At 37.4% G+C, this 144,179-nt stretch overlaps 5 pseudogenes; all 5 read right to left on the reverse strand.

Annotated features, from left to right (window-relative positions):
* Positions 1 to 11,329: 11,329 nt before the first annotated feature.
* On the reverse strand, positions 11,330 to 42,346 carry LOC140227731 (uncharacterized; annotated as a pseudogene).
* A 16,481-nt stretch (positions 42,347 to 58,827) lies between these two features.
* LOC140227732 (uncharacterized) lies at positions 58,828 to 60,918 on the reverse strand (annotated as a pseudogene).
* A 2,046-nt stretch (positions 60,919 to 62,964) lies between these two features.
* On the reverse strand, positions 62,965 to 99,361 carry LOC140227733 (uncharacterized; annotated as a pseudogene).
* A 9,850-nt stretch (positions 99,362 to 109,211) lies between these two features.
* On the reverse strand, positions 109,212 to 114,530 carry LOC140227734 (uncharacterized; annotated as a pseudogene).
* Positions 114,531 to 114,881: 351 nt separating this feature from the next.
* LOC140227735 (uncharacterized) lies at positions 114,882 to 121,176 on the reverse strand (annotated as a pseudogene).
* Between the last annotated feature and the right edge of the window lie 23,003 nt (positions 121,177 to 144,179).

The raw sequence follows: 144,179 nt of genomic DNA on the forward strand, positions 1-144,179 counted from the left end.
CTGCTACAGCTATGTAGTAAATGCATCCAAGTTATAGGACAAGTTCACCTTTATAAGCATGTGTGTTTTGTGAATACAGCAATATTAGTAGAACACATCAGTGAAAGTTTGAGGAAAATCGGACAATCCGTCCAAAAGTTATGGATTGTTGAAGTTTCTGCTCAGTCATGGCTGGATGAGAAGACTACTATAGCGTGTGATGTCACATGTGTACAACGATGATAGCACGAATAAAGAAAACGCAACACATTTTCACTTTTGTCGCAAAACAAAAGCACACTCTACTTTTCTTTTTCAAAAATAATGGGGAATAATATTACCCTTGACATACGTCAGTAACAAGTCGAAGAAATGTGCACTTTATTCAAAAAGTAGTTTTGTGAAGTAATCGTTTTATTTTCCTTATATCGTTGTACGCATATGCCACCATACACTGTGGTAGTCTTACTGCACTGATACTTGAAAAAAAAATACTAACTTTTGGACGCATTGTCCGATTTCCCCCAAACTTTCGCTGATTTGTTTTACTTATATTGTTGCCTTCACTCAATTCACGTGTATATGAAGGTGAACTTGAACTTAAATGTTTCATCGGGATGCCTGCAAAGATGAGTCGGTCCATTTCTATCTTTCTTCACTTTTTTTTTAAGCATTCTTATATGCATGGGAGCCTATCAACATCCTGCGTCAGGTACTGGTACATCGGCCTGATACGAATGTATCTATGATCAAACGTTACTGCCATCTTCAAAAAGGGTGAGCAGTTGTATATATGAACCTGTCCTGTGTCTCTAAAATGTGTGTTGCAAGGTGTTAGAGCACATCTTAACTAGTACAATAATGAATCACATTGATAATTACTTAATTTCTCCAGTTTGTGATCCACCATCTCCTTTAAATTTGATTTTAACTTAACTTACATAATCACCAGTAGATAAGCTTCGGGCGATGGCTAGAGCAGGTAGAGGGTAGAGTTTGAGAATTATGCATGACACGAAACTCTCGCAGAAGCTATGAAACTATTACGGCATAAGTTTGACAATGAAAGAGCAGTCAAGCCTCTGAAAGCTCGAATATTTTACACTCCTTTAGTAATTCTTGTACAAGACTAAAATCGGGGTTTTATAGGTGATATTGTCAGTGACTTGTACCAATTTAACGTCACGGGTCACATATGTGAACGTGTTTCATAAAACCAACATCCACCATTTGATTTTACGTGAGCACTCGAAAAAGGCAAACAGGTCAACAGAGTCAAATTTGCGTGTTCATGTTTTCACACCATTTTGAAGTTTGAAGTTAAAAAAGAAAAGAGTGTAATCAGCAGTTTTTCTACAACCCCTTTTCTTTTGGAAAAGTATGATTACGTATGTCTTAAAGGCCCCTCTTCATTTTTAAACGAAAAAAAAAAAATCTTTTTTTGCACTGTTTACTTTGTACTTTTATAACTTTAGAAAAGCTGATGCAACTGCTTTAATTGTCATTATTAATGGACAGAATGCGTTAATAGAGCATGCCAAATTTCAGCTTGATCTAATAATCCCTTCGTTATTGTTGCTGTAGTGGTTTACATCCCGTTTTTGTCCCATTCATTAATGGCTAGCACGGGTAGGTAAAGAAAGGGCATTAATTTATCATTTCCAGATGAAACAAAACGCCAGCATTAGTACTTTAGTTCTAAAATGTGAGTTTATTGGGGATAGAAACAGCAATGTACAAATGTTAATCAGTATCATCAATGTCTAAATATTGTTAAATGTATAAAATATGAAAAACAATTGTAAAAAAAAAAATGTTGTCGTTATGGTTTATTTAGTAATAATGATGTCTCCTTGCATTTTAGGATTTGTCGCATTTATATATATGTATATATATATATATATATATGTAGCAGGACCAAAATTAATCCATCTATTACTCCTTTTTCCCCAACTTAGAAAAGTTATCGGGCTTCTATATTTGAAGTGTGAATGTTCCCATGTTTTATAGTGCACCCAAATTACATAGGCTAGAGGTTATTATGATGGATGCAGCAAAAGTTATAGTGTGTGAACAGGCTTAGCTGATTTTATCCGGCCCTGACAAGGAGTCACTTGTCCTAGCCAACCCATGCTTACAGTAGACCCATACGCCCGGTATGTTGTTTTCAGGTTGTTCCCCTTCCTTGAGCGGTAGGGTAGTCCCTTGTTGTTGCTTCACGTGTTGGGGAATGGACTTATTTACGACTATTAAGTTCCGGACGTGGACAATGCTGAGCTGTTAGAATCAATGCATATTGAAAGACGGTTTTGTGCAAGCTTTATTCTTCTTTATAAAACAATGGGAATACAAAGAAAATGTTGTGTAAGCTCAATTTTTGAAGAGTCAGGACTTTTTGGACAAAGGATGCGTGACATGACATGTCCATCATGATAAATTAACCAATGGAGATTTAATATTCAAATTTAGCACTCTAGGACCATTCCCCCAAAAGAATATTTAGGAGAAGGGAACCAGTAATAAGTCAGGATTAGTTAGTTCATTTGCATATACCCAGTTAAGGCGGAGTAATTATGACTGCATAATGAAGTATAAATCCCCCATGTTTTCCCCTTCCGACTCACTCTCGGCTACCATTCCCACTCTCGGCATCCCTCATCCCCCTCTCGGCCGCCCCATCTCCTGTCCTCTACACCTACTTCATCGCCAGTAATATGTACTAACCCCTTAGCGAGGAATACTTCAAAGTTTTGGACTCCAACTGAAATAAAGTAAGCCCTGCGAAAGCAGAAAGTTTTGGAACTGATCTTCGCCGATTGAGTCACCAATATTTAGGAGAAAGGGACTTTTCCCGCCGATCGAGTCACCAATAAAATAGAGGGAACTTTTCACGTCTCGCCGAGCCGAGGAAACGGGACTTGAATTTGCACAAGTGCAATTCTAAATGTACGTCACCGTCCTGCAAGTAATGAGTTCCAGAAATTAATTTGATCCCGATTTGTTCCCGATTTGCTCCCGATGGGTTCCTGAATTGTTCCTGGAGGAGCCAGAATCGCGAATCGACCCAACTGAATTAAGTGCAACCAAGTTCAAGACTGCAGCGCATCTCGCAAAGTATTTCATTTATTTCTTTCCACGTGGACTTTCGCGTTGCATGTGAGTACTCAATCCACCCCTTTTAACCCATTTTAATTGTACTAATTGCCCTCCCATTCCCTATCCTGCCCTTCCCCTTTATAATAATTACCAGTGCTGACAAATTGTAATTTCTCTACATGTACAACTAGTCAATTATTGACACAAGTAATTTGCTATGTATGAGTGTTGAACATGAGAATTCAAATGTGATTGTTGGACATGTTTTAACGTTTTGGTTATATTCCATTGTTTGGAATATAATAAATAAAGTGACACATACCTCATAAAGCAAGTTTCCAAGTCCTTTATTTTGCTATCTAAACAATTCTTCCTTTAATTTGGTGGTTCATGTAAACTTTCTAACCCCGGAGAGTGGTGATGTATTAACGGACCCATTGCCCATCCCGGGACGCGATTTCCTCCTCTCCTTAGGGAAGGATAATCGGCGTTGTGTTAGACGGAACTCACGACCCTCGCGTCGATCAGCACGATGCTCTAATTACCCTTTTATTTAGAATTTTGGTTATAGTCAATTGAACATTAAGAGAAAAAAAGAAGAACCTTTAAACGGCAGGTTTGGAGTTTCCCTGCATACACGAGAACTTGGAAACTTTGGTACTTGTATAGGATTACTTTTCCCCTCTTTTGATTTGTTTGAATTGTTTTTGATATTTGAACATTTTAATTTTTGTGTGATTGATTTTATTCATTATTTTTGTTTAAAGATTTTGCGTTTGATGGTCATTATCTATGAGTTGATTATGATCTCAGTCATCTTCATATTACATTTGCATTGGTCATCGAATTAGTATAGGCCTACTTGGGTCTAAATTTGATCTCACTGTGCGTGAAGGTGATGCCCAGTTTATTTCAGTATGATTACATATTCGTGTGCGATGTTTTTTTTTTCTGAAGGCTAAGTAGGTATATTTTCCAAATTTGTCGATGAATTTGTCGATTTAATTCATGCACTGGAAAAAGATGACAGCAGAGTGTGTTGATGAGTGCTAATGAGTTGAATTCATAACTGCAGTTCTGTTTGTTTTGCTTTGCTATCTTTTTTTTGTATGCTTTATTGCGTCCTCTACTCAAGATCTACATAGATTTTGTGTAAATTTAGTTGTTTGCTGTCCTCAGCCCATTGTCTTTTTTTTTCCTTCGTTTGCCATCAATTTTTCGGCCCGTACAGCCGTAATTCATTTTATTGAAATGGCAACTTTGCAGGGGGACCGCATAGTTTTGGTACGTAAAATAGATTCGGGTGCAGCCCACACACCCTGGGTAGGCTTGTCCGCCGATCCCTGCGGGGTGAAGCAGGGCAACTAGTACTAAATATGGGAGTGGATGCCACCGTGGATGATGTAGTTAATAAGTTAGAGGGATTCTACGGTACAGTGGAGTCGGGGGCGGTGTTGCTCCAACAACTATACTCAGAAAAGCAAAAGGTAGATGAGACGATCACAACATATAGTGCCCGCTTACAGCTCTCCATCGATCGCGCTGAACAGCGAAACGGCATTTCGCCATCAGCAAAGGATGAGACCCTGCGCGTAGTTTTTTGGAAAGGATTGTCGAACGAAACCCTAAAACAGTCGATAAGACACAAATATGAGTCTGTCCAGAACTTCGATGAACTTGTGCGCATAGCCAGACAGGTTGAACAGGAGTCCGAGGATTTCCACAAATTTCACTCCCCGTCCCCGCGCCCCCGCCCCAGTCGTGTAGGCATGCACGTCTCCCAGGTCGAACGGCCTAAATCAGCCCTAGAGAAAGAGGTGAAGGAGCTACGCGAAAAGCTCCAGGAGATAGCCATCATGAATAAGGGACCCTCTAACTTCAGATCCTCTGGGCCCAATTCACGTAATCCCCGTCCCGGCCCTTGTTACAATTGTGGACAATTTGGACATTATGCTCGGGAATGTCGGGAACCCCGAGCAAGACCCCCTCCCCCTCCCTCTCAATCCTTTGCGCCACCCATGGGTCTCATGTCTCACCCACCCCCACTTCCACCCCACCCCAATAGTTTCCCATTAAACGGGATGGGGCCTCTGCCGCGGGGCGGGCAGTAGGCCTATCGAACCGGCAGAAGTCAGTGACCCAGGGCCCCCCTCAAAAGACAATCGGAATGATATTAACAGCTAATGAGACTACAGCTATTGTTGATGGGTATAATTGTAAATGTTTGGTGGACACGGGATCTCAAATCACAACCCTGTCGAAATCATTCTATGACAAACATTTATCTCATGCCCCACTTTGTAGCATTGATGATCTACTTAGAGTTGAAGGAGCAAATGGGCAACCGGTCCCATATCTAGGTTATGTAGACCTATCCCTCTCTCTCCCAGGGTCCCTACCTGAGGATAATGAACTTGATGTACCAATTTTGATTGTGCCAAACACTCCATACAACCAACAGGTACCGTTGTGTGCTGGGACAAATGTCATCCAAATTTGTATAAATAGAGGAGTGTCAATGTGTGGACAGGATTTTGTGAAGGAAAATCATGCTGACCCAGTTTGGCAGTTGGTATACATGAGTATGCAGGTGCATGTAGGGGTCAATTCGGGAGGAAGGATAGGGACCGTCAGAAATTCAGCCAGGCGTGCAGTTAAAATACCCCCCAAACAAGCTGTTGTTTTGGAAGGAGAAGTTCCCCTCCCCTACTCTGGTAGAGTCTATGACGTCACAGTAGAACCCCGGGCTCAGTCTAGACTACCAGCTGGTTTGGTCATAGGTCAAAATGTCATCACCATCGATGAAGAGAGAAGGAAAACAAATAGAGTACCTGTGCTGGTCCAAAATCCAACTGATAGTCCTATTTGGGTTTATCGCCAAACGGTTTTGGGTGAGTTGTACTTGTGTGAAGTTCAGAATCATTCCCAACAGCTAATTGAAACAAAGAAGGAAAATAATGTAGATGAAATTGTAGAAGGGCTTGACTTTTCCGATTCCCCCGCTTCTGATAGTGAAGTTAATAAAGTTAAACAGATGGTAGGGAAGTATTCTCATGCTTTCAGTCAGTCTGATACAGATTTAGGACACAGTAAGATAATCGAACATTCCATTCCCCTGACAGACCCACAGCCTTTTCGGGAGCGCTATCGGAGGGTACCCCCGTCACTCTATGCTGAATTGCGCGAACACCTCGAATCGATGCACCAGGCAGGCGTTATTAGAGAGTCATTTTCGCCCTATGCAAGCCCAGTTGTTTTGGTACGAAAGAAAGATGGGTCGTTGCGATTTTGCATTGATTTTCGAAAATTGAACCAGAAAACCGTCCGTGACTCGTACGCCTTGCCCAGAATAGACGAAACCTTGCAAATGATGCAGGGCGCTACGTGGTTCAGTTCGCTAGACCTGAAGTCGGGGTACTGGCAGTTAGAGATTAATGAGGCAGACAAACACAAAACTGCGTTCGTGCTCCCCCCTCCCCTAGGTCTCTGGGAATGCAATAGAATGCCATTCGGGTTATGTAATGCCCCGAGCACCTTCCAGCGCGCGATGGAGCGATGCCTTGGCGAGTTGAACCATTCGTGCTGTGTGGTCTACCTAGACGACATTATCGTATTCGGTCGGACTGTCGAAGAGCACATCGCAAATCTGGAGAAGGTTATTCAGCGACTAGACATGCATGGCTTTAAGCTAAAGGCAACAAAGTGCAAACTTTTGCAGACAAGTGTCAAATACTTAGGTCATGTTTTGTCGGCAGAAGGGATTGCAACTGACCCGGAAAAGACAGAGACAATCAGAAACTGGCCCACCCCACAAAATGTCAAGGAATTAAGGGCTTTCCTTGGATTGGCTAGTTATTACAGGAAGTTCATTCCAAATCTGGCCAAGATAGCCAGCCCTTTAAATGCGCTGCTCGGTGGACCCCGGAAGAGAAAGGGAAAAGGTAAACACAAGACCCCATCCCCTGCTGCCCCTCCCCCATGGGTCTGGGCTAAGAAACAAAATGATGCTTTCCGGGAGATAAAAGAAAAGCTAGTGAGCCCCCCTGTCCTCCAATACGCCGACTTTTCGAAGCCCTTTATACTCCATACGGATGCGAGTACGACCGGTCTTGGGGCTGCATTATATCAACTTGACGAGGAAGGTAGGGAGCGAGTAATAGCGTACGCAAGCCGATCTGTAAGCAGAAGTGAACAAAACTGCCCCGCCCACAAATTGGAATTTTTAGCTCTGAAATGGGCTGTGACCGAAAAGTTCCATGATTTCCTGTACGGCAATAAAACGCACGTTTTCACCGATAACAACCCATTAACATACGTGCTCACGACAGCCAAACTCGATGCCACGGGGCATAGATGGTTAGCGGCCCTTGCAAATTATGACCTGAAATTGACATATCGATCTGGCAAAACGAATGTTGACGCTGATATTCTCTCTCGCCGTCCGCCGACAGAGCATGCGCAGTCCGAGCCCCGTAGGTCCAACGGGGAAGCCCCCGTCTGCGAAGACACAGTTCATGCGGTGATAGATTACGCATTGCATGTTAATGTTGATGAAAGCCCGTACGCAGAGCTAGTCGAAAACAGTGATGATGAAAGGGAAGGCGCGTGTACCCCCGACGTATCCAGAGTCACCTTCCCGAATGAACCCCCAGACTGGCCAAAAGAACAGAGAAATGACCCGGTTATTAGTAAGGTGATAACATACGTTGAAAGTGGAGTCCTGCCCCCTGTAGGTCAAAGGAAAAGGGAGGAAACTGAAGTTCAAATGTTGTTGAGGGAATGGGATAGGTTAGCCATGAGGGATGGTATCCTTTACCGAAGAAGGGTTGTGAATGACAAGCAAGTGTGGCAACTTGTCCTTCCTAGGAAGTATCGCCAATTAGTCCTAGAGTCTCTACATGATGAAACAGGCCATCTCGGAATAGAGCGGACAACTGAGTTGGTCCGGGATCGATTTTATTGGCCTTTTCTGAGTCGGGACGTCAAAAGTCATGTCAGCATTTGTGGACGCTGTGTACGCAGGAAGGGTACTCTGAACACACATAACACTGCCCCCCTAGTTAATATCAAGTCTACCAGACCCCTGGAATTAGTATGCATGGACTATCTGACGTTAGAGGAGTCAAAGGGAGGGTATAGCAATATTCTCGTCATTACTGACCATTTTACCCGATATGCTGTAGCTGTTCCTACACGAAATCAAACTGCGAGCACCACTGCCAAAGCTTTGTTCGATAACTTTTTGGTTCGTTATGGTTTTCCGGAACGTCTGCACTCAGACCAAGGGAGAAATTTTGAGTCTGGTGTGATTCGGCAGCTGTGCAAACTAGTGGGTACACAAAAATCTAGGACCTCCCCATACCATCCCCAGGGTAATGGAAGTTGTGAGAGGATGAATAGGACCCTGTTGAGTATGCTCGGAACACTTTCAGAAGAAAAGAAAAGCGATTGGAAATCCCATGTTGCCCCTCTCATACATGCGTACAATTGCACGAAACACGACACTACCGGGTTTTCCCCTTTCTACCTCATGTACGGTAGGCATCCCCGCCTCCCCATTGATATGTACTTAGGGCTCAATGCTGGAGATGATGACGCATCACACGATAATGCGCCAGGATATGTCTCGGGTCTGCGAGACAGACTATCATATGCATACAAACTCGCAGCAGAGCGCAGCGATAAAGCCGGTGTTCGGAATAAGGTCACATATGATAAGCGTGCACGTGAAAACAAAATCGAGAAAGGTGACCGTGTGCTGATTAGAAATGTAGGGGTCATAGGTAAACAAAAACTTGGCGACAAATGGGGTAAGGTTCCTTATGTAGTTATAGAGCAGCCGAATGCCGATATACCTGTATATAAGGTCCGCCCAGAAGTAGGCACAGGGAAAACTCGAGTTTTGCATCGTAATCTCTTATTCCCGTGTAACTTTCTTTCGAGAGAGACTCGCCCCAATAATCAGCGCCCCTCCCCCAAGAGAAGGATTCCCCCGGTAAATGAGAACAACGAAAATCAAACCTATGATCCCGTCGATGATGACGTAGAGGAAAATGAGGTAACGGCCTGGAATATTCCAGCCGTAGGAATAGAAGAGGGTGCATCCTCGGGTGTAGACACCGTGGATTTTGAGACCCCTCTAGAAGAGGAAACACATGAGGTTTCTGCTATTCCCGATACCCCTGGGATTCCCGAAGTTACCCAGGTACCAGACTCTCCAGGGCAAGGTGTGCAAGAGACCGCCTCTCTTGAAGAGGAGGATCGTCAACCCAGACGGTCGAAAAGGTGTCCGCATCCCCCTAGTAGGTTGGCGTACTATCATAGCCAGGTAATTCAACCAGTTGTTGAGAATGAGGCAGGTTGTCTTGTTTTGTATGGCTTGATAATTTTGATGTTTGTGAAAATTGTGTTTCTGGTGTTCTCACTGACTGAGGTATTTGTGAGTGTTGGATTGGTGCTGTCAGTACTTTTGCTGTCATCGTTTCCTAGCATAAAGGGACAGTTTGTTGACATTAAACGCGCGCGCAAAACACCAATTTGTTCAAAGTTCAGGATGCAAGACGAAGAGATTGTTCGAAAAAATGGAGACTCAGGAAGGTAGAAAAGAAAACTACCAACTGGTTTGATGTACTCCAATTAATGCATTTAATTTTGTTGTCGTCATGCACACTGGATCGAATTTAGACTTATTTGATGTAGGCTGGCGAGTAAGTTAGCTTTATGTTTTTAGCTTTAATTGATCTTACCAGCTGAGGCTAGGTAAACATTTACGGTTTGGCTCGTAAAACATTGATTTTGTTGTGAAGATGTAAATAATAGTATTTACACTAGTGATGGTTACAACGTATCACATTTAATTTGTTTCTTCCTTTTTTTTGACAATTTGACAATTGTGATGAAATGAGAGAAAATGGACGCTCAAGGGTTGTCCTGCTTACATGATAAACCTTATTAGGATTTATCCGAGCGAACAGCTGATTTGCTCTCAAGAGAACAGTAAAGAAATATTGGAGCTGTTTGGTTTAATGTGAAATTATCGGCCAATATGTCGGAATGCTAATTCATTGATTTATTTCGTTAATATTTGTGTCCTTAGTATGTTAATGATGAGACTTCATTGGGTAATATTATGCTTTGATTTTTGGGTTGAAATGGTTATTAACCTTAACTATTTGATGAGCATGTGTGTAGTGCACACGAAAGAGGTACGTCTAATTTGTACTTTCACCAATTTTATAGTTGGTTTGTTTTTTTTACTCGCTGGCATTCTTTGTTAGTGTAAATATTGTAAATAGATTCTCTTTTTTTTTTTGTTGCTGACAAGTCTCACTTAAGGATTATGCATTTAATTGGTAATACAGTCTTATAATCGGGACTATGACTTAGCTCCACTGGGCTTTGGACGCTAGGATGTTAAACGCTGAGTCTCGTTAAGAGAAATATATATATAGTCTGATTTTTTTGTTGTGTTTTGTTAGTATCCTAACTATGTGTAGGATAATTGATGTCAGTTCAATTCAGAAATAATTGAAATAATTTTTATTTTGATGTTAGGTTTATAATTTGTTTAACTGATTTTTTAACAAGTTTTGGGTTTAATGATAAAAGCTCATGGTATAATTTTATTTCATAAATCAGGATATCTGATATTTTATCATTGTAAAATTTTCGACACGCAAGATATCTATTGATCAAATTCGAGTTTATTATTAAACTAGTTTTTACATCTGGTGTCTGGTTGAGGCATGGGTAAAGGTAGCAGAAAATGATGTGGCATATATCCTCGTAATTGCCAACGTGCGAGTGGTTATGATACGTACGATATTTTATATAATATATTATTCCATGTTTTGAGTTTTGTGTTCAGCCTATTCATAGAGGTAATGGCATTTGCTATCTGTTATTGGAAGTCAATACTGTGTGTGTAGTAATATGTATGGACATGTCTTGCGTTTACGCATAATGTAAATAGAGTTGGTTAGTAGGTACTGTATGTGTCACTTGGTAAATGTAATGATTTATGAAGAATGTTATTTTTAAAGCGAATGTCGAGGACGACATTTTTCCTGGCAGGGGGGAAGATGTAGCAGGACCAAAATTAATCCATCTATTACTCCTTTTTCCCCAACTTAGAAAGGTTATCGGGCTTCTATATTTGAAGTGTGAATGTTCCCATGTTTTATAGTGCACCCAAATTACATAGGCTAGAGGTTATTATGATGGATGCAGCAAAAGTTATAGTGTGTGAACAGGCTTAGCTGATTTTATCCGGCCCTGACAAGGAGTCACCTGTCCTAGCCAACCCATGCTTACAGTAGACCCATACGCCCGGTATGTTGTTTTCAGGTTGTTCCCCTTCCTTGAGCGGTAGGGTAGTCCCTTGTTGTTGCTTCACGTGTTGGGGAATGGACTTATTTACGGCTATTAAGTTCCGGACGTGGACAATGCTGAGCTGTTAGAGTCAATGCATATTGAAAGACGGTTTTGTGCAAGCTTTATTCTTCTTTATAAAACAATGGGAATACAAAGAAAATGTTGTGTAAGCTCAATTTTTGAAGAGTCAGGACTTTTTGGACAAAGGATGCGTGACATGACATGTCCATCATGATAAATTGACCAATGGAGATTTAATATTCAAATTTAGCACTCTAGGACCATTCCCCCAAAAGAATATTTAGGAGAAGGGAACCAGTAATAAGTCAGGATTAGTTAGTTCATTTGCATATACCCAGTTAAGGCGGAGTAATTATGACTGCATAATGAAGTATAAATCCCCCATGTTTTCCCCTTCCGACTCACTCTCGGCTACCATTCCCACTCTCGGCATCCCTCATCCCCCTCTCGGCCGCCCCATCTCCTGTCCTCTACACCTACTTCATCGCCAGTAATATGTACTAACCCCTTAGCGAGAAATACTTCAAAGTTTTGGACTCCAACTGAAATAAAGTAAGCCCTGCGAAAGCAGAAAGTTTTGGAACTGATCTTCGCCGAGGGAGTTTGAAGTAGTTTTAAGAAGTTTCAAAGTTTGTCTGTAGCTTTTTATGAACCTAACTGTGTATGTCAGTGTATTTGTGTGCGTAGTGAAATTAGGTACATGTATTCAGGAAGGAGTATAAAAGTAAGCCCTGCGAAAGCAGAAAGTTTTGGAACTGATCTTCGCCGATTGAGTCACCAATATTTAGGAGAAAGGGACTTTTCCCGCCGATCGAGTCACCAATAAAATAGAGGGAACTTTTCACGTCTCGCCGAGCCGAGGAAACGGGACTTGAATTTGCACAAGTGCAATTCTAAATGTACGTCACCGTCCTGCAAGTAATGAGTTCCAGAAATTAATTTGATCCCGATTTGTTCCCGATTTGCTCCCGATGGGTTCCTGAATTGTTCCTGAGTTGTTCCTGAAATGTTCCTGTCCTGAATGCCCCGGAGGAGCCAGAATCGCGAATCGACCCAACTGAATTAAGTGCAACCAAGTTGAAGACTGCAGCGCATCTCGCAAAGTATTTCATTTATTTCTTTCCACGTGGACTTTCGCGTTGCATGTGAGTACTCAATCCACCCCTTTTAACCCATTTCAATTGTACTAATTGCCCTCCCATTCCCTATCCTGCCCTTCCCCTTTATAATAATTACCAGTGCTGACAAATTGTAATTTCTCTACATGTACAACTAGTCAATTATTGACACAAATAATTTGCTATGTATGAGTGTTGAACATGAGAATTCAAATGTGATTGTTGGACATGTTTTAACGTTTTGGTTATATTCCATTGTTTGGAATATAATAAATAAAGTGACACATACCTCATAAAGCAAGTTTCCAAGTCCTTTATTTTGCTATCTAAACAATTCTTCCTTTAATTTGGTGGTTCATGTAAACTTTCTAACCCCGGAGAGTGGTGATGTATTAACGGACCCATTGCCCATCCCGGGACGCGATTTCCTCCTCTCCTTAGGGAAGGATAATCGGCGTTGTGTTAGATATATATATATATATATATATATATATATATATATATATGGCAGGATGTTTTATGATACAATTGACCTACACATATGTATCAAATATGATGACTCGAACATACTTGAAATCACTTCAGAATTGAAGGGGTCGGTGCATTATAGTGTTAACCCACACTTTGGTGAAAAATGAGTTACATGCATTTACACCATCCTGAATCACTGCTCTATAATGCCTAAAAATGTCATCTTGAAATTTAAGCAATAAATGGGTTTTTAATAGATGCAGGCATCTTTTTGCCCCGAAAAGTAATCATATCTTAAAGGCAGGAATATAATGCTAAGCCACACTTTTCAAGATGGCGACCTCCATGGTAGCAGTAAGAAGGGTGTCATAAAAATATCTAAATCTGAACAGTGAGGAAACTTTTTCATCTACAAAAATGAGTGATTCTGATTCATTACATAACTTGTACTTTTCTGCCAGTTATAAAAATGGAGATGAGATAAACATTAATGAAATTTTAAGCATTTGATGAGTATTTTTTGTTAATTTTTGTACTGTTGGGGTTAGCACTATTTTCATGCTAATTCTACTGATCATGACATTTTTCGCCAGTTTTTTATATTTTTTGAACTTATCAGGAAAATACCACAATAACTGGTTTTAGGAGTATTTTAGCATTGTGCATTATGACCTATAAGAAAATTAATCAAAATTGATGGTCTGTGCCAGCTCCTTAAAGTTTCATTAGTGGGTTAGCACTTTATTCATGCTGACATTTCGCTTCAAAAGGAAAGCTTAATCAAAATTAATCAGTAATTAAATAACTGATGAAATATATTCAAAATATAAATCTTCATTTGTTATGTGTGTTTTTTTTTTCATCGAAATGGCTTATTGTAATAAGTGTATTGTCTCTGAATTTATGATTTTTTTTTTCCCCGATGCAAGTGTGATCTGAAAACGTTCATATGGGTAAAAAAAAATGTACGGATAGCTGGATGTTTGGACATGTGCCTTATCTGTTAGTAATTCTTACAGAGTTAGATCACTAGTGAAACAACATTTGAAATTGTCATTGATTAATTTGTAACTTCTTTTGAATAATGTGCAATTTTGCTGTGCTTTCACAGCCATATTTAGGGGGATTAGCTATAGACAGTAGAAAATGGATGAAAACAAAATGCATTTTAATATCGATTAAATTACCTCAAATTAAAAAAAAAAAAGTCCTGCCGCTGTCAATACAGCTGTGCTTCCCTGTAGTTTCTTACACTTTTTTTTTCACTTTTTCGTGTATGTTTTTGTCACCGTAACAGCTTTGACATGAGAAAATTTTTTTCTTGTTCCTAAATGATCTTCATGATCCAAATGTAGTCTGAAAACGTGCATATGGGGTAAAATGTATGTGTATAAACACACCAACTTGGTATAATACGTAGACTATTTTGGTCTTATTCGGCACATTGTATTTCAGCATGTATGGTCTGTCCGAATATGCGAAATTTATAACTGCTCAGGCTTCCAAAGAGATTTTTTCCCAATTTTTAAAAATGTTTTTTTTTTCATAGATTTTTAGCCATTAAGAGTTAGTCATTCATTTTGTGATAAGAACTTTCCTGCATAATTTCACACAGCCTGCATTTACCAACGAACATGAAGAGGATTAATTGAGGCATGTACAGTCATAATTCTCATACAACACTTTTTTGGGGTAAATTCGTCATACAAAGAAGGATTTTAGAGTACTATTGGTGATTTTGATACACTAAACAAGAAAACCAATATAGCTAAACAAGGCCTTAATGTCTACTTTATAGTATGTTATTCCCCTCAACAAAAGACATGATAATCTCTGGAATAATGTTGATATGTACCATTTGACTTTATTTTCTCTGATTTAGATACTCTAAAGCGGTCAAGCGAAAGTTGTCTTCGCGTATGAAGATTTTACATGCCATTATCGTCGACGCACCAATTTCTGATTTTTTTTTGTTTTTTTTTTTAAACAATGGAATTTTCGGCGTGTCTCCGTGGAGGAAAAATTTACCAAAGATCGATTCTTCGCAGGCAAGTTACTCCATTTCTATCATCAAATTGTTACATAAAAGTTTTTTTTTGTTGTTTATTGTACCATGAATGTTGGCTTTGCTGCAGGAATGTTCATACTGAACGTTTCCAAACACGTTTAATAATCAGAACTGATCACAACAATTTGCTCTGCTCAAGGAAATGCCTAGCATGCAAAATTCAGGCTCACACATGTGTTTGGTACCCAAAATACCTTTACAATGATTATCATAATTATTATCATACATTTTTATAGATTTTACTGATATTTGCTTTCATAAGAGACCTGCATAATATTGACGTTTCTAATTGTCCATGATGTGGTTTGTGTACACACCCCACTTTCAGAAAAGTGTCTGATTCTGTGTCCATAAGACTCCCTCAGTCAGTCTGCTACAGCTATGTAGTAAATGCATCCAAGTTAAAGGACAAGTTCACCTTTATAAGCATGTGTGTTTTGTGAATACAGCAATATTAGTAGAACACATCAGTGAAAGTTTGAGGAAAATCGGACAATCCGTCCAAAAGTTATGGATTGTTGAAGTTTCTGCTCAGTCATGGCTGGATGAGAAGACTACTATAGCGTGTGATGTCACATGTGTACAACGATGATAGCACGAATAAAGAAAACGCAACACATTTTCACTTTTGTCGCAAAACAAAAGCACACTCTACTTTTCTTTTTCAAAAATAATGGGGAATAATATTACCCTTGACATACGTCAGTAACAAGTCGAAGAAATGTGCACTTTATTCAAAAAGTAGTTTTGTGAAGTAATCGTTTTATTTTCCTTATATCGTTGTACGCATATGCCACCACACACTGTGGTAGTCTTACTGCACTGATACTTGAAAAAAAAATGCTAACTTTTGGACGCATTGTCCGATTTCCCCCAAACTTTCGCTGATTTGTTTTACTTATATTGTTGCCTTCACTCAATTCACGTGTATATGAAGGTGAACTTGAACTTAAATGTTTCATCGGGATGCCTGCAAAGATGAGTCGGTCCATTTCTATCTTTCTTCACTTTTTTTTAAGCATTCTTATATGCATGGGAGCCTATCAACATCCTGCGTCAGGTACCGGTACATCGGCCTGATACGAATGTATCTATGATCAAACGTTACTGCCATCTTCAAAAAGGGTGAGCAGTTGTATATATGAACCTGTCCTGTGTCTCTAAAATGTGTGTTGCAAGGTGTTAGAGCACATCTTAACTAGTACAATAATGAATCACATTGATAATTACTTAATTTCTCCAGTTTGTGATCCACCATCTCCTTTAAATTTGATTTTAACTTAACTTACATAATCACCAGTAGATAAGCTTCGGGCGATGGCTAGAGCAGGTAGAGGGTAGAGTTTGAGAATTATGCATGACACGAAACTCTCGCAGAAGCTATGAAACTATTACGGCATAAGTTTGACAATGAAAGAGCAGTCAAGCCTCTGAAAGCTCGAATATTTTACACTCCTTTAGTAATTCTTGTACAAGACTAAAATCGGGGTTTTATAGGTGATATTATCAGTGACTTGTACCAATTTAACGTCACGGGTCACATATGTGAACGTGTTTCATAAAACCAACATCCACCATTTGATTTTACGTGAGCACTCGAAAAAGGCAAACAGGTCAACAGAGTCAAATTTGCGTGTTCATGTTTTCACACCATTTTGAAGTTTGAAGTTAAAAAAGAAAAGAGTGTAATCAGCAGTTTTTCTACAACCCCCTTTTTTCGGAAAAGTATGATTACGTATGTCTTAAAGGCCCCTCTTCATTTTTAAACGAAAAAAAAAATCTTTTTTGCACTGTTTACTTTGTACTTTTATAACTTTAGAAAAGCTGATGCTACTGCTTTAATTGTCATTATTAATGGACAGAATGCGTTAATAGAGCATGCCAAATTTCAGCTTGATCTAATAATCCCTTCGTTATTGTTGCTGTAGTGGTTTACATCCCGTTTTTGTCCCATTCATTAATGGCTAGCACGGGTAGGTAAAGAATAAAGGCATTGATTTATCATTTCCAGATGAAACAAAACGCCAGCATTAGTACTTTAGTTCTAAAATGTGAGTTTATTGGGGATAGAAACAGCAAAGTACAAATGTGACCCGCTACAACAAAATGGTCCTAAAGTCGCGCATGGTCGAAGCCGTGAAAATCGAGTTTGAAGTTAGAGCATCAAAATTGGTCAAAACTTACGATTTTCTGAATTTGACATATTATTAGAGGTTGACATGTCTTCTATCATCTGTCGAAATTTTGAAGCAAAATGATGAAAGGAAAGACCAAAAAATAGCGTTTTTCTGGGCCATGTTTTTTTGGCGTTTCAACGAAGCAGAAACTGGTTCGAACATTTAGATTGAGTGCTACACATAGGCTCCGCCCCTAACAACGACCAGAGTGATCTCATTGGTCAGTTTGCTGCTTGCCGCTAACCGAAGCGTGAAGCTCGCACACTGCCCAGTCGACTGGTGTGTGCGGGCGGGTTGCGCTATGCCTAGCCGCTTCTCCTGACATCCTGGTCACTGATTGGTCGGTGAGGAAACCGCCAACGCTGTGTTTGAATGAGCATTTCGGGGGTTGCTAGGGCTTAACTTCTATTGTCCGGAGGTGCATACTGACTTTCGTGTCTCTTGATTGTGATTGCGTCGCAAGGAGAACTTTTAGGGCGCTTTTCTCGAAACAGTGATTTCCCAGACGTCTTGACATGATCTCTTTTAAACATCGATATCTCCGCAACCGATTATTGTTATGAGACGTGTTATATATCAATTTAAAGCAGAAAGATTAGGGAATTGAGTCATGCAATTTTCAAATAATCGACCCCGCCCGACTTTAGGATCATTTTGTTGTAGCGGGTCACAAATGTTAGTCAGTATCACCAATGTCTAAATATTGTTAAATGTATAAAATTTGAAAAACAATTGTAAAAAAAAAAATGTTTTCGTTATGGTTTATTTAGTAATAATGATGTCTCCTTGCATTTTAGAATTTGTCGCATTTATATGTATATATATATATATTTATATATATATATGGCAGGATGTTTTATGATACAATTGACCTACACATATGTATCAAATATGATGACTCGAACATACTTGAAATCACTTCAAAATTGAAGGGGTCGGTGCATTATAGTGTTAACCCACACTTTGGTGAAAAATGAGTTACATGCATTTACACCATCCTGAATCACTGCTCTATAATGCCTAAAAATGTCATCTTGAAATTTAAGCAATAAATGGGTTTTTAATAGATGCAGGCATCTTTTTGCCCCGAAAATTAATCATATCTTAAAGGCAGGAATATAATGCTAAGCCACACTTTTCAAGATGGCGACCTCCATGGTAGCAGTAAGAAGGGTGTCATAAAAATATCTAAATCTGAACAGTGAGGAAACTTTTTCATCTACAAAAATGAGTGATTCTGATTCATTACATAGCTTGTACTCTTCTGCCAGTTATAAAAATGGAGATGAGATAAACATTAATGAAATTTTAAGCATTTGATGAGTATTTTTTGTTAATTTTTGTACTGTTGGGGTTAGCACTATTTTCATGCTAATTCTACTGATCATGACATTTTTCGCCAGTTTTTTATATTTTTTGAACTTATCAGGAAAATACCACAATAACTGGTTTTAGGAGTATTTTAGCATTGTGCATTATGACCTATAAGAAAATTAATCAACATTGATGGTCTGTGCCAGCTCCTTAAAGTTTCATTAGTGGGTTAGCACTTTATTCATGCTGACATTTCGCTTCAAAAGGAAAGCTTCCTCAAAATTAATCAGTAATTAAATAACTGATGAAATATATTCAAAATATAAATCTTCATTTGTTATGTGTGTTTTTCTTTTTTTTCATCGAAATGGCTTATTGTAATAAGTGTATTGTCTCTGAATTTATGATTTTTTTTTTCCCCGATGCAAGTGTGATCTGAAAACGTTCATATGGGTAAAAAAAAATGTACGGATAGCTGGATGGTTGGACATGTGCCTTATCTGTTAGTAATTCTTACAGAGTTAGATCACTAGTGAAACAACATTTGAAATTGTCATTGATTAATTTGTAACTTCTTTTGAATAATGTGCAATTTTGCTGTGCTTTCACAGCCATATTTAGGGGGATTAGCTATAGACAGTAGAAAATGGATGAAAACAAAATGCATTTTAATATCGATTAAATTACCTCAAATTTTCAAAAAAAAAAAAAAAAAGTCCTGCCGCTGTCAATACAGCTGTGCTTCCCTGTAGTTTCTTACACTTTTTTTTTTCACTTTTTCGTGTATGTTTTTGTCACCGTAACAGCTTTGACATGAGAACATTTATTTCTTGTTCCTAAATGATCTTCATGATCCAAATGTAGTCTGAAAACGTGCATATGGGGTAAAATGTTTGTGTATAAACACACCAACTTGGTATAATACGTAGACTATTTCGGTCTTATTCGGCACATTGTATTTCAGCATGTATGGTCTGTCCGAATATGCGAAATCTATAACTGCTCAGGCTTCCAAAGAGATTTTTTCCCAATTTTTAAAAAAAGTTTTTTTTTTTCATAGATTTTTGGCCATTAAGAGTTAGTCATTCATTTTGTGATAAGAACTTTCCTGCATAATTTCACACAGCCTGCATTTACCAACGAACATGAAGAGGAATAATTGAGGCATGTACAGTCATAATTCTCATACAACACTTTTTTGGGGGGTAAATTCGTCATACAAAGAAGGATTTTAGAGTACTATTGGTGATTTTGATACCCTAAACAAGAAAACCAATATAGCTAAACAAGGCCTTGATGTCTACTTTATAGTATTTTATTCCCCTCAACAAAAGACATGATAATCTCTGGAATAATGTTTTATGTACCATTTTACTTTATTTTCTCTGATCTAGATACTCTAAATTTAAAATGCGTTATATGCATAATGCTGAAGAAGGGACTCTTTCCCTGCATTTAGGTACACGGAAAATGTAAAATCCTCAATAAGATATAACCCCCCCCCCACAAATCATATCATTATTTTGTATGACACTGAATGCTTTGTCTTTTAAAACTTGAATTGTTGAAATTGTTTAATATCCACATTTCAAGATGTCTTTATGCGTATATGATTGATTCTGTGCGCGTGTGTGCGTCTGAAATATATGCAAAGTTTGTCCTCATAATTCACACAGATTATACAATACAGACAGTTAAGACAGGTATATCTTATTTTAATTTCACGTCACATAGGAGGGAAACTTAAATATTACATTAATTTTCAATTTTTAGCGAAGAGATATTGATATGTTGTGAGTTTTCAAAAAATAAAGAGTATTTGTATACACGACGGATTTGGCTGCAATAAAGTGCTAAGCCACAAATTCAAAATTTAACTTGAAAAATCCTCTTGAATCCACCAAAATATCAGTGTAGTAAATTTCCCCAAGACACTATTCAATCTTGAGTATGTAAAGGTTCATATACGAAAAAATTGGCCTTCTCGAGTCATTAACCTGATTTATGGATTTTTTCAAACTTTCAAAAGCGATTATCTCAAAATGAACATTGTGTTGGTTAGCAATATAATGCACCGACCCCTTCAATTTAATGACAATTTTTTTTTTATTTTTTTACACGATCAGTGGAAAATTGTAAGGTGATGACATGGTTAGCTCCCTCATTTGCATATTCATATCCGTTGTACAACAACTGTTTTGCAGAAATTAGCAAAACCTCAAAATGTCACAACTTCCTTCTTTTTCTTCCAATTTCAGTCAAATTTTTACCATTGTACTTGTAAGATTTTACTCTTTTTGATCAGATCGACTTACATTTAGACTGGATTTTCTAAATTCACACTTTTCTAGAGTGTTTGATTCTTTCTGACATTTTGATAGGTTAGGTGAGTCCATTTGAATTGAATTATATATCATTTTAAAGCCTCATAGTCTGCTCTTTCAGAAACTGATATATGATATTTTATATAATATATAAAATATCATATCATATTGAATGTCATATTGTTTTTGTGTGTGTGTGTGCGCGCTTACACTTATTGCTGTAAAAGGTGGCATTGTTTCGTCTCCACCTTCCTCGTTCTTCGTAGATAACATAAGAAAACTATTTGTATTCATAGCCATGTACTGACATTGAAGAAAAGAGTTCGTGGTTATGTATTTGATATAAACCATTTTGAGCACTAACTTTGTATATTCAAGTTATTTACGTGAGTACACTGACATTTGTCGTAATCATGGGAATGCACTTGAACCACAGGATTTTTAACCGTGCTGACACACTTTCCCCGACGTTGTCGACATTTGCTAATGTTTATGTTTGTTTGGTTTCCTTCAATAAAGAGTAAACCACACACGCACGTTCATACATGTTATTCAGTTCCACACCGCAATGTACGAAGTTGTGTTCGCACTATTCACTTGCACGATGATACATGTATGTGTATGTGTAAACAATATGTGTTTCTAACGCGATATACAATCTGAGTCTTTGATTTTTATTATGAGTAGAACCGTTCAAAGATCACTCTTGAATAATTCATTGGAGGAAACGAAAAATCATTGCCCTTTGTTTAAGACATTTATTTGCCTTGAAAAAACGTTGACGGCTGGATGGATAAACTGTATAAACATAGGCTGAGTAGTACATACAAATTTTATCTTTATTCAAACATGGTACCAAACCATTACAATGGGTGATTTCAAGTTCGATGCTAGTGCTAGTGGTAGCCCCCAAATAACAGCCTTAAATCGAACTCCAACACTGACGGTCAGATTAACGAGGCGATATCGATCAAAATTATATATTTCCAGCACTAGATGTTGGAATCCCAGCACCGCGAGGTCCGCGGGAATTGCGCGACGAAAAAAGTGATGGCGCGTGATAAAAGTCAAATATTAATGATGTATCCGGAATTGCTCAGTTTTAGACACATAATGGGGAAGACGAATTGAAATGCCGAAAATTCCATCCATTCTCCAAAATGCAACTCTCCTAATTTTGCTCCCAGGCTCAAATAAAAAAAAAAAACCAAAACAAACCCTTGTCTAGAATGTTCGACCGCTGCAATAACATAGACTTTGCACGTATGCCCCAGTCACACAGTGCCTTACGATGGGTTACGTCCGCCGCGAATAGATGCGGATGAGTGGACGCAGGGGGACGCAGCGTGGACGCAGGCATCCGCAGGGTCATATGTAGACGTAACTGTCCGTAACTCATCCGTAAAGAGACGCAAAATGACGATGCCAAGCCTGCGAAATTTTGAAATGTTCAAAATTTCGCAGAGGGATTCCACGGATGCAGACTTACGCAAGTAACCGTAACTGAATGTAACTATCCGTAACTGAACGCAACTATCCGTAGCTTGGACGCAGATCATCCGCAATAAAGTTTATCTCCCGTCCATTTGCGTTTATTTCCGTCCATCGTAAGTTTCCGAAATTAACTGCAAGTTAACGTATCACAACACTTACGTCCGCCTACGGAAATTTACGGACAGTTACGATGCTGCGGACATTATTACGTCCTTTGAATGTTTTCGTTTCCACTTCCATGGGAGCCAAAGACTCGCGGGGAAACCGCACCAGCCGTGTTGCTAAGCTGCAGCGCATGCACCTGAAGGAATACTGCAACACAGTCAGAGCTATGGGTGGCAGAATCGCATGGTCTAGTTATGAAATTTCTCCCACAGAAATGGTCATTTTAGGTGGCACCCATATACAGTTGGCATTGGTTGACCCTTGGTGCAGACTTTTTCTTGCACTCTTTGAATGCACTCTATGTTATTCGAAAAAGGTCAATATTTTAGGTCGGGGATGGGATTACAGCATTTTATTTACTTTTCTGGCCGGGGAGGATATGGGGCAGCGATAAACTATATGAGAACGACTGTATTTTTATATCATCTTAACAACATTACACTCCATGAAATGTGTATTACATTTTGTATATTGTAGTTTGGTAGGAAAGGGGTTGTTTGAAAGTCCAGATGTTTATTTTTTTATACCTGGAAATTTATCAAGCATTACTTTATTATATCAGTCTCCTTAATATAACCCAGTAAGTCATGACTATCGATGCACAATTAGAGCGTAACCAAAGTTTGTCTATTCCATGACTGTAAATATTTTCTTACTCTATTGTTTAACTTTTCGATCTATCATGTATTTTATTTGTGGTATAATGCATTCTGTACATTTATGATGTATATTCATAATTGAGTTGCAACAAATCGGCTCAAATTTCAAGTTCAAAATTAAATTTTTCTCTGTTGCTGTAAAACAAATTAAAGGAATACGAAAAATCGTCACAAATAGTACGTGACATAATTTCAGATTCCCCGGGTGTACAATATACGACAGTCCAATATGTGCTTACCCTGCTGTAATAAATACAATAACTGAGCAGGGAATGTCAGAGAAACCACATTGTCCATAATTATTCGTAACAATCTGTAACTATCCGTAACTATCCGAAAATATCCGCATCTCTCCGTAAATATTCGCAACTCTCCGCAAATATTCAGAAGTATTCCTAAGTTTACGCAAGTCGAAGGAACAAATTACGTGTCAATTCGTAAGATTGTCCGCAAGTGGACGCAAGTATCCGCATCTGTTCGTATCTGTCCGTATCGTCTGTATTTTTTCCCGTATGTTTTGTAAAATTTTTCTGGTGAGGGCAAGGGATCCGGGAGAGTCCGCAGAAAAAAAAATGACATTTTTGGACGTAACTCCGGACGCACGTCATTATGTGACTGGGGCCTAAAACGTGTATCTACTTATGGACGTAAATATGGGTCTCGCACGGCAACGCTAACACCAGCACCTCGAACTTGAAATGACGAAGATGATAATGATGAAATCACCCAATTTATCGATAAGTATAACAAGCAGGTAAACAAAGACGATATAAACATTATAGTAAATGAAAACGGAACAACGGAAGAAAGGAAAGATACAGAGAATCATAAAATAAACATCAATACACGTTTTTAAGGAACCTCCCGAAAAAAATGAAAATGAGATGCTAATGTGAATCTAACTTAAGAATTGAAATGATAAGTTGATAATAATTATCATTATAATGATTCTACACTGTACACTATTTTAACTTATACATTGAGGAAGGCTAGATTTCTTCAAAGGATGCTGCAATATCTTTTTATAGTTCAGCATTTGTTGCTTTTGAACACATCACCTGTATGACAGACTTCTCAAGTAAAATATCTATAGTAGAAAAAAAAAACAATCAGGTCACAAAAGGACAGTGGATAGAGATAAAAAGAAGAAAAGAATGACATGAAAAAGAGAGCAATTGCGCTTGAAAAGGAAACAATGATTTCAGAGATCATCTAAATATCTAATATTCGTATTTACACCATTTTTTCAAGATATTCAACAACAGACTGTTCATAATCTATTGTCAAAATAAACGTCAAGCAGCATCTGTTCAATGACATTTCAGAAGGAATCCAGTATGTGGTTCTAATATACTCTGTGTATGACAACATTAGAAAATGTGCTAAACTCACCACGTGCTTACTGCGTTTCTTTACATTAATACTTTATCAGTCTCTTTAAGAAGACTTCATCATGCACGTAATCATCATGCTGCGAGATACTTACCTCCACAAATTTGTGGAGGCAAGTGTCTCGCAGCACGATGATGATGTGTTGGATATCTAGATGTCAGAGTATAGAGATAAAGAAAAACATCAGTCACAAAGAACAATACTGTCTCTTTTATAGATTATTGACTTGTCCTACAGAGATCACAAGTTTGATACAAAAATACCTTGCTGACAAACAAATCAAAACTGTCTTCTAATAATATGAATTCAAATAAGAGGAATAATTTCTTTTGCATCAAATTTTAGATTTGAATTGATCAGTCAGCAATTGTGACGAAAAGGGATATTGAGGACTGTAAAAAACAGACAAATTTCTTTTATCTACGGATGCAAATTAGTGGTATGACAACAAAAAGGCACAATCACGTCGCATTCAAAAACTCATCTTCTTCTATAATTATCTCGCATAATTTGTGATTGATTAGATATCGTAACCCGTAGATTCATGAGAAAATGTGTAACTCTCAATGCTATAATATTTAGTCACTGAAATGAAACTCGAAATGTACCCCTCTGTCGATATCACAGTTTGGTGAGCGACAAACTGAGAAGAAACGTTCGTTGGAAGATGGTACGACGACAGCATGAATGAAAAATTTAGTACTGTAGTAACTATACAGTTTTTCTCTAATGTTGATCAGTTGTTGTTTATTATTTTTGTTACTGCCAGTGAACTCTTCTGTGTGTATTTATTTTTTGCTCTTGAATTAACATCGGGAGATGGATCAATCTGAGGATATTTGATTTATCACAAAGTTATTGCGTTTGATTGCCAATTTGTGGCCTGGATATTTCAAGCCCTTTCTCAATGCATGGAGGGACCATTACAAATTGTATAATACTAAGCATTTATACTGTTACAACTATTACTTTATTGTAGAGACAACACGGCAGATTCAAGAACATTATAGTGAATTCTCCGTCAAGAGAGCGCTCCTGTGACATTAGCCATGTTCATCCATCTCGGGCTTTTCGCTTGGTTTGCATGGGTATAGGCGTATACATTAATAAATCTTTGGCTCATCACAAGATGGAAACTTTTCCCATTTCTGTCTGTATAATATTATACATGTACACGGGGTATGAGTGCGGTTCTAGGATTGTTTCACATAGGTCTGAAGTTATTTTTCCGGCATTTGCTTCCAGAACGATTGAAAGCTTTTTTCATACATCCATCTCGGACTTTTCGCTGGGTTTGCGTGAGTAGATAGATGGATCATTCAGACTTGTCGCAAGTGGGACATATTTGGCGTTAATCTTGGTATACATGTATTCGGGGAGCGACTGCGGTTCTTCTGTCAATCTATTGTCTCGGATTGGTGTGGAGTATTAAAGTTGCATTTGCTCTGCCATGTTCATCCACCTCGGGTTTTTCGCTTGGTTGCCTGAATAGATAGATGTAGAATGTGATAGATCCGTCACACGTGTTCTTCATTACTCTGTATCTATAATTATATACATGTACTTGGGGAGAGACTGCGGTTCTTTGTACTGTCTCGGATTAGTGTGGAGTAATTTCACCGGCATTTTCTTCAAGAACGAGATAGCCATGTTCATCCACCTCGGGCTTTTCGCTTGCTTTGTCTGAGTAGATAGATGTAGAATATGATAGATCCGACAAGCCTGTTGCAAGAGGGACACCTTCTTCATTACTCTCGGTATACATATACTCGGGGAGAGACTGCGGTTCTTCTATTGTCTCGTATTGGTATGGAGTAACTTTACCGGCATTTTCTTCAGGAACGAGATAGCCATGTTCATCCATTTCCGGCTTTTCGCTTGCTTTTCCTGAGTATATAGATTTAGAATATGATATATCCGTCACGCTTATTGCAAGAGGAACGCCTTCTTCATTAGTCTCGATATACATATACTCAGGGGGAAACTGCAGTTCTTCTATTGTCTCGTATTGGTCTTGAGCAATTTTACCGGCATTTTCTTCAATAACGGGATAGCCATGTTCACCCACCTCTGGCTTTTCGCTTGTTTTTTCTGGGTAGATAGATGTAGAATATGATGGATCCGTCAAGCTTGTTGCAAGAGGGACGCTTTCTTCTTTACTCTCGATATATATATACTCGGGTAGAGACTGCGGTTCTTGTATTGTCTTAGGCTGGTCTGGAGCAATTTTACCAGGATTTTCTTCAAGAACAAGATAGCCATGTTCATCCACCTCGGGCTTTTCGTTTGCTTTGTCTGAGTAGATAGATATAGAATATGATGGATCCGTCAAGCTTGTTGCAAGAGGGATACGTTCTCCATTACTCTCAATATACATATACTCGGAGAGAGACTGCGATTCTTCCATTGTCTCGAATTGGTCTGCAGCCATTTTACCGGCATTTTCTTCAAGAACAAGATAGCCATGTTCATCCACCTCGGGCTTTTCACTTGATTTGTCTGAGTAGATAGACGTCGCAAATAATGGATTCATGAGAGGAGGATGTCTTTCATAGGTACCAATTTCCATGTATTCGGGGCATGACTGAAGTTCTTGAATTGTCTCGGATTGATCTGGAGTAAATTTACCGGCATTTTCTTCGAGAACGAGATAACTGAGTTCATCAACATCGGGCTTTTCGCTAACTTTGTCTGAGTAGATGAAGCTGGAGTATAATGGGTCATGATGACTCATTGTGAAATGCACTAGGTTTGCATTACTGCCATTATGCGTGTCCTCGTTGCGTGAATATGGAACCTTGATGGTCTCTGATTGATCCGAAGTAATTTCGTTGGTTTCCGCTTCGCGAACTATACAACCCTTCTCATCTGTTTCGAGCTTTTCTCCTGTTATGGTTGAGTAGATGGCTTTATAATACAATGGATCATTCATGTCCATTTCATTTGAGCGGATATACTGGCCTTCCTCTTTTCGTGGTTTGCTGGAGTAGATGGATGCAGAACTTGAAATACCCCTCGTGCTGCTCATGTCCTCTACATGATTGTGGTCCTGTAAAGGTGAATACAGCACACGGGCAAACGTGGATCGTTATCATTTGCTTCACTCTACCATCTCATCAGACACGAGTGTATACAACTAGGAATATACAAGTCTTCTCTGACAATGAACCCAAATATTCACATTTTGCGTTAATGTGATAATTTCAGTTTGCAATGTTGGTTTGATTCCTAAAAAAGAAATACACACACACACACACAAGCAAACAAACAAGCGGGAAGAGTAAACACATTATGCTTCTGTATAAGCCATTTCTGTTCTAGATTAGGATAGCTAAAGTTTCAAAGATACCGATTAAAATGTACCAGAACATTAAAACCAGACTCAACAGAGTACTTACTGTCTTCTTGCCATATTTCTTGATAAACTTTCGAAGAATACCAGTACCTAGTACCGCTAGAAGAAGAATTCCCAAAACCGGCGCGGACGTCATAACCACTTTCTGCGTGGATCCTGTCCTGCCTGCAATTGAAATGCAAGTTTGATTTATCTGATAAGTTTTGACATAAACAATAATAGTTGTGCAACAATCGCCCATCTTTGTATGGGGAAAATCAACAGCTCACCGCAGCACACACATATTAAACGGGTGCGAAATTAAGAAAGGCATTCTTGGGTAAACGTCGTCGTGGATAATTTGTATTGCACACGCGCTTTGGGTTTGTATCTCTATTCAATTAAGGGACAAAGGGCATACGGAGGTTCGATATTTATTATTTTGTAAAGTGGATGGCAGACGACGTTTATGATAATAATTACTTGCAGGGTGGTATCTTATCGGATTAAAAAAGAATCACTAATAATACTGAAGATAAATTTGAACGTCATCTTATTGCAGTGAATTAAAATCAGTAAGGAGCATTCGATTCGTTGAGCCTTATATCAGTTAGAGCTGAAAACATCGTCTTTGAAATTTGACCTCTAACGTTCTGTTGCTCTTCTTATAGCTTCTCTATTAAAGCAAACACACACACACACACACATAAGTCCCCAATTCATTGAGGAAAATGAACAAAAAATAAAGAGAAACAATAGAAGACATGAATATAAGAACGACCCAAGTCCAATTTTTGGCCAAATTCAGTTTGACATGGGAAATTGTAGCTTATGCATGGACTCATCTCGTGTATAAATGATAAATCCTAATTACCCCCGGAAGTGCCTGAAATGAATGAGTTAAATCTTATATGAATGTAAGAAAGAAGGACTTGGGTCATTCTTACATTCATATTATAGCACCCTCTCTCATCCTTCTCTCATCTCTATAGCAGAATATCATGTATATGATTCAAAGAACGACCCAAGTCCATCACACAAAATGGCCTCTCCCAAATTAATGTAAATGTTAATTGTCATATTAATATATGTTCTTATTTGTATATACAATGTTGCCTTCCCACCACAGTTACATAGAATATTATTGGACAAATAAAAAAGATATGAAGTTTTTTTTTAAGTTTACTCGAAATGGTCTTCCATGGACTTGGGTCGTTCTTATATTCAGATACTCAATAGAAAACATGAAAATGCACGTAGTTGCAAGAAATATGTCATGTTTATAGTGTACTCTCATACGCGAGCACAAACACGCACATACATACTGCTAATACAGTCCGTTTGTATAGGGAATGTGTGTGTGTTTGTGTGTGTGCGCGCGCGTGTGTGTGTATGTGTGTGTGTGTGTCAATGCGCTTGTACTGTACATAATTTATATTTATCTACTATACGTTTTTGATTTATCTGGAAAATGAAACTCACTTAAAGGAGACGTTGACTGCCTTGTTGTCAAATCTTGTGTGGACCCTCTCGTGCCTGTTTACAGGGAAATTGCCAATCAGCATCAACCAAGAACATAATTAACGGTAAAGTCATACTACTTTATAAACGGAATCTGATCCTGCACTTTTTTTCCTCACGTATCTGTCCTTTGTCAAGTTCATATTTACAGTCACCAAAATGGTAGAATAAAACAGTTCTATGGTGTTTCACGAAAATGGCGGAGACGTTGAGTTTTCACATTTAAGTGCGTTCATTGTGGGAATCTCCCCGCAAGCACATATGAATGCAGTACATTATCTATGTACTTGTAAGAGTGAATGTCATATGATTGTGTATACATGATTGCGTACTAACATTATAGGCAGTTGACCTCTTTCTTTCATGAAGTGCTTTGTTTGAAATCGAAATCAGTTTAGTTTGAATCTACGTCAATTTGAATAACAGCGAATGAAAGTACAAAATGACATGATTGATATTTACATACTTCTATATAGTATGTATTAACTAATTTACTGTTATCGTATGTTGCGTCCGTAGTTATGCACTAAGAGACGGACTCAGTAGTATTTAAATCGAAGACTGCAAAATCAGAAATCAAAATATGCGTATAGGCATTTTGCGCATTTAAATCATTTTGTACAAGCAAACTCACTTAAAGCAGACGTTGGCTGTCGTGTCGTCAAGTCTTGTGTAGAATGCCTTCTGCCTGTTTACATGTAGATTGTAAATCAACATCGTAAAGTAAGATATGTTATGTTGAGGTTACACTTATCTATATCCCCTTAACTAACAAAGTACAGTTTTACCCTTTCTTTGATCCGCCAGTGGTTTTCTTTTTCCTTTCTTAGTTTTTAGTTGTCAGAGCTATGTTCATGTCAATCAAAATATTATAGTTTATACAATATGTCAGGCAATGACATCTTCACGTCTCCAAGTCCAAGTTAATCATTTCATTTTGTCAAAATAGACATACATAAAGAAAAGATGAAAAATCACATTGAATATCATTTCGCACATTGGGCACATGATTTTATCAATTTTTTTTCGTTTCATGGAATATAATAATGAAAATAATTGAGAGAAAAAAGAATGATATGAACAGTATTTTTGTAAATGTCACTCATTTGAAGCAAGCATGGTGCTTGATTCACGGAATGTTGATATCTCTTGCGCCGTCTGTCTCTCACCTGTTTAGGGGTGATAATAAAGATCACCGACACTGAAATTTCTCAATAGTTCGACTCTTTTCAATTGCCTTTTTTATTTATGCAAAATCAAAATATATGCTTATATGTACGTTTGTGTGTACATTTATATGGATGTATCCATTCTTGTATATGTGTGTGCATGCATGTGTATGTGTGTTTGTGTGTGTGTGTGTGTGTGTATTTATGTGTTCCCTATTAGTTTCTGTGTGTGTCCGCTTATATTTCGGTTCACAGTATTTGTCCCTTCCAGTGCATGCACATTTACTACAGTACCAGCAAATGTAAAGAAAGTGTCCGGAAATAGTGAAATGGAATTAAGAAAAACAAATCGAATAAAGAAATACGAAACAAACACGCGCACACTGAACTACAAACAAGGAAAACAATCATTTCTGTTCAAAAGAAAAGGTTGAAGTTAGAAATACTCACTAAAGGTATGTACTGCAGTCTGTGCTGTCGATGAACTTGTACTAACTGTATACATCCCAGTGTCTACAAAACAGTAAATACAAAGGTAGACTGTAGCAAGGTATGATAGGCAAATATACAGTTTGATACTTACACTGACTCGTGAATCTCGACAACTAAGAATAAAAAGTTCATTCAGCATCTGCCTTTGCTATTATACTTCATGGATTACAGTTTAGGAGTAAAACATGTAGCATAAGTACTCGCCATTCACGCAAAGCGGCTCAAAACCGAATGCAAATATTGTAGATTATTAAAATGATGATAAGTAATATAGATCAAAATCATGTTACTAGAGTATTCAGGCACACGATGTCATCTGATTGTTAGGGAAATCGTATAGCATCATTGGCTAGCATGCATGAAAAAAAAAATAAGAACATTAAGTCTCAAGATAAAGATTTTCATTCCTTGTTATATTCTGCTTTGATTTCAAAGTTTGCGAGTTGATAACTAAATAGGGCATTCTCAGCTCCCATGCGATTACTCCTCAAAAGTCTATTTTCCACTCACAACAAACTTTATTATTTCTGTAGAATCGCTTTTGAAAAATAATGATATTTGTAATTTAGATTGTACTGATGTCAAATATCTATCTATATGTAGGAAACAAATCCTTATAACAAGGAACCATGAAACCATCCTCAAAGTATCAAGGCAAACACCGATCATGTTGATATTGATCCATGCTATAAGTCCAGTGTCTTGCTCTTCATAATGATTTCGATGAGCAATTTTTTTGAAGCATAATTATTGATCGGGCTCAGTATTCCTGTCATTAGATCAGGAGTAAAAATACACCATTTGCATTCAATTTTGTAAAAATTTTACACTAAAAGAATACACACACACGCAAAGAGCAGGGGGTACTCTTTCATCTACTACCGACCGTTCACATCACTGTGTGTTCGCTCCGTGTGCCCCGCACAGTATCCGAGGGGGGCTTGCGTTATTGTAATACAATAATCTGAAATTAAACAAGGTTTGTTTTATTGTTCCGAAGGTTCATATTATTTACAAAACACAGAGACTCTGACACACCTAAATGTCCGTTAGTTCGGAAATGAAATAGGGTTTGTTATTACTTTTTTTTTATTCAAAAAAAAAGTTTCGTTAATCCAAAAGTGAAAAAGGTGTGTCCACTAACAAAACTGAGTACATTGTAATTGCAAACTTTATAATCGTCTTAAGATAACCGAACCTTCGTAATAACTAACCTTTCTCTTTTTCTTTTCTTTTTTTTATATACAAACCTTCGGAATAACGAACCTTACTTCATTTTCGGATTAAAGAACCTTCGGAACAACGAACTTTCAGAACAGTGAACCTTTCTCATTTGTTTAATTTACAACCCTTCGGAATGATGAAACTCATTATTTTTTATCTTCCGATCAGCGAACCTTCGGAAAACGAATAATATATTTTTATCTAAATTATGAACTTTCGGAATAACGAATCTTCGGAAGAGCGAAGCTTCAAATGAACAAACCTTTGGAATCCCGGGAATGGCGAAACTTACGTATAAGGAATCTTCTGGAGTAACGAACTATAGTAAGAAACGAATTTTTGAAATAGCGAACTGTAACCGAATCCTAAACCGTCGTTTTCTATGAGACTTATTGTTTGACAATACAAACAACTTTATGCTCTCTTTTAAATGTAATATTCAAACGACATTAAGAAGGTACCATCCTATTTCACATAGCAGGGCCCCCAGTAAGAAAAGTACCTGCCTACTGATGGGGCTACCCTGTTGAAAAAAGACTGAATAAATAAATAAAATAAATAAGCTTTCCAGTGTATGATGAGTATTCAACAAACAGAATATGATATATGCGTGGTTTCCTTGTTTTCGCTTTATATTGTATGCGTTCGGTTATAACGAAATGTCGTTATAACGAAATAAAACTGCCGGCCCCGAGCATTTCGTTATAACGGGAGTGCACTTTAATTGTAAAATGATAATGCTACTACTTTGAAAGTTGTCATTAATAATGGACAGAATGTGTTAATAGAACATGCTCAATTTCAGCTTAATCCGATAATCCCGTCATTGTTGTATAACATTCAATTCATTCGTATAACATTCTGTGTTTTGTCCCTTTCATCGCACAGCTAGCGTGGCTTGGTGAAAGATTAAGCGCTTGAATAGACCCTTTACTTCAGAACCTCTTTTCTCAGTTCACACTCTCCCAGAGTGTGTGCTTTCTTTCCAGTATTTCGGTAGGTTAGGAGAGTCCATGTGAATTGAGTCATACATCATTTTAAAGCTTAGAGTCTGCTCTTTCAGAATCCGCCCTTAACTAAAAATCCATGTCTGGCGACTTTTTGCTGGTTTTGTGGTGCAGGGTCACATTTGTAAATTCACTATAGTACGAGCAAACGTATAAGCAGTGTCCGGAAATAACAAAACGGGAATAAAATCATTAAACAAAATAAGAAACAAACACCCACACACTAACGTACAAAGAAGGAAAACAATCCATTTTGTTCAAACAAAAAGCTTCAATTAAAAAATACTCACTAAAGGTATTGACTGCAGTCTGTGTTGTCGATGTGCTAGTATTAACTGCGTACACCTCATCAGTGTCTACAATATAGGAAATACAAAGGTAGACACGAAAATATGTAGCAAGGTATTATAGGCAAGTGCCGTTTCTTTATCAAATCAATTAAAGGTGTCGGTAAGACCACTTACTCAGTAATCACGACGACTAAGAAAAAAAAATCAATTCAGTATTCGTTTCCTATAATACTTTCTGGTTTAGGAGTAGAGCGAAGACCGAATATATTGTTGATTTTATAGTATTAAAATTGAAGATTGGTAATGAAGATCTATGCCACATTACTAGAGTATTCAGGTACACGGTTTCATCTGATTGTTAGGGAAATCATAGCAACATTGGCAAGCATACATGAAGATAACATAAGAACATTAAGTCTAAAGATAACGTTATCATTCTTTGTTATATTTTGCTGTGATGTCAAAGTCTACAGGTTAATAACTAAAGAAGGCATTTTCAGATGCGGTTACTCCGAAAGAGTTTATATACCACTCAAACACAACTTTAAATTTCTTAAGAATCGCTTTGGAAAATGATACTTGAAGTTTAGAATGTATTGATGTCAACTGATTTATTTTTCAAAATGTGCTTTGCCGATTAGATTAAAAAATTGAATAACAAACTAGAAATAGAAAATTCCTATGAAAAGGAACCATGAAAGTATTCTGACCAGTTTCCATTTTCGTTGAGCACATAAAACCAATGGTATCTCAAAGTATCCTAAATGCCAATGCCATTCATGTTATTGATCTATGTCAGTTCCAGTTCCTTGTTTTTATAATGATTTTGATGCACATTTTTTTTAGCATATTGATTGACGTCAATATTTTTGTCATTAGTGCAAACACCATTTGCACTAAATTCTGTAAAGACTTCGCACACATACACATACACACACACACACACAAACACACACACACAGACCAGGGGTTACTTTTCTATCTACTACAGACCATTTGTTTTATTTGCGACAGCTCGGCACGACGGGAATGGCGGATTCCATTGCGGGAAGTAAGTAGACCAACCAGGTAGTTCCTCACACTGCAACGTTGCGGAGCCATTGATGACGTAACCTTCGCCGCAGGTGAGAGTCAGGCTTGACCCATATTTCATGCTATTTGAGTTCCATTGACCATTCGTCACAGGACCAGGGTAGTTACAATAACCTACAGATACTTTAAATAATAGAGGAAAGCAGAAAAGTCAATCAAAGTAATTATATACATGCAATAATTAAAAAAAAAGGCTGTGCAAATAATGAATGACCTAATATCGCCTATCAAAGACATGTTTACATTGCCTAAATACCACCATATGACGGCTGTGGAAGAGGTGGATCGATTATATCGATAAACAGGTAATATCAACCTGGATATTTTGAAATATATTTTGATCGTACCTCTCAAGACCATTGGTGTCATGGCATTTAACATCACAAAACGTGTGAAGATAAATGACCCTCCGTTACAAAACTCCAGGTTTTGTTGCCCCTTCGGGGGTATGTAGATTGTTTTTTTTTTTCCATAATTCTGCGAGGTGCACGTTGAAAATGAGCTTACAATTCTGACAGTCATCTTTAAAGCAGTGAGCCGAAGATGATAACATTTTTGATGCAGTGAGTAACATTGTGTTTTGATACATTTAGCATAATCCAACAATCCCAGTGGTCATTATCGAGTTTATTAATATCATTTCCATTCAACACAGCATAGGTAATGTGCCTTTCTGTATGTTTTCATTACAGTGTTGGCGGGAACTTTCCATCATTGAGGGCTATTTCAAAGCTGAAAATAGGATCCCCTTTTAAAATGCAATTATGAAAATTTATCTGGGGACATTAATTTTCTTCGGATTTTGCATGCTCACTTTTGTCTATTGTGCTTCCTGTTCTTTGTATGAAATAATATCGCGGGTTTCTTAATCTTTTATACTCATACTCACTGTTGAATGAATAATGAAGGCGTTCTTCGGATATAGGTTGTGCCTGGCTGGGACATGTCCAGTTGTTGGAAAAACTTCCATCAGAAATCAAATCGGCATACGGTTTTGATTCCAAACATACGCAAAACCCACGATGTATGACAGCCACATCATTGTTTCTCGGTTCCCTCCTGCAGGTAGATATACATTCCTCATCGGATTTAAATGCAGACGCATAGCCGAGCAGAATCGAAAGAGCTTGTTGGTTACCTTGATAGCATCCGAGAAATCCAGGCTCTAAGAACAAACAGAATGTGAAAGCGGAGACGGCTACCTGGACAACATCTTTTTATTTGTTTGTTTGTTTGTCTTTTTGCTATCAGAATTTGTATTAGACCGGTCACAGTTTTATTGCCCAATATTCTGAAGTTTTACCGAGGAACCCTTATTCCGGTGCATCGTTAATAAAAAAAGAAAAGAACAATTCAAAAGTCCATTGACCAGAAAGCGAAATAAAGCTCGTAATAACGGGCGTCTTTATTGGGTACCTTTTCTTCTTTTTTTTTTCATTTCGGATGAAAATCAAAGCTTCGGAATAACGAACATCACCCTTCATCCAGGCCAACCCCTGTTCCGCAAATTGCCCCCAACAAAAATGAGAGATCCTTTAATAGCAAGTAATACAAAATAAGATGCGTCGTTCTTTAGACATTAGTTTAATAGAAATAATGAAATAGCCTATACCTGGTTATGCTGCTACTACAATGTGTTCTTTCAAACTCCATAAATTATTCAATTATATAGTCGGTGTAAAAAAAAATCCTGCACATTTACAATATTTAAATGGAGAGGGATGTAACTGGTTAATGAACACCATAATAATCATTTAGATATGATTCATACTTCAGTTTCTAGAGGCATCGGAATTTTATACCACCTGAGAAACTTGGTTTCTCAGAAATCTTTGCTTATATTGTATAATGCTTTGATATTACCTTATATTACGTATTGTAATATTGTGTGGGGAAATTGTGGTACAACTAAAACTAACTCAATATTACTTTTACAAAAACGAGCTAGGGGGTTGATTACAAACCCCCACTGCTTATCTCCCTCTGACCCGTTGTTTTCTCAATTAAAAACATTGAAGATTAATGAGATTCATACTTTTCAAACGGCAATTTCTATGCACAAATACACGTTCAAACAACTTCCCTCGGTGTTCAATGATTTCCTAATTCCTAATTTCAATATTCATTCCTACCCAACTCGCCGTTCATATGATTATCATTTGAAAACCCAAGAATTGTTTTAGCATAAAAAATACATAAAACATCATGGCCCCGATGTTTGGAATTTTTTACCCCTTGATCTTAAACAATGTAGATCTATCCATTTATTTAAAACGACAGCTTAAAGATATGTCGTTAACTCAATATGTATCTGAATGTTAGAGAATGTTTTTATTTATCTGTTTTATTTTTTTCACTTCCATAGTTAAGCTCCGAACTGATCGCATATACACAACAAACATGAACATTAACACATATTCACAACTCATTTCCACGAGAACACCTCACATCTTGCACAATGCGAAATGCACCGCTGCACTTTTTTCCCTCAATTTTCCCTCCCTTTCTCCCTCCTTATCGCCACTCAGTGAGTGGTGACGTATGTGTTATATTTTTATAATGTTGTATTGTTTAGACAATCATTTCTGAGGCCATTGTCCTCGTCAAGCGCTTGCTTATGACGATGGTCTCCTGAATTCTGTACATCAAGAATTGCCTAATTAGTCTTTGAGCGAGAGATATACTGTAACTTATGTTTCCATAAATGTTTGCACAAAATAGTTTATTTTCATTTTGAATTGTATCAGGGGAAAAACAGTTGGATATTTGAATTAATCATTCATTTGCTTTAATTGTCAGATTCAATTCATACTGTCCTCAATTTGTTTGTCCAATTGCCTTTGTACTTCATTAATGTATGAAAAAGAAATTCAGAAATGAAATCAGAATCAGAATAATTATGAATAAGACATGTAAACATGTTTATATGCATGTCCATTGACAAAAAAAAAATAAAACACGTGATGCTTTCACTGGAAGATAGAACATGTTTAATTGATAATTTCACACAGGACGCTTGAGGCACCCTTTAAAGAAGAAATTCATAGGAAATAATATCATATAAATTGACTGTTTTCCATCATTTAATGTTATTTTGATTAATTTCTGACATAAATCATACAATAAAGTTGTCTCTGCTTTGAATATAAGAATCTTTATTTTTATCAAATTTGAGCACTGGAAGAAGTTCGATGCGGCTACGAAAAGTGCCAAATCTGTGACGTCACCACGTGTGTATGCTACCCAGTGGGATTTACGTATCTATAAGCAAACTGTGTGCACTTTTCAGGAAATTGGTGTGTAATTTGTTGTCAATCTAGAATAAATCGTCCGCCAAAACTATATCATTCACGTCGTGAAATTGTTTGTTTGTTTGTGTTCATTGCAATCATATTTTACACCCATAAATTTACGGAAAAACAAAGTTTCAAAAGCACAAAACCTATCGTCATCTCAAGATTCACGATTGCCGTGATCAGCTGTTCCTTCGTACAACCACAATTTGCTGTTATTATTGACACAACAAATCGATCATTGTGCGGGAATTGCGTATAGCTGAGGTAATCTTACATACTCATGAAGGATGATAACTAAGTCAAAGAGCTGTAATTGATTGGAAATCATTTTTACACCCATAGATTTACGGAAATACGACGTTTGAAAAGCACAAAACCTAACGTAATCAGCTCGAGATTCGCCATTGCCGTGATCAGGTGTACGCACAACAGTACCAGTAGAATCGGCAGTAAAGAGGTATTCCTTGATGCCGTGATTTAAGCTTGATTCTTCTTCGAAATGGCACGTTGAATGTTTGTTAGATAAATGTGACCTTCTTTTTTCTCTTGTGTGTTGGTTTAAATTCTAATTTCTACCTGAACTTGCTAAAAAAAAAAAAACAGTCTAGCAAAGCGGGAAACTGCAACATTTCCGTGCTGAGCAGCAGTCACGATATACGTGTTGCATGCACCGCTGCTGCAGCGATCCCCATACTTTAACACGTAGGTTGCTTGTAAACAAGGGGGTCCTCGGCGCAGTTGACAAATCGTGAACACGTATTTCGATCAACAAAACAAAACGAGCAACAAGGCTGTTTACGCGTCTGGGAGACAATTTGCATAAACTTACGCATGTTTCAGACGAATTTATGAATGAAAGTGAGTAGCATGACATCATGTCATGACCATATTTGGAATAAGCAGAGGTAGAGCTTTCTGTAGGTACCAAATGTGTCAGGGTTCAACGCAGAATATCTAAGACACGATCGCCAAAAGAACAGTCATTTTCGCCGTAAGCGAAGGCGAATTGGTCTTTAGACGTAAGATTTTGGCCAACATTTGAGATTGGCATCCCACTTTTCTCTTCAAAATTCCACATTTTGTAGGTTGTATTTCAAAATGTTGTTGATATCAGTCAGAAACTTGAACATTTCCCCTACAACGTGATACCAAAATGTCAATTTGGTGCCTCAGGTAGGTCATTTTTCTACCTTTTTCGGGCTGTAGCGCGAAATCACATTTGCCGAGAAGTTTCGGGTTTTGCCAGAGCGGGTCTCATATAGCCGTCTTGCAAATCAGCTCATACACATTAGGTGACGTCGCTCAAATCCGATGTTTCTTGAAGCGAACGGAGCTACGTGGTCATGGAAATTGGGTGTTTTTTTTTTTTTCAATCTCAAAAACAGTTTTGGGGTAAAGTTACATCGTCTAAAAGATATCCAGTTTTGTTAACTAGCTTCTTAGCTTTCCGTAGATATCAAACTTGTCATATTTCTAGATTCTCTATAAATTTCTTCTTTAAACCTTGCTTTCTCCTTTTTCTATGAAAATGCACCTCCTCTGTTTATCAAATCATTCACTTTTTAAAATAGGTTAAGATGGTTCAATTCGCAAGATATAAGTATGACTGTCTCATTTTAAAGATTAGATTTTAGACTTTTATACTACATGTAGAAAAGTGAAAATTCATCCTGGCCTACTTTTTTTTTTGTCCGCTATGCATACTTATAATGTACGAGCAAATTTCACCCTCATCACGAACCGCCCTATTTTGCAACACCTTTTATTTTTTACCTTCTTTTCTTGCGTCAATTTTGGTTTCGAGTTTTCACTGATCGGAACAGCTAATTGTATTCATTGCTGTTGCTGCTGAACTTCATATTGCGTTGATTAAGGGCTCACCTCGGCATTTCACTCTGACAGCCATGTTGGAGGAACACTCAGCCGTTGGGCAATCCCGTAAACGCTGAAACCTGTATGAATCTGTGCATTGATGACGTATTTTTTTTTTTTTTTATTATTGATCAACTGTCCGGTCAAGTTATTAATCATGAAGCAAAACTTCGACACAATGATATGTGGAAAAAAAAAAACACTTTATAGATATGTTAAATACTTCTTTAAGATTCTTAAAACCAAAAAGAAAAAAAAAGAATAGAAACACAAATCATACAAAATTCAACAATTTATCTGCCATTGCCAATATTTATTAAATCTGTCCTGATGTGCAAAATGATTATCTTTTGAACTTTAACCTGCTTTCTATTCCCTTCATCATTTCGGAATCCTAGATTTAGGAAAAAAATACGTAAATCATGTAGGCCTAATCATATCTCTTCGGTTTGTTTGTTTTTTTTCTCTCCATTTGACAGGAAATAAAACAATCCGCATAATTTGCCCTTGTCCTTGGGTAACTGTTATTGTAAAATCGGTGTTCTTTGCTGTACTAGCAAGATCTGAAGGATTTTCTTCATTTAGGGGCTTTTGTCAAACCAGGTCTCGAATAATCATTTGAAACTGTCATTTTATTTGTATTGACCTTCTTTTATAATTTATGTTGTCGATCATTGCTTCGGTTATTCTGATTTGTTTATTAGGTTTGTTGGTTTCTGGTTTCTTTTAAATTGTATGATTGTATATTATGTTCCTTCAAATAGACACATAACATAGCATTTACCTTGAGATGAACATGATACGCGTTGAGTTCTGGTTCGTGTTGCCAAACTTGGCGTAGGCTCAAGCGAATACCCGTCTGCCGCTGGGAAGCCTAGTTCTCCACACACCAATTCGGCAGCTTTTGCGGTAAATCCGTCATAACAGACATAGCTGCCTGACTCCAGGACCACTAAGCCCTCCAGAGGAGAGGCCCCGTTAACCAGTTGCACATAGGGCATTTCTTGGAAGTGAATATTACAAATATGTTAATATGCATTGGTGTGGAACGCTCATCGTACATTCATATGCAGTAAATTTTTAGCATTTTGTTCAAAATCGGTGTTGAAAAGAGAATCGGAATTTACAGCAGTATGCATTTCTTAGAAATGAAATCAGTTTCCTTGCATTGCTATGCTAAACGACATAATCTACCTAGTTTTCAGATGCATTATAAGAAATAAAACAAAACAGTAAAGATATACCTCAGTCGATTTCCAACTGAACAAAAAACTTTGGCAACCTCCCATCAGAATTAACGAGTCATATAGCCAAAATACCACCAAAGCATCACACCAAAATTATAGCGTCATATTGACATTTGACGTATTTGATGATCAATGATGCCCCTGACATAGTGTTACCCGTCACCGTCACCCTTTGAAATACATCATCATTCTCCAGTAATTTTGGTATTCAATTATATCGCCTCGGATTTCCCAGTGGACGAGGGTGTCATAATTCAGGAACATATCTCATGCAGGTGGTGGAAGTGTGAAAAGTGATATTTTCCTTATAAAAATCATCGAGAGGAAATTGAATTTTTCTAACCATTGTTTCTCTCTTTGTCTCTTATTTCTCCTTATTTTTTAAAGAAAAGATAAGAAAAGAAAACATGTCCACATTCCACATTTTCCAATATTATATATTGGGGATTTCGCTTTGATTTAATTTGAGAAAAGATACGAAGACGTTCTGAAGGTCAAAATGATAGCACCACTGTCATCGCGATGTCATGAGATTTACAACAACAAAAAAATGACAAAAAAGAAACAAGAAATAAAAATAAAAACGTAAACCCTCCTGGACTCACCCAGAGCAGGCAATGTAAATCTGACAATCGTTCGCACCGCACATCTCTATACGTATTGCCGGACGAGTTGCAAAAAACCCGTATTTGAACAGCGGAAATGTATTGTATTACTGACTTCGGTGATGCTCTTTGTACTAAAGTATATTCATATACATTATATCTTAGGAAGAATGATTATGAATCATCTCAACTACAAGATCACAATCAACATATTGTGCATATGGGGAAGAGGCTTGGCTGTTTTCACGTTGGTCTTTAAAAGTGTTGCGCGATAAAGAGAAAGATGGTAGTCATTTTTTCGCATTGTCACTTTTAATATACCGACTCTCATTTTTGCCAAATGAGTGGTGTTCGTTGCCCGAAGTGAAAAAAAAAACCCTCCAAAGTTCTTATTTCCCCACTATGAAGGCATAGTTATGATAAAAGAAAAACAAACAAAACCTGCCAACTCACAAAATGTACCTTCCAAATAGGAAGAAAAATCTGAAAGCATAATATTGTATAACAAGCGATTAAATACTTACCATCGTAACACATCACAGTCATCTTGAAATTCACAGGGTATATATATACCAGTATACCGTATAGTTAGCTTCGTCTTATGGCTCAGCGATAAAACGGACGAAGACGGGGAACCGCTTAAAACAAGTGTGCTGAACGTTTTGTTTGCTACTTCATCTAATATTTGGAATCCCAGCACTCTGTTATTGAGAGACTCAATTTCAGTGAGAATTCGCCTTCCACTAGGTGCATGTACAACCCAACCATCGCCGTTGGTGACGCAGTCTTTGGTACACCACAAATCACGCTCTACAGGTCGTTCCATACAGGTCAGAGATAGATCTGTGAGATAACAAGAGGACGGAGTGCGTTTTATGTCACATTGCGTCAGAAAACAAATAGTCTCATAATTTCATATTACAAAGTTGGAGTTGGAGTTGGAGTTGGAGAGTGGAATAACCTCATTCAGTAATTTGTGTGTTCCCTGACAGTTACAGATGAACATATTTCCCTGTCTTATTTGTTTTTGAATATTCATTTTTCATTCGAGAGGGTTGTAAAGGTACAGACAGCCAGTCAATTAACCCGCTAAATTTTAGGTTAATCACATAAGCATTCACTATCAAAACCACATTGAGTTTTGATTTACACAAAGTAAATGATGACGCAATGCACATTGATGAACGCGTAAATTATTTGGAGTTTCTTTTCGGAAAACAAACGTTTTATGTTGCTTTTCCTCTATAAGCATTGTAAACTTTTGTCAGTTTTGAGATATAGAGTCATATATTATGACACATATTGTACTAAGTAAGCTACAGTAAACGGGGCGACAATTAAACTCTTAGAAATCCCTGCTTTTTTACGAAAATCAAGAAGTTATGTCAGAAATGCATGTGCAGATTTCATATCACGAAAGCATTAGGTAACCATCGTTATCATAATCGATATCAAGAAATCGTCCCAACAGGTGTAAGTAGAGTTTGTAAATATACCACTTATTGCCACAAAAGACGTGCAACGATTTATGCACATTAGAACATGACAGTACTTGTAACGACCGTAATAATGATGTTGAGAATAAAATAAACTGGGTGGACAATGATAAGAAAGAAAAAAAAAATACGTACAATTTTCAGCTGCCAAAGCGAGAGACGGATAGCTATAGATGAAACTAGCAAATAACAATGCTAGGGCCGCCATTTTTCATTTGGCTTTCGGAACTGCAGCAGTCGTCAACCAACTGTTTAGAAACCAAGTCCCAGCAATATGCAAGATTTCTCTGAAAGCAAGAAGCCAGACAAAAGTTCTTCCAATATAAAGCATACGCCGAGTCCTGTCTTTTTTACGGATTGATAAAAGCTGTATGAACCACCTCTTGAGCTGTCATGGAATGGACGATCACACGGATCATGGGGGGGGGGGGAGGGGAGGTGTGACTCATTGCTTGTGCTTTCGTATATATTATGCAGAAATTTCTTCGAAGCAGATTTGCATAAAGGCCCACTTAGGGCTGTCAGTCATTCCTTGAATGCGTGTGAAAGACATTGCCATTTCTCAACAAATATTTGACTACTTCAATTTTAGTTTCATATCCGTGTACAAAACTTGGCTTTAAGAACAATGGCAGGGTAGTCCTTAAGGTGCCCCAAGAGTAGCCACCTATCCTCCATATTTTCATTACAGTAAACTGATATCGTTTTCGGTTTGCCGTAGTAGTTGGATGAGAATCACTTCATTGCTGTGATATTGATGAAGATCAGTACATTTTTTTTTTTTTTTAGTAGTGATTAATGGATGAGCAAACTCTGCCTTACCAGGCTGATGCTTACACTTTGCCTTTGATAATTGAGGTTGGCATTAGGCATTACATCTACGACTAATTGTTATGTCAACGCAGCACAATTATTAATATAATATTCAAGTATGAAAGTCTGTTAAAAATATTTTGTTTGGACATCTTATGTTATTTTCCTGTCCAAGTTTTCGGTAATTGTTACGTTCTGTTGTAAATGTATTATTGATTGATTTTACAAAAGTCCACACCCCGTTAATGTATTTTGCCATTTCAGTGAATGAGGCTGTGTATTACACTTATCTGTTACACTTCCCCTTTCTTTAGGACACATTGACATTGCATACTTCTGCAAAAGCTACTGATGTGTGTGTTTATTTGTAATTGCAGAATTGCATAACTGATTCTAAACTTGTTAGATAAACACTCACTTGAATATCACCACTTTGGTCTCTGGATTACTAAGTACGATGAAACTGATCAACTGTCATTTATGTTTATAAAATCTATAGTCAGGTGTTAGTTGTTTTTTTTTTTCACTTTGTCTCCCGCTACAAATTAAATTTGTTACGATCGCCAGTGCTGATTTTAGATTAACAAACATTTCGGAAAAAAGGAACAGGTGGGACTTGAACCTGACATACACTGCTTTCCGGGCAGCGACACTACCACCAGACTGTCCCTGGTTGCCGTCCGTGACACGATGAACATGGAACAAACAACAGAGCTCCGAAACTCCGACATTATTATGTTAAGTAGTCCAAAGTGGACAAGGCATATCAAATGGAAAAAAAAAAAAAAAACACACACACACACACGATATTATTCAGAAGGTTGAAGATTCAGGTGAGAGTTTCTTCACTTTTTGAAGTGAAGAATCTCGAGCCTAAACCTTCAACTCTGTGAACAATATCTTTCTTTCATTTAAAATCTACATGTGTATTCCTCTGTGTCACGATGAAGCGGTTGTCGTTTAGAAACTATCATAGACATCACAACTTAGTGCGGCACAATATCGAAGGGGCTATCAATGAATCACAATTATTGTTTAAACTTTTTAACCTGTTTATCTAACATGTTTCTTGATCTCTTCCCGTCGTATATGTATATATATATAAATGCAGATGATGTAAACAGTTAGTAAAGGTACATTTCTCTCTCTGGGATCATTTTATAATCATCGCATCATGTGTTTTACAAGCTTTGCCTTTGTCAAGAGGCTTGCCGTACAGAAACAAAATGGCGAACATTGAAATCTCCCTTACCTATGGTAAAATATTTTGTTGCATATCAGTCACGACTGAAAAATTAACTCAACAAAATCTGCAATTTATTATAGGTTTATTAGCATGTCATGATGGATACACAAAATTTGTTGTCCATCAGTGAGCTTGATAGAGTCCTCCGAAAGAGGGGTTAAAGGCATAATTTACCACTTGCAGATGAAACAAAAACCCAGCAATCAGTGCTTCAATGTAGTTCTAAAATGTGAGTTAGGGATAGAAACAACCAATGAAAAAATTGGAACCAGTATAAGCGATGTTAAGTATTGTTAAATATGCAAAATGTGAACAATGGTTACAATACAGATGGTCGGAGACTAAACCGTCTATAGTTATGCTTTAATGAGAAAAATGATTATATCTCCTTATATTTGGGGCTTTATTGCAAAACAAAAAATGTCTTAAGGTAGGATGTTTTGTGGCACAACCTACCTGCACATATGCATCAAACGTGATATCTTGAACATTAAATTGCTCCCAAAGGTGAAAGGAATTTTAAGTACCAAGCTCGAAAGCCCCCACCCCCTTAATTAATCTTATGCACAGTTGTTTTCCGGTTAGTTGGACAACGATCCTAGAGTAGCATGAAAAATGAAATCTAATCTATGTTTATTGCAAATACTAGTCTTCCGCCTTTAGAATCGTTATTAAAACTCAAAGTCGTTGGGTTGTTGTTGTTGTTGTTGTTGTTGTTGTTGTTGTTGTTGTTGTTGTTTTAATTTAGATGCCTGTAACATGTAGGACTACACTAAAAATTTGTTGGCAGTTGACAGTTACAGTTCACTGCAGAGGGCTTAAACCCATGGACAGAAGGCCCCTCTTTGTACTCCTACTTTGCCATCCCCATGCACCTGCTTGGCCATTACTGAGTATCATGTATCTGCACTACAAAACAAACAAAGAGTCGCAAGACATGGATTTTTAGTTAAGAGCATATCGTGAAAGAGCAGACTTCAAGCTTTAAAATGATGTATAACTCAAATCAAATGGACTCTCCTGACCTATCTAAATATTGGAAAGAAAGCGCACATTCCAGAAAAGTGTGAAGTGAGAAAAGAGGCTCTGAAGCACAGGGTCTATGCAAGCGTTTAATCTTCATCAAGCCGTGCTACCTGTGCAATAAATGAGACAAAGAACAGGTTTGAAACACCGGTTTAACAACAATGAAGGGATTATATGATTGAGCTGAAATTGGGCATGTTCTATCAACATATTCTTTCCATAATAAATGCCAACTTTCACAGCAGTAGTATCATCCTTTCTAAAGTTACTAGAGTTGAAAGTGAAGAGTGTGTACACGGTTTTTAAAGAAATGAAAGGGGGACTCTAAAGACACACCTTATCACACTATTCTAAAAAAAAAAAAAAAAAACACTTTCCTGTTCATTTAATGATCTCAAACTTTAGCATAATGTAGAAGAAGACTTGCTCTTTGAGATATATAAAAGCCAAGACTGACCATATTGACCTTTTTCACCTATTTTTAGTCCTCACACAAATTCAGTGCGTGCGACTCTTTGTTCGTTTTGTGGTGCATGGTCACATTATGATAATAATCACACCGTCCTTCCTCTCCTGTGAAAAGGGGATGGGTGGATTCATAATGATTTTATATCAAACTCCAGGATGAACAGGGGGAAAATGGTAAAGTCTGACTCTGGTTATGCTTATAACTTTGTGTTTTAGTAGTGTTGGAGAGTAGGTATATATCACATCATTACATGTCGACGATTATATACGGCTCAAATGCACACTAATATCACACTAATAGTAATACTTGTTTCTGCGGCCCTCTGGTCATCTGTATATTTTTATTTGTACGAGTGCCTTCTCAGTATTTCAGCTGGATTTGTTCGTTCAGTTTTACGAAAGTTATATTGTATCTTTATTCTCATTACTTAATTTCTGTTCCTGCATTCAGTTTATATGTGACCGTGCACCTCAAAACGAACATAAAGTTGCACACACTAATTTTGCGTGAGGACTGAAAATAAGTGAAATGGGTCAACCTAGCCGAAGTTGACTTTTTCATATTTTCTGAAAGAGCGGGTCTTCTTTTACATTATGCCAAAATTTGGTATCATAAAACGGGCAGGAAAGTGTGTGTTTTTTTTTTTGTGCAGTTTATCTCGAACATTTTTGGTAGAATAGTGTGATTAGGTGTGTCTTTAGAATCCCTTTTTCATTTCTAAAAAACCTTGTCCACACTCTTCACTTTCAACTTTAATAACTTTTAAAAGGATAGTGCTACTGCTTTGAAAGTTGGCATTAATTATGGACAGAATGTGTTAATGAGGCATGCTTAATTTCAGTTTAATCTGATAATTCCTTCATTGTTGTTACTCTGGTGGTTTACTTCCTGTTTTTTGTCCCATTCATCGCACAGCCAGCACGGTTTGGTAAAGATTAAGCGCTTGAATAGACACTGTACTTCAGAGCCTCTTTTCTCAGTTCACACTTTTCCTGAGTTTGTGCTTTCTTTCCAATATTTAGATAGGTTAGGAGAGTCCATTTGATTTGAGTTATGTATCATTTTAAAGCTTAAAGTCTGCTCTTTCAGAATATGGTCTTAACTAAAAATTCATGTCTGGCGACTGTTTGTTTGTTTTGAGGTGCAGGGTCACATATAGTACGGTGCATGCGAGTTTACCACGCACCACAAACATATCACTACAGGTACACAGTATGCATAGGTCCATCCATATCTTTCTGCATAAAGCGGTCAGGCGTAAGCTGTCGTTGCGTATTAAAATTTACCGTACTATTATCGTCGACGGACCCATTTGTGATTTTTTTTTTTTTGTAAAGTAATGCAATTTTCGGCGTGTCTCTGTGGAGGATTAATTTCCCAAAGATCTATTCTTCACAGGCAAGTTCACTCTATTTCTATCATCAAATCGGTACGCAAAGTTTTTTTTTTTTTTTATTGTACCGTAAATGTTTGCTTTTCGGTGCAGGAATGTTCATAACAATACTATTTCAAACACGTTCATCACAACTGATCACAACAATCTGCTCTGCTCGAGGAAATTGCCTAGCATGCAAAATTCAGGGTCATATAATATGTGTTTCGTACCGGAATAATAGTGCTGGTCTTGGAAATGACTATCAGGTTGCTTTCCTCAATTTCTACATTATTTTTTTTTTTATATAGATTTTACTGATATTTGCTTTCATAAGAGACCTGCATAATATTGACGTTTCTTATGGTCCATAATGTGGTTTGTGTTCACACATCTTCCTCAGTCATCTGCTTGTAAATGCGTCCAAGGTGATTTATCGTCGGGATACTTGCAAAAATGAGTGGGTCCTTTTCTGTCTGCCTTCACTCCTTTTAAGCATTACTATATAAATGGGAGTCTATCAATATCCCACTTCAGGTACCGGTACATCGGCCTGATACGAATGTATCTACGAGCAAACGCCACTGCCATATTAAAAAAAAAAAAAGTGAGCAGTAGGAATCTCTCCTGTGTCTCTGAAATGTGTGTTACAAGCTGCTAGAGCACATCTTAACTAGTACTATGAATCACATTGATAATTACTTAATTTTCTCCATTTTGTGATTGATCATCTCCGTTAAATTGGATTTTAACTGAACCTACATAATCACCAATACAGCCATTCCATTGTGACTCGCGTGACATGTATACAAAATTTTAACTTGTTATGGTTGAGTACTTAAAAAATATATTTTGCAGACCTATTTGTTTTACATTATTTTAATCAAGGTATTGACCCTTCACATTGATTCATAGAAATCTAAGACGTTTTTGTTAGAGATACTTCACTTTTTTGTTGTTACTCGCGTGACGCCACACTATTGAAGATTTCTGACGTTGCTGAACTTGACTGGATTTTCGTAAGAAAGTACTTGTCCTATGTACACAAATTTTTCTGCATTCAATTTTGAGACATAAAGCAATAGGAAGTCAAAATTTCATCATCCCTTGACTTTTCATTTTAACTCAATTGGCATATAAATATGTGACTCGCGTGACACGTGAGTGTCATGACACGTGAGTGTGACAAGCGTGATAAGCGTCATTCAGGACCAAATGTTGAGCCAATTATACTGATTTCATTGAGTAAAATGACCTAAATGTTCAACCTAAAATGTTACTTATGGTAAGTTTCATCACATGTATCTTCAAAACAAAGATCATCTAATTCCAATCTCTGATGGGATCATGGGCGCTCATAGAACATGTAATACATAAAACATCCAGCAAATAACCTCTTTTCTCCCCATTCAAATCAAAGAATTCTGGGAAAACAGCCTTTCTCAACTGATTTCCTTTTTCTTTCATATTTACTGTAATTGTATTAACAAGTCTTCTATTCAAAATAATCAAAATAAAACTGTCCTTACATTAACTTGCATATTTGCTTGTGAATTTGTATTGATCCATTTAAAGGGGAAGGCTAGTAACTGATCAGTGGGAATCAGTGGAAATGCTGGGGGATGATTGTTCCAATCCTTATGGGATTCATTCAAGAGTTCATTGTATATCTATTGTTGTGTGAAAATGATTTGCTTCAGAACGGTCTCATATTCAAGTAATGTGCATATTAATGCTCCGTCACTGACCAGGGACGCTTACCTGGAAGCATTAAACTGCACATTACTTGAATATGAGACCATTCTGAAGGAAATCATTTTCACACAACAATAGATATACAATGAACTCTTGAATGAATCCCATAAGGATTGGAACAATCATCCCCCAGCATTTCCACTGATTCCCACTGATCAGTTACTAGCCTTCCCCTTTAAGCTGTTTTCGAAACTAGAAAGTTAGTTTCATGCACAAAGAATCCTCAGCCCTTCTTATAATGAATAATGCTCACATATTATATTTTTCTTTCTTATCTAAATTTAGAATTATTGACTCGGATATGAAGAATGATCACCATATTTTGTTTCTTTGTATAGTAAACTATGCATGATATAAACACTTAAGATAATTCAATTTTCTTTGCCAGAGTGTTTTTCTGTAGTTTGAATAAGTTTGTCACTGCTTAGTTTGTTGGGGCCGTTTCATTTATTTTTAAAATCTTTTTTAAACGACTCAATCTCTTCATTCATGAACTTTCACTAAGTGTCCTATTGTTGACAAGATATGGCTGCTGTACTTTGCATATTACGATGTCTGATGCAGGCTGCCACAGCGCTTTTGTCCAGCCAGTGAAACAAATTTCCTTTTTTTTTTCCGTCTACGTGACTATTGAAAGGTAATCCTCGCTTCTGACCACTTGGGAAGCTTGTGCCATTTTAGATGCTGTGGGATGCTTCCTTCTGAAGGCAACTTATTGACTTATTGACTTTTGGGCCTGCAATTGTAGTGTTTGTGCTGTGGATAGTATCCTCATTTCCACCATCACCATTATTGGATAGATCACCACTGGTTCTCTGAGAAGTGAACCTTTTTGCGATAAGCTATTCACTCTTTGAAGGTGATATATTGTATTGATGATTAAGAGGTACTGCTACTCCAAAGATGCCAGGCAGGTACAAACCCTCAGAACAATCTTGAACTTACCTTTCTTGTGAGGAGTGTTACAGGAACGATTAAAAAAAATTACAGCAAAACAAAATTCCTCAGCAGTCGAGATAGAGCACACACGTTTATGATTTTCACATAACCAAATCTTTGCCACTCCAGGTTTGCTCCAGTGCACCAACTGGACCCTCCCCGTGACTTATAGTGCCCAACTTTCACTCTACATTGTAAGCCAGTGTTGTGTTTCTCACCCGCATAGGTAAGGCACTGATATCTATTCTTGAATGGGCTTGCAGGACCAGCTGACCATATTTTGACCATCACTGCTGACCAATGACAGAAGCTCATCAACAAAAAAACTACAACACAATACTGTTTTGCCATGGTCCATTAAAAATTAGGCCTACTCGCTGATGATGACATGTGATAATTTTCTCCCTGGGCCACGTTACTGACATGTAATGTGGCCAATGACATGTGTACTCTGTACTATGTTTTGATTTTCGTTGACTGGAAATAAACTATGATTGATTGATTGATTGATATAGAGACCTTATTTGCACCTGATTTCAAATAGCAGATTGGACTTCATCTTAATAGGAGCATGAATGATTCTCAGCAAAGTCGATTTGGAGGACAGCAAAATCTGAGGGAAGACATAAAGCCATTTTCTTGTCATCTTCATAGCTTGCTGATTGTTGCCACTTTATGAAGTGCATGTTCCATAAGAACTTCACAGAACTGGAGCTTCATTCATACTGATGCATTATATTTTCTTGTTGATGAGGCGGCCACCAATTTCCCACCATTTCTTCTATTGACCAACCCAACGGAAGTTGACTAGTTAGCTATACATTACTTATTATAAGAATTTATCTATTTATACCAAATAACGTAAAACATTAACCTTTATTGGGATAATTGAACATTGTAAATGATTTAGTTTCATGGCAGAATTTATTTTGAAAAAAAAAATCTCAATCATTCTCTATAATTTTCACAAACTTGTAAACTGTGACTCGCGTGACAACCCTAAGAAATCTTTGCGTGACTCGCGTGACATTATTGTTCTGGTGTTTTTCACGATGAAGGGGTTAACAAATGGAAGCCTTGTTTCCTGGTATGATTGAGGACTCTAAGGTCCTCATTATATATCAACTACAGTTCATACAATCTATTACTTTTCAAGTAATCTGAAATTTAGACATATTTTTGTGGCACATTTGAGGGTGTTTTTTTCAATCTAAAATATTGTCAAGCTCATTACATATAAATGAACAAACCAATTTGATGTGGTAAAATGGGTATAAAATACGACCTTATGTGAAGAAAACATTGTGAATGTACAGATAATAGAAAATGTCTTGAATAGTGAAATTTAAAGAAGTACTAAAGAGGCATATTTTTGTAGCTCGGCTATTTGAACGTGAAAAGCAGTGAAAAATCTGATTCAAACCCTTTGAACATATACCTGACCAAAATTAAATCATCTTTCTTAATTGGTTGAACTTGAAATTTTAAGGTCCTGGTGTCTAGTTACATGGAATGGCTGAGTAGATAATCTTTAGGCGATGGCTAGAGCAGGTAGAGGGTAGAGTTTAAGAATCATTCATGGCAAGAAGCTCTCACTCAAGCTATAAAACTATTACTTACGCCATAAGTTGGACAAAAAAAAAATAGCATTAAAGTCTTTGAAAGCTCGACAATTTAACACTCCTCTAGTAACTCTTGTACCAGACTAAAGTCGGGGTTTTCTCGGTGATATTGTCAGCGACTTGTATTATTTGACGTCATGGGTCACATAGATTATGTGAACGTGCATCACAAAACCAACAAAAAGTAGCACAACTTGATTGTCAACTTGTCAACAGAGTCAATTTTGAGTTTTCACGTTTGCTGTAAAAAAAAAATAATACATTTTATTATACACTATTTTGAAGTTCGGGATCATAAAAAAGGATGAAAAATTTGTTTTTCAGCAGATTTTTTTTTCTACAACCACCATTTACTTTTAAGGTGTGATAACGTATGTCTTAGGGGCCCCTTTTCATTTTTAAACAAACATCTTTTATACACTGTTTACTTTAATTGAAAAAAAAAATACTTTTGAAAAAGTAATAATACTGCTTTGATTGTCAGTATCAAATAATTGGACAGAATGTATTAATGTTAATAGAGCGTGCTTAATTTTAGCTTGATCTAATAATCCCTTCATTATTGTTGACATGGTAGTTCAAATCCCGTTTTTGTCCCATTCATTAATGGTTATCACTGCTTGGTAAAGATTAAAAGCAGTATTCATCATTTCCAGATGAAACAAGCCCCCAGCATTATTAGGCCTAATTTAGTTTTAAAATGTGAGTTAGGGACAGAAACGACCAAAGTAAAAATGTTTATCAGTATCATCAATTCCAAATTTTGTTATCATATAGAATTTGAAAGATAGTTGTAATATCTTTTTTTCCAGAATAAATCAACTATGTATAGAGCTATGGTTTGTCTAGAAAAGTAGTGATATCTCTTCACATTTTAGAATTTCTTGCATTTTTTTTTTTCATAGGGCAAGAGGTTTTGAGATACAACTGACCTACTCATATGCATCAAATGTGATAACATATTTTGAATCACTTCAGATTTCAATGACAGAAACATTAAATTTTCGTATCTTTTTTAAACGATCAATGGAGCATTGTGAGATTATGACATGGTTAGCTCACTCGTTTGCATATTCCTATCCGATGTACAAGAACTGTTTTGCAGAAATTAGCAAAACCTCCAAATGTCATAACTTCCTTATTTTTCTTCCAATTTAGGTCAAACTTTTGCCGCTGTACGTGTAAGATTTTACTCTTTTTTTTTTCAGACTAACCTATATATTGTCTAGATTTCCCGTTGAAGGGCTTGAATAGACCCTGTACTTTCATGACTTCAGTACCTCTTTTCTGAATTCATACTTTTCCAGAGTGTTTGATTCTTTCCAACATTTAGATTTTTAGGTTCAGGAGAGTCCATAGTCTGCTCTTCTTCGTAGATAACATAAGCAAACTACTTTGTATTCATAGTCATGTACTGACATTGAAGAAAAGAGTTCATGATTATGTATTTGATATAGACCATTTTGAGCACTAACCTTGTATATTAAAGTTATTTACTTGAGAACACTGATATTTGTTGTAACCATGGGAATGCACTTGGACCACACGATTTGTAGCCGTACTGACACACTGACACACTAATGCTTGTTTGTTTGTTTGTTTGTTTGTTTGTGTTTGTGTTTTTGTTTTTGTTTGTTTGTTTTTTTTTTTGTTTTTTTTTTGGGGGGGGGGTTCCTTAAAGGGCATGGCTAGTAACTAATCAGTGGGAATCAGTGGGAATGCTGGGGGCTGATTGTTCCAATTCTTGTGAGATTCATTCAAGAGTACATTATATATCTACTGTTGTGTGAAAATGATTTCCTTCAGAATGGTTTCATATTCAAGTAATGTGCAGTTTAATGTTTCCAGGCTAGCATGCCTGTACAGTGACGGGGTATTAAACTGCACATTACTTGAACATGAGACCGTTCTGAAGCAAATTATTTTCGCACATTAATATATATATATATCATCATATCATGTACTCTTAAATAAATCCCACAAGAATTGGAACAATCATCCCCAGCATTCCCACCGATTCTCACTGATCAGTTACTAGCCATCCCCTTTAATTAAAGAGTGGATCACACACGCAAGTTGATGCATGTAATTCAGTTCCACAGCGCATGTACGAAGATGTGTTTGTACTATTCACTTGCACGATGATACATGTATGTACGTGTAAAGAATAATGTGTTTGTAACGCGCTACAAGTAAATCTTTGATGTTTTTTTTTTTTTTTGTAGAAACGTTCAAAGACTACTCTTCAATAATTCATAGGAGTAAACGAAAAATCATTGACTTTGTATTAATCATTTATTTGCCTGAAGAAACGTTGACAGCTGGATGGCTACATTGCATAAACAAAGAGTAGTACATTTAATCTTATCTATATTCTAACATGGTACCAAACCATTAAAATGCGTGATTCAAAGTTCAGTGCTAGTGCTAGTGCCAGTGCTATTGCTAGCCCCCAAATAACAGCCGTAAATTGAGCTCAAACACCGACGGTCAGATTAACGAGGAGATCCCCATCAAAATTATCGATCACCAGCACTATGTGTTGGCATTACAGCACCGCGAGGTCCGCGGGAATCGCGCGACAACTTAGTGATGGCGCGTGATTACAGTCAAATAATAAATGACGTAGCGAAACTGCTTAGTTTTAGACATTATAATGAGGAAGACAAATCAAAATGCCGAAACTTCGGCCATCCATTCTACAAAACGCAATCCTAATTTTCTTCCCAGCCTCAAATTCAAAAAGCCGTGTCCAGAATGTTCGACCACTGCGTTAGCATTGACTTTGCACGTAAAACGTGCATCTACTTATGGACGTAAATATGGGTCTCGACACAGCGATGCTAACACCAGCACCGAAACTAAAATGAAGAAGATAATAATCCGTTGGGGACTAGTGTTAGTCAAGGGGGGGGGGGGGCACGTAAATCGTTAACACAAACGGCGGAGATCGGTTTCAGCGGATGACATCCAACACCAAGCCCAGCACCACAAACCGAAAATACGTCATAATTTAGAGGTCAACCTCCCAACACCGACTGATTTCAAGTTCGGTTTTATCGCCGGTGCTAGTGCTGAGATAGCACTAGGACTAGCACTAGGAGTAGGACTAGCACCAAACTTGAAATCATCCAATGTTTGATAATTATTGGACAAACAGGCAAACAAAGACGATACAGGAATCTTGGTATTATAATTATAACGCCTGAAGACATCCTTGTTATTTGATTGGTTGTTTGACAATGAGCATTCGGCCCATTTCATTAAGACGTCATCACCCGTGCAATTGCGACTCCATCTACTGTGTAATTTTGGATCCATACGATTTGCTCTATTGCACGCTCGCTGAGAGCCCGGCACACTACGCGTGTCAAACGCTTTTGTTTGCAGTGTGTGTATGGGACAGCGTGCTAGAGTAAAACGCTCAGTGAGCACTCTCGCGATCTCAAATTCTCTCTTTTTTCGAAATTAATAAAACATCAGATGAGAAGGATATATTATAGGCGTTATATAAAACAAATAATAAATGTTTTTAATTCGTGCTGTGGACAGAATATTTCGTTCGGTGAAAGATGAAATATTCTGTCCATTGCACTCATAAACATTCATTATTTGTATAATAGAAAACGGAACAAGGGAAGATAGGGAAGATACAAATTATCGGAAAATAAACATTAATACACGTTTTTAAGGAATCCCAAAAATATGAAAATGGAATTTTATTCTGAATCTTACTTACAATAACTTAAGAATTGAAAAAAATGACTTGATAACACAATAATATGATACACTGTACACTATTCTAACTAAGAAATTGAGGAAGGCTATTTTTCTTCAAAAGATTTAAAAGCATTGATCACTTTCTGTTATATATGTGACCGTGCACCTCAAAACGAACATAAAGTCGCACACACTGATTTTGCGTGAGGACTGAAAATAAGTGAAATGGGTCAACCTAGCCGAACTTGACTTTTTTCATATTTTCTGAAAGAGCGGGTCTTCTTTTACATTATGCTAAAATTTGGTATCATAAAACGGGCAGGAAAGTGTGTTTTTTAGCAGTTTATCTCGAACATTTTTGGTAGAATAGTGTGGTTAGGTGTGTCTTTAGAATCCCTTTTTCATTTCTGAAAAACCTTGTCCACACTCTTCACTTTCAACTTTAATAACTTTTGAAAGGATAGTGCTACTACTTTGAAAGTTGGCATTCATTATGGACAGAATGTGTTAATAAGGCATGCTTAATTTCAGTTTAATTTGATAATCCCTTCCTTGTTGTCACTCTGGTGGTTTACTTCCTGTTTTTTGTCCCATTCATCGCACAGCCAGCACGGTTTGGTAAAGATTAAGCGCTTGAATAGACACTGTACTTCAGAGCCTCTTTTCTCAGTTCACACTTTTCCTGAGTTTGTGCTTTCTTTCCAATATTTAGATAGATTAGCAGAGTCCATTTGATTTGAGTTATACATCATTTTAAAGCTTAAAGTCTGCTCTTTCAGAATATGGTCTTAACTAAAAATTCATGTCTGGCGACTTTTTGTTTGTTTTGAGGTGCAGGGTCACATATGCTGCAGTATCCTTTTATAATCGAACATGTGTTGCTTTTGAACACATCACCTTTATGACAGACTTCTAAAGTGAATAATAACAGTAAAAAAAAAAGAGAACAATCAGGTCACAAAAAGAAAGTGGATAGAGATGAAAAGAAGAAAAGAATGACTTGAAAAGGAGAGAAAACGCACATGTAAAGGAGACAACAATTTCTTTAAATTAATCTAATATCTAATATTCATATCAATAATATTTTTTTCAAGATATTCAACAACAGACTGTTCATATTATCAAATAAACGTCAAGCAGCATCTGCTCAATGCCATTTTAGAAGGAATCCAGCATGTGTTTCTAATATACTCTGTGTAGGACAACATTGGAAAAAGTGCTAAACTAGTGCTTTTCTTTACATTAATACTGTATTAGTCTCTTTATGATTTCAGTATACACGTAATCATGTTACCTGCCTCTACAAATGTGTATTGGATATCGACATGCCAGAGTATAGATATAAAGAAAAAATATCAGTCACAAAAAACACAATATTGTCCATTTTTTTATAGATTATTTACCGTCTTACAGAGATCACAAGTTTGATACAAAAATCCCTTGGTAACAAACAAATCACAAATGTCTCTTAATGATATGAATTCAAATAAGATGAATCATTGCAACTGATTGACAAATTGCCCTACATCGACGTAAATAAGCTCTGAATTGATCAGTGTTTTGGTAGTAGCCATGGTAAAAATCATGGGCGTACATACTACGACCTCCTGATCAGTTGCAGTTGCAACGAAAACGAAACAAGAGGAATCATTTCTTGCGCATCAAATTCTAGATTTTAATTGATCAATCAGCAATTATGACGAGCAAGAGACATTTCAAAAGACTGTAAAAATGAAAACAAATTTATTTTATCTACGGATACAAATTAGTGGTATGACAAAAAAAAAAGGCACAATCACCACGCAATATTTGCAGCTCATAAATAAACTCGTCTATCCTCCTTCTATAATGGTCTCTCTTAATTTGCGATTGGTTAGATATTGTGGCCCATAGTTTCATTAAAAAAAAAAACATGTGGAACTCGCATTGCTATAATTTTAGTCACTGAAATGAAACTCGAAATGTACCCCTCTGTCAACATCACAGTTTGGTTAGCGACAAAGTGAGAAGAAACGATCGTCGAAAGATGGTACGACGACAACATGAATGGAAAATTTAGTAGTAACTATACAGTTTTTTTTTTCTAATCTTAATCTGTTGTTTATTATGTTTTGTTACTGCCAGTGCACTCTTCCGTGTGCATTTATTTTTGCTCTGGAATTTCAACATTGGGAGATGGACCAATCTCAGGATATTTGATTTTATCACAAAGTTATTGCGTTTGACTGTCAATTTGTGGTCTTGACATTTCAGGCCCTTTCTCAATGCAGGAAGTTACCATTGTATTTAATTGTTTACTAAGCATTTATACGGTTACAACTATTACTTTATTTCAGAGACAACACGGAAAATTCAAGAACATTTCCTGTGACATTTGCCATGTTCACCAATCTCAGACTTTTCGCTTGGTTTGCATGTGTATAGGCGTATACATCAGGCGTATACATCAATAAATCTTTCGGGCTTGTCACAAGATGGGAACTTTACCCATTTCTGTCTATATAATATTATACATGTACACGGGACATGATTGCGGTTCTAGGATTGTCTCACATAGGTCTGAAGTTGTTTAGCTGGCATTTGCTTCCAAAACGATTGAAAGCTTTTTTTTTTTTTCATGCATCAAGTCGGGCTTTTTGCTTAGTTTGCGTGAGAAGATAGATGGATCATTCAAGCTTGTCGCAAGAGGGACATATTTTGCTTTAATCTTGATATACATGTATTCGGGGAGCAATTGCGGTTCTTCTGTCAATCTATTGTCTCGGATTGGTCTGGAATAATAAAATGGCATTTGCTCTGCCATGTTCAACCACCTCGGGTTTTTCGTTGGGTTGCCTGAATAGACAAATGTAGAATATGATAGATTCGTCACACTGGTTCTTCATTACTCTGTGTCTATATTTACTTGGGGAGAGACTGCGGTTTTTGTATTGTCTCGGATTAGTGTGGAGTAATGTTACCCGCATTTTCTTCAAGAAAGATATAGCTATGTTCGTGATCCTCGGGCTTTTCGCTTGCTTTGTCTGAGTAGATAGGTGTAGAATATGATAGATCCGTCAAGCCTGTTGCCAGAGGGACATCTTCTTCACTTCTCATGATATACATAATACTCACGGACAGACTGCGGTTCTTGTATTGTCTCGTATTGGTCTGGAGTAATTTTACCGGCACCTTCTTCAAGAACAAGATAGTCATGTTCATCCACCTCGGCCTTTTCGTTTGCTTTTTCTTGGTAAATAGATGTAGAACATGATGAATCCGTCAAGCTTGTTGCAAGAGGGACACGTTCTTCATTACTCTCGATATACATATACTCCAGGAGAGACTGCGGTTCTCCTATTGTTTCGTATTTGTCTGGAGTCATTTTACCGGCATCTTCTTCAATAACGAGAGAGCCGTGTTCATCCACCTCTGGCTTTTCGCTCGGGCTTCCTGGGTAGATAGATGTAGAATATGATGGATCCATCAAGCTTGTTGCAAGAGGGACGCTTTCTTCTTTACTCTCAATATATATATATACTCGGGTAGAGATTGCGGTTCTTGTATTGTCTCGGGCATGGTCTGGAGCAATTTGTCTTCAAGAACAAGATAGCCATGTTCATCCACCTCGGGCTTTTCGTTTGCTTTGTCTGAGTTGATAGATATACAATATGATGGATCCGTCAAGCTTGTTGCAAGAGGGACACGTCCTCCACTACTCTCAATATACATATACTCGGAGAGAGACTGTGGTTCTTCCATTGTCTCTTGCCGGTCTGCAGCAATTTTTCCGGCATTTTCTTCAAGAACAAGATAGCCACGTTCATCCACCTCTGGCTCTTCGCTTGCTTTGTCTGAGTAGATAGATGTAGAATATGATAGATCCGTCACGTCTGCTGCAAGAAGGACACCATCATTACTTTCGATATACATATACTCAGGGGGAGACTGTGGTTCTTCTATTGTCTCGTATCGTATCTGTCAAGCTTGTTGAAAGAAGGACGCTGTCTTTATTACTCTCAATATATATATACTCGGTTAGAGACTGCGGTTCTAGTATTGGCTCGGGCTGGTCTGGAAAAATTTTACCAGGATTTTCTTCAAGAACGAGATAGCCATGTTCATCAACCTCTGTTTTTTCGCTTGATTTACCTGAGTAGATAGATATTGCATATAATGGATTCATGGGAGGGCGATGTTTTTCATAAGTACCAATTTCCATGTATTCGGGGCATAACTGCAGTTCTTGAATAGTGTCGGATTGATCTGGAATAAATTTACCTGCATTTTCTTCGAGAACGAGATAACCAAGTTCATCAACATCGGGCTTTTCGCTTGGTTTGCCTGAGTAGATGAAGGTGGAGTATAATGGGTCATGAGGGTTCATTGCGAAATGGACTAGGTTTTCATTACTGCCAATATGCGTGTCCTCTTTGCATGAATATGGAATATTGATGGTCTCTGATTGATCCGAAGTAATTTCGTTGGTTTTCGCTTCGAGCACTATACAACCATTCTCATCTCCTTCGAGCTTTTCTCTTGATATGGTTGAGTAGATGGCTGTAGAATACAATGGATCATTGATGTCCATTTCAATTGCGCCGATATACTTGTCTTCCTCTTCTCGTGGTTTGCTGGAGCAGGCGGATGCAGATCTTTGAACATCCCTCTTGCTACTCATGTCCCTTACATGATCGTGGTCCTGTAAAGGTGAATAGAGCACATGGGCAAACGGTGATCGTTATCATCTGATTCACTCTACCATCTCTCCAGACACGTGTCTAAACAAATAGGAATATACATTGCAAACCTGGGGCCTGTTTCATAAAACTTATCATCAGTGACAAGTTGTCATAGATGTGACAAGCTACTGAAATACTTGCATCTGATTGGCTGAGAACAAATTTGTCATAGAAATGTGGCAGTTGTCACTGATGACAAGTTCTATGAAACGGGCCCCTGGTGTCTATTTTAATAATGAACCCATATATGTCGACATTTAACGGGGAAGTTACAATTTCTACAATACGTAACTGACAAAATCTATACCGTTAATGTGATATTCAGTTTGCAATGGTTATTTCATTCCTTAAAAAAAAAAAAAAAAAAAAAAAAAAAAAAAAAAAAAACAAGCAGGAACAGTACACCCATAGCATTATGCTTCTGAAAGACATTTCTGTTCTCGATAGTTAAAGTTTAAAAGATACCAATTCAAATCTAGTAATACCATTTAAACAAGAGTCATCAGAATACTTACTGTCTTCTTGCCACGGTTCTTGATAAACTTTCGAAGAATACCAGTACCAAGTACCGCAAGAAGAAGAAATCCCAAAATCGGCGCGGATGTTACTACTACTTTCTGCGTGGCTCCTTTCCTGCCTGCAATTTAGATGAAAGTTTGATTTATCTGCTAAGCTGTGTCATAAATGATAAAAGCCGTGCAACAATCACCCAAGAAAGAACATGTTAGTCTGAGGAAAATCAACAGCTCACACAAAAACGGTAAGAGAGATATTCTTTGGTAAACGTCGTCGTGAGTAATGTGTAATGTACAGGCGATTTGAGTTTGTATCTCTATTTAAGCAACACAGGGCATAGGGAGGTTTGATATTTTGTTAAATGGATGGCAGAGGATGTTTATGATAATAATTACTTACAGGGTCGATTTAAAAAGAAAGTCACTAGTAAGATTGAAAATACATTTAAACTACATCTTATTGCAGTGAATTAAAACCCGTTAGCATGGTTAGGAGCATTATGATTATACTTAGAGTTGAGAACATCGTCTTTGAAATTTAACCTCTAACGTTCTGTTGCTGTTCTTATAGGAAATCTATTAAAGCAAACACACACAAACGCACACACAAGTTCCCAATTCATTTTAGAAAATAAACACAAAATATAATGATAATGATAATGAATAACATTTATATAGCGCTTAATACTGATGTTTCTAAGCGCATCAAATCGGGGAAAAATAATATATATATATAACGTAAAAACAAAATACAGCATTATGTACATATTATGATAACGACAGCAACAACAACAACAGCAAGATTAAGGTTGTGTAAACAGATGAGTTTTCAACAATGACTTAAACCTATCAACATTTTCAGCGTTACGAATATAAAAAGGGAGTTCATTCCAAAGAAGTGGGGAAATAACTGAAAAGGCCCTATCACCATAACGTGTACAGGTGCGGGGACCACGTGATAATTGGAGAGCGGAGGAAGAACGAAGAGAACGGGTTGAAGTGGAGGAGCGGAAGGAAATTAGATCTTTAAGATAAGATGGGGCAAGATTATTACATATCTTGTAAACAATAAGGAGGATTTTAAAAGTGATACGTTGATGGATGGGGAGCCAGTGGAGGGATTGGAGAACTGGAGTAATGTGGTCAGATCTTTTTGTAAGGGTCACAAGCCTAGCAGCTGTATTTTGAATTCTTTGAAGTGGTGCAGTACTTGAAGCAGGGAGACCAACAAGAAGGGAATTGCAGTAGTCAAGATGAGAGGAAACAAATGCGTGAATGAGACGTTCTGTGGAAGACTGATCCAATAATTTAAGTATTTTACCAATTTTACAAATACCCCAAGCAGCAGAACGACATGAATTCTTAATATGTTGTTGAAAGTTCAGATGCTTATCTACAATAACTCCGAGATCTCTGACGGACTGAGAGATGGGGATAGTACTATCTTCAAAGGAAAATTATGTTAGAGAGCTACCCCGCCTGAACTGAGAATGAACATACAAAAATTCCGATTTAACACAATTCAATTTCAAATAATCATCGTGAGACCATTGCTTGATATCATCAACGCATCTACTAAGTTTGCAGAGTGCTTCGACTTGGGTATTTGGTTGTATATATATATAGAGAGAGTGTGAATACAATACAAACTGGCAAAAGATGGTAATCTTTTTTTCTCTGAATAATAATACAATTGGCCTAGATAATTCATTAGATATTGTAGGGAACAATATAAATATCATCAATCTTTAACCCACGTAGCTATCAACAACCCAGCTAGGCAGTTTGTCCGTATGAACATTTAAATTGAAGCATTGAAATTGAAATTGGTGATTTGGCTGGAATATAATATAATTTTAATAACAAATTACAAATAGTATGATGTATATGTGACCGTGCATCATAAAAACCAACAAACAGCCGCACCCCTTCATTATTACGTGAGGACTCAAAAAAGGTGAAATGAGTCAACTTTGTGTCAATGAGTCAATCTTGAGTCTTCACATATTCTGAAAGAGTTATCCTTCCTCTACGTTATTCTTTAGTTTGAAATCATAACATAAATGGGAAAGTGTGTTTTCAGCAGTTTTTTTTTCTTTCTTTTTTTAACAAAACACATATGTATATATACCCAAACCTAGAACTTCAGTCTTCATGTTTTCTGAAAGAGTTATTCCTCCTCTACGTTATTCTTTAGTTTGGGATTATAACATATATGGGAAAGTGTGTTTTCAGCGGTTTTTTTTTTTCTTTTTTTTTAACAAAACACACATACATATACCCAAACCTAGAACTGAATATAAGAAATGCTCCTTCACATATGCTGCAAGCAAATCATTCAATGAGTTACCCATTTTTATTCAAACAGCCTCCTCATTGCAAACATTTTAAAAATCGTGTACGCCAACATCAATCTCTCATCTCCCTTTGCACTAGCTATGAATTATTCAGATATCTATTTTCTCTGCTCGTTTTATGTTCTTTCTTATGTGTTTTATGTTCTTTCGATCCGATTGTTCTTTAGCTGTATCATATCTGTGTTCGTTTTGTTCTTGTTTTTTATTGTGTGCACATGTAATGTCATTTATATGAACGCAGGGCTCCCTTGTAAAGCAGGCCCTTGTGGCACTGAATGGGACAACCCTGCTTTTAAAGAAGACTTAATAAATAAATAAAATAGATAAACAAGGCTTTATGCAGCCCTTTGGTAAAGCATGAAATATTTCTGTGCTGATCTTTCGTATACCTTCCGTATTCCAGCGTCTAATTTTAGCATTATTATAGTTTTCTTTAAGAAATGTGCTTGTACTGTACAAAAGTTACATTTATCTACTGTACGTATTTGATTTATCTGGAAAATGAAACTCACTCAAAGGAGACGTTGATTCCCTTGTCGTCAAATCTTGTGTGGACCCTCTCGTGCCTGTTTACAGGGAAATTGAAAATCAGTATCAACCAAAAACATAATTAACGGTAAAGTCCTACTACTTCCTATAGTCTTGCAGCCAGAAAGGGTCCCCGTGCACCCCCCCCCCAAAAAAAAAAAAAGAAAAAAAAAATCTACGATATGTCCGAAGATCGTCAGAACCTGTATTTTCCGAATCCGGTTGTCGCCAGCGGAAAAAAAGGTTGCGCGCGCGTCTAATTTGCATATTTCTAAGATGGCCGCCGCCCGTTGCTAGGAGAAGGATTATTTTTGAATAACTTTAGTTAAGAATATCAAATTACCATAGAAATGGTATCATTTTGAAGAAAATTAAATTTCCTACAAGTTGATACCCCATTTGATATGATAAATAGTTTTTTCATGAAATATTAAGGAAGGAATTATGTTTTTTTTTTTTTTTTAATACGGAATTCGGTAATAATGTTCTTTTCCATACATTTAATATGCGTTTACAAATAACACTTGAATTTTCCTAAAATTATTCCCCAAACATAACTATTATCGTGTGAAAACGGCTTTCCAATACACCAATTCCTTTAAAAGTTACACGACATTAAAGGGGATATGGTTCAATAGGTTTTACAGCAATATTTAAGGGTTATAATGTCTCCGCGCGCAATTGCGTACGTTCTGTTTATGGGGTTTGTTGGTGATCACTGCTATCTCTTGATTAAATCTCATCGAAATCGGTGAAGTAAGAAAGAAAAATTACACTTTCTTTTCCTTATATGAAATATTTTTTTCTACTTTGCGTTACCAAACTCAATCCATTCAGCTCCCCATATCAACAGTTTCTTGTCTTTTTAGATTCGCCCTCCAAGAACGTGGAATTAATCACAACATACATAACATTAAAAAGTTAGAGAAAAAAAGTTAGACATGACAGTTTTCTCTTATTGGAAGATTAAAGTGGAAAAAAAACAGAATCTTATGCTAAAAACGCTAAGTTTCAGAGTTTAAAATAAACCACGGTTTTCATAACAAAATGAAGGGAAGTATCTGTGTAGTTCATGGCGGCCGATATTGGGTTACATCATAAATTCTTCAGAAAGGGTCCCCGTGCTCCCCCCCCCCCACCCCATAAAAAAAAAAAATCGAAAAAAAATCGATATGTTCGAAGATCGTCAGAACCTGTACTTTGCGAATCCGGTTGTCGCCAGCGGAAGAAAGGGTTGCGCGTGCGTCTTATTTGCATATTTCTAAGAAGGCCGCCGTCCGTTGCTAGAAGACGGATTATTTTTGAATAACTTTAGTTAAAAATATCCAATTACCGTAGAAATGATATCATATCAAAGAAAATTAAATTTCCTACAAGTTGGTACCCTATTTTATAGGATAAAGAGTTTTTGTCATGAAATATTAAGGAACGAATTATGTTTTTTTTCACATTTTTTCCCCAGAAACACTGAATTCAGTGCGGTTAGGGTGTGGGAGGAGGGATACCACCTCTCACGGTAGGGACTTTTTGTAAAAACAGGGTACAAAAGTCGCGTTTATAGAACAGTTAAAAGCAAATTTCTAGGAAATTAAACATAGTGGAAAAAAAATAGTGCGAAGGACTATGATTATAACATACGGGAGTACATTTATGTGACGGTTTGAGATCCTCGGCGAGAGGGAGCCAAGTGACCGAGCGGGGGAGGGTGTGAGAGGGGGAATACCCCCTCCCAGGGTAGGGATTTTTTTGTGAAAACAGAGGACAAAAGTCGCGTTTACAGAGCATTTAAAAGCAAATTTCTAGGAAAAAAATTTAATATAGTGAAAAAATAATTAGTGCGAAGGACTATACGATTATATCAATAGGGGGTACATTATGTTACGGTGTGAGATCCTCGGCGAGGGAGCGAAGCGACCGAGTGGGGTTAGGGTGTAAAAACCGAGAGTACAAAAGTCGTTTTTATAGGGCATTTAAAAGCTTCCGGCGTCATTGATGACGATGCTCTGATGATGGAAAACGATGATATAACCTAAACGTGCATTGATTATCTTATGCACGGGGTAAGTGCTAACGGTTTGAGACATTCAAGAGAAATGTATCTACCTATAAATGAGATACTTACTGTTGTAAGTGAGAAACGAAATGCCATAATTCTGTGTGTGACATGAAAATAATCATTTTCTGAAGCGCTTGCTTACTCGCGGACATTATTTTATCAGGTATTATTCTATGACATAGTAATGACAAATATTTGAATTGTATACATCAGTGGTAAGACATTCCATATTTGTTATAGAGAAAAAGTAGTCCGACATTTTCACATACATCCAAGGTCCGTTTTCTCAAAATTAATTACGTACGGAACCCCCCCCCCCCAACACTTTCAAAGAATCCTACGGGCCTCCTACATACCTCCAAAACGCTTAGTTTTAATTTGGTAACAAATTATGTTGGAAGATGAAACAATCTTCTCCATCACACCATTGGGATTCATCATCTGTATCAAACTTTTAATTCAATGTATAGTGCAGACGGGCTCCGTTTAGACGTGAAATCATGTCTGAAATAGATGCTTTCATAATAGTTATTGCTTTAAGTAAAAAGAAAATTGAGAACACTTACGTATTGAAGAACAAAATATTTGGCAACCTCCTGTAAATTTCGAACTCAAGAGGATCTTTATTTGTTGAATTTAATTGACCGTTCAGATTTGAATAATTTTACAAATTACAAATCTAAACTACTACTCAAGTTTTACAGATCTGTGTGATGCACTTATGTAGTTCATTAAGTGGTGTGTTGTTATCTGCCATAGATAATAAAGTAAAATGAGCTAGTGCATTCTTCCTTTCTCACAGCTTAAAGGACAAGTTCACCTTCATAGACATGTGGGTTGAGTGAATGCAGCAATATTAGTAGAACACATCAATGAGAGTTTGAGGAAAATTGGAGAATCCGTTCAAAAGTTATTAATTTTTGAAGTTTCTGCTCAGTCACGGCTGGATGAGACGACTAATAAAGCTTGTGATGTCATATGAGTACAACTATATAAAGAAAGTATAAAGAAAATTCAAGATATTCTCACTTTTCTAAAATAATAAAAGAACACTCAACTTCTCTCTTTCAGAAGTCACGGGGAATAATATTTTCAATTTCAATTTATTTGGCACAAAATAAATCAAAAGTACATTATGTACACAGTAAAAACAAAAACAATGTGTATAAACATACATGCACATATTTGGAAATTAATGCCGGGACCCCTTTGAAGCATCTGGTGCTTGTTGTTGGGGCCCAAAACAAAATTATACAAAATACAGTTGCTTAATAGCAAATTGTGCAAAAATGAAAATGAAAAAAAAAATATATATATACAAAAAGATACTTATCAGCCCTAAACTATGCACACACACACACACACACACACACATCACATTCTTATCACTCGCACCCATGCAGCGCACACCCAACACACTCATTCAGTAGCAATGTCAGGATCAAAGAAGTGAACAGTAGAAGAAATTTGGTAGCAAGCAGTCTACTCAGACATGGATAACAGTTTCTTAAAAGTATGTTGTTTGAATAATGTTCTGAAGCGAGAAAGTGTAGTGCTGGATTTGAGATCTGGACTGATTGAATTCCATTCATTTACACCTGTAAAACGAATTGAATGGGTTCTAACTGTTAAACGGGCTAATGGCTTTCTCAGACTATATCTTTCACGAGTAGAATAATCATGAAAACACAAATTAGATTTAAACATATCATGAAACAAAACTGGGAGAATACCTTTATGATACTTAAACATAAACACTAATATATTAAATCGAACAAGTTCATAAATGGGTAGAATTTTTAACTTGACAAAAAGTGGTAAACTCTTAGAAATCAATCTGATCGCACGCTTTTGTAACATATATAATTTCTCAACATGAGTTTTATATGTCTTACCCCATATTTCATTACAATAATTAAAATGCGGTAATATTATTGCATTGTATATATAAAATAAAACTTTTCTAGGTACAAAACTTACCAATTTAGATAACACTCCAACACATTTTGATATTCTCGAAGATATGTTTTCTAAGTGGTGCTTCCACTCAAGAGATTCATGAATAGAAATACCAAGAAAATTTATAATTTGAGTTCTTTCAATAATTACATTTTCAATCTTAATCAAATCAGAATTTACAGAAATTTTCTTTCCCTTAGAATGAAATAAAACATATTTTGTTTTTGTAAAATTCAAAAATAACTTATTACATTTAAACCATTCATTCAACATTTGTAATTCATTATTCAGGGTAAATATAAGTGTGTTTACATTTTTGTGAGAATATGACACTACAGTGTCATCAGCAAAAAGAGAAAATTTCAATATTTCTGAACAATTTACAATTTCATTAACATATATCAAAAATAACAGTGGCCCCAGCACAGAGCCTTGAGGTACACCGATGTTTACCTCTCCTTGCATGGATTCGACACCATCAACCACCACATATTGTTTTCTATTTAACAATTAATTAGAAAACCATTGTAGGGGTAAACCCCTTATTCCATATGACCAAAGCTTTGATAAAAGGATATGGTGGTTGATGGTGTCAAAAGCTTTTGAAAGATCCATGAACACTCCACAACAAATATTACCTTTATCAATTTCTTGTAAAATATAATCAGTAAAATATATCAAATTCAATGAGGTGGAATGATTTTTCCGAAAACCAAACTGTTCAGGAATTAAAATATTCTCCTTGGTAAGATAATCATAAAGTCTATCATACATAAGTCTTTCAAGTAGCTTAGCAAAGATAGAAAGGAGAGCAACGGGTCTATAATTTTCAATATTCTGCGGATTATCTTTTTTAAATAAAGGAACTATTTTAGCAAGTTTGAATTCATTTGGCACAATACCAGTGCTCAATGACATATTAAAAATATTACATAATGGGTCAGCAATATACTGAATACAATCTTTAATGACTCGAGGAGATATATCATCTGGCCCACTGGCTTTTGATGTCTGAATTAACGAAGATATTTGTATAATTTCATAAGGAGATGATGGTTTTACAAAAAAAGATTTAGCGTTTTGACATGGCATAAACTCTTGAAATGAATGATATGTTCTGTGCTATTCGGGAAGGAATGCAAAAGGGATTGCCCATCTTTAAGGCATGCACGGTATTATGCCCATGAAAGTGACGTTAATGGCACAGACCTGTTATTATATGTGACCGTGCATCACAAAACGAACAAAAAGTCGCACACACTGATTTTGCGTGAGGACTGAAAATAAGTGAAATGGGTCAACCTAGCCGATCTTGACTTTTTCATATTTTCTGAAAGAGCTAGTCTTCTTTTACATTATGCTAAAATTTGGGGTCAGAAAACGAGCGGGAAAGTGTGTTTTTCAGCAGTTTATCTCGAACATTTTTGGTAGAATAGTGTGATTAGGTGTGTCTTTCGAGTCCCGTTTTCATTTCTGAAAAACCTTGTCCACACTCTTCACTTTCTCTTCACTCTTCACTTTGAAAAGATAGTGATATCGCTTTGAACGTTAAAATTAATTATGGACAGAATGTGTTATTGACGCATGCTTAATTTCAGTTTAATCTGATATTCCCTTCATTGTTTTTACTCGGGTGGTTTACTTCCTTTTTTTTTGTCCCATTCATCGCTTGAATAGACACTGTACTTCAGAGCCTCTTTTCTCAGTTCACATTTTTCCTGAGTTTGTGCTTTCTTTCCAATATCTAGATAGGTTAGGAGAGTCCATTTGATTTGAGTTATACATCATTTTAAAGCTTAAAGTCTGCTCTTTCAGAACATGGTCTTAACTAAACAAATTATGTCTGGCGATTTTTTTGTTTGTTTTGTGGTGCAGGGTAACATAAAAAAATAACCTGAAAATCAGATTTATTGGGTTTTCATCAATTGTACATTAGAATAGCGACTCAAATAATGATGCGAATTAGTCTTCGTACATCGCTAAATTACCAGTTGCTAATGATAGTCTAAATCTCTGTTGTAAGATTTAAAAAAAATCTAGCTTACATAAGAGAAGTAATCTTTGAAATTATGTAAATAATTGATACGTGCGGTATTGAAACTGTCGAGTTGATCATCCTTTATGGTACGTTACCACTCTCGTGGAATTCACTAAGCTGGTTCCGCTTTCTCGATTCGCCCGAAATCGTGGTCTTACTCGGGGACTTATCGTGCTGATCATCAGATAGGCCTAATCAAATCTTGATGTCAGTCAAAGACATTCTGTTGATCGTAGTAATTTTTCGAACATACCAATAATTGAAGGGTTTGTTTGCAAAAACCGATAAGTCCATTTTTGAAGATTTTGAAGTACGATATCTGTCATAAAGTACAAAATAATACATTTTAAATGATATATTGGTCACTACATATAAAGGTATATTTTTGAAGTTATGGTCAAAAGAAGCAACAATTTTCTCATTATTCTCTTTATTTTTCTTGACCTTAAATCGCAAATGTCTCCATTTGGCAAATATGGACTTATCGGTTTTTGCAAACAAACTCTTCAATTCTTCTACGATCAACACGATTACCACCATAGACCTCAAGATGTGATAAGCCATGATAAGATCACCACGATCACTCGTAGACTAAGAATCAATTCGTGGTAGATAGTACATATTAGCATATCGAGTCGCGCGACAATGGGAACCTATTCTATTATAGTGAAAGTGTTTAACGTGCAATGTCAATAATCTTTTGGGTATCGATCATGCACATTTATACTATACGCTATCTAAAAACGATCGGCGGACGAGTAGAGCATGGATATCTCAAAAAAATGCATGAGTTGTTATTCCAGCGGAACTTACATGCGCACTATAAAGTGGATTGCACGTCAGATGCGCTTATAGCAAATACACTTCAAATCATTCTTAGCAAATTTATCTAAATTATAATAGATGTCTAATTTCTGTGGAAAACATGAAAATATTGACGTTGCTCTCGATCTTGAGTCCCCCTTTTATTCAGTCAAGCTTTCGGCCAGTCATCAGGCCTTCATCAGTATGCAACCAACAATGAGGCACCGTGCACGTTTGAGAAGGGAACTATCTCTCGCACCATTGAAGAGTTTGTTCGCAAAAACCGATAAGTCCATTTTTGAAGATTTTGAAGTACGGTCTCTGTCATAAAGTACAAAATAATATCTTTTAAATCATATATTGGTCACTACATATAAAGGTATATTTTTGAAGTTATGATCAAAAGAAGCAAACATTTTCTTACTATTCTCTTTATTTTTCTTGACCTTTAATCGCAAATATCTCCATTTGGCACATATGGACTTATCGGTTTTTGCGAACAAACTCTTCATAATATATATAATATACACTCAGTTATACGTACATACATACACACATACATACACGCATGCATGGTTAATGTTCCCTCTTACTTTTCCCTCATGTTTTATATAGATCCACGAATTAAGGTCTACTTAACCAGAACATTTTCTCTCTCTCTCTCTCATTTTTGTATAATATTGATTATTGGTCACCCCTAACGGATTTAACAAGCAAGTGTACATTGTATTGCATTTAAATGAACCCATGTAATAAAATTGAGTGCATGAAATCATTTTTATATAAGAAAAAACAGAATTTGAAAGCGACTGGATTTGACTTGCAACTATTCGTTTTTATCAATGCCATTCCTTGGTATTTGTAATTTATCTATTAGTTTCTTGGCAGTAATAGACGAATGATCAATATATTTAATTAAAAAACCACCAGGCTAACCACCAAAGAATGAGAACACGTTTGTGCGATCTTACATATAAAGATTAATTGATTTCATACTAGAGCATGGTGAGAATTATTTCGGTATGTGCGGTATACATGTATCTCTTATTTCGATATCTAAATAAAGCATTCGAGTTCGATGTTCCATGAATGCATTGATGACGTATTCAATAAATTCACGGAATTCACGGAATTCACGACTGAGCTTATTCATTTCCCCTGTATGAATGCTTGTGTATGATACTGAAGGTGTGAGTGTGTGTGTGAAGATGATCAGATGTTTAAGATTTAATGAAGAGAAGTTTGATTAATATCAATATGTTGAAAATCCATATCCAGATAAGCCCGTTTCGGCCGTCGTGAAATTACACCTCTCGTATAAGGCCTTCACTCTATTTGATGAAAAAAGACGTAAACCAAAAGTGAAGCTGAGTTGATCAAAGGTGATAGCGAATAGAAAATCTAATTTCCTTTCATATTCAACAAGATTAAATGATATCTAATCAATGATTTGCATGTGATAGGTGATAGGGTCTCATACTTGCAACAATTATTATGTTATTACACGCGTTACGCAAGTACGGGCGTCGACATTACCCTTCAATTTCTGTATAGCCGTATTGAACCTTTTCCCCTTAATGTCGTGTAACGTTTAAAGGAATTAGTGTATTACGAATAGCCGCTTTCATATAATAATACTTATTTATGGGGTTTAACTTAAGGAAAGTTCCAATGTTATTCAAATTTATGAAATTCTTCCGTCGAGATGTTTTCATTGCAACTGATTGACAAATTGCCCTACATCGACGTCGATGTAGGGCAATTTGTCAATCAGTTGCAATGAAAACATCTCGACGGAAGAATTTCATAAATTTGAATAACAAAGCAGTACCCGCTGCATGCTATAAGGATTAGAACCAGCACTTGCTGTCGGGCGAAAGCTCGGTGGTCTAGTGGAGATGACGCCTGTCCGGTGATCAGGAGGTCCTAGGTTCGAATCCTGCTCGAGTTCCAATGTTATTTGTAAACAGATATTAAATGTATGGAAAAAAAAATGCTGAATTCCGTATTTCTTGGGAAAAATGTAAAAAAAAAAAAATCCTTCCTTAGCATTTCATGACAACTATTCATTCCATAAAACGGGGTATCAACTTGTAGAAAATTTAATTCTCTTTAATATGATACCATTTTTATGGTAATTTGATATTCTTAACGAAAGTTATTCAAAAATAATCCGTCTCCTAGCAACGGGCGGCGGCCATCTTAGAAATATGCAAATTAGACGCACGCGCAACCTTTTTTTCCGCTGGCGACAACCGGATTCGGAAAATACAGGTTCTGACCATCTTCGAACATATCGTAGATATTTTTTTTTTTTTTTGGGGGGGGGGGAAGTGCACGGGACCCTTTCTGAAGAATTCATGATGTAACCTAATATCGGCCGCCATGAACTACACAGATACTTCCCTTCATTTTGTTATGAAAAAAAAAAAAGATAGCCATGGTTCATTTTAAACCCTGAAAGGCCATTAAGCAAGTTCTTTATTTATTAGCGCTTTTAGCATAAGATTTTATTCACTTTAATCGTCCAATAAGAGAAAACTGCCATAATTGATTTTTTCTTTAACTTTTTAATGCCAATTAAGTTGTGAATAATTCCACGTTCTTTGAGGGGAAACTAAAAAGACAAGAAACTGTTGATATGGGAAGCTGAATGGATTGAGTTTGGTGACACAGAATAGGAAAACAAAATATTTCAAATAAGAAATAGAAAATATAATTTTTCTTTCTTGCTTCACCGATTTCGATGAGTTTTGATCAAGAGATAGCAGTGATCACCAACAAACCCCCAAAACAGAACGTACGCAATTGCGCGCGGAGACCCTTTCTGGCTGCTAGACTACTAAACGGAATCTGATTCTGCACCTTTTCTCCCGAAGTATCTCTTCTTTGTCAAGTTCATATTTACGGTCATCAAAATGATAGAATAAAACAGCTTATTATGGTGTTTCACGAAAATGACGGAGACGTTGAGTTTTTTCAAATTTAAGTGTGTCCATTGTGGAAATCTCCCCGCAAGCACATATGAATGCAGTACATTATCTATATATGTACTTGTGAGTGAATGTCATAATGATTGTGTATACATATACACGTGTTTTCTATCATAATAGGAAGTTGATCTCTTTCTTTCCTGAAGTGCTTTTTTTTTTTAAAAATCGAAATCAGTTTAGTTGGAATCTACGTCGATTTGAATCACAGCAAATGAAAGTACAAAATGGCATTATTGAATTCTAAATACCTGTATGTATTATTTACTGTTATCATATGTTGCGTCGGTAGTTACAAATACTCATATGCACTAAGAGACGGAGTCAGTATTTTATTTTTTTTATATATATATACCGGAGACTGCAAAATTAGAAATCAAAATAAGTGTATACACTTTTTGCGCATTTAAATCATTTTGTACAAGCAAACTCACTTAAAGCAGACGTTGGCTGTCGTGTCGTCAAATCTAGTGAAGAATGCTTTCTGCCTGTTTACGTGTAGATTGTAAATCAACATCATAAAGTTAGATACGTTATGTTGAGGTTATACATATTTATATCCCCTTAACAAACAAAGTACAGTATACCCTTTATTTGATACGCCAGTGGCTTTCTTTTTTCTTTCTTAGTTGTTAGTTGTCAGAGCTATGCTCGTGTCAATCAAAATATTATACTTTATACAATATGTCAGGCAATGACAGAACGTACGTCTTCAAGTCACAGTTTCATTTTGTCAAAATAGACACACATAAAGAAAAGACGAAAAATCACAATGAATATCATTTCTCACATTGGGCACATAATTTTGTCAAAATCTTTTCGTTTGATGGAATATAATCATGAAAATACTTGAGAGAAAAAAAAAAGAATCATAGAAACAGTATTTTTTGTACATGTCACTCACTAGAAGCAAGCATGGTGCTTGTTTAATGGAATGTTGATACCTCTTGCGTAGACTGTCTCTCAACCATTTAGGGGTGATGATAAAGATCAGCGTCACTGACATTTCAATTCAATTAAATCCAATTCAATTCACTTATTCCTCATTCTTCTTTTTTCCAACAAAACATAACGCATAATAAATCTGGAATTACAACATAAACATAAACATTCGACTTTGCAAAATATAAATGACACAGATAAACAAAAGAATGCATACTGGCAAAAAAAAAAGTACAAAGTTATGCTTCAGTTGAAAAAAAAGAAAGAAATTGAGATACATTTCTCAATAGTTCGACACTTTTCGAATGCCTTTTTTATTCCAGCAAAATCTGAATAAAATATTCTTATATGTACGTTTGTGTGTACATTTATATGGTGTATCCATTCTTGTGTGTGCATGTATGTGCGAGTGTGTATTTCTGTGTTTGTCCCTTCCAGTACATGCACATTTACGATAGTACCAGCAAACGTAGCTTAAGGAAGTGTGAGGAAATAGTAAAATGGAATTAAGGAAAAAAAAATCAAATGAAAAAATACAAAAAAACACGCGCACACTCAAGTACAAAGAAGGAAAACAATAATTTTTGTTCGGAAGAAAAGGCTGAAGTTTGAAATACTCACTAAAGGTATTGACTGCAGTTTGTGCTGTCGATGAGCTTGTACTAACTGTGTACACCCCAGTGTCTAAAAAATAGTAAATTCAAAGGTAGACATGCAAATCTGTGACATGGTATGATAGGCAAGTAACAGTTTGATACTCATGCTGACTCATGAATCTCGACGACTAAGAATAAAACGTTTATTCAACATCTGCCTTTGCTATAATACTTTCTGGTTTACAGTTTAGGAGTAAAACATGAAACATAAGGACTCGTCATTCACTTAAAGCGTCACTTAAAACCGAATGCAAACATTGTACATTATTAAAAAATAAATGATGATAAGTAATAAATATCAATATTATATTACTAGAGTATTCAAGTACACGATGTCATGAGATTGTTAGGAAAATCGTAGCATCATTAGCTAGCATGCATGACAAAAAAATAAGAACATTAAGTCTCAAGATTATCATTCCTTGTTATATTCTTCTTGGATTTCAAAGTTTGCGAGTTGATAACTAAAAAGAGCATTCTCAGCTCTCATGCAATTACTCCTAAAGAGTCTATATTCCACTCACACCTAACTTGATGTTTCTTAGGAATTGCTTAAAAATGGCATTTGAAATTTAGAATGTAGGCCTACTGATGTCAAATATCTTTTATTTACAATATGCTTTGCCAAATTAAAGAAAATAACAAACTATTAATAGAAAATCCTTATAACAAGGAGCCATGAAACCATCCTCATCCTGACCATTATTCATATTTATTGAGTACAAAACACCAAAAAATATCTCAAAGTACCAATGCTAACACCGATCATATTGATATTTAACCATGCTATGGTTCCAGTCTCTTGCTCTTGATAATGATTTCGATGTACATTGTTTAAGCATAATTATTGATTGGGCTCAGTATTCCTATCATTAGATCAGGAGAACAAATACACCATTTGCATTCCATTTTGTAAAACTTTACACTACAAGAGTATACACACATACACACAGAGCAGAGGTACTCTTTAATCTACTACCAACCGTTTGATTCATTTGCGACAGCTCGGCAAGACGCAAATGGCGGATTCCATTGCGGAAAGTAAGTCGACCAACCGGGTACTACCTTACACTGCAAGGTTGCGGAGTCATTGATGACGTAACCTTCACCGCAGCTGAGAGTAATGTTGGACCCATATTTCGTGCTATTTGTGATCCATTGACCATTCGTCACAGGACTAGGGTAATTACAATACCCAACAGATACTTCATATCATAGAGGAAAGCAGAACAGCCAATCAAAGTGATTATATAGATACAATAATAATAAAAAAAAAACAATTGTGCACATTATGAAAGAACTATAAAAGACCTATTTACATTGCCTAAAGACCATCATGACAGCTGTTGAAGAGGTAGATAAATTATATAGATAAACAGGTAATATCAACCTGGATATTGTGAAATAATGTTATGTTTTGTTCGTACCTCTCAAGACCATTCGTGTCATGGCATTCAACATCATAAAACGTGTGAAGAAAAATGATAAAAATATGAAGATAAATGATCGTCGGTCACAAAACTCCACAAAATGTCCCCATGGTTGTTTTCCAGTAGAACTTACAACTCAGAAAAGCATAAGCAACCCTCTTTTTAATTAAACTCGAAGTTTATTGTATAATATTAGTTTCAAATGATGTCATTGGCAGTTTTTGTTGACACTTTTGTATTTTTCCATACTCCTTCCGAAGTGTTTGAAAATGAGCTTACAATTTCGGTAGTCGTCAATAAAGCAGTTGGTCGAAGCTGATAAAAATTTTAATACGGTGAGTAACCTTAAGTTTTGAAAATAATTATATTTATCATAATCTGTTTTTCATTACTTTGTTGGCGGGAACCTTCCATCCTATTAAGGGTTATTTCAAAGCTAAAAATAGGAACCTCTTTTAGAATGCGTTTGTGCGTTTTATCTCGGGACATTTTCGGCTCACTTTTGTCTATTGTGCTTCCTGTTCTTATCATTGTATAAATAATATTGCGGGTTTTTTTTTTTCTCTTTTAAACTCATACTCACTGTTGAATGAATAATGAACGCGTTCTTCGGATATAGGTTGTGCTTGGGTGGGACATGTCCAGTTGTTCGAAAAACTTCCATCAGAAATCAAATCGGCATACGATTTTGATTGGAAACAAACACAAAACCCACGATGTATGACAGCACAACCATTGTTTCTAGGTTCTCTCCTGCAGGTAGATATACATTCCTCATCGGATTTAGATTCAGACGCATAGTCGAGCAGAAACGAAAGAGCTTTATGGTCACCTTGATAGCATCCGAGAAATCCAGGCTCTAAGAGTAAACAAAATATGAAAACGGAGACAGTTACCTGGATAACATATTTTGATTTGTTTGTTTGTTTGTTCTGTCTTTCAGCTATCAGAATTTTTATGAGACCGATCACAGTTTGGCTAATATTCTGTAGGTTCGTTTTTACCGACGAATCCTTATTCCGGTGTGTCGTAAGTAAAAAAAGAAAAAAAAAAAGACACACACAAAAAAAAATTCAAAGCACGCAGCTGAGAGAATGTCTGCCAGCAGTGGCTACCTATGTTGTACTATAGACATAGCACATGCACACACACACAAACACACACACACACATGCATGCAAATGTTCTATACATGTACATAACTATGAGTAAAAAAAAAATCGACTCTCGCGTAAGTCGCATTTTTTTTTCTGTTTTTTCAGTCCCGAGAGCTTCGACTCGTGCGAGGTTTGCTGTGTATGCAACATTTGCCATAGCCTGTAGCTTGTCAATGTCACATTTTCATACTCATTGTTACCTCACTGTACAACTTCCTTTGAGGAATATTTCACTGCAATGTTGTCATGGGAACTATTATCATGTTTTCGTTGTTGTTTTTTTTTGTGTTTGTGTTTGTGATGTAATGTATTTTGTTAGGCAGCTCACCACAAGCTTTGCTTTTTTGAGGTTCTGCCTTCCTGTACAATAATTTCATGATGTGATTTCCTACATGGAAAAAAAGATGGAAAATAAATGTTTTACAAACTTGAACTTGAACTTGAAAGGTTCAGGAATCCGTAAGCGAAATAAAGTTCGGGATAACGAGGGTCTTTAGAAGGCATGTTGCGACACGGATTGTCGCCCCCGTCACGGATTGTCGTTTGGCGACAATCTGTGACGAGGGCTGGCGGCAAGGATTGTCGCCCGCCCTCGAAGCACATTTTGCTGGGTAATATCGTTCTGGACATAGTCATTGATATACTAACACATAACTTACATGGTTACATCCATTCAAACATGCCATGTAAAAAGTCATGGTGAGGTTTCAAGGAAGTGTGTATGTGCGTGTGCACACGATAATTTAGTGTCCGTTTGCGCGCGCGCGCGCGCGTTTTTTTTTTGTGTGTATGATGGAATAATGTGTTTATTATGTCAGCTTTTTGCGTATGTGTTTTTTAGCTGCTCGTCGGGAGGGATACTTAGTAAGCTGTTGCTGGCATAGACGTTGATATTGATTTTATCGGCAGCTTTGACTTTGATGAGTTTGTTTGGCGGATTTGTATATGAAATCGGAGTGGTGCTTGCGTGCGGGCGGATGCTGCTTTTCTGCATACGGTCCATTATGTCTTATGTATCAACATTGGGAAGTCGTTCCATCAGGAAGGAAGGTGGTATCGGTTCGGCTGTGCGTTTGTAAGTGGGGAGGGGGATGCATTTCGTTATTGTAAAAGTTCGTTATTCTGAAGGCTCTTCAGTCCGAAGGTTCTTTATTCCGAAAGTTTGTTATTGTGAATTTCACTTTTGGATCAACGAACCTTCGGAATAACGCCACAAACGTTCGGATTAACGAACCATTTTTCGTTTTCGGATTAACGAACCTCTAGGTATAGGGAATTGTGTGTTTCGGATAAATGAACCTTCGGAAAAAAAAAAAGACGAACCTTCGGAATAACGAACCTTCGTGTGTGTGTGTGTGTGTGGGTGGGTGGGTGTGTGTATGTATGTGGGTTGGTGAATGTGGGTGTGGGATGGTCTAGAATTTGGTTAATCAGGGGTTGGTGGGTTGGGGATTGGATTTGAAGAGGGATAGTTATAAATGGGATGACAGATTTTGGTAGGATTTAATATTTAGTATAGGTGTAGGCCCTAGATTTGTTTCGGTGGGGGGGGGGGGGGGGGGGGGGTTGGTCGGGTTTTTTTTATGACTGATTTCATTCTAGATTTCTATAATGTATTTGTGTTTTTTTTTTAATGTATATGCCCTTGCAAGTAAGAAGGTGTTACATGATCCAAACCAATATATTCAAGGGATATAGGTTTGGTAGGGCCCTAAATGTCAAAACTTTCTCGTGAAGAAATTGTTAGTATAGGGTTGGTCTATAATCGAGTTATCTATGTTGAAGTGAGGTTATTTGTAGTATAGATTGACAAATGCATTTGTTTGTGTTTTGAATTGCCATTTGTAATTTTTTGTTCATGTTACACCCACAATGGGTCGATTTATGAATGATTTGAATGAAATCAATAAATATCAAGGGGAAAAAGTGTTGAGTTGGTTTATTTGCATTATGAGGATTTGTTTGAGTGTTTGATGGTGTTTGTTTGTATTACGTATGTATTAGGGGTGTGCATATGGCAGTTCGTGTGTGCTAAGATCATCTAACGATTACAAATTATTTACGGCGTGTGGAAATTATTCGCTCATGCATAAAGCATGCAAAACTTATTCTGGGACAAAGAATAGTGGTATGGACGTTGTAGTTAAGACTGATGGAATAATATGACTGCAGTGAAAAAATGAACAAAGACAAATAACATTCAGGGAGGGTACTGAAGTACCTCCCTCGTATATATTTTCTCTCGGTCTCTCTCTCGTCTAGCCCGCGTCACCGCTGAAATTTACACACCAATACTATTTTTAGATCAACGCTGGTGTGACCTCTTTAAATTTTAAACACGTGCTCATACACGCTGAAGGCATTTTCATTGCCACAGTAGCGCCTGCAGCAGTTTCGGATTAGCGAACCTTCGGAATAACTAACCTTCGAAATAACGAACAGCACCCGAATAGAACATGTCACAAATGTACACACAAGTAGTTATGTACATGTATCAAGGCTGTATGCATGGTTGTTTTAATGTGTACATTGTATGTACACAGGGTGACCAGATTAATGGAGAACATTCTATATGATATAGATATAGTACATACAGGCTGACCAGATCAGTGGAGAATTTTCTACATGGTATACAATGTAGCTACAGTACATGTATGCATGTGACAGGAAATACATTATACAGTTATAGCTCACTCAATCTAGAATGATTTAACCCATTCCAGAATATTCTAGGAAGTGCTGGTTGAGCGAGGCACTGCCCCTGTAGCCCAATGTGATTGGTAGTTAATTTTGGCAATGATGTTATGCACATAGTTAGACAGTGAGTCATCCAGGATTCCTGGAATTTGGACTTGCTAGTATGTTCAGGTATGTGGCCCCAGGTTGGAGAAAATTACAGAATGTACTAGAAAGGGGTGAATGGATAGTATATAAGCAGGAGAAATTTTGAGGTAGGCAGAGTACCCAACACCTCTGCTCTGAGAGTTACGTCACTTCTGGCTCTGAAGCGACTTGTTATAGTCAGTCCTGTGTTACCTGCTGACCTGCTATACAAACTGTGTTTGTGGAGATAAGGCCTGGGAGACATTTTGCCTGCAGAGAATTAGTTTGCCTACATTGGAGATAGACTCCATATTTTAGTGTCAACGGACATTATTACGGCAAAGCTGTGACGGACCGGATTCCTTGCTGGACAATAAAAAGTGAATCATCATTCAACGCCGCAACTGGACGTGGTCGTCATAACGTTTGGATTCTACACGTTTTGCTGTGGACATCTGTCGTGGATTTTACCCCGGATTTATACTGTGGATTAATGCAACCTGTGCCTTTGGAGTTACGTCGGAGGAATCATTCATCGGTGCGTCAAGGATCATTCATCGGTGCATCGAACATCGTATCTGAACATTTTCAAAGGACTACTTGATAACATAATATGTAAGTGATTCTATAACCGATTTGTAATTGTTTCTATTGATCATTATTGTACTGATGTGAAAACCGATTACGAGTCTGTACCCACAATATCACTGTTAATAAACCGCCTGAACATTAGTTGATTGTTTCTTTTGTGCGATCATTCTCAGAGTGATTTTGGTCGTAACAAAAATTGGGGGCTTGTCCGGGAATTGAATTTAAAGCCAAAACTTAGAATTTGGAACGTTCCGGAATCCAGAATATTGGTACAGACAAAATACCAGTGAGTTGATTGTTCAATTGTACATTGTGTGTAATACATGTGACAATGTCAATCAGTACAATGGATGTTCAGGCATTTGTTCAGAGGACAGATTTGTCCCTCAAAGATTTGCAAAGGTTACGCAAATGTGATTTGACTGCTATTGCACAGCATTTAAATGTAGATCTTCCACAAGGTGCAAGAAAGGCAGAGATTCTTGACTTAGTAGCTGGTCACATGGAGCTCAAAGAAGAAATTCATACTCTAGATCAAGCTCAAATGTCTGATCAAACACGGCTTGAGCTTGCTAAATTGCAAATGGAAATGGAAATGGAGAAAGAGAAGATGAGATTAGAAATAGAAAGAGAGCAGAGGGCTAGAGAAATGGAAATGAAGGAAAGAATGGAAATGAAGAAATTTGAGAAGGAAATGGAGCAACAACTGAAATTGCGTGAGATGGAAATGGCTCATGCACAGACTGTTGGAAATCGTGAAAGTGCTCCTTCTGAATTTGATTTGGCCAAGAACATTCGATTGGTGCCAAAGTTTGAAGAAAACAGAGTCGATGCATATTTTGTGTCATTTGAGAAGGTGGCTAACAGTTTGAACTGGCCACAGGAATTTTGGCCCTTGCTCCTTCAAAGTGTGTTTGTCGGCAAAGCCGCCGATGTGTACTCATCTCTTTCTGAAGAGCAATCACGTGACTATGCTACAGTCAAGAAGGCAGTGTTAAATGCTTATGAGTTGGTGCCAGAGGCATACAGACATAAGTTCAGAAATTCGGACCGCAAACCAAGCCAGACACATGTTGAATTTGCTCGTGAAAAAGAAATGACGTTTGATAGGTGGTATAGATCCCTGAAAGTGGATCAGGATTTTGATAACCTACGTGAGGTTGTTCTCTTGGAAGAATTCAAAAAGAGTGTTGCTTTCAGTGTGAGGTTGCACCTGGAAGATCACAAAGTGACAAGTTTGCATAAAGCAGCCTTCATGGCTGATGAGTATGAGTTGACTCACCGACATGAAAACAGACCACCTTTCGGAAATTTCTCTGGAAATAAGAGAGACAAAAATCAGTCGAGCAACCAACAGAATGCTGGTTCAGGAATGTTGTCGGCACCAAAGCCTCAATCTAACAAAGGGTCCAGTACAAGTGCAAATGTCATCAGATGTTTTCACTGTAACAAGACAGGGCATGTAAAGTCACAGTGTTGGAAGTTGCAAAACAAAACAAAGAAGGACATGGGATTTGTCATGTCAAAAAGTATCCTACCCGAAAATAGTGTCCCGTTCAGTGAAACACAGGCCATTGAAAGTCGATCTCCCAAATTCAGAGATAGGACTAAGCAGGTGGATGAGAGCTATCGTAGCTTTTTGTTTGAGGGTGAGGTGACCCCATGTACTTCTGGTGAGGCAGGTAAACCAGTAGTCATCCTGCGGGATACGGGGGCCTCTCAGTCGTTGATGGTGGATGGTGGTATGACTTTTCCACCAGATAGTGCAGTGAATGCAAAAGTCTTGATTCAGACTGTTGATGGCAGTTATATGTCAGTACCACTGTATAGAGTGGATCTGAAGTGTGACCTAGTTTCTGGTCCTGTCACTGTTGGAGTTGTTCCTGAGTTGCCCATGGTAGGCATTGACTTCTTGTTGGGGAATGACTTGGCTGGGGATAAGGTGGTTGTGTCTCCAGTTGTTTCGGATAAACCAGTGGTGGTTGCTGAAACTGAGCAGTTGCAGGAGGAGTTTCCTGGGATTTTCCCAGATTGTGTTGTGACTAGGTCTCAGGCTCGTAGAGCTGTTCAAGATGATGCGGATTCTGTTGATGTGGAGGAGAATTCCGGTGTTTGGTTGGCAGAAACCTTTTTCAAGGATTTGAATGATGGGGTTGCTGTATTAGGCTCCGAGGCTAACAGTGATGGGCTGTTTAGCAAGTCTTCCTTGGTTGAAGCACAGCAGGCAGACTCTGAGTTGAAAGGCTTGTCTCAGACGGCGTGTTCTGAGGCTGAGGCTGAAAAGGTCCCTGAGTGCTATTATGTCAAAGATGGCATTTTGATGAAGAAGTGGAGACCTCCCCATAGGCCAGCTGATGAGGATTGGACGGTGGTCCGTCAAGTTGTTGTCCCTCCCTGTTACCGCGGTGAGATCTTGAGGATTGCTCACGAGTTACCAGTTGGCGGCCATTTAGGCGTCAGAAAGACAAAGGATCGGATCATGAGGCATTTTTATAGGCCAGGGTTGAATGTGGATGTGGCTGAGTTTTGCAAGACCTGTCACACATGTCAGGTGGCTGGTAAACCACAGCATTCAGTGAAGCCGGCGCCATTGATTCCGATACCTGCGTTTGAAGAACCATTCAGTCGGGTGCTAGTTGACTGTGTTGGACCTTTACCTAGGACTAGGTCGGGGCATAAGTACCTCTTGACAATCATGGATATGTCTACACGGTTTCCAGAGGCTATCCCATTGCGAAATATCACTGCTAAGACTGTGGTAGATGCTCTAGTGCAGTTTTTCACTAGGTATGGGTTGCCCAAGGAAGTGCAGTCTGACCAAGGGTCAAATTTCATGTCAGGCATATTTCAAGAGGTGATGTATCGTTTGGGTGTGAAGCAGCTGAAGTCGTCAGCTTATCATCCCCAATCCCAAGGTGCGTTGGAGCGCTACCACCAGACCCTAAAGACAATGATTAGGGCATTTTGTGAGGAGTATCCCGAGGATTGGGATAAGGGCATCCCTTTCCTCCTGTTCGCAACGAGGGACTCCCCAAATGAGTCGACGGGTTTCAGCCCATTTGAGTTGGTGTACGGTCATGAAGTTAGGGGCCCACTGAAGCTCATCAAAGAGAAATTCATGACTGAGGATGATGAGGTCCACCTACTTGACTATGGGTCAAAGTTCCGAGAAAGGCTTTCAAAGGCTTGTGAGGTAGCTAGGGAACACTTGAAAGTGTCACAAGATTCAATGAAGAGAAAGGCAGACAAAAATGCCAAAGCCCGAACCTTCAAACCAGGTGACAAAGTTCTTGTACTGCTGCCCATACAAGGTGAACCACTGAAAGCCAAGTTCAGTGGCCCATACTGTGTCAAAAAGAAATTCAACGATGTGAACTATGTGATCAGTACACCAGACAGATGCAAAGAACAGAGAATGTGTCATGTCAATATGCTGAAAGAATGCTATGACAGAAAGTCAGTTGGTGTGACATAGATAGTGGATAGCACAGTAGAAGTTAAGGGTGAAAAGTTTTCACCGGCATATCACTTACAGTGTATGTGTTTAGCATATCTATTAATGTATGCAAAACAGTTTGACATGATTGTATAAGCTTCGAGAATCCAAGCAATATCAATGTAAATGGTATCCATGAAAAGAGAACATGGAATTAATGCAGCTAATCAAAAAGCATGTGAAAGTATGTGATTATTGTTGCTTGACTTGGATTGTACTTCACATTCGTTGTAAATAACAATGAGAAATTGTGAAGGTAAAAGAAACCCTTGCTACGGCAAGGCTTTCTTTTTCCCATGGGGGATGGTGTCACAAATGTACACACAAGTAGTTATGTACATGTATCAAGGCTGTATGCATGGTTGTTTTAATGTGTACATTGTATGTACACAGGGTGACCAGATTAATGGAGAACATTCTATATGATATAGATATAGTACATACAGGCTGACCAGATCAGTGGAGAATTTTCTACATGGTATACAATGTAGCTACAGTACATGTATGCATGTGACAGGAAATACATTATACAGTTATAGCTCACTCAATCTAGAATGATTTAACCCATTCCAGAATATTCTAGGAAGTGCTGGTTGAGCGAGGCACTGCCCCTGTAGCCCAATGTGATTGGTAGTTAATTTTGGCAATGATGTTATGCACATAGTTAGACAGTGAGTCATCCAGGATTCCTGGAATTTGGACTTGCTAGTATGTTCAGGTATGTGGCCCCAGGTTGGAGAAAATTACAGAATGTACTAGAAAGGGGTGAATGGATAGTATATAAGCAGGAGAAATTTTGAGGTAGGCAGAGTACCCAACACCTCTGCTCTGAGAGTTACGTCACTTCTGGCTCTGAAGCGACTTGTTATAGTCAGTCCTGTGTTACCTGCTGACCTGCTATACAAACTGTGTTTGTGGAGATAAGGCCTGGGAGACATTTTGCCTGCAGAGAATTAGTTTGCCTACACTGGAGATAGACTCCATATTTTAGTGTCAACGGACATTATTACGGCAAAGCTGTGACGGACCGGATTCCTTGCTGGACAATAAAAAGTGAATCATCATTCAACGCCGCAACTGGACGTGGTCGTCATAACGTTTGGATTCTACACGTTTTGCTGTGGACATCTGTCGTGGATTTTACCCCGGATTTATACTGTGGATTAATGCAACCTGTGCCTTTGGAGTTACGTCGGAGGAATCATTCATCGGTGCGTCAAGGATCATTCATCGGTGCATCGAACATCGTATCTGAACATTTTCAAAGGACTACTTGATAACATAATATGTAAGTGATTCTATAACCGATTTGTAATTGTTTCTATTGATCATTATTGGACTGATGTGAAAACCGATTACGAGTCTGTACCCACAATATCACTGTTAATAAACCGCCTGAACATTAGTTGATTGTTTCTTTTGTGCGATCATTCTCAGAGTGATTTTGGTCGTAACAAACACCCCTCCATTTCCAAAATACAAAATAAAAAATGTAATACACATTCCATGGAGTGTAAAGTGGTTAAGACTTTATAGAAATACAGTCTTTCTCATCTGATAATAGTTTATCGCTGCCCCACATCGTCCCCGGCCAGAAAAGTAAATGAAATGATGTAACCCCATTCCCTACCCAAAATGTGATTCGAATAATATACATTCAGAGAGTGTGAGAAAAATAAGTTCAGCACCATGGGTCAACGATGTCATCTGTATATGGGTGCCACGTAAAATGACCATTTTGTGGGAGAAATTTCATAACTCGACCATGCATCGGTTCTGGCACTCCATCACTCTGACTGTGTTGCAGTATTCCTTCAGATACAATGCGCTACAGCCTAGCAACACGGGTGGTGTAGTTTACCATTAGTCTCTATCCCTATGAGAGATGAAAATGGAAAACGCCAAAGGACGCACTTGTCCGCAGCATCGGTAACTGCCCGTAAATGTCCGTAAGCGATCGTAAGTGTTGTGATACGTTAACTTGCGAATAATTTCGGATACTTACAGTGGACGGGAATAAACGCAAATGGACGGGAGGTAAACTTATTTGCGGATAGTCTGCGTCCAAGCTACGGATCGTTACGTTCAGTTACTGATAGTTACGTTTAATTACGGTTACTTGAGTAAGTCTGCATCCGTGGAGTCCCTCTGCGAAATAATGAACATTTCAAAAATTTCGCAGGCTTGGCGCCGTCATTTTGCGTTTCTTTACGGATTAGTTACGGACAGTTACGCCTACATACGACCCTGCGGATGCCTGCGTCCACGCTGCGTCCCCCTGCGTCCACTTATCCGTATCTATCCGCGGCGGACGTAACCCATCGTAAGGCACTGTGTGACTGGGGCATTACGTAGACACACGAACGCGCTCACACACAACACACATACGTAGGGCCTACTTAGCCCACGAACACCAAACCCCTCAGATACTCATGCAGGCACAAAACTGCGCCCACAAACACGCACCATCACATACCCTTTGATATACACATAAGCTACAATAATACCACATAAACACGTACGCATACAGGCACACGTATACACACAGACAAACAAACCACTACCACTATACAACCACCACACATGCAGAGTTTCTACATATTATATTATTATACTCCAAACACACACACACACACACACACAGACAACTATACGGAAACTCATACACAAGTCACTTATTGTACGCACCTACAAATCATACACAGCACATACCATGCAGCTCACAACAAACACACACACACACACACACACACGCATAACTTACCAGTCATACCAATCCCACCAAAGCTTCACACCGGAGCAACCACCCCGAGCCCGGGGCGACAATCTTCGCAACCAAATTTTTTGCCATCATAGATTGTCGCCATCGAGGTCAAAAATTGGGAACTGCACAAGCGTCACGGATTGTCGCCAGACGACAATCCGTGACGGGGGCGACAATCCGTGACGCCAACTCCGTCAAGGATTGTCGCCCCGAGCCGGGGGCGACAATCCGTGTCGCAACAAGGCAGCTTTTTCTTCTTCTTTTTTTCATTTCGGATGAAATACAAAGCTTCGGAATAACGAACATCACCGTTCATCCAGGCCAACCCCTGTTCTGCAAATTGCCATCAACAAAAATGAGAGATCCTTTAATAGCAAATGATACAAAATAACATGCGTCATTCTCTAGACATTAGTTTTGTAGAAAACATGAAATAGCCTATACCTGGTTATGCTCCTACAACAATGTTTTCTTTCAATATCCACAAATTATTCAGTTATATAGTCGGTGTATACAATTTCCATCGTATCTACAATCTTTCAATGCGGAGGGTTGTTATTGGTTAATAGACACCATAGTTATCATGTTAATAATTATGTATATGACATATATTATATGCATGTCCATTGGCAAAAAAACAAACAAACACAAAAACGCATGATGCTTTCAATGGGAGATGGAAAATGTTTAATTGATAATTTCGCACAAGACGCTTGAAGTACCCTTTATATCGTGTTTTCACCTTTTTCTATGAAAATGTATCTCCTCTGTTTATCAAATCATTCACTTTCTAAATAGGTTATGATTGTTCAATTCACACTTTATTATGTATTATGACTGTCTCATTTCAAAGGTTAGATTTTACATTTTTATACTACAATGTATAAGAAAAGTGAAAATTCATCCTGGCCTCCTTTTTTTGGCGTTATGCATATTTATATTGTAATAGCAAATTTCATCCTCATAACGAACCACCCTAAGTTGCAACACCTTTTGTTTTTCACTTTCTTTTTCCGCGTCAATTTTGGTTTCGAGTTATCGCTGATCGGAACAGCGAATTGAATTCATCGTTGTTGCTGTTAAACTTCATATAATGTTGATTACATGCTCACCTCGGCATTTCACTCTGACAGCCATGTTGGAGGAACACTCAGGGGTTGGGCAATCCCGTAAACGCTGAAATCTGTATGAATCTGTGCATTGATGACGTAGATTTTTTTTTTTTTTAACTGGTCAATTGTTCGGTCAAGTCGTATATCATGAAGCAAAAACTTCGACACAATAATATGTGAAAAACACTGTATAGAAAGGATAAATACTATTTTAAGATTATTAAAATAAAATAACAATAATTGAAACATCATTCATACAAAAATGCAATGACTAATTATCTGTCCATTGCCAATATTTGTGAAATCTATATGTGCGAAATGATTACCTTTTGGACCTTAACCTGCTTTCTATTCCCTTCATCATTTCGGAGTATTGGATTTAGAAAATTACGTAAATCATGCAGGCCTAATCATATCTTTTCGGTTTTGTTTTGTTTTTCCTTCATTTGACACGAAATAAAACCTCTTGTTTTTCTTAATTGTAATGTTGCCAAACAGTCAAGCGTTGTGCTTATTATTGGCAATCGTTCTGTATGCAAATTATTAACGTGTTACTCTTTATATTATACTAGAGATGTATTGTATAATTGATGAAAATGACGAAAATTGTTGAAAGTATACTACCGGTATTTTGTACTTTGTTAATGAAATTGCAGAAAGTTGATGTATTTGAAAAAAAAATGGCATACAGAGAATAAATAAATCAAAATCAAATCAAATCAAAAACATCCAACAGAATTTGTCCTTGCCCTTGGGTATATGTAACTTTAAAATTCATGTTCTGCTGTACTAGCAAGATCTGAGGAATTTTCTTCATTTGGGGGCTTTTGTCAAACCAGGTCTCGAATAATCATTTGAAACATTAACCCGTTTAGGACGTGTCCCGAGTATACTCGGGCTGACGTTTTCCAGGCTGTGGACTGGTCCCGAGTATACTCGGGTGAGAGAGTGAAATGAATACGCATTTTTAAACTTAGAATTTCACCAACAATACGATACCTATGTTGAAAATGATTTATATTTTGTGGGACTACATACATCAAAGTTGCCATCTGTGAACATTTTGTGATGATTGGTCATATCTTATGTCTATAAACAAGCAAAATATTGACAAACATGAGTGCAACTTTCACGACATTCAGACCTTCGCAACGGTTGGGAAACTGACCAATGACGAGCGACCAGCCGCACGCTCTGGCGATCTCATTTGCATCGGTATGCAAATTGTCACACTCAAGTGAAAAGCGTGCGTGCGGCGGTCAAGACCGTTGCGTGCACGCACCTACCTTATTAGCACACATTTACATGATAAAGTATTGTAGCATACTACTTCGTGTTATATCAGGAATGCAATGTCGTACTTATGGATCTTCTATGAAAGCCATCTCGGCATGACAACCTGCTTATATTGGCATGAAATGTTGGCCTTCTTCTTCCGCTGCCGAGTCCTGGGATTTGCCAAAACTCGGCGAATTGAATAAATTCAAAAGTAAATCTTTTGCGTGTCCCTGCATGCATGTGATGTGTGTGAATGTTTTTGTGTATGTTTGTTATCATGACAGCGATGTTACTTGTAGTTGTTTGAAGAGTTTTACCGTCATGAATAATATTCTGATTATGTTATAAAATTGTTTTTAAAAAAAGAAACCACTTGGCCAAGAACAAACCGAGTAGGGGATGTACTGCATACAAACAACGCAGTCGATTGTGCTACTTCATCGAAGTCGTAAATTCATATAAATTGAATAGACCAGGTGGCCAGAGTATCAGGTTACATTGTACCTCCTTGAATAGACAGGATGTTGATACAAAAACATTCCTCAGATGCACGCGTAGACGCCATCTGAAAAGTCGGGGATTATGAGCATAATAGAGAAGTTCAAAGGCCGATTACAGACAGTCTCTTTTTTCTGCATCGGTCCATAGAATGCATTATAGTGATGTGCTTCGTATGTATTACGTAACCACTTTTACGGACCCCAATGATTTTATGGTTGTTGGGAAGCGAATGTGCAAGTTCTCATGTGGTTGTAACCAACATATATGTATAGAATTTAAACTTCGACAACGAAATACGCTGCAATAAAGTAAACAAGACATATGGCATTTTTTTTTCTCTCATACGCTTAGCATTCGCCAAAAAAATGTAGATATAATTATGATGTTCGGTATGATGTTTGCAGCATTTCAAAGAAGCAGTCAAAATAAAATAATATCCCATATTTCGATGATACCGACGATGGTGATGTCGACTGTTTAGTCTTTTTTGTTCTAGTTCTGTATGAATTCCTCATAATATGCTAATATTCGGCTATAGTCGCTCTGTCAATTACTTATACATTTAGAAGTCTGAGGTGTTTTCAGTCCACTTCTTTCGTGAGTTCACGAGTCAATTTTTTTTTTTCGATCATTGAGTTCAATCCATTTAAAATCAGTCAAATATGACAACTTATACCGAAAAAAAAAAACGATTTTTCTTTTTTTTTCTTTGTAGAAAGCGCTCCAAATTTGCGAAGTGGTGATTCAATTTTGCGAGAGACGGAGATGTGATAACCACATCGCTTCAATTGAACACTTTGTTTAGGAGCAAGGTATTTCGGGCAATAAAAACATGAAATTAATGTTCTTGTCTTATCTCATGTTTATCGATGTAATCAAATTTTTTCATGTTGCTATTGAAGTAATTTATGCACTTATCGTGCCTGTGTATTTTTTATGTCTACGTATATCTCTGCATTTAGGTATGCCTACATTCATTCATTCCATTAGACTTCGTGAAATCGCATTGAAGCATTTTCATATTCATAAACGATTGCAGCAAATGCTCGTTTCTTTTATAGGCCTACATTATGCTTATTGAATGAGATTGTTAGTACTTCATTTTTGTTTTTGTCTTTTATCGGGGGATGACTGGTATACACAATAAAAAAATATTGATATACACTCATGACATAAGAGAAGATCATTTCAGCAAAATTAGCCGTCTATTATGAGATATCAAAGAATGCCGGGCGAAATGTCGTTTATTTCAACAAAAATATCGTCTTTTCCTTATTTTCTGAAGTGATGTAATAATTGTAGGTCTTCAAGCCTGTGTGGCTAGTGCTTGCCATACTTCCATGATCATGTCGGCTTCTTCTACAGCTGCCGGATGGCCAACCTTTTTTGTTGCTAAATTGAATGAATTTCTCCGTCGAACTCGGGAATGCTCACCTGCGACCCTGTTTGAAAAGACGATCTCTCATATTGAGACGAATTTGAATTCTCAATGGACATTCTAATTTGAATTGTGTTAAGGCTACGTAATTTGAAGTGATAGGATATAGTGAAAGGAAACTGAGATTGAATGAACATCTTCATTGCGCGATCTTTTTTTTTTTTTAGGCGCTTTTGAATTACCTAACTGTGAAATTAGAAGACAAACGTACACACACACACACACACACACACACACACACACAAATGACTGCAAAATCTTTGCATAATGTTGAACCATTTTGAACACTCGAATATGTCGTTTTGCTCTTCCTTTGTAATACATTTGCCTCGATTAGTGCTGCTTCGATTTATCTCATTGCATCTCATTACTTTCCTTTCCAGCTATCCACTTCTTCATTCCCATCATCTACAATTAATTGTTTAGATTGAATATCCCCATTGATGGTGGCGATCACCTTTCCAGGATACTTTGCCCGTATTATTATATATAATCTCATAAGATATCACCATAACACAGATTATAGACAAACCTAGCCGTGTGTAATATTTCATTTCGTTTGCAAAAGTGTGTTCAGATTACCGTCCATGGAACTAAATTTAGAAGACCAGCCTATTTTTTTATCTCTTTATCTCTCAATCTTTCTTCTTATCGCATAGACTCCGATGTTTCGTTTGCAGACCGGAAGAGCTCATAAATGCTCAATCAACTGACTTGAATAGGTGTTATATATAAATATATATATATATATATAGCAATAATCTATCCCGTTTGCTGATGATTATTATATCACTGTGTGACATTTAATTTCAAGTGATGTGCAGTGAACAATACCTTCCCGCCATTACGGTAGAGTTGTAAGGGAATCATGATTGCACATAAAATTTGCAACATACAACCCGACAGTAAACTTACAAATGCGCTCGTTGATCTCCTTTATTCATCTCATGGAAACCTAAGTCATATAATTATGGTCGAAATCTGGAGGCAGTCATGATGGATAATTTCACAAAGCAAACGTCTTTATACAAAAAATGCATGGAGTTCGCAGGTTTAGTCACCATTAGCTGTCAAAGATTGCAAGAAAGATGCAACGATTTATCTGAATATTGAACATCCCATCAGGCTCTTGTCAACATTATGAAAATTGTTGAAACAAAACCAAGAAACAAACTCAAATGGAAGATTGGTTTGAGAAACTCAACTTCGATGTTGCTTGAAGCTTTTTTCTCTCTCTCTCTCATACTTATGAATGACAGCGTGATTATGTTATAAGATCGTTCAAAAAATCTACTCGGCCAACGAACCAAATAGAGGATATTCTGTATAATAGTCATCATTTTCATACAATGCAAGAGCCGATATTGCCACTATGGGGTCTTACAATTATATTCATCATGGTGAAACACAGCGTAACATGTGCGCGTGTTATAGGCAAGAACACTTTGAATAGACCAGGTGGCCAGAGTATCAGGTTACATCGTACCTCCTTGAATAGACAGGATGTTGATACAAAAACATTCCTAAGACGCACTCGTAGACGCCATCCGAAAAGTCGGGGATTATGAGCATAATAAAGAAGTTCAAAGGCCGATTACAGACAGTCTCTTTATTCTGCACCGGTCCATAGAATGCATTATAGTGATGTGCTTCGTATGTATTACGTAACCGCTTTTACGGACCCCAATGATTTTATGGTTGTTGAAAATCCAATGTGCAAGTTCTCATGTACTTGTTACGAACATGTATTACAGAATTTAAACCTCGACAATGACATACGCTGCAATAAAGCGAGAAACAAGACATACGGCAGAAGTTGTCTTTTTTCTCTCTCTCTCTCTCTCATACGCTTAGAATTCACAAATAAAAATTATGATGTTCAGTATTTGATGTTTGCAGTATTTCAAAGAGGCAGTCAAAATAAAATTACATCCAATATTACGACGATACCGACAATGGTGATGTTGACTGTTTAGTCTTTTTTGGTTCTAGTTTTGTATGAATTCTTCATAATATGCTAATTTTCGGCTATAGTCGCTCTGTCAATTACTTATACGTTTAGAAGTCTGGGTTTTTCAGTCCATCTCTTTCGGAAGTTCACAAGTCAAATGATTTCGCGATCATTGAGTTATAATGGTTTTAGCAACACACTACCGTTTTGTAGCTCAATCGATTTATAATCAGTAGAATATGGTAACTCATGCCTAAACAAAAAAAAAAAAAAAACAACTTTTTTATGTAAATTTGTAGAAAGCACTCCAAATTTGCGAAGTGATGATTCAGTTTTGCGAGAGACGGAGATGTGATAACCCGTCGCTTCAATTGAACACTCTACTTTGTTTAGGAGCAAGGAATTTCGAGCAATAAAAGCATGAAATGTTCTTGTCCATCTCATATATTGATGTGATCAAATGTTTTCATGCTGCTATTGAAGTGGTTTATGCACTTATCGTGGCTGCGTATTTTTTATAAAAATTGCATTATACATCTCTGTATTTACGTAGACCTACTTGCATTCATTCCTTCAGACTTCGTGAAATCGCATTGAAGCATTTTCATATTCATAAACGATTGCAGCAAATGCTCGTTTCCTTTATACATTATGCTTATTGAATGAGAATAGTACTTCGTTTTCTGTCTTTTACCGGGCGATGACTCGTATACACAATAAAACAAAACAATATTGATTTACACTCATGACATAAGAGAAGATCATTTCAGCAAAATTAACCGTCTGTTATGAGAGATCGAAGAATGTCGGGAGAAATGTCGTTTATTTCAACAAACATATCATCTTTTCGTTATTTTCTGAAGTGATGTAATGATTTTAGACCTTCAAGCTTGTGTGACATGTGCTCGCCGTTCTCCCATGGTCATGTCGTCTTCTTCTATCAGCTGGCGGGTGGTCAACCTTTTTGTTTCTAATATGAATGAACTTCTCCGACGAACTCGGAAATGCTCACCTGCGACCCTGTCTGAAAAGATATTCTCTCACATTGATGCGAATCTGAATTCTCGATGGGAATTCTAATTTGAATTGTGCTAATGCTACATTTTTTGAAGTGATAGGACATAGTGAAAGGCAAACGAGGTTAAATGAACATCTTCATGGCGCGGTCTTTTTTTCTTTTTTTTTTTTTTTGTTGGCTATTTTGAATTACGTAACTACGAAATTGGAAGGCAAACGTACACAAAAAATGACTGCAAAATCTTTGCATAATGTTGTACCCTTTTGCCCTTTTTTGCCGTTTTGCTCTTCCTTTGTAATACATTTGTCTCAATTAGTGTTCCTTCATTTTATCTCATTACATCTCATCACTTTCCTTTCCAGCTATCCCCTTCTTCATTCCCATATACAAACGTGTAGATTGAATATTATCATTGATGGTGATGATCGCTTCTCCAAGATACTCTGCCCATAAAATTTATATATGTATGTATGTATATATATATATATATATACATATGTATATATACAGATATATATATATACAGATATATATATATATATATATATATACATATGTATATATATATACAGATATATATATATACAGATATATATATATATACATATGTATTATATAAAACGTAGAAAGATATTACCAAAACACAGGTTGTAGGCAAACCTCATCTTGTATAGTTTTACATTACGTTTGAAAAATCTTTTCAGATTATCTACCGTCAATCAAACAAAATTTAGATGACCAGCCTATTTTTCTCTCCTTTTTCTCTTCTCATCGTATAAACTGCCCTGTTTCATCTGAAGAGCTCATACATGTTCTGTCAACTGGCTTAAACAGGACCGGTGTTTTATTCTTAGTTTTTTTTTTTCTATGTAAGAAATAACGATACTCATTTAGGTTGGTGATTACTTTTTATAATAATTAAATATATGTCTTGTATCACTGTGAGAAATCTCATTTCACTTGATACATAGTGAATAATTAAATCATTATCTTCCCGACATTACGTCGAAGTTGTAAAGGAACTTGTAAGATCGCACGGAAAAATAGCAGCATCAAACCCCGATAATAAACTCACAAATCGACTCGGTGATATCTTGTATGCATCCAATGAAAACCTATTATAAGTCGCATGATCGAAATTTGTAGGTAGTCACGATTGATAATTTCGGGAAGCAAACTTCTTTATACAGACTTCTTCAGAGGATGGCAGGTATCGCGCAAGCGTGGATTATGCATTTTTATTCGTCTCAAAGAAAGTTAGAAAGATGCAAAGATTTGTTTGAATATTGAACATATTCCAGGCTCTTGTCATTTTTATGGGAATTACTGAAACAGAACCAAGAAATAAACTCAAGTGGACGTTATTCTATTACGAAATTCGACTTTGATAAATCAGTATCACCAATTCTACTTGTAATATTACATCGTTGATGGTTTGCCTAGTGTTGAAATAAAGCCACGTGCTTCTGTTACAGACACGCGAGCTTTGTATTTGGATACAAGTAGCGGGGACAAACAAGGTGTAACAGATTTTCAAATGTTGTATACAATGAATAAACTTCCTTCTGTTTCCAAAATTCATTGACTAGCTATGGTAAGGAATTTTGTGAACAACAGGAAGTCAAGAGTGGGTTCGTGTGCCTTTGATATCGCCACAATACGAGATTTACTTGGCGTGTCTTACAGTCGTGTAAATGGAAATACGCAAGCCTGTACACAATCCTCCGATCGATCGCTTTTCATTGAAAGACTTTGAAGGCTTGTGATCAACGGATTACAGTTTCCATAAAAGATTGCCTCCATGAATCAGTAAATTCAAGACAATTATGTAGTAGAAATTTGCGACACCCTCGACATAGCCTGGTGCCCAATAATAAAAGACGCTATTCATTTGAGTTGACGAGGGAACGTAAATTGACGATCGTATAGTACGTGAAGTTCAAACCGCGCGCGCGAACCCAGATAGCGAAGGGAAGCGACATTATTATTCATGAGCGGTCGTTATTCATCCAATCAGAAAGCGGATTCCTACACCGCATACACGGCAATTTGATGATTGGGTAAAGCGGGACCGTAAGTCACACCCCCTTAGTAACCCTCGGTTCGGGCTCGATTTTGGAAAACCTGTCCGTCTGTGGGGGTGTTCGCTCGCCAAAGCAAACCGTCCTAAACGGGTTAATTCTATTTGTATTGAACTTCTTCTACAATTTATGTCGTCGATCATTAATTCGGTTATTCTGTTTTGTTTTTTGTTTTTTTTTTGTTAGGTTTGTTGGTTTCTGGTTTCTTTTAAATTGATAATACGTAATGATTGTACATTATGTTCATTCAAATACTAGTAGACATATAACAGAGCACTTACCTTGAGATGAGCATGATACGCGTTGAGTTCTGGTTCGTGTTGCCAAGCTTGGCGTAGGCTCAGGCGAATACTCCTCTGCCGCTGGGAAGCCTAGTTCTCCATACACCAATTCGGCAGCTTTTGCGGTAAATCCTTCATAACAGGCATAGCTGCCTGACTCCAGGACCTTTAAGCCCTCCAGAGGAGAGGCCCCGTTAACCAGTTGCACATAGGGCATTTCTTGGGAGTGAATATCACAAATATGTTAATATGCATTGATGTGGAACGCTCATCGTACTTTCATATGCAGTAAATTTTTAGCATTTTGTTCCAAATCTAATCGGTGTTGAAAAGAGAATCGGAACTTACAGCAGTATGCATTTCTTAGCAATGAAATCAGTTTCCTTGCATTGCTATGCTAAACGAGATAATCTACTTAGTTTTCAGATGCACTCTAAGAAATAAAACAAAAAAGTAAAGATATACTTCAATCGATTTCCAACTGAACAAAAAACTTTGGCAACCTCCCATCAGAATTACCGATTTCATATAGCCAAAATAACACCAAAGCATCACACCAAAACTATAGCGTCATATTGACATTTGACGTATTTGATGATTAATGATGCCCGTGACATAGTGTTACCCGTCACCGTCACCCTTTGAAATACATCATCATTCTCCAGTAATTTTGGTAATTATATCGCCTCGGATTTCCCAGTGGACGAGGGTGTCATAATTCAGGAACATATCTCATGCAGGTGGTGGAAGTGTGAAAAGTGATATTTTCCTTTCTATAAAAATCATCGAGAGGAAATTGAATTTTTCTAACCATTGTTTCTCTCTTTGTCTCTTATTTCTCCTTTTTTTTTAAGAAAAGGAAACATGTCCGCATTCCAAATTTTCCAATATTATATCTTGGGGATTTCGCTTTGATTTAATTTGAGAAAAGATACACAAAGACGTTCTGAAGGCCAAAATGATAGCACCACTGTCATCGCGATGTCATGAGATTTACCACCCAAAAAAAAAAAACCGACAAAAAAGAAACAAAAAATAAAAATAAAAACGTAAACCCTCCTGGACTCACCCAGAGCAGGCAATGTAAATGTGACAATCGTTCGCACCGCACATCTCTATACGTATTGCCGGACGAGTTGCAAAAAACCCGTATTTGAACAGTGGAAATGTATTGTATTACTGACTTCGGTGATGCTCTTTGTACTAAAGTATATTCATATACATTATATCTTAGGAAGAATGATTATGAGTCATCTCAACTACAAGATCACAATCAACATATTGTGCATATGGGGAAGAGGCTTGACTGTTTTCACGTTTGTCTTTAAAACTGTTGCGCGATAAAGAGAAAGATGGTAGTCATTTTTTTTCGCATTGTCACTTTTAATATACCGACTCTCATTTTTGCCAAATGAGTGGTGTTCGTTGCCCGAAGTGAAAAAAAAAAAACTCCAAAGTTCTTATTTCCCCACTATGAAGGCATACTTATGATAAAAGAAAAACAAACAAAACCTGCCAACTCACAAAATGTACCTTCCAAATAGGAAGAAAAATCTGAAAGCATAATATTGTATAACAAGCGATTAAATACTTACCATCGTAACAAATCACAGTCATCTTGAAATTCGCAGGATATATATATATGACCCTGCACCTCAAAACAAACAAAAAGTCGCCAGACATGAATTTTTAGTTTAGACAATATTCTGAAAGAGCAGACTTTAAGCTTTAAAATGATGTATAACTCAAATCAAATGGACTCTCCTAACCTATCTAAATATGAAGTACTGAAGTACTGAAGTACAGTGTCTATTCAAGCGCTTAATCTTTACCAAACCGTGCTGGCTGTGCCATGAATGGGACAAAAAACAGGAAGTAAACCATCAGAGTAACAACAATGAAGGGATTATCAGCTTAAACTGAAATTAAGCATGCCTCCTTAACACATTCTGTCCATAATCAATGCCAACTTTCAAAGCAGTAGCACTATCCTTTCAAAAGTTATTAGAGTTGAAAGTGAAGAGTGTGGACAAGGTTTTTCAGAAATGAAAAAGGGATTCTAAAGACACACCTAATCACACTATTCTACCAAAAATGTTAAACTGCTAGAAAAACACACTTTCCTGCCCATTTTATGATACCAAATTTTAGCATAATGTAAAAGAAGACCCGCTCTTTCAGAAAATATGAAAAAGTCAAGTTCGGCTAGGTTGACCCATTTCACTTATTTTCAGTCCTCACGCAAAATCATTGTGTGCGACTTTATGTTCGTTTTGAGGTGCACGGTCACATATTTATATACCATATAGTTAGCTTCGTCTTATGGCTCAGCGATAAAACGGACGAAGACGGGGAACCGCTTAAAGCAAGAGTGCTGAACGTTTTGTTTGCTACTTCATCTAATATTTGGAATCCCAGCACTCTGTTATTGAGAGACTCAATTTCAGTGAGAATTCGCCTTCCAGTAGGTGCATGTACAACCCAACCATCGCCGTTGGTGACGCAGTCTTTGGTACGCCACAAATCACGCTCTACAGGTCGTTCCATACAGGTCAGAGATAGATCTGTGAGATAACAAGAGGACGGAGTGCGTTTTATGTCACATTGCGTCTGAAAAGAAATAGTCTCATAATTTCATATTACAAAGTTGGAGTTGGAGTTGGAGAGTGGAATAACCTCATTCAGTAATTTGTGTGTTCCCTGACAGTTCCAGATGAACATATTTCCCTGTCTTATTTGTGTTTGAATATTCATTTTTCATTCGAGAGGGTTGTAAAGGTACAGACAGCCAGTCAATTAACCCGCTAAATTTTAGGTTAATCACATAAACATTCACTATCAAAACCACAGTGAGTTTTGATTTACACAAAGTAAATGATGACGCAATGCACATTGATGAACGCGTAAATTATTTGGAGTTTCTTTTCGGAAAACAAACGTTTTATGTTGCTTTTCTTCTATAAGCATTGTAAACTTTTGTCAGTTTTGAGATATAGAGTCATATATTATGACACATATTGTAATAAGTAAGCTACAGTAAACGGGGCGACAATTAAACTCTTAGAAATCCCTGCTTTTTTACAAAAATCAAGAAGTTATGTCAGAAATGCATGTGCAGATTTCATATCACGAAAGCATTAGGTAACCATCGTTATCATAATCGATATCAAGAAATCGTCCTAACAGGTGTAAGTAGAGTTTGTAAATATACCACTTATTGCCACAAAAGACGTGCAACGATTTATGCACATTAAAACATGACAGTACTTGTAACGACCGTAATAATGATGGTGAGAATAAAATAAACTGGGTGGACAATGATAAGAAAGACAAAAAAAAAAAAAAAAACGTACAATTTTCAGCTGCCAAAGCGAGAGACGGATAGCTATAGATGAAACTAGCAAATAGCAATGCTAGCGCCGCCATTTTTCATTTGGCTTTCGGAACTGCAGCAGTCGTCAACCAACTGTTTAGAAACCAAGTCCCAGCAATATGCAAGATATCTCTGAAAGCAAGAAGCCAGACCAAAGTTCTTCCAATAAAAAGCATACGCCGAGCCCTGTCTTTTTTACGGATTGATAAAAGCTGTATGAACCACCTCTTGAGCTGTTATGGAATGGACGATCACACGGATTATGGGGGGGGGGGGGGAGGTGTGACTCATTGCTTGTGCTTTCGTATATATTATAGAGAAATTTCTTCGAAGCAGATTTGAATAAAGGCCCACTTAGTGCTGTCAGTCATTCCTTGAATGCGTGTGAAAGACATCGCCATTTCTCAACAAATATTCGACTACTTCAATTTTAGTTTCATATCCGTGTACAAAAATTGGCTTTAAGAACAATGGCAGGGTAGTCCTTAAGGTGCCCAAGAGTAGCCACCTCTCCTCCATACTTTCATTACAGTAAACTGATATCGTTTTCGGTTTGCAGTAGTAGTTGGATGAGAATCACTTCATTGCTGTGATATTGATGAAAATCAGTACATCTTTTTTTTTTTTTTTTTTGAGTAGTGATTAATGATGAGCCAAACTCTGCCTTACCAGGCTGATGCTTACACTTTGCCTTTGATAATTGAGGTTGGCATTAGGCATTACATCTACGACTAATTGTTATGTCAACGCAGCACAATTATTAATATAATATTCAAGTATGAAAGTCTGTTAAAAATATTTCGTTTGGACATCTTATGCTATTTTCCTGTCCAGTTTTCGGTAATTATTACGTTCTGTTGTAAATGTATTATTGATTGATTTTACAAAAGTCCACACCCCGTTAATGTGTTTTGCCATTTCAGTGAATGAGGCTGTGCATTACACTTATATGTTACACTTCCCCTTTCTGTACAAGGACACATTGACATTGCATACTTCTGAGAAAGCTACTGATGTGTGTGTTTATTTGTAATTGCAGAATTGCATAACTGATTCTAAACTTGTTAGATAAACACTCACTTGAATATCACCACTTTGGTCTCTGGATTACTAAGTGTGATGAAACTGATCAACTGTCATTTATGTTTATAAAATCTATAGTCAGGTGGTAGTTTTTTTTTTTCACTTTGTCTCCCGCTACAAATTAAATTTGTTACGATCGCCAGTGCTGATTTTAGATTAACAAACATTTCGGAAAAAAGGAACAGGTGGGACTTGAACCTGACATACACTGCTTTCCGGGCAGCAACACTACCACTGCCGTCAGTGACACGATGAACATGGAACAAACACCAGAGCTCCGAAACTCCGACATTATTATATTAAGTAGTCCAAAGTGGACAAGGCATATCAACTGAAACACACACACACACACACACACACACACACACACACACACACACACGATATTATTCAGAAGGTTGAAGATTCAGGTGAGAGTTTCTTCACTTTCTGAAGTGAAGAAATTCGAGCCTAAACCTTCAACTCTGTGAACAATATCGTTCTTTCATTTAAAATCTACATGTGTATTCCTCTGTGTCACGATGAAGCGGTTGTCGTTTAGAAACTATCATAGACATCACAACTTACTGCGGCACAATATCGAAGGGGCTATCAATGAATCACATATTGTTTAAACCTTTTAACCCCTTTTAGCACAGGGTCTATGCAAGCGTTTAATCTTCACCAAGCCGTGCTACCTGTGCAATAAATGAGACAAAGAACAGGTTTGAAACACCGGTTTAACAACAATGAAGGGATTATATGATTGAGCTGAAATTGGGCATGTTCTATCAACATATTCTTTCCATAATAAATGCCAACTTTCACAGCAGTAGTATCATCCTTTCTAAAGTTATTAGAGTTGAAAGTGAAGAGTGTGTACACGGTTTTTAAAGAAATGAAAGGGGGACTATAAAGACACATCTTATCACACTATTCTAAAAAAAAAACAGTGTTCAAGATTAACTGCTAAAAGACACACTTTTTTGTTCATTTTATGATCTCAAACTTTAGTATAATGTAAAAGAAGACTTGCTCTTTCAGATATATAAAAGCCAAGATTGACCATATTGCCCCTTTTCACCTATTTTTAGTCCTCACACAAATTCAGTGCGTGCGACTCTTTGTTCGTTTTGTGGTGCATGGTCACATTATGATAATAATCACACCTTCCTCTCCTGTGAAAAGGGGATGGGCGGATTCATAATGATTTTATTTCAAACTCCCGGGTGAACAGGGGGAAAATGGTAAAGCCTGACTCTGGTTATGCTTATAACTTTGTGTTTGAGTAGTGTTGGAGAGTAGGTATAAATCACATCATCACATGTCGACGATTATATGTGACCGTGCACCTCAAAACGAACATAAATTCGCACACAAACATTTTGCGTGAGGACTGAAAATAAGTGAAATGGGTCAACCTAGCCGAACTTGACTTTTTCATATTTTCTGAAAGAGCGGGTCTTCTTTTACATTATGCTAAAATTTGGTATCATAAAACGGGCAGGAAAGTGTGTTTTTTAGCAGTTTATCTCGAACATTTTTTGGTAGAATAGTGTGATTAGGTGTGTCTTTAGAATCCCTTTTTCATTTCTGAAAAACCTTGTCCACACTCTTCACTTTCAACTCTAATAATTTTTGAAATGATAGTGCTGCTGCTTTGAAAGTTGGCGTTAATTATGGATAGAATGTGTTAATGAGGCATGCTTAATTTCAGTTCAATTTGATAATCCCTTCATTGTTGTTACTCTGGTGGTTTACTTCCTGTTTTTTGTCCCATTCATCGCACTGCCAGCACGGTTTGATAAAGATTAAACGCTTGAATAGACACTGTACTTCAGAGCCTCTTTTCTCAGTTCACACTTTTCCTGAGTTTGTACTTTCTTTCCAATATTTAGATAGGTTAACTGACGGTCCCAAGGATTTCGTTATAACGAGAGCCCACTGTATATGTAAAACCCCGGATGCTCGTAATATGCTCTAATATCGCCCGCTGAACTCCCGACCCTGCAAAATAACAACTGTAATTGCCTCGCAAAACTACCTCGTATAGGTAATAATAACCTTTATTGGGATAATTGAACATTGTAAATGATTTAGTTTCATGGCAGAATTTATTCTGAAAAAAAAAAATCTCAATCATTCTCTATAATTTTCACAAACTTGTAAACTGTGACTCGCGTGACAACCCTAAGAAATCTTTGCGTGACTCGTGTGACATTATGGTTCTGGTGTTTTTCACGATGAAGGGGTTTACAAATGGAAGCCTTGTTTCCTGGTATGATTGAGGACTCTAAGGTCCTCATTATATATCAACTACAGTTCATACAATCTACTAATTTTCAAGTAATCTGAAATTTAGACATATTTTTGTGACACATTTGAGGGTGTTTTTCAATCTAAAATATTGTCAAGCTCATTACATATAAATGAACAAACCAATTTGATGTGGTAAAATGGGTATAAAATACGACCTTATGTGAAGAAAACATTGTGAATGTACAGATAATAGAAAATGTCTTGAATAGTGAAATTTAAAGAAGTACTAAAGAGGCATATCTTTTGTAGCTCGGCTGTTTGAACGTGAAAAGCAGTGAAAAATCAGATTCAAACCCTTTGAACATATACCTGGCCAAAATTAAATCATCTTTCTTAATTAACATATTTTGAATCACTTCAGATTTCAATGACAGAAACACTAAATTTTCGTATTTTTTTGAACGATCAATGGAGCATTGTGAGATTATGACATGGTTAGCTCACTCATTTGCATATTCCTTATCCGATGTACAAGAACTGTTTTGCATAAATTAGCAAAACCTCCAAATCTCATAACTTCCTTATTTTTCTTCCAATTTCGGTCAAACTTTTGCCGCTGTACGTGTAAGATTTTACTCTTCTTTTTTCAGACTAACCTATATATTGTCTGGATTTCCCGTTAAAGGGCTTGAATAGACCCTGTACTTTCATGACTTCAGTGCCTCTTTTCTGAATTCATACTTTTCCAGAGTGTTTGATTCTTTCCAACATTTAGATTTGAACTATATATCATTTTAAAGCTTGAGAGTCTGCTCTTCTTCGTAGATAACATAAGAAAACTACTTTGTATTCATAGTCATGTACTGACATTAAAGAAAAGAGTTCATGATTATGTATTTGATATAGACCATTTTGAGCACTAACTTTGTATATTAACTCTTTATGTGCCATGGTGGAAACCCCCTGTGTGCCATGTTATTCTGAGACACGGAGGTAGTCATGCTTTGAGAAAGAATTCTGTTTTTCCAATTTGTATAACTTCTACAAATTTCTGTTAAGCTGGACATAATAGTGAGCAAAGTTAAAGAGGAATGCCAAACTTTGCTTCCATATACCTGACAATTTTATTTTCAATTTTTCTTTTGAATTACCAGTTGCTACATTACTGTAAAGGCATGACTTTTGCATATAAAATAGTGACAGAAACTTAGAATGTACACGCAAATCTAGTTGGGAACACCGCTTGATAGTCAATCACCACATAGAATGCAAGCCGTATGTGAGAGGAACAAAAGCTCAAGAAACGCTTTGATTGTACCGCGAGATTAGCCATTTATCGATCGGTTTTGGATGCTTTGTTTGTTGAGCAGAATATGCGAAGTTGGCACGCCGTCGACTGAGTCGGACGTGCGAACGTGGCACATAAAGAGTTAAAGTTATTTACTTGAGAACACTGATATTTGTTGTAACCATGGGAATGCACTTGGACCACACGATTTGTAGCTGTACTGACACACTGACACATTAATGCTTGTTTGTTTGTTTGTGTTTGTTTGTTTGTTTGTTTGTTTGTTTTTTTGGGGGTTCCTTAAAGGGCATGGCTAGTAACTGATCAGTGGGAATCAGTGGGAATGCTGGGGGCTGAAGCAAATTATTTTCGCACATTAATATATATATCATGTACTCTTAAATAAATCCCACAAGAATTGGAACAATCATCCCCAGCATTCCCACCGATTCCCACTGATCAATTACTAGCCATCCCCTTTAATTAAAGAGTGGATCACACACGCAAGTTGATGCATGTAATTCAGTTCCACACCGCATGTACGAAGATGTGTTTGTACTATTCATTTGCACGATGATACATGTATGTATGTGTAAATAATAATGTGTTTGTAACGCGCTACAATGTAAGTCTTTGATATCTTTTTTTGGTAGAAACGTTCAAAGACTACTCTTCAATAATTCATAGGAGGAAACGAAAAATCATTGACTTTGTATTAATCATTTATTTGCCTGAAGAATCGTTGACAGGTGGATGGCAACACTGCATAAACATACAGTAGTACATACAAATCTTATCTGTATTCTAACATGGTACCAAACCATTAAAATGCGTGATTCAAAGTTCGGTGCTAGTGCTAGTGCCAGTGCTATTGCTAGCCCCCAAATAACAGCCGTAAAGTGAGCTCAAACACCGACGGTCAGATTGACGAGGAGATCCCCATCAAAATTATCGATCACCAGCACTAGGTGTTGGCACTACAGCACCGCGAGGTCCGCGGGAATCGCGCGACAAAAACAAAGTGATGGCGCGTGATTACAGTCAAATAATAAATGACGTAGCGAAACTGCTTAGTTTTAGACATTATAATGAGGAAGACAAATCAAAATGCCGAAACTTCCATCCATTCTACAAAACGCAATTATCCTAATTTTCTTCCCAGGCTCAAATTTAAAAAGCCGTGTCCAGAATGTTCGACCACTGCGTTTGCATGGACTTTGCATGTAAAACGTGCATCTACTTATGGACGTAAATATGGGTCTCGGCACAGCAATGCTAACACCAGCACCGAAACTAAGATTAAGAAGATAATAATCCCTTGGGGACTAGTGTTAGTCAGCCGGGGGGGGGGGGGATGGAGGGGGAGAGAACACGTAAATCGTTAACACAAACGACGGATATCGGTTTCAGCGGATGACATCCAACACCAAGCCCAGCACCAACAACCGAAAATACGTCATAATTAAGAGGTCAACTTCCCAACACCGACTGATTTCAAGTTCGGTTTTATCGCCGGTGCTAGTGCTGAGATAGCACTAGGACTAGCACTAGCACCAAACTTGAAATCACCCAATGTTTAATAATTATTGGACAAACAGGCAAACAAAGACGATAATGGAATCTTGGTATTATATATAACGCCTGAAGACATCCTTGTTATTTGATTGGTTATTTGACATTGAGCATTCGGCCCATTTCACTATGACGTCATCACCCGTGCAATTGCGACACCATCTGCCGTGTAATTTTGGATCCATACGATTTGCTCCATTGCACGCTCGCTGAGAGCCCGGCACACTACGCGTGTCAAACGCTTTTGTTTGCAGTGTGTGTATGCGACAGCGCGCTAGCGTAAAGCGCTCAGTGAGCACTCTCGCGATCTCAAATTCTCTCTTGTTTCGAAATTAATAAAACATCAAATGAGAAGAATATATTAGAGGCGTTATATAAAACAAATAATAAATGTTTTTTCATTCGTGCTGTGGACAGAATATTTCGTTCGGTGAAAGATTATTCTGTCCATTGCACTCATAAACATTCATTATTTGTATAATAGAAAACGGAACAAGGGAAGATAAGGAAGATACGAATTATCGTAAAATAAACATTAATACACGTTTTTAAGGAACCCCCAAAATATGAAAATGGAATTTTATTCTGAATCTTACTTACAATAACTTAAGAATTGAAATAATGAGTTCATAACACAATAATATAATACACTGTACACTATTCTAACTTAAAAATTGAGGAAGGCTATTTTCTTCAAAAGATTTAAAAGCATTGATCACTTTCTGTTATATATGCTGCAGTATCTTTTTATAATCGAGCATGTGCTGCTTTTGAACACATCACCTTTATGACAGACTTCTAAAGTGAATACTAACAGTAAAAAAGATAACAATCAGGTCACAAAAGGAAAGTGGATAGAGATGAAAAGAAGAAAAGAATGACTTGAAAAAGAGAGAAAGCGCACATGTAAAGGAAACACGAATTTCTTTAAATTAATCTAAATATCTAATATTCATATTAACAATATTTTTTTCAAGATATTCAACAACAGACTGTTCATATTATCAAATAAACGTCAAGCAGGATCTGCTCAATGCCATTTGAAAAGGAATCCAGAATGTGATTCTAATATACTCTGTGTAGGCCAACATTGGAAAAAGTGCTAAACTAGTGCTTTTCTTTAGATTAATACTGTATTAGTCTCTTTATGATTTCAGCATACACGTAATCATGTTACTTGCCTCTACAAATGTGTATTGGATATCGACATGCCAGAGTATAGATATAAAGAAAAAATATCAGTCACAAAAAAACACAATATTGTCTTTTTTTTTTATAGATTATTGACCGTCTTACAGAGATCACAAGTTTGATACAAAAATACCTTGGTGACAAACAAATCACAAATGTCTCTTAATTATATGAATTCAAATAAGATGAATCATTGCAACTGATTGACAAATTGCCCTACATCGACGTAAATAAGCACTGAATTGATCAGTGTTTTGGTAGTAGCCATGATAAAAAATCATGGGCGTACATACTCAAGCAGGATTCGGACCTACGACCTCCTGATCAGTTGCAGTTGCAACGAAAACATCTCGACGGAAGAATTTCATGAATTTGAAAAAGAGGAATCATTTCTTGCGCATCAAATCCTAGATTTTAATTGATTAATCAGCAATTATGACGAGCAAGAGACATTTCAAAAGACTGTAAAAATGAAAACAAATTTCTTTTATCTACAGATACAAATTAGTGGTATGACAACAAAAAGGCACAATCACCACGCATTATTTGCAGCTCATAAAAAAACTCGTCTATTATCCTTCTATAATGGTCTCTCTTAATTTGCGATTGGTTAGATATTGTGGCCCATAGTTTCATTAAAAAAAAAAAAAAAACATGTGGAACTCGCATTGCTATAATTTTAGTCACTGAAATGAAACTCGAAATGTACCCCTCTGTCAACATCACAGTTTGGTGAGCGACAAACTGAGAAGAAACGATCTACGAAAGATGGTACGACGACAACATGAATGAAAAATTTAGTAGTAACTATACAGGGTTTTTTTTTTTCTAATCTTAATCTGTTGTTTATTATGTTTTGTTACTGCCAGTGCACTCTTCCGTGTGTATTTATTTTTGCTCTTGAATTTCAACATTGGCAGATGGATCAATCTCAGGATATTTGATTTTATCACAAAGTTATTGCGCTTGATTGTCAATTTGTGGTCTTGATATTTCAGGCCCTTTCTCAATGCAGGAAGTTACCATTGTATTTAATTGTTTACTAAGCATTTATACGGTTACAACTATTACTTTATTTCAGAGACAACACGGAAGATTCAAGAACATTTCCTGTGACATTATTGCCATGTTCACCAATCTCAGACTTTTCGCTTGGTTTGCATGTGTATAGGCGTATACATCAATAAATCTTTCGGGCTTGTCACAAGATGGGAACTTTACCCATTTTTGTCTATATAATAATACATGTACACGGGACATGATTGCGGTTCTAGCTGGCATTTGCTTCCAGAACGATTGAAAGCATTTTTCTTTCTTTTTTTTTTCATGCATCAAGTCGGGCTTTTTGCTTAGTTTGCGTGAGAAGATAGATGGATCATTCAAGCTTGTCGCAAGAGGGACATATTTTGCTTTATTAATCTTGATATACATGTATTCGGGGAGCAATTGCGGTTCTTCTGTCAATCTATTGTCTCGGATTGGTCTGGAATAATAAAATGGCATTTGCTTCGCCATGTTCATCCACCTCGGGTTTTTCGTTGGGTTGCCTGAATAGACGGATGTAGAATATGATAGATTCGTCACTCTGGTTCTTCATTACTCTGTGTCTATATTTACTTGGGGAGAGACTGCAGCGGTTCTTGTATTGTCTCGGATTAGTGTGGAGTAATGTTACCCGCACCTTCTTCAAGAACAAGATAGTCATGTTCACCCACCTCGAACTTTTCGTTTGCTTTTTCTTGGTAAATAGATGTAGAATATGATGAATCCGTCAAGCCTGTTGCAAGAGGGACACGTTCTTCATTACTCTCGATATACATATACTCGGGTAGAGATTGCGGTTCTTGTATTGTCTCGGGCTGGTCTGGAGCAATTTTACCAGGATTGTCTTCAAGAACAAGATAGCCATGTTCATCCACCTCGGGCTTTTCGTTTGCTTTGTCTGAGTTGATAGATGTACAATATGATGGATCCGTCAAGCTTGTTGCAAGAGGGACATGTCCTCCACTACTCTCAATATACATATACTCGGAGAGAGACTGTGGTTCTTCCATTGTCTCGGGCTGGTCTGCAGCAATTTTTCCGGCATTTTCTTCAAGAACAAGATAGCCACGTTCATCCACCTCTGGCTCTTCGCTTGCTTTGTCTAAGTAGATAGATGTAGAATATGATAGATCCGTCACGTCTGCTGCAAGAAGGACACCTTCATTACTTTCGATATACATATACTCAGGGGGAGACTGTGGTTCTTTTACTGTCTCGTATCGGTCTGGAGTAATTTTACCGGCATTTTCTTCATGAACAAGATTGCCATGTTCATCCACCTCGGGCTTTTCGCTCGGTTTTTCTGGATAGATAGATGTAGAATATGATGGATCTGTCAAGCTTGTTGAAAGAAGGACGCTGTCTTTATTACTCTCAATATATATATATATATATATATACTCGGTTAGAGATTGCGGTTCTAGTATTGGCTCGGGCTAGTCTGGATAAATTTTACCAGGATTTTCTTCAAGAACGAGATAGCCATGTTCATCAACCTCTGTTTTTTCGCTTGATTTACCAGAGTACATAGATATTGCATATAATGGATTCATGGGAGGGCGATGTTTTTCATAAGTACCAATTTCCATGTATTCGGGGCATGACTGCAGTTCTTGAATAGTGTCGGATTGATCTGGAGTAAATTTACCTGCATTTTCTTCGAGAACGAGATAATCGAGTTCATCAACATCGGGCTTTTCGCTTGGTTTGCCTGAGTAGATGAAGGTGGAGTATAATGGGTCATGAGGGCTCATTGCGAAATGGACTAGGTTTTCATTACTGCCATTATGCGTGTCCTCTTTGCATGAATATGGAATATTGATGGTTTCTGATTGATCCGAAGTAATTTCGTTGGTTTTCGCTTCGAGCACTATACAACCATTCTCATCTCCTTCGAGCTTTTCTCTTGATATGGTTGAGTAGATGGCTGTAGAATACAATGGATCATTGATGTCCATTTCAATTGCGCCGATATACTTGTCTTCCTCTTCTCGTGGTTTGCTGGAGCAGGCGGATGCAGATCTTTGAACATCCCTCTTGCTACCCATGTCCCTTACATGATCGTGGTCCTGTAAAGGTGAATAGAGCACATGGGCAAACGTTGATCGTTACCATCTGATTCACTCTACCATCTCTCCAGACACGTGTCTAAACAAATAGGAATATACATTGCAAGCCTGGGGCCTGTGTCATAAAACTTGTCATCAGTGACAAGTTGTCATAGATGTGACAAGCTACTGAAATACTTGCATCTGATTGGCTGAGAACAAATTTGTCATAGAAATGTGGCAGTTGTCACTGATGACAAGTTTTATGAAACGGGCCCCAGGTGTGTATTTTAATAATGAACCCATATATGTCGACATTTAACGGGGAAGTTACAATTTCTACAATACGTAACTGACAAAATCAATACCGTTAATGTGATATTCAGTTTGCAATGGTTATTTCATTCCTTAAAAAAAAAAAAAAAAAAAAAAAAAAAAAAACAAGCAGGAACAGTACACCCATAGCATTATGCTTCTGAAAGACATTTCTGTTCTCGATAGTTAAAGTTTAAAAGATACCAATTCAAATCTAGTAATACAATTAAAACAAGAGTCATCAGAATACTTGCTGTCTTCTTGCCACGGTTCTTGATAAACTTTCGAAGAATACCAGTACCAAGTACCGCAAGAAGAAATCCCAAAATCGGCGCTGATGTTACTACTACTTTCTGCGTGGCTCCTTTCCTGCCTGCAATTTAGATGAAAGTTTGATTTATCTGCTAAGCTGTGTCGTAAATGATAAAAGCCGTGCAACAATCACCCAAGAAAGAACATGTTAGTCTGAGGAAAACCTACAGCTCACACATAAACGGTAAGAGAGGTATTCTTTGGTAAACGTCGTCGTGAGTAATGTGTATTGACAGGCGATTTAAGTTTGTATCTCTAAGCAACAAATGGCATAAGGAGGTTTGATATTTTGTTAAATGGATGGCAGAGGATGTTTATGATAATGATTACTTACAGGGTGGATTTAAAAAGAAAGTCACTAGTAAGATTGAAAACTCAAAAAAGGTGAAATGAGTCAACTTTGAGTCATTGAGTCAATCTTGAGTCTTTACATTTTCTGAAAGAGCTCTCCTTCCTCTACGTTATTCTTTAGTTTGAAATCATAACATAAATGGGAAAGTGTGTTTTCAGCAGTATTGTTTTTTAAACAAAACACACATATATATATGATACCCAAACATAGAACTTCAGTCTTCACATTTTCTGAAAGAGTTATCCTTCCTCTACGTTATTCTTTAGTTTGGGATCATAACATAAATGGGAAAGTGTGTTTTCAGCAGTTGTTTTTTTTTTAAACAAAACACACATACATATACCCAAACCTAGAACTGAATATGAGAAATGCTCCTTCACGTATGCTGCAAGCAAATAATTAAATGGGTTACCCATTTTTTTTTTTTTTCAAACAGCCCCCTCATTGCAAACATTTAAGAATTGTGTACGCCAACATCACTCTCCCACTTGATATGAACCCTTTGCACTAGCTATGATTTATTCAGATATCTATTTTCTCTGCTCGTTTTATGTTCTTTCTTATGTGTTTTATGTTCTTTCGAACCGATTGTTCTTTAGCTGTATCATATCTATTTTCGCTTTGTTCTTGTTTTTTATTGTGTGCACATGTAATGTAATGTATATTAACGCAGGGCTCCCTTGTAAAGCAGGCCTTTGTGGCACTGAATGGGACTACCCTGCTTTTAAAAAAGACTTAATAAATAAATAAAATAGATAAACAAGGTTTTATGCAGCCCTTTGGTGCTTGCTTATCAAAATTTACAAACTCCTCATCGCTGACACCAAAAAAAAGGTAAATTATCAAAAGAATTGTCATTTCCTACATAACCAGTACTTGTTTCGTCAGGGCTTAAAAAATCAGATTGTAATGTACTTACTGAGTGTAACATACAGAAACAATACCTCAAAACGTTAGAACAAACAACATCAACAACAGACGAAGATCAATATATCAAAATTGTAATCACTGAAACAGAGCAAAAAGACAACAGAGCATGTACACATGTGAAAAAATAATCATCAAAATTGTCACAATGTAATTTAGCAAAACAAAGAGAAACATGGCTATCAAAAATTCACCAATGACAGATCGCAATATATCACTTGGCATGTAATTTTTTAATGTAATTCATAATTTCACCAATTCGTCCCTGCCCCTGATCACCTTCTTCACTGACTTCCCATTTGTGGCGGGCAAGAGTACGACAATGCGCCCGTCTGAGGCCCAAGCCTCCTTCACTTTCGCGTGTTTTTTCGCGTCCCATAGTAGCTGCTGGTTCTGTGCCGTGAGTGCCTCGTCGATTCCCATGCCTGTGCCCGCGAGCTTCTTCCGTGCGCGCAGCACTGCCGTTCGTGTTTTGTACGAGTGGAACTTGGCGATGATGACACGCGGACGTGCCCTTGGTTTAGCGCCATCTGCGGTGGACGATGTAGATTTGGCACCATGCTGAGTGTGGTGTCTCGGAGCGATTCGGTGAGATCGGTCCAAATCGGTCACAGACAAAGGCACCTTCAGTCGCTGGGACACCAAATTGCAGATGAGATCGTCGGTGCTTTCATTGTTGCCCTCAGGAACACCGTAGAACTTTAGGCAATTTCAATTTCGTATTGTTCCATTTCGTTGATGGATAGCTGGAGGTTGTGGATGGAATCTGCCTGCGAAGCGAGCTGGCTATTCAGGCGATCAATCTCACTCGCCTTGGCCTGAATAGCGACTTTGTTCTCCATTGTGGCATTTTCACTCTTCTCCAGCCTCGTCATTATTTCCACATTGCGTTTCTCTGAGCTCGCTAATCGGTCAGCAAATTTCCCCAATTGTTTGTTGATTCCCTTTTCAAGGGCCTTTTCAATGGCTTCAAAGAATGCATCGCTTTGCATGGCATGTACAGCGATAGCCTCTATGTTGGCTTGGGATCTAGTCGAAGCCATGTTAGGCGATGTTCCAAGAAGAAGAATAGAGAATATTTCAAGATATGATGATGAAGAAGCAGATAATCAGACAAGCAGAGGGTCAGTGAAAATAACAATAAGTGAAATGTGTAGGTTTCATTCTGCGTCATTGCAAATTTGGTAATCACGGTAATTCACAAGTATCATATTTCACGCCGACCGTTACCACATGTCCAAGATGATACATTTCGCGGAGAGATCGACCGATGTTTACCACATAGTTCAAACATGAGAGGGAATTATTCAATAAGGAATCAAATATTGCAGCAATGATACAGTACCTTCTCTAGATAATCAACCTTGGAACAGAAAATGGTCGTAGTATATAGTTCAGGTGTGGGATGAGAAGTGGACGTACGCTGCACCAGGTGGGACTACGGGGTGGCACAAATCATAGTGGTCACTCTCTGAATCCGCTTGAACGTGCAAGTATTCTTCACAAAGTCGGCATTTTCTCCATGGAATGTTTGGTTCTTTCGTCAAAGAATAACACTGCACTATGATATACAACACTTGTGAAGATAATGAAGAAATGGACTTGGCAAAAAATAGCTGTATTATGATCAGTAATGGTCAGCTCTCTATAATCGGAACATTAAAAAAGTTTCATTAATCCAAAAGTGAAAAATATATCATTTAAAAGGTATTATTTTGTACTTTATGACAGAGACCGTACTTTTCAAAAATGGACATATCGATTTTTGCGAACAAACTCTTCATTATGTACTTGTGAGTGAATGTCATAATGATTGTGTATACATATACACGTGTTTTCTAACATAATAGGAAGTTGACCTCTTTCTTTCATGAAGTACTTTTTTTTTTTAAATCGAAATCAGTTTATTTGGAATCTACATCGATTTGAATAACAGCAAATGAAAGTACAAAATGGCATTATTGAAATCTAAATAACTGTACGTATTATTTACTGTTATCATATGTTGCGTCGGTAGTTACCAATACTCATGTGCACTAAGAGACGGAGGCAGTATTTTTTTATACCGGAGACTGCAAAATCAGAAATCAAAATATGCGTATATACATTTTGCGCATTTAAATCATTTTGTACAAGTAAACTCACTTAAAGCAGACGTTGGTTGTCGTGTCGTCAAATCTTGTGAAGAATGCTTTCTGCCTGTTTACGTGTAGATTGTAAATCAACATCATAAAGTTAGATACGTTATGTTGAGGTTATACATAAACATTATTTATATCCCCTTAACCAACAAAGTACAGTATACCCTTTATTTGATGCGCCAGTGGCTTTCTTTTTTTTTTTTCTTTCTTAGTTGTTAGTTGTCAGAGCTATGCTCGTGTCAATCAAAATATTATAGTTTATACAATATGTCAGGCAATGACAGAACGTACGTCTTCAAGTCATAGTTAATCACTTCATTTTGTCAAAATAGACACACATAAAGAAAAGACGAAAAATCACACTGAATATCATTTCGCACATTTGGCACATGATTTTGTCAAAATCTTTTCGTTTGATGGAATATAATCATGAAAATACTTGAGAGAAAAAAAAAAGAATCATAGAAACAGTATTTTTTTACATGTCACTCACTAGAAGCAAGCATGGTGCTTGTCTCATGGAATGTTGATACCTCTTGCGTAGACTGTCTCTCACCCATTTAGGGGTGATGATAAAGATCAGCGTCACTGACATTTCATTCAATTCAATTAAATCCAATTCAATTGATTTGTTTTTCATTCCTCTTTTTTTCCAACAAAACATAACGCATGATAAATCTGGAATTACAACATAAACATAAACATTCGACTTTGCGCAAAAGATAAATGACACAGATAAACAAAAGAATGCATACTGGCAAAAAAAAAGTACAAAGTTATGCTTCAGTTGAGAAAACAAAAAGAAATTGAGATGCATTTCTCAATAGTTCGACACTTTTCGAATGCCTTTAGTATTCCTGCAAAATCTGAATAAATTATTGTTATATGTACGTTTGTGTGTACATTTATATGGATGCATCCATTCTTGTGTGTGCATGTATGTGCGAATGTGTATTTCTGTGTTCCCTATTAGTTTCTGTGTGTGTCCGCTTACATTTGGGTTAACATTATTTGTCCCTTCCAGTACATGCACATTTACGATAGTACCAGCAAACGTAAAGGAAGTGTCGGGAAATCGTAAAATGGAATTAAGAAAATAAATCAAATAAAAAATACGCAAAAAAACACGCGCACACTCAAGTACAAAGAAGGAAAACAATAATTTTTGTTCAAAAGAAAAGGTTGAAGTTAGAAATACTCACTAAAGGTATTGACTGCAGTCTCTGCTGTCGATGACCTTGTACTAACTGTGTACACCCCAGTGTCTAAAAAATAATTAATACAAAGGAAGACATGCAAATCTGTGGCATGGTATGATAGGCAAGTACCCAGTTTGATACTCACGCTGACTCATGAATCTCAACGACTAAGAATAACAAGTTAATTCAGCATCTGCCTTTGCTATAATACATTGTACTTTCTCGTTTACAGTTCAGGAGTAAAGCATATAGCATAATACTCGCAATTCACGCAAAGCGGCTCAAAACCGAATGCAAATATTGTAGATTATTTTAAAAATGATGATAAGTAATATAGATCAATTTCATATTACTAGAGTGTTCCAGTACACGATGCCATTTGACTGTTAGGGAAATCGTAGCATCATTGGCTAGCATACATGAAAAGAAAATAAGAACATTAAGTCTCAAGATAAAGATTATCATTCCATGTTATATTTCTTAAGAATCGCTTTTGAAAAATAATGAAATTTGAAATTTAGAATGTAGGCCTACTGATGTCAACTATCTTTTGTTTACAATAATCTTTGCCAAATTAAAGAAAATAACAAACTAGGAATAGAAAATCCTTATAACAAGGTACCTTGAAACCATCCTCATCCTGACCATTTTCATATTTATTGAGTACAAAACACCAATGATATCCCAAAGTACCAATGCTAACATCGATCGTGTTGATATTTATCCATGCTATGTTTCCAGTCTCTTGCTGTTGATAGTGATTTCGATGTACATTTTTTAAGCATAATTATTGATTATGCTCAGTATTGGCTCAGAGTACAAATACACCATTTGCATTCAATTTTGTAAAAACTTTACACTAAAAAATATACACATACACGCACAGAGCAGAGGGTATCTCTTCATCTACCACCGACCATTTGATTCAATTGCGACAACTCGGCAAGACGCGAATGGCGGATTCCATTGCGGAAAGTAAGTCGACCAAATGGGTAGTTCCTTACACTGCAACGATGCGGGATCGTGCTGGATTAATGACGTAACCTTCACCGCACCTTACACTGCAATGATGCGGGATCATGCTGCATTAATGACGTAACCTTCACCGCAGGTGAGAGTTATGTTGGACCCATATGTCGTGCTATTTGTGATCCATGACCATTCGTCACAGGACTAGGGTAATCACAATACCCAACAGATACTTCAAATCATATAGGAAAACAGAAAAGCCAATCAAAGTAATTATATAGATACAGTAATTAAAAAAGGGTTGTGCACATCATGAAAGAACTTGTATCGTCTGTTAAAGACCTCTTTACATTGCCTAAAGACCATCATGACGGCTGTTGAAGAGGTGAATGAATCATATCAATAAACAGGTAATATCAACCTGGATATTGTGAAATAATGTTATGTTTTGACTGTACCTCTCAAGACCATTCGTGTCATGGCATTCAACATCATAAAACGTGTGAAGAAAAATGATAAAAATACGAAGACAAATGATCCTCGGTCACAAAACTCCACAAAATTTCCCCCTGTTTTCCAGTAGAACTTACAATTCAGAAAAGCAAGAACAATAGGCAACCCTCTTTCTAATCAAACTCAGTTTTTGTTGACACTTTTGTATTTTTTTTTCCATACTCCTTCCGAGGTGTTTGAAAATGAGCTTACAATTCCGGTAGTCGTCATTAAAGCAGTTGGCCGAAGCTGATAAAATTTGTAATAACGTGAGTAACCTTGTGTTTTGATATATTTAACATAATCTGTTTTCATTACTTTTTTGGCGGGAACCTTCCATCCTATTAAGGGCCATTTCAAAGCTCAAAATAGGAACCCCTTTTAGAATGCGATTGTGATCATATATCTCGGGATATTTTTCTTGGGATTTTGCAGGTTCACTTTTGTCTATTGTGCTTCCTGTTCTTATCATTGTATAAATAATATTGCGGGTTTCTTTCTCTTTTAAACTCATACTCACTGTTGAATGAATAATGATATAGGTTGTGCCTGGCTGGGACATGTCCAGTTGCTCGAAAAACTTCCATCAGAAATCAAATCGGCATACGATTTTGTTTGCAAACAAACACAAAACCCACGATGTATGACAGCAACCCCATTGCTTCTCGGTTCTCTCCTGCAGGTAGATATACATTCCTCATCGGATTTAGATTCAGACGCATAGGCGAGCAGAATCGAAAGGGCTCTACTGTCACCTTGATAGCATCCGAGAAATCCACGCTCTAAGAACAAACAAAATGAGAAAAGGGAGACGGTTACCTGGATAACATATTTTGATTTGTTTGTTTGTTTCTTTGTCTTTTTGCTATCAGAATTTGTATCAGACCAATCACAAGTCTATTGCCTAATATTCTGAAAATTCGTTTTACCGAGGAATCCATATTCCAGTGTATCGTTAATAAAAAAGAAAGCACAATTAAAAAGTTCAAGGACTCGAAAGCGAAATAAAGTTCGAATAACGTTGGTATTTAGTAGGTACCTTTTTCTTCTTCTGTTTTTTTTTTTTTTTTTTTTTTTCATTTCGGATGAAATCAAAGCTTCGGAATAACGAACATCACCCTTCATCCAGGCCAATCCCTGTCCCGCAAATTGTCCCCAACAAAAAGAGAGATCCTTTAAAAGCAAATAATACAAAATAAGATCTGTTGTTCTCTAGACATTAGTTTTGTAGAAAACATGACATAGCCTATACCTGGTTATGCTGCTACTGCTATGTGTTCTTTCAATCTCCACAAATTATTCAATTATATAGTCGGTGTATACAATTTCCGTCGTATCTACATTGTACAATCTTTCAATGTGGAGGGTTGTTATTGGTTAATGAACACCATAAGCATCATGTAATATGTATAAGACATGTATTATATGCTGTCCATTGACAAAACAACAACAACAACACGTGATGCTTGCACTGGGAGATACTTGGAGATAGAACATGTTGAATTGATAATTTTGCACAAGACGCTTGAGGTACCTTTTATATCTTGTTTTTCCTTTGTCTATGAAAATGCACCTCTTCTGTTTATCAAATCGTTCACATTCTAAATAGGTTAAGATGGTTCAATTCACACGATATAATATATATTATCACTGTCTCATTTCAAAGGTTAGATTTTACATTTTTATACTACAATGTAGAAAAGTGAAAATTCATCCTGGCCGCCTTTTTTGTGCTTTCTGCATATCTATAATGTAATAGCAAATTTCTCCCTCATCTGGAGCCACCCTATTTTGCAACACCTTTTGTTTTTCACTTTCTTTTTCCTCGTCAATTTTGGTTTCGAGTTATCACTGATCGGAACAGCGAATTGTATTCATCATTGTTGCTGCTAAATATGATACTATAGGCTGACCTCGGCATTTCACTCTATCAGCCATGTTGGAAGAACACTCAGCCGTTGGGCAATCCCGTAAACGCTGAAACCTGTATGAATCTGTGCATTGATGACGTAGATTTTTTTTTTTTCAACTGTTCATCTGTCCGGTCAATTCATTAGTCATGAAGCAAAAACATCGACACAGTAATATGTGTTAGACATTTCTTTATTCTTACAACCACGAAGAATAAAGAATAGAAACAAAAATCATACAAAATGCAACGATTTATCTGTCCATTGTCAATAATATTTATCAAATCTGTCCCAATGTGCAAAAAGATTACCTTTTGAACTTTAACCTGCCTTCTATTCCCTTCATCATTTCGGAATCCTAGATTAAAAAAAAAAAAAATACGTAAGTCATGTAGGCCTAATTACATCTCTTCGGTTTTGTTTTGTTTTTTCCTCCATTTGACAGGAAATAAAACATCCCGCATGATTTGCCCTTGCCCTTGGGTAAATGTAACTGTAAAATCGATGTTCTGTGCTGCTGTACTAGCAAGATCTGAAAGATTTTCTTCATTTGGGGGCTTTTGTCAAACCAGGTCTCGAATAATCATTCGAAACTGTCATTTTATTTGTATTGACCTTCTTTTATAACTTATGTCGTCGATCATTGCTTCGGTTATTCTGATTTGTTTATTGGGTTTGTTGGTTTCTGGTTTCTTTTAAATTGATATACGTAATGATGGTATATTATGTTCATTCAAATAGACACATAACAGCGCACGTACCTGGAGATGAACATGATACGCGTTGAGTTCTGGTTCGTGTTGCCAAACTTGGCATAGGCTCAGGCGAATACTCCTCTGCCGCTGGGAAGCCTAGTTCTCCAAAGACCAATTCGGCAGCTTTTGCGGTAAATCCGTCATAACAGACATAGCTGCCTGACTCCAGGACCACTAAGCCTTCCAAAGGAGAGGCCCCGTTAACCAGTTGGACAGAGGGCATTTCTTGGAAGTGAATATTACAAATGTTTTAATATGCATTGATGTGGAACGCTCACTTTTATATGCAGTAAATTTTATCATTTGTTCCCAATCGGTGTTGAAAAGAGAATCGGAACTTATGCATTTCTAAACAATGAAACCATGTTTCTTGCATTGCTATGCCGAACGCGATAATCTTTCTGGTTTTCAGATGCACTCTAAGAAATAAGACAAAAAGTGAAGATATACTTCAGTCGATTTCCAACTGAACAAAAAACTTTGTCAACCTCCCATCAAAATTAACAATTACATATAGCCAAAATAACCGAGCATCACACCAACATTATTGCGTCATACTGACATTTAACGAATTCAATGACCAATGATGCCCCTGAGATAGTATTATCCGTGACCGTCACCCTTTGAAATACAGCATCATTCTCCAATAATTTTGGTAATCATGTCGCCTTGGATTTCCCAGTGGACGAGGGTGTGTTACGGCACATTTTGGTAAATCGGCACATTTTAGTAAATTACCAAAATGTGCAAGTTACCAAAATGTGCCGATAGTGTACCTATACCTGACGGGATCAACTGTTACCAAAATGTGCAGTTAAAAGTGGATTTGCCTGCACATTTTGGTAACTGCACTAAAAACCCATGGATGGGCTTGAGATTTATAATACGGTCAAGGAGTTCAGGTGGTATGGTCCTGCAGTAAAGACAGGCAAGACACTTTAGCTCACCCGAGCTGAAGGCTCGAGTATACGCTATTGCGATTGCTTTTCGTGCGTGTATCCTGCGTGACCTGCGTGCCAGGTGCGTGGGACTGACAACTCAGTGAAGGAATAATAGTGTGATTCCTCTGATGGAATGGCAGAAGTACCACAGAATGTCATCAATTTGGCCGCATACGGGGACTGCGAAATACATGCGTGGGAGTTGTCTGCGAGGTGCTGCCGCTAAGGGCCTCCTACTGGCGTTCTGCGTGTATCTTTGCGGGCAATTCCCACGACTCACCCGGAAAAAGTTTTGGTCATGCTGTAGACTTAGCTGTGGGTAAATCGGACTTGCGTGCGCACCTCAGGGCAAATACAGGCGAGATACGCGCTAGATACTGTCAGGTGCGGACCAACTGCGAAGAGCTCCGGGTAGCAAATTTGCTTCCCAGCAAGTCAAACTTCCCCAGATACGGTGTGACAAGGCCTTGAGCATGTTCAAAATATGTTCCGAGTTGCGGGGGTACACGCAGAACACCAGTAGGAGACCCTGTGACGGAGAACCGTGATGTGCCTTGGTGAAACCAGGGTGGGGTGTAATAAAAGTGTCCATTCGGGACAGGAGAGTTGGAGTTGGCAAACATGGCGCGAACAGTCGCAGTCATTCGGTGCTGATCCAAGAATGTTTTGTCGGTGTATGACAGATGTTATGTCGGTGCTGACGGGTGTTCTGTTGGTGCATGACATGTGGGGAACATGTCCGGGAAATGAACATACAAACAAGCTGTCTTTTGGGTAGTATTTCGGTGTTTTGTACATCGTTGTAATGATTGATGCCCGTTGGGGGTACAGTATGTGTAGTGTTCGCACTCATGTGAGATGTGTACACAGGGTAGCGAACGTAACAGTGTCGTTCGTTCGTAGCGGTAATGTATACTGCGTGACATTGCACGGTATGTGTAATGGGGCTGCGTTAGCAGTGGTTGTGAATGGAAGTGCGATTCGCGAAGCGATGAGTATGTTTTGCGCACTTGTACTGGTCTTCTCGCTAGCTGAATACCAGGGTTGCAGCATTGATTGCTGGAAAGGAAGGGTACGTATCATCGTTTCATTTATGTCATTCTATCAGATTAGTGTGTCACTTTCTGGTTATTTGGATTAGCATCGTTAGATGTGGCTTTACGAGGAAATTGGCCTCGAGATATACGAGTGTTTGTCCGGTCTGAATTGCTTAGACTATTCTCGTAGTTCGGTACGCAGTGGAGTGTACTGTAGGAAGTTGCGTTAGCGACGTAGTCTTGAAATCTAGTCGGAAAGCTAGATGTGAATAATCATGGCAGCCAAGTTCGATGCCGCAGAGTTTGTGAAAGACGTCACTCTTGGTAGATTGAGAGGGTTAGTGAAAGCCCAATTGATTGAGGTTGCAACTCATGTAGATGCTGATATCAGAGAGTGTAGTCGAAAGAAAGAAATCTTTGCAGTTCTGGTGAAGAAGCTTGAACTGGGTGGTGTAGAAAATGAACACACAGACCAGAGTGAGAGTACAGATGAGATTGAGAGTGCTGGTAGAAAAACTGCTCCAAGTACTACTACTACATGTATTACTAGACCTAGTGAGATGAGGGTAGATTCCACACAACTAGAACTGGCTAGATTGGAGTTAGGAAAAGAAAAAATGAAGGCAGAAAATCTGAGACTCGAACAAGAGTTAATGCAACGTCAAATTGAGTTGACCCAGGCCCAGGCCAGTAGCGTCCCAGGGGATAGGCCTAATGTTACTATGTCGAGACCAAAGACGCCCGACATTGCAAAAATGGCAAACACAGTCCCCCGCTTTGATGAAGAGGATGTAGACTCTTTTTTTTTTTCTCCTTTGAGAGAATAGCCAGGAATTTGGAGTGGGAGAAGAAATATTGGTCCATGATAGTACAACAAAAGCTCACAGGCAAGGCACATTCAGTAGTGTCTGCTCTCTCGGATGAAGAGGCAAATGACTATGACACAGTTAAGGAAGCAGTCCTTCTTGCCTATCAGTTAGTCCCAGAAGCCTACAGGCAAAAGTTTCGAGGATATAGGAGAGGTTCGAGACAGACCTACGTAGAGTTTCAGAGAGAAAAAGAAATTCTGTTTGATCGATGGGTTCGATCAATGAAAGTAGATCTCACTTCTGACAATTTGAGAGAGATAGTGTTGATGGAGGAGTTCAAGAAATCGACACCTCCAGATTTGAGAACATATTTGGAAGATCGTAGAGTACATGATGTAAAGAGTGCAGCAGTCACCGCTGACCAGTATGAGTTGACACATAAAGTGAAAACAAAAAGTCCTGAGGGAAAGAGGAAGTTTGATCAGTCGAGAAATCCTGACACTCAAAAGTGGCACGGTAGTCATAGGGATAAAGTAAAGACTGAATCACAGAAAGAGCGCCCAAAATCGCCACGGCCTCAATACAAAGAAGTGAGATGCTTTTTCTGTGGAAAAACGGGTCACATCAAGTCTGAATGTAGGCGATTGCTGGAACAAAATGAAGCAAAAGAGAAACAAAAGCAAAAAGCAACACATGGTTTAGTCCATGCAGACACACGTACACAGAACAGTTCAGATGCTGAAACAAAAGAGAAACAGTACCAAGCAGCCACCAATGGTTTTGTTAAGTCAAGTGTAAGTGATGAACAGCGTCATCCAAATGTTGTGAAAAGCAGTGTCTCAAAAATGACAGATACGTGTTCAAGTGGTCGTGTGGATGAAAAGTACAAGGACTTCATTTCCAAGGGTACAGTTACCATTGCTGAATTTAGATTATCGGTTGTCATCCTTCGTGATACTGGAGCTACACAGTCCCTCATGGTAGGAGATGTGAAGAGTATGCCCATAGACTGTAACACGGGTAGGAAAGTACTGATACATGATGTCAATGGAGGAACTCAGGCGGTCCCTCTATTCCAAGTGAATTTGGATAGTGGACTGATTTCAGGGGAAGTGATTGTGGGAATTGTTCCATTTCTCCCTATGGATGGAGTTTCCTTTTTGCTTGGTAATGACCTTGCAGGAGGTCGAGTGAGTGTCCTTCCGGTTGTTTCCGAAGTCCCAGTGTACGAACAGGAAACGGAAAAACTTGTCGATGAATTTCCAGAAGTATTTCCAACATGTGCTATCACAAGGTTTCGAGCAAGTGAAGCAGAGCGTGAGAGAAAAGAGTCTGAAAGTGAAATTTCTCTTGGTGACACATTCTTTGGAAAGGTGACTAGTGAAGGTGAAAGAGAACAAAGTTGGGAAGAAGGTGTGTTCAGTCAGCCGGCTTTAATCAAAGCACAGATGGAAGATGAGGAGTTGTTGAAGTTGAGAGAGGGTGCATTGACTGTAGATGAGGCGAAGGGAGTGCCAGAATGTTTCTATGTAAAGTCTGGTGTTTTGATGAGGAAGTGGCGTCCTCCAGATCGTCCCGCAGATGAAGACTGGACGGTTGTCGACCAGATAGTTGTTCCTCCGCCGTATCGAAAGGAAATTTTACGTCTTGCACATGAAATTCCAATGGCCGGACACATGGGTGTCAAGAAGACTTTGTGTAGAATCAGAACTCACTTCTTCTGACCCAAGATGAGAAAGGATGTGTCTGAATTTTGTCGAACGTGTCATGAATGTAAAGTGGTAGGAAAACCACAACATGCCATTAGATCTGCGCCGTTGATTCCTATTCCGGTTTTTGAGGAGTTATTTAGCCGTGTGATGGTAGAAGACGTAGGTGCAGTTGTGAGTGAGAGTGTCCTACACAGTGCTGAGAAAAGTGCAGAAGAGTTTGAACCTGATGCTCCAGATTCTCAGAGTGTGAGTTTCAAGTCAGGAATGATTCCGCGAGTAGAGAACTCAAAGGCACTAGAAAATCCAGAGTTACTGCTCAATCATTTGTCTGATTCGGAGAGGCAAGATGTTGTCGACACCTTCCAGGAATTTCCGGAGGTTTGCAGTGATAAATTGGGCTGTGCGAAAGATACTGTTCATACAGTAGATGTGGGTGAAAATGCACCCATAAAGCAGCATCCAAATCGGATTCATCCTGCTAAGAGAGAACAGGTGGATAGGGAGATAGATTTCATGCTTGCAAATGGAATCATAGAGCCTAGTAACTCAAACTGGAGTTCCCCAGTAGTGCTAGTCCCAAAGGCAGACGGAACGTCCAGGTTTTGTATCGATTACAGGAAGGTCAATACCATAACCAAGACTGATTCGTTTCCGCTTCCTTTGATTGAGGAATGTATTGATCGGGTAGGAAGTGCTGAGTATGTCAGCAAATTGGATTTGATGAAAGGGTATTGGCAGGTGCCATTAGACAAAGATGCAAGAGAGATCTCGGCGTTTGTCACACCCTCCGGGTTATACCAGTGTCGTGTCATGCCCTTCGGGATGAAAAATTCCCCCGTAACTTTTCAACGGATGATGAATCGAGTTATTGCTGGTCATGATAACTGTGTTGTCTATATAGACGATGTGTTGGTTTTCAGCAATACGTGGGAGGAGCATGTTGCTCATCTTCGAGAGCTGTTCCAGAGGTTGTCACATGCAGGACTCGTGGTGAATCTGGCCAAATGCGAGTTTGGAAAAGCTTGTGTGACCTACCTAGGTCACAAGGTAGGCCGAGGTAGCGTCGCACCACGAGATGCCAAGGTCCGAGCCATCGTGGACTTCCCAGTGCCGTCATCGAAACGGGAGCTTCAGCGCTTTTTAGGAATGTGCGGATTCTACCGGAGATTCGTTCCCAACTTCAGTCACCTGGTGGTGCCCTTGACGGACCTGTTGAAAAAGGGTACAACGTTCCAGTGGTCGGCGAGCTGCCAGGATGCGTTCCAGAAGCTGAAGGCCGTCCTCATGAACGATCCCGTGCTCATCGCACCAAACTTCGAGAGGAGCTTCCAGCTGGCTACGGATGCTAGTGACCGAGGAGTAGGAGCCGTGCTACTTCAGGATGACGACAACGGACACAGCAAACCCGTGTGTTTCTTCTCCAAAAAACTGAATCGCCATCAGCAAAAGTATTCAACTGTGGAGAAGGAATGCCTCAGTGTCGTTCTAGCCGTGCAACATTTCGAAGCGTATTTGGACGGTGGAAGAGACATCGTGGTGTACACTGACCATAACCCATTGACATTCTTAGAACGCTTCAAGCACAAGAATCAGCGTCTCTTCCGTTGGAGTTTGATTCTGCAACCGTACCCACTGAGAATTGTGCACATAGCAGGAAAGGACAACAAATTAGCAGACGCTTTGTCGCGAGTTTGAAACTGTGCGCGCGCTGATAATGTTGCCGAACGATTATTATATCAAATCTACAGTGAAACCTACATCAAGCTGAACATTTCAAACAGGACTCAAAACAGACAAGAAACTGATGTTGATTTTTTTTTTTTTATATGACAGATAAGTATATCTGTGTTTATGTATTTTCGTTCAGTTTTCTTCCTTTTCCAAGGATCTGTGAAGGAAGAAATTGTATTTATGCTAATCATGTTTGTTTCAAACGAAAACAGTATATGTGATTGATGCTAGGAAGTATGAGAAAGTACTAGTACACAATACATAGTATTCTGTCTTTATAAGGAGACATCACTTGAAAAATTTGATGATGTGTTACACGCCAAGCATTGTATGATGTTTTGAAAACCCAACATTACAGGAAGCGCCAGGATACAATATCTGTGGTGTGTAAGATTACGGTGAAAGTTGTGCTTCAGTTGCACACTTCTACATGTATTGTGATTTCATTCAATGTACCAAAGAGTCAAAGGATTCAGATTTGTATGTATACCGATACGTTACCGAGTTAATGCTAGCAAATGCAAAAACAGTATAGCAAAACACAACCGGCCAGTCACAGGAAAACTGTTGATCAAATTTTGAGTTTTATATCAACCGATTGGTGTTAACACAAAAGAATTTGTGTTGTTTTGTATAAATGAAAAAGTGTTGAGTGACAGTGAGGCATAAAGAAGCCAAGATATAATGTCACTCTTGTAAATTAACAACCTGTGTATATAATGTATTTCGTTACAGAGTGACAGATTCACATTTGTGTGTCAAGTTTTGAGCAACACTTAAAAAAAAAGTATGATCTCGATATTTTCCAGAGTTTGCACATATATTACAACATCTTATCGCGTGACAGTACATATGTGTGAAGGGACAAAAAGAAATGTCCGATGTTCAAAATTTTGTTGTCGTTTTGGCTAACGTATGACGCAGAGTTGACATAAGTATAAGATGTATTAGCAAGTACATTGAGTAGATGTACACATGAGTTGACGTGTTTAAATACGATTTTGTTATAATCAAGAAATGTGTGCTGTTATACCACATTCAGTGAAACTCCAATGAAAGTTTGTGTTGGGAAAACAGACATATCTTTTCAACAGTCAGAACAATTTCAGGAAGTGTATGTCGTTGGTTTTCACATTTAAAGATGAAGTGTATGTGTTACCAAAAAAAAAAATATATATATTATTCATGCCTGAAGTTATGTAAGTTTATTGGTCAAGTATGCGAGGATATAATTACAGTCGAGACTACCAGAAAGCACAGTGTCAGTCAAAATATCAATACTACTGGAGAAATGATTGATTACATTTGGTGTAATCTTTCCGGATTATGTGCACTCGTATGTGCACCCGTTGAAAAACAGTTTCACATGTGCATTACTGTAGACACATTGCGTAATTAGTGTATTTACATGTTTTGTAGGGGGCTTGTCAAGTTTTCATATACATGTGTATTGTTCCAAAAGGGGACAATTGATGCTGCAGTTAACTGATTCTGATAAGGCTCAAAATCAGTAATTATATGTGTAGTATGCCAGGTGATGTTTTAAGAAAACAACACAAAACTAAACTAATACGTGTAGTAAGCAAGAACAGTGAAGCAAGCCTTACAACGAGGGTGTTTATAGTCGAAAAGTTACGTTCATAACTTTCCTCTTGTTGGGGGGAGGTGTGACGGAGAACCGTGATGTGCCTTGGTGAAACCAGGGTGGGGTGTAATAAAAGTGTCCATTCGGGACAGGAGAGTTGGAGTTGGCAAACATGGCGTGAACAGTCGCAGTCATTCGGTGCTGATCCAAGAATGTTTTGTCGGTGTATGACAGATGTTATGTCGGTGCTGACGGGTGTTCTGTTGGTGCATGACAGACCCTAACCGGCAGCACCTTGCAGACAACTCCAGCGCAGGTACTTTCGCAGTACCCGTAAGTCGCTCGAAACAGGCCGTGTCACATCTTTCCGGGCAAGCCTTTCGTGCGACTTGCGAAGAACATTTTTTACTGCTCAGAGGTTCCTGCAGATGACCTGTACGTAACAGTACCTAGCACGTATCTCACCCGTAGTCGCCCGGAGGTGCGCACGCAAATCCTTTTTACCCATAACCATGTTAAGGCCTTGTCACACCTTTCAGGACAAGCTACGCGGGCTTGTTGCGTGTGAGGATTTTCCAGCATACCGGACAATTTCTGAGGGCGGACAAGGATATGCGCGAATTCTGCATATGTGTCTTACTTGCTGGATGCGTGCTACTTATGTTCTTCTTGCGGATGTTCTGTGTGACCTGCCTGCCAGGCGCGTGGGGGCTGACAACTCAGAAATTCATCTGAAGGAATGGCAGAAGTCCAACAGAAATGACAGAATGTCATTATCTTGGCCGCGCTGACCGCATACGGGGACTGCGAGGTATCTGCGTGGGAGTTGCCTGCGAGATGCTGCTCAAGATTTGGCTCTAGGTAAATCGGACTTGCGTGTCCGCAGCTCCGGGCAACTACGGGCGAGAAAATTTTCCTGCGTGCTGGGAAAACCTCACTCGCAACAAGCCCGCGTAGCTTGCCCGGAAAGGTGTGACACGGCCTTTAAAGTATGGTGAACGAGAAAAACAGGACGATATTCATAAACAAGGTGATTTGAATATTTCTGGAAAGCTTAAGTCTCTAGGAATATGAATAATTGATTTTCAGAAGGTGGAAAGGTCTCTAGAACGATGGAGAGATGGTGTTTAGAGACCCTTTTTAGACCACCTGAACCCGATCTGACGGCGAAATTTTGGTGATCGAAATTATGACGTCACGAAATGAACGATATCAGCCCTGCGCAAATGCGCTGTGCTACGCGGCGCCGTGGTTCAAAGCGTGAATTCCGCGTCCGCATGAGTGCAGCGAGGTGTCTTGTTCACACAATCAGGCACAAGTGAGTTATGATTTCACTTATTGAATCCACCTTCCTTAGAATTACCATTAAGTATACAGATGGCAACCTTTTCACACTTGTACTTGCGCTGTCGCACCTCAGTCTCGACTCTCAAACGGCTCGTAGTAGGCCTAGGCACTCTAACTTGGAACCAGAACTCTGACCTACGTAGTAGTCGTAATCACGTAGGCCTAAGTTAGATGATCTTAGATCAAACGTCAACGGTTAGACGTGCATTTACTTTATTTCCTAATATACGAACTTATATTATGAATTCTTACATCTAGATTTGTGTACGTGTGCATGCCACTGACGGCAGCTATTTAGCTGGAGTGAAATCAAGCAGGGCGGCGTCCGCCGCCGGTAAAGAAATTATTGTTGGTTGCCCTTCTACTAGTAACCGTCAGGTCTTTATAATTATAGGCCTAACGTTACAGGCAGAGTACATAAATGTTAGATACAATGAATGTAGGCCCTTTCCGCTATAGAAATGAAGTAACATTAGAACACTAACATATTAGAAGGAAGGACAATGCCGCAAAAAGTTGTAGGCCTGCTTGAAAAGTGAGGTTAGCAATTTCGAGTAATCAAATCAAGCATACGAAACTGTACTCACCAGTTCCCTTGTAGATTGTAGAAATCTATTTGCCGGTAAAGTGATGACATGCTAAATCGTCTTTTGTTTTGTTTTGTTTTCATTTGTACACAGAAATCCTGAACACAACTTGATCTAGTCTGATGCATTCTAGGGGCAGCTAGCTACTAGTAGAAGTAACCGTTAGACATTTTCTAGAAGCATTAGAGCCTAGTAGAACCTCTAACGTTACTAGATACATTACTACTACTACTAGTCTAGTAGTAGGATGCTGACGCGTCGCGACGTGTGTCATGCCGCTAGCTAGCTAGCTAGCTGATATTGTAACAGAACCAGACATGGTTACTTTTGGCGCGCCATAACAAAATACAACAACACAGTGGGCTACGTTGCCTCTCCCTCGCTTTTTCTACCACCCAGACTTTGCATCTGTCACTATCAGTGTCATTGTCACTGCCATTACTCAATTCACTCTCGATGTCAAACCCAAAGTCTTTCCGTACAATACAACGTAAAAATTAGGCGTTTTAATGTTTCAGCCAAGAAAGCAGATGCGAGTAAAGACAGGCCTGATATTGCATCCGCTCACCAAGAAATACGTGCTTTATGAATGGCGGCCTCGATGTCCCGCTGCGCACTCGTAAAGGGTTTGTTCATTTCGTGACGTCATATTTTAGGGCTCGAAAAAGACGGCTGTTCCGGAGCGAAAATCGGTGAAGTAAATCAGTCAGTTTTAGCTCGCGATTTTTCAGTGGTGCGAATATCTTTTAATAAGTCACATTAAATATCTGTTTTAGGAGACATTTCCCTCTGCTTTGACACTTCTTTTGTATGATTTTCTTGATTTTAATGTCTCGTTTACCATACTTTAAGCTGCCGAACTCATTCGGTGGAGACAAAAACCAACTGCACACTTACAATTTGTTTTTGTGATGATTGTGGAGGAGCAGAAACTTACCAAAATGTGCCGTCAATGCCCTGCACATTTTGGTAAATTAACCAAAATGTGCCCTAACAGGGTGTCATAATTCATGAACATATCTCATGCAGGTGCTGAAAGTGTGAAAAGTGATATTTTCCTCATAAAAATCAAAGAGAGGAAATGGAATTTATCTAACCATTGTTTCCCTTTTTGTCTCTTGTTTATCCCTTTTTAAGAAAAGGAATCATGTCCGCATTCCAAATTTTGCAATATTATGTTTAAAGTGATTTCGCTTTTATTCAATTTGAGAGAAGAAAAACAAATACAGCAAAGGCATTCTGAAGGTTAAAATGATAGCACCACCGTCATCGCGGTGACATGAGATGAACAACAAAAACAACAACAACAACAACAATCTGCCAATCACACGCACCGCACATCTCTATACATATAGGCGGGGCAAGTTGCAAAACCCGTCTTTGAACAGAGTAAATGTATTGTATTACTGAGTTCGGTGATGCTGTTTGTAAGTATATCCATAATAGGAAGCATGATAATGAATCATCTTAACTACAAGATCACAATCAACATATTATACATATGCCGAAGAGGCTTGACTGATTTGACTGGTCATTATAAGTGTAACGCTATTAAGAGTAAGATGGTAGTCACTTTGTCGCATTGTCACTTTTAATATACCGACTCTCATTTTTGCCCAATGACTGGTGTTCGTTGCCCGAAGTGAAAGAAAAAAAAAAAAAAAAAAACTTCCAAAATTCTAATTCTCCAAGTATGAAGACATAAGATGAAAAAACAAAACAAAAAAACAGTCAACTCACAAAATGTACCTGTAAAATATATGAAAAATCTGAAAGCATTTTTGTATAATAAGCGATTAAATACTTTCCATCGTAACACTTCACGGTCATCTTGAAATTCACAGGGTATAAATTTATATATACCGTATAGTTAGCTTCGTTTTATGGCTCAGCGATAAAACGGACGAAGACGGGGAACCTCTTAAAACAAGAGTGCTGAACGTTTTGTTTGCTACTTCATCTAATATTTGGAATCCCAGCACTCTGTTGAGAGACTCAATTTCAGTGAGAATTCGCCTTCCAGTAGGTCATGCACAACCCAAACATCGCCATTGGTGACGCAGTCTTTATCACACCACAACTCACGCTCTACAGACCCTTCCATACAGGTCAGAGATACATCTGTGAGATAACAAGAGGACGGAGTGCGTTTTATGTCACATTGCATCAGAAAACAAATAGTCTCATAAATTCATTTTACAGTCGGTTCGAGAGTGGAATAACCTTATTCAGGAATGTGTGTGTTCCCTGACAGATGAACATATTTTCCAGTCTTCTTTGCTTTTGCATATTCATTTTCCATTCGAGAGGGTTGTGAAGGTAAACTTTTCATAAAGGTATAAACAGCCAGTCAATTAACCCGCCGGATTTTAGATTAATCACATAAACATTCACTATCAAAACCACATTGTGTTTTGATTTACACAAAGTAAATGATAACCCAATGCACATTGATGAACGTGTCAATTATTTGCAGTTCCTTTTCGGGAAGCAAACGTTTTATGTTGCTTTTCCTCTATAATCATGGTAAATTTTTGTCAGTTTTGGGATATAGAGTCATATATTATGACGCATATTGTACTAAGTAAGCTACAGGAAACGGGGCGACAATTAAACTCTGAGAAATTAGTTATGTCAGAAATGCGTGTGCAGATTTGATATCACGAAAGCATTAGGTAAGGATTGTTATCGTAAAAATCAATATAAAGAAATCGTCTTAACAGGTGTAAGTAGTGTTTGCACTTATACCACTTATTGCCACTACACTGGGATGTGCAACGATTTTAATATACAGATTAGAACATCATAATTATAGTACTTGTAACGACCGTAAAAATAATGTTGAGAATAAAATATACATGGGGGATAATGATAAGAAGGAAAAAAAATACTTACATTTTTCAGTTGCCAAAGCGAGAGACGGATAGCTGCAGATGAAACCAGCAAATAGCAATGCTAGGGCTGCCATTTTTCATTTGCCTTTCCAAATTGCACCAATCATCAACCAACTGTTTAGAGAAACCAAGTCTCAGCAATATGCAAGATATCTCTGAAAGCAAGAGGCCAGACAAAAGTACTTCCAATAATACGCCGAGTCCAGTCTTTTGTACCGATTGATAAGGGCTGCATGAACCACCTCTCGAGCTGTTATGGAATGGACGACCACATGGATCACATGGGGGGGGGGGTGTGACCAGTGGCGTATCTAGGGGGGGGGCAAGGGGGGCACGTGCCCCGGGCGCCACTCCTTGGGGGCGCAAAAAAAAAAACGAAAAAAAAAAACGAAGAAGAAGAAGAAAAAAAAACGAAGAAGAAGATCCCTTTTAAGTGCTTGAAAAAGCATCATGTGGACTTAAAGTCCCTACCGGGATGGGGATGGGGTTGAACACTTTTTCAGAAATTTGGGGCGCAATTTTCGTGCTTGCCCCGGGCGCCGTTTTCCCCAGATACGCCACTGGGTGTGACTCATTGCTTGTGCTTTCGTTTATATTGTACAGAAATTTCTTCGCAGCAGTTTTGCAGAAAGGTTTCGCGGCGTACTCAGGGCTGTCAGTCATTCCTTAAATGCGTGCTAAAGACATCGCAATTTTTCAACAAACATTCAACTAGTTCAATACTAGTTTCATATCCGTTTGCAATAATTGGCTTAAAAAACGATGGCAGGATCGTTCTTAAGGTGCCCACAGTGTAGCTACTTATCCTCCATATTTTAATTACAGGAAAACTGATATCGTTTTCGGTTTGCCGTAGTAGTTGGATGAGAATCACTTCATTGTTGTGATATTGATGAAAATCAGCAGACCCCCCTTTTTTTGGAGTAGTGATTAATGATGATCCAAACTCTGCCTTGCCACGCTGACACTTTGCCTTTGATAATTGAGGTTGGCATTACGCATTACATCTACGACTAATTGTTTTGTCAACACAGCCGAATTATTATCATAATGTTGAAGCAAACATGTAATAGTCTGTTTTGCTTGGACATCTTATAATGTGTGTTTTTTTCCTGTCTGGTTTTCGGTAATTGGTACGTACTGTTGTTAATGTATTATTGATCGATTTTACAAAAGTCCAAACCCCTGTACTGTTTCTTTTGCCATTTCATTGAAGGAGGATGTGCATTACACGTACCTCTTACACTTCCCCTTTCCGTACGACACATTGACATTCCCAGCACACTTCTGAGAAAGCTACTGATTTTAATGTCAAAGGGTGTGCTCTATTGTAATTGCAGAATTACACCACTGGAACATCACCACTTTGGTCTCTAGCTTTACTAAGTATGATGAAACTGATCAACAGCCATTTTTTGTTTTATCTACAATCTCTCTGTGTAACGATGAAGCAGTTGTAGTTTAGAAACTATCAGTGACATCACAACTTGAAGGGGATATCGATGTATCATACATTGTTTAAACTGTTTAACCTGTTTATTTCATATTTTTATTGATCTTTCCCTGCCAGATGTATATATACATAATATGTATATATATATATATATATATATATATATATATATATATATATATACCCAGATGATGTAAACAGCTGGTATACGTAATTTTCCTTTCCTCCGATCATTGACCCTCTCGTGTGTTTACCAGCGTTGACTTTGTCAGGAGGCTTGCCGTACAGAATGAAAATGGATAACATTGAAATCTCCCTTAACTACGTGTAAAATATTTGGTGCATATTGACAAATTGACACGACAAAATCTGCAGTTAATTACAGGTTTACTGAACATGTCATGATGGATACACAAAATTTGTTGTCCATCAGTGAGCTTGATAGAGTCCCCCGAAAGAGGGGTTAAATACCAGGCTCGAAAGCCCCTCCCCCTCCCACACACACACACACACACACACACACACATACACACCTGCCTTTACTTCATTATAATTATAATTATGCCTAGTTATTTTTCAGGTAGTTGGACAATGATCAAAGATTGGAATGAAAATTGAAATTTAATCTAGGTTTATTGTTTTTTGTTGTGTTTTTTTTTTTAATCAGATATTTGTTACATGTAAACTCAAAATGTGTTGACCACGATTAAACTTGTTACATTTCACCGCAGAGGGCTTAAACCAAGGGCTAGAAGGCCCCTCTTTGTACTCCTGCTTCGCCATTCCCACCTGCTTGGTCATTAGTTTTACAAGTATTATAATGATAAAAACCACACCCTCCTCTCCTGTGAAAGGGGATTAGGCGGATTCATAATGATTTTATTCCAGCCTCCAGCCATTCCTGTATGTGCGATAGGGTGAACAGAAAAAAAAAGGAGTAAAGCATGATATTAGACTCCAGTAATGATTATAATTTCGTGTTTGAGCTGTGTTGGAGCATAGTTACTAATCACATCATCACATGTCGACGATTAACTGCCCGAATGCATCGCTATCACACTAGTACAGCACTTATTTCTGCGACCCTCTGGTCATCTGTATAATTTATTTTTATTTGTACGAGTACCTTCTCAGTCTTTCCGCTGTTTTTTTTTTTTTTTTATTCTGTAAAAGTTATATTGTATCTTTATTTTCATTAATTTCTGTTTCTGTATTCAGTTTATATAGTGCGGGGCATATAACTTTACCATGCACCATAAACATATCACAACAGGTACACAGCATGCATACATGTACGTCGATCTATATCTTTCAGCATAAGCAGTCAAGCAAAAGTTGTCGTTGCGTATTAAATTTTACCGTACCATTTTCGTCGACGGACCCATTTGTGTGTGTGTGTTTTTGTTTTTGTTTTGTTTTTTTTTGTAAAGTAGTGCAATTTTCGGCGTATCTCCGTGGAGGATATTTACCAAAGATCTATTCTTCACAGGCAAGCTACCTTATTTCTATCATTAAATCGGTGCACAAAAGTTATTTTCTTTGATTATAACATACATGTTGTCTTTGGTGCAGGAATGCTCATAATTAACAATTCCAAACACGTTTATCACAACGGATCACAATTTTCTCTGCTCGAGGAAATTACCTAGCATGCAAAATTCAGGCTCATAGATGTGTTTTGTACCCAAATACTATCTTTTCTATAGTGCTAGTCTTGATTATGATGTTGCTTTCTTCAATCTTTACATTGTTTGACAGATTTTACTGATATTTGCTTTCATAAGATCATAAGGGATCTGCATAATATTGACGTTTCTTATCGTGCATGATGTGGTCTGTCACTTTCAGAATAGTGTCTGATTCTGTGTCCCTATTAAAGGCTCCTTAGTTAGTCTGCTTGAAAATGCGTCCAAGTTACTGTTTCATCGGGATACCTGAAAAGATAAGTCGGTCCTTTATTATCTGTCTTTACTCCTTTTAAGCATTCCTATATGCGTGGGAGCTTATGTATATATCCTGCTTCAGGTACCTGCACATCGGCCTGATACGAATGTATCCACAAGCAAATGCCACTGCCATCTTCTAAAAGGGTGAGCAGCATTGAAAGCTGTCCTGTGTTTCTGAAAATGTGTGTTGCAAGCTGCTAGAGCACATTTTAACTAGTACAATAATTGATTGCATTGATAATTACTTGATTTCTCCAGTTCTTGATCGATCATCTCCTTTAATTTGGATTTTAACTGAACTTACATAATCGCCAGTAGATAAGCTTCGGGCGATGGCTAGAGCAGGTAGAGCGTAGAGTTTAATAATTATTCATGGCACGAAGCTCTCACTCAAGCTAAGAAACTATTACTTACGCCATAAGTTGGACAATTAAATAGCAGTAAAGCCTTTGAAAGCTCGAATATTTTACACTCCTCTAGTAACTCTTGTACCAGACTAAAATCGGGGTTTTCTCAGTTTTGATATTATAAGCGACTTGTTCCATTCGACCTCACGGGCCACATAGGTTATGTGAACGTGCATCACAAGACCAACAAAAAGTCGCACTACTTGATTGTCAAATTGTCAACAGAGTCAATTTTGCGTTTTCATGTTTGCTGAAAAAGAAACATTATTGTACACCATTTTGAAGTTCGGGATCATAAAAATGTGAGAAATTTGTTTTCAGCAGTTTTTCTACAATGCCCATACAAAGTATGATAACGTATGTCTCAGAAGCCCCTCTTCATTTTAAACAAACATCTTTTATACACTGTTTACTTTGAACTCTAAAAACTTTCGAAAAGGTGATGATACTGCTTTGATTGTCATTATTAATGGACAGAATGCGTTCATGTTAATAGAGCGTGCTCAATTTCAACTTGATCTAATAATCCCTTCATTATTGTTGCTATGGTGGTTTACATCCCGTTTTTGTCCCATTCATTAATGGCTACCACTGTTAGGTAAAGATTAAAGGCATTACTCATCATTTCCAGATGAAACAAACCCCAGCATTAGTAGGGCTACTTTAGTTCTAAAATGTGAGTTAGGGATAGAAACGACCAATGTAAAAATGTTAATCAGTATCATCAATGCCAAATTTTGTTGAATAAATAAAAGTGTTTCTATAATAAACCAACGACAGTTATGGTTTATTTAGAAAAATAGTGATATCTCCTCACATTTTAGGATTTATTGCATTTTTTTTTTCATATGGCAGGATGTCTTGTGATGCAACTGACCTACACATATGCATCAAATATGATCACTCGAACATATTTTAAATCATTTCAGACTTCAATGACAGAAACACTAAATCTTCGTCACCTTTCTTTTTTTTTTTTACATGATCAATGAAAAATTGTGAGGTTATGACATGGTTAGCTCACTCATTTGCATATTCCTATCCGCTGTACAAGAACTGTTTTGCAGAAATGAGCAAAACCTCCAAATGTCATAACTTCCTTATTTTTTCATTCAATTTCGGTCAAATTTTTACAGCTGTACGTGTAAGATTTTACTCTTTTTTTATCAGATCAACTTATATTTAGCCTGGATTTCCCCTTTAGGGCCTCTTTTCTGAATTCACACTCTTCCAGAGTGTTTTATTCTTTCCAACATTTCGATAGGTTAGGAGAGTCCACTTAAATTGAAATATATATTATTTTAAAGCTTCAGAGTCTGCTCTTTCAGAATCTGCCCTAAACTAAAACCCATTGTTAGCGACTTTTTGTCGGTTTTGCGATTAAAGGTCACATATTTGAGAATAAAATTACTACAAATCGTGCTAAAATGTTATAATATGTGACCGTGCATCTTCTTCTGCATCATACTAAAGTTTGGGATCATAAAACGAACACTTTTTAGTGTAACAGTGTGATTAGTTCTTTCTCGAAAAGTTTTCTTTTCATTTCTTAAAAACCTTGTTCATGCTCATCACTTTAAACTCCAATAACTTTAGAAGGAAAAAGACTACTGCTTTTAGAGTTGGCATTGATCATCAACAGAATGTGTTAATAAAGCATGCACATTTACAACTTTATCTGTTAATCCCTTCATTGTTGCTCTGGTGGTTATCATCCTGATATTTGTTCCAAATTATCGCACAGCTAGCACGGCTTGGTAAAGATTAAACGCTTGAATAGACCCTGTTCTTCAGAGCCTCTTTTCTCAGTTCACACTTAACCATGGTGTGTACTTTCTTTCCATATGCAGTCCATTTTCAGTCCATTTGCATTGGGTTATATACCATTTTAAAGCTTAGAGTCTGCTCTTTCAGAATCTGACCTCAAGTAAAAATTCATGTCTGGCGACTTTTTGTTCGTTTTGTGGTGCAGGGTCACATATATATTCACATATGGGCCATTCTCAGATTAAGTGTTCAATTCCATGTGAGTAAAACCGAAAAATCAACCACAAAGTAATACATTCAAAGATGTGTTTTCGGAAACTTCAAAACCGGTCAAATACGAAACAAAAAGTGGAACATTCTAAATGATGGCCATTCATTGAGTAAAAATGAATTGAAATAGAGCATCATATATGATTTTTTATCACCAATCAGATACGTTACCGCAAATTTACATGTTGTAATGGACTCCTAACTCTTAATTAAATTTACTGTTTTGATCCAATTTCTGTTCAGGAAAAGACATCTGTCCCCCCTAAAGATATTGGGGTTTTTCAAGAGGTAAAGATGTTGTCATCCCTTGCTAATTAGTAGAAATTATTTCTGTGTGGTAGGTTGAAATATGCTTTTTGCTGATATGATATATAACCTTAAGATTCACTTTGTATTTTTAGCAAATTTCGCTTACAAATAAAGTTTCGAATCCCACAAATCATGCAAAGGGAACGATTCGATCTGGAATTTCCACGGGAAACAAATATGAATTGCTTTCCTGGGGAAATAACTATTGAAAAACATCGAATCACCTTTGGTAACGTATCTGGTAAAATATAAGTAATGATTTTAGTTGTGTATGAATTAATGAATATCACCTGTTTAATTATTTACCTAATGAATTGATGTAAAAATGAACGATGCAAGCCCAAATTAACCATTTTAAACATTGTACGTAATATTTAAACTATGAAATGTAGTGGAAAAGAGCCCTAAATGTGAAAGCTGAGTTCTTCATTCACAGAATATTCTCATCTTACGTCTGAATGTATTTATCCATCTGACTATAAATATTCATTAAGTTTTGATGGATAATGCAAACAAGATTTAAAAAACATATTTTTGCAGGCACTTAGAAGGAAGTAGGTACAGTTTCTATGAACTCGATATGCTAAACAGTTGTTTGACCTATGGTAACGTATTTGGCTCCTCCCTTTTAATGAAAATGAATGAATAATTGTTCAACTTATCAATGAATCTTGAGTAGTTCTTCATATGTTGAAAAACACTAGAATAGATATGCAACAGAACACTGAAACTTTTCTCGGAAGCGTTTCATAAACTACTTTTTACTCTTTCAAAGTTTGGTAACGTATCTGGCGTACCGTAAATATATCAGTCGGTGAAGTTACAGAGCAATTTCTACTGAATATTCTTCATTTGAACATAACTTTGACTTTTTTATGGAAGCGTCATTCTATGCAGAATTGTTTTATGAACACTTTGTTTTACATAACATTATTTGCCACCGTGGGTGCCCTGAATTATACGTAACGCATCTGTTAAATCTGAAAAGCAAAAAACTGATACGCTGAATCTTAGCTTCGTCTTTTAAAATAAACGTTCAAAGTTGTTGCATAGAATATGAAAGTGGCTGGGTTTTATAGAATAGAACTTTGGAGTTTATGAGCACACAACGATTTGTTTGTAAAAACATTTACAATTTCTTTTCAGCATTTTAATAATAATAATAAATTCAAATTTATTTCACATGCTAAAAAGAAAACATCACGTTCACAATAAAACAAAAGAGAAAAATGTATACAAACATAGCACGTGAGGGATCAGTAAAGGCCGTATAAAGCCTATCGTGGCCGATTCCCTTACAACAATAAATAGGACCCAATTTACATCAAAGGAACAAAAACAACAAAGAAACATCACAACAATAAGAAAGGGGAAAATGGCAAAATTATTTCAATAATTACTCAATTGCACTTTGGATTAAAAACATTTTGTATTTACGTTTAAAAGATGACAGTGTTGGACTCTCTTTTATAATAATTGGCAACTCATTCCAGCATTTTGCTCCAGTGTATCTAATTGTAGTCTTTGAGAACTTATATCTGTAAAAAGGTAAACATATCTCGTTGGCACGTCTAGTGTTGTAGGCATGGATTGCACTATTTGGGGTAAACGAATTATGGAACGTGACAGGTAAGACACCTTTAAAGTATGAAAACATAAATGTAGCCACTTGTAATTGCACAATTTGATCAATTTTCAAAATTTTCAATTTCTTAAACAGTACTGCAGTGTGTGTGTACGGATTTACATTACAGAGTATTCTTATTGCACGCTTTTGTAACATCAAAACACGATTCAATAAATATAACGAACTATGACCCCATATTATTGCACAATACGTTAAATGTGGGGAAATCATTGTATGGTACATTGTCAAAAGAATTTTTAAAGGAAATATATGTTTCAGATAATTCATGACACCAACAATTCTGCTTATTTTGATACAAATATCATCAAAATGACCTTTCCATGTTAACCCATCATCAATTGTAACACCAAGAAATTTTACTCTGTTGACCTGCTTGATTTTGACATTACCTATATATATTTGTAAAACATCTTCATCTATTACCTTATTCTTTGTCTTAAATACCATATAGCATGTTTTATCAATATTTAAAACCAAACGATTTGCAGTAAACCAAGAATACACTTTCTGCATTTCAGAATTAATCATATTGTTAACTTCATGCACATCCCGGCCTGAGAAGAATAGGTTCGTATCATCTGCAAATAATATAGAATACAAATAAGGGCTTGCAAACTGCAAATCATTAACAAATATCAAAAAGAGAAGAGGACCCAGTACAGACCCTTGTGGAACGCCTGTATTCACATGGCACAATTCTGATTTTGTATTATTTACAACTGTATATTGTGTGCGATTTGATAAATAGCTTTTAAACCAGTTCAAAACATTTCCTCTTATTCCATAATATTCCAATTTCATAATAAGTATTCTATGATCTATACAATCAAATGCTTTTGTTAGATCTAAAAATATTCCGACCAAAAATTCATGATTTTCATATGCATTTGATATTCTTTCCATCAATTTAAGTAACGCCATATATGTAGAATAACCATGTCTAAACCCAAACTGCTGATGATACAAAATATTATTGCTGTCAATAAAGGATATCAATCGAGCATAAACTAATTTTTCAAACAATTTAGCAAAAACTGACAACAAAGATATTGGCCTATAATTTTGTAGCTGGTGTTTGTCCCCCTTCTTAAAAACTGGAATTACTTTTGCTACTTTAAGTTGTCTTGGGAATATCCCAGTTTCCAGAGATGAATTAAATATTGCACACAGGGGTTCCATTATAAAACATATTGATTTCTTGAAAACATTGACGTGAATATCGTCGTCACCAGGACTCTTATTTACTTTCAAATCATTTACAATAGTTAACATTTCAGGTATAGTGATAGGCTTAAAAAACATGGATTGGCTATAAGTATTGCGCAGGTAAGTATAAACAGATGCAGATGAGTTAGACACTTCTGATACAATATTTCTACCTATTGCACAAAAATACTCATTAAAATGTGTTGCTACAGACTCTGCAGAGTCGATAAAATGATCATTGACTTGCAATGATTCAATATGATTATTCTGCCTTTGTTTATTCATTACATCATTAATAAAAGACCATGTTTTCTTTAAATTCCCACGCACAGAACTAAATTTCCTGTGATAAAATTCACGCTTCCTTTTACGTATTTCCTTATTAACTAAGTTCCTATACTGTTTGAATTTCTGTTCATTGGTGGCAGTACGATTCCTTAGATACTTACGATAAAATAAATACTTCTTTTTACACATTTTTCTAAGCGTACTATTAAACCATGGTTTGTCATTCCTTTTTACTCTGTGTACGCACGTTTGTAGTGGAAAACACTTATTATAGAACAGGAGATATCTGGCAAGAAAGGCTTCAAATTGATCATCTACATTATGCATATTGACAACATACTCCCAGTTACAATTATAAAGCATATTACAGAAAAACTGTATAGAGGAGTCATCAAAAACACGTCTAAATCTGTTGCCTTCAATGTTGCTGTTATAGTTACATCTTATAATAGTAAATATCGGTAGATGATCACTAACATCACATGTAAATATCCCGGATATGACAATACTCTCGAGATTATTAACAAAAATATTATCTAGAAGTGTTGATGACTGTGTTGTTATTCTAGTGGGTTTTGAAATTACCGGAGAAAATGAATATGATGAAAACTGGTCGATGAAAGCATCAACAGTCGACACAGATGACAATAAATTTACATTAAAATCTCCGACCACATAACAGCTTTTCTTTTCCCTCATAATCTTGTGAAAAGGCAATTCAATGGCATGCAGAAACTGGGAAATAGATGCAGCAGGTGGCCTATAAACAACTGTTACTATAATGTTTTCACTTTGACAATGTATCTCAATACATACCGTTTCAATATTATCATCAAATAATTCCAAATCTAACCTTCTCTTAAATTTCAAATCTTGACGTATATAAAAACCAACTCCTCCACCACGTTTATCATGGCGTCTATTATCTACAAATGTGTAACTGGGTAAAACGCACAATGAACTTTCTTGTGTCTTTAGCCAGGTTTCTGTTACAGCAATGAGTGAAAATTGGTGCCTAAAATTTTGTAAAAATGTGTCCATATTATCAAAATTCTTCTTTATACTTCTGCAGTTAAAATGACAGATCGATAAGTGGTTGTCCATATCTAAATCTTTCAGAGAATTATCAAATTGCACTGGAAGATAGTAATTAGAATTGTGTTCAAAGTATCCATTTCGAGTATGCTGGCTAAAGTTACCGTAACAAATTGAGCACTGTCCATTACTGTCATTCAGGTTAAAATATATTTGCCAGTCACAAGTAACACATACATGTACAGAGTTAAAAG

Source organism: Diadema setosum, chromosome 4, assembly GCF_964275005.1.
Source record: "Diadema setosum chromosome 4, eeDiaSeto1, whole genome shotgun sequence".
NCBI lineage: Eukaryota > Metazoa > Echinodermata > Echinoidea > Diadematoida > Diadematidae > Diadema > Diadema setosum.